General features: G+C 35.8%; 11 protein-coding genes, 8 non-coding genes and 1 pseudogene across 26 annotated transcripts; 11 read left to right on the forward strand and 9 right to left on the reverse strand.

Moving 5' to 3' along the window:
* Nucleotides 1-4,816: 4,816 nt before the first annotated feature.
* LOC116020925 (pectinesterase-like) lies at nucleotides 4,817-10,286 on the forward strand. The gene is made up of 2 exons (XM_031261495.1): nucleotides 4,817-5,750; nucleotides 9,574-10,286. The coding sequence occupies exons 1-2, from the start codon at nucleotides 4,898-4,900 to the stop codon at nucleotides 10,263-10,265; spliced, it is 1,545 nt and encodes a 514-aa protein (XP_031117355.1). The 5' UTR covers nucleotides 4,817-4,897; the 3' UTR covers nucleotides 10,266-10,286.
* Nucleotides 10,287-12,825: 2,539 nt separating this feature from the next.
* Nucleotides 12,826-17,547, reverse strand: LOC116018749 (pentatricopeptide repeat-containing protein At5g14080). Of its 6 annotated transcripts, none has more exons than XM_031258726.1 (5): nucleotides 15,735-17,547; nucleotides 15,034-15,387; nucleotides 13,431-13,562; nucleotides 13,210-13,271; nucleotides 12,826-13,079 (listed from the first exon to the last, which is right to left on the reverse strand). In XM_031258726.1, the coding sequence occupies exons 1-2, from the start codon at nucleotides 17,392-17,394 to the stop codon at nucleotides 15,134-15,136; spliced, it is 1,914 nt and encodes a 637-aa protein (XP_031114586.1). In that variant the 5' UTR covers nucleotides 17,395-17,547; the 3' UTR covers nucleotides 12,826-13,079; nucleotides 13,210-13,271; nucleotides 13,431-13,562; nucleotides 15,034-15,133. The 6 variants fall into 6 exon arrangements, with proteins under 6 accessions (XP_031114586.1, XP_031114588.1, XP_031114589.1 ...); XM_031258728.1 differs by having other exon boundaries at nucleotides 12,826-13,082; XM_031258729.1 differs by lacking the exon at nucleotides 13,210-13,271.
* A 121-nt stretch (nucleotides 17,548-17,668) lies between these two features.
* On the reverse strand, nucleotides 17,669-21,026 carry LOC116020394. The gene is made up of 4 exons (XM_031260871.1): nucleotides 20,844-21,026; nucleotides 19,926-20,091; nucleotides 19,152-19,311; nucleotides 17,669-17,707 (listed from the first exon to the last, which is right to left on the reverse strand). The coding sequence occupies exons 1-4, from the start codon at nucleotides 21,024-21,026 to the stop codon at nucleotides 17,695-17,697; spliced, it is 522 nt and encodes a 173-aa protein (XP_031116731.1). The 3' UTR covers nucleotides 17,669-17,694.
* A 5,230-nt stretch (nucleotides 21,027-26,256) lies between these two features.
* LOC116020395 (monocopper oxidase-like protein SKU5) lies at nucleotides 26,257-30,856 on the forward strand. Its single transcript, XM_031260872.1, has 9 exons — nucleotides 26,257-26,400; nucleotides 27,130-27,239; nucleotides 27,332-27,602; nucleotides 27,709-27,847; nucleotides 28,437-28,803; nucleotides 29,420-29,785; nucleotides 29,884-29,962; nucleotides 30,457-30,659; nucleotides 30,760-30,856. Exons 1-9 carry the CDS (start codon nucleotides 26,257-26,259, stop codon nucleotides 30,854-30,856), a joined length of 1,776 nt encoding a protein of 591 aa, XP_031116732.1.
* A 1,050-nt stretch (nucleotides 30,857-31,906) lies between these two features.
* Nucleotides 31,907-31,980, forward strand: TRNAI-UAU. Its single transcript has one exon. It is a non-coding gene; the product is annotated as a tRNA-Ile (tRNA).
* A 2,410-nt stretch (nucleotides 31,981-34,390) lies between these two features.
* LOC116020396 lies at nucleotides 34,391-35,455 on the reverse strand (annotated as a pseudogene).
* Nucleotides 35,456-41,597: 6,142 nt separating this feature from the next.
* LOC116020397 (cytochrome P450 CYP749A22-like) lies at nucleotides 41,598-47,135 on the reverse strand. The gene is made up of 5 exons (XM_031260873.1): nucleotides 46,847-47,135; nucleotides 45,903-46,126; nucleotides 44,584-44,816; nucleotides 43,229-43,604; nucleotides 41,598-42,073 (listed from the first exon to the last, which is right to left on the reverse strand). Exons 1-5 carry the CDS (start codon nucleotides 47,133-47,135, stop codon nucleotides 41,645-41,647), a joined length of 1,551 nt encoding a protein of 516 aa, XP_031116733.1. The 3' UTR covers nucleotides 41,598-41,644.
* A 2,562-nt stretch (nucleotides 47,136-49,697) lies between these two features.
* On the reverse strand, nucleotides 49,698-57,519 carry LOC116021090 (vesicle-fusing ATPase-like). The gene is made up of 21 exons (XM_031261699.1): nucleotides 57,224-57,519; nucleotides 56,413-56,508; nucleotides 56,232-56,313; nucleotides 55,999-56,049; nucleotides 55,342-55,512; nucleotides 55,077-55,231; nucleotides 54,828-54,936; nucleotides 54,546-54,645; nucleotides 54,400-54,455; nucleotides 53,810-53,875; nucleotides 53,628-53,710; nucleotides 53,379-53,512; nucleotides 52,931-53,141; nucleotides 52,088-52,219; nucleotides 51,950-52,010; nucleotides 51,798-51,857; nucleotides 51,654-51,712; nucleotides 51,485-51,572; nucleotides 50,428-50,550; nucleotides 50,252-50,317; nucleotides 49,698-50,120 (listed from the first exon to the last, which is right to left on the reverse strand). Exons 1-21 carry the CDS (start codon nucleotides 57,388-57,390, stop codon nucleotides 49,977-49,979), a joined length of 2,214 nt encoding a protein of 737 aa, XP_031117559.1. The 5' UTR covers nucleotides 57,391-57,519; the 3' UTR covers nucleotides 49,698-49,976.
* Nucleotides 57,520-59,947: 2,428 nt separating this feature from the next.
* LOC116019816 (peptidyl-prolyl cis-trans isomerase CYP59) lies at nucleotides 59,948-67,443 on the forward strand. Of its 3 annotated transcripts, none has more exons than XM_031260155.1 (15): nucleotides 59,948-60,278; nucleotides 60,354-60,619; nucleotides 61,512-61,616; nucleotides 61,801-61,918; nucleotides 62,121-62,171; nucleotides 62,417-62,508; nucleotides 62,603-62,702; nucleotides 63,039-63,161; nucleotides 63,262-63,339; nucleotides 63,437-63,483; nucleotides 63,588-63,643; nucleotides 63,850-63,890; nucleotides 64,478-64,583; nucleotides 65,911-66,043; nucleotides 66,135-67,443. In XM_031260155.1, exons 2-15 carry the CDS (start codon nucleotides 60,522-60,524, stop codon nucleotides 67,033-67,035), a joined length of 2,049 nt encoding a protein of 682 aa, XP_031116015.1. In that variant the 5' UTR covers nucleotides 59,948-60,278; nucleotides 60,354-60,521; the 3' UTR covers nucleotides 67,036-67,443. The 3 variants fall into 3 exon arrangements, with proteins under 3 accessions (XP_031116015.1, XP_031116018.1, XP_031116016.1); XM_031260158.1 differs by having other exon boundaries at nucleotides 60,357-60,619; XM_031260156.1 differs by having other exon boundaries at nucleotides 60,378-60,619.
* Nucleotides 67,444-72,943: 5,500 nt separating this feature from the next.
* On the forward strand, nucleotides 72,944-73,015 carry TRNAP-UGG. The gene has a single exon. It is a non-coding gene; the product is annotated as a tRNA-Pro (tRNA).
* Nucleotides 73,016-73,336: 321 nt separating this feature from the next.
* On the forward strand, nucleotides 73,337-73,408 carry TRNAP-AGG. The gene has a single exon. It is a non-coding gene; the product is annotated as a tRNA-Pro (tRNA).
* A 92-nt stretch (nucleotides 73,409-73,500) lies between these two features.
* TRNAP-UGG lies at nucleotides 73,501-73,572 on the forward strand. Its single transcript has one exon. It is a non-coding gene; the product is annotated as a tRNA-Pro (tRNA).
* A 1,582-nt stretch (nucleotides 73,573-75,154) lies between these two features.
* TRNAP-AGG lies at nucleotides 75,155-75,226 on the forward strand. Its single transcript has one exon. It is a non-coding gene; the product is annotated as a tRNA-Pro (tRNA).
* A 339-nt stretch (nucleotides 75,227-75,565) lies between these two features.
* Nucleotides 75,566-75,637, forward strand: TRNAP-UGG. The gene has a single exon. It is a non-coding gene; the product is annotated as a tRNA-Pro (tRNA).
* Nucleotides 75,638-76,725: 1,088 nt separating this feature from the next.
* On the forward strand, nucleotides 76,726-76,797 carry TRNAP-UGG. The gene has a single exon. It is a non-coding gene; the product is annotated as a tRNA-Pro (tRNA).
* A 7,803-nt stretch (nucleotides 76,798-84,600) lies between these two features.
* Nucleotides 84,601-92,645, forward strand: LOC116020113 (BTB/POZ domain-containing protein At1g04390). The gene is made up of 9 exons (XM_031260600.1): nucleotides 84,601-84,770; nucleotides 85,368-85,553; nucleotides 87,715-87,841; nucleotides 88,105-88,612; nucleotides 88,707-88,840; nucleotides 88,933-89,375; nucleotides 89,507-90,634; nucleotides 91,470-91,622; nucleotides 91,803-92,645. Exons 2-9 carry the CDS (start codon nucleotides 85,447-85,449, stop codon nucleotides 92,236-92,238), a joined length of 3,036 nt encoding a protein of 1,011 aa, XP_031116460.1. The 5' UTR covers nucleotides 84,601-84,770; nucleotides 85,368-85,446; the 3' UTR covers nucleotides 92,239-92,645.
* Nucleotides 92,646-102,178: 9,533 nt separating this feature from the next.
* Nucleotides 102,179-102,914, reverse strand: LOC116020778 (21 kDa protein-like). The gene has a single exon (XM_031261302.1). The coding sequence runs from the start codon at nucleotides 102,909-102,911 to the stop codon at nucleotides 102,318-102,320; it is 594 nt and encodes a 197-aa protein (XP_031117162.1). The 5' UTR covers nucleotides 102,912-102,914; the 3' UTR covers nucleotides 102,179-102,317.
* Nucleotides 102,915-110,719: 7,805 nt separating this feature from the next.
* TRNAR-UCU lies at nucleotides 110,720-110,792 on the reverse strand. Its single transcript has one exon. It is a non-coding gene; the product is annotated as a tRNA-Arg (tRNA).
* Nucleotides 110,793-115,609: 4,817 nt separating this feature from the next.
* Nucleotides 115,610-117,600, reverse strand: LOC116019334 (pentatricopeptide repeat-containing protein At4g25270, chloroplastic). Its single transcript, XM_031259497.1, has one exon. It carries the CDS (start codon nucleotides 117,587-117,589, stop codon nucleotides 116,027-116,029), a length of 1,563 nt encoding a protein of 520 aa, XP_031115357.1. The 5' UTR covers nucleotides 117,590-117,600; the 3' UTR covers nucleotides 115,610-116,026.
* A 1,043-nt stretch (nucleotides 117,601-118,643) lies between these two features.
* On the reverse strand, nucleotides 118,644-121,525 carry LOC116019154 (probable UMP-CMP kinase 2). The gene is made up of 9 exons (XM_031259276.1): nucleotides 121,293-121,525; nucleotides 121,148-121,207; nucleotides 121,003-121,057; nucleotides 120,395-120,512; nucleotides 120,123-120,279; nucleotides 119,799-119,879; nucleotides 119,597-119,704; nucleotides 119,397-119,461; nucleotides 118,644-119,087 (listed from the first exon to the last, which is right to left on the reverse strand). Exons 1-9 carry the CDS (start codon nucleotides 121,362-121,364, stop codon nucleotides 119,084-119,086), a joined length of 720 nt encoding a protein of 239 aa, XP_031115136.1. The 5' UTR covers nucleotides 121,365-121,525; the 3' UTR covers nucleotides 118,644-119,083.
* Nucleotides 121,526-132,977: the final 11,452 nt, after the last annotated feature.

The raw sequence follows: 132,977 nt of genomic DNA on the forward strand, positions 1-132,977 counted from the left end.
ATGAAGAAGCACAAGCCTCTTCTGATGAAGATTAAGTAGTTTATATTTTCTATGACGGTTTTTTTTGTGTATGATAATAGTGCATTGTTGAAATATCTATGGACATGACACTATTTTTTGTTGTAAATAATTTTGATATTTAAATATATTTTAATTTTTAAATTAAGTAATGTTTACATTACTTTATCGATGTAAATATACTAAATTAAATGAAAACATTTATAATTCTAAATATACTTGATTTGGAACTATGTATTTCATATATATTTTAGAATAATGTTATTTTCCCTCTTAATTTTATCTTTTAATATTTACCTCTTGATATAACAATAAAATTCTTTTTATTCATTGACTACTATGAATTGATTGATTGATTTCATCTAGCATTAAAACAAATAAAAAAAATTGGCAAGATCAAAATACTAAAAGCAATCTATATGATTTCAGATTTTCTAACCCACAGTTGGTGGTAATTTCCGACCAATGGTTGGAAGGAACTCCACATAATAAAAGACTAGCTAGAGTTTTCTGTCCAACTGTTGGTAGGAAAACCACATAATACACTAGGGGAGTTTTCCATCCAATAATTGGACTGCATTTCTGACCAACGAATGGAAGTGGACGGAAATGCTATATACAAAAAATAGTGGCACTACTACAGGAAACACATTTAATGTCGCCTAAACAACATCGGTTTTTTAAAAAAACCAACATAAAAAATTTATCTATATTTATAATTTATTTAAAAAGGGATACGACGTCGGTTTTGGTAAAAAATCGACGTCAATCTGTTTTAAAAAAATCACGAAAATCATACGACGTTAGTTTATCAAACAAACCGACGTCGTATATATTACAGTGTCGGTTCTTCGTAGAAACCGACGCCATAAGGTGTAATTAAAATAAATAAATAAATAAATAAATATATATATATATATATATAATATATAATATATATATATTAAATACGACGTCGGTTCGCCAGCGAACCGACGTCGTATAGTTATTATTATTATTTTTAATCTAATTAACTCGCCGTTTGACGGTATGCAGTTTGGGTAGGGGTTGAGGATCGTCAAAAGATGTGTAAATATGATAAAACGGAAAGTCAGTGACTCCCCGAGTGTCGGTCTCGAAGGAATGACGTGGAGGTGCGTCAAGTGTTTGTGAGTTCAAATGATTGAGTCATGCTAGAGATTCGAGTGTGGTGAATGGTGATTCAAGAGTGAAAAGGTTCATAAGATTTGTGTGAGAATGAAGTAAAACAAATATAAGTAAATGAATGTAAGAAGGTAAGGGATTGGATAGTGTTCATCTATGTTGCATCCTAGTGTGTCTATGGCAATGGATAAACGGAGTAAAGATGTTGGCTATTCAGGAGTGTGTCTTCTTAGTCCTCTTCCACCTCTGTGTACTAGGGCTTCTTGGACTTAGGAGTGCCTTTAAGCAACCAACGTCCTAAGAGACATTTTCTCAAACACCTAAGCTACATACTTTCCTACTATTCTTAAGAAGTCCATAGGATCTATGATTGTTACAAAGCTTTCAATCTTAACTCTAATAAAAGAAATGAAAGTGTCAAGAGCTCAATCTCTCATCTAGATTTGCCAAATCCAAACAAGATATCATTAAAACAACAATCAATAGACAAGAATAGAAATTCCAACAATCCAAGCATTTAAATCCAAAATAAGATATAAGATCATCACACTAGCAATATATTTTCACACAATCCAAATCCCTAGATTAAACTAGCCACTCATGATAAGGAATTCAAAGACAATAACTAATTCAATCCAAGAACAAAATAGTAAAGTAGATTAAGATGAAATAGAAATCACCTAGTATTGAAGTGTTTCTTCAATCCAAGCTTGTTGTCTTCTTACAAGGAGAAATTGCTAAGCTAAACTATCCTAAAAACTAAGAGATGAAAATATTGCTAGAAGGAGGAACTCTCCAAAAAATGGGAAAAAGGGGCTCTCCTCTGAAATTCTATCAAGGGGGCTTAAATAGTCTCCGAAATTTCGCATAGGAAAAATCTCGCGCAGAGTCCCAACCACGTCTCCCACACGCGTGGTGGCGTGCGTGGTTGGCTACTGGAATGTTGCCACGCACACCAACACGCGTGTGGGCATCATTCCGGGTCCTTCGGGGCTCCAGACTTGCTCGGTTTGCTTCTTAAGCTCGTTCTTTGTTCCTAATAACTCCGGGACCTCTGTATTATCTCAAATCATGCCAAAGGTAGCTTTGTGTGCGGTTAATGAATTTAAAGCACAAATAATCAGTTAAGGATACTAAAAACGTTATAAAGCACCCTAGTTTGCACTCAGATAATGGGTATCTTGGGAGCTTATCACTGTTTTCACATATTAAAAAAATTAAATAGAAGGCCTACAGCATCGGTTGTATGAACAACCGACGCCGTAGGGTTTTAATTAAAAACCCAGCAGATCTACGCAAACAGCAGATCTGCACCAAACAAAGAAAACCAAATCACGACAGCGCAAACAGCCTCCGCCCTCCGCCACCTTGCGACGTGACTGCCACCGGACGTCACCGCCACCGCTCGCTGCCCTCCGCCCTCCGCCACCGCGACTGCCAATCACGACAGCGCACCGCCACCGCGACTGCACACCGGACGACACCACCGCCGCCAACCGCCTCCCATAAGTCTCTTTTTTTTGGGGGGGGGAGGGGGGGGGGGAGCGGAGCCGTCAAAGAATTAAGCCAACTAAGCCAACCACGGTAAAAATTATTATTTTTAATATATTTCAAATTACGAATTTTAAGAAATTATTATATATTTTAAGGTTTATTATGTATCTTAGATCTTATAAATTAATAATTTTGAATTTTATTATGTCCTGTCATTCCTGTTGCAATCCCTAATAATGGCCCTATTCATCACCCATTCCTTAACCTGATTGTTTATTTTATTTTATTTTTTTGGTGTAAATCACAAGGTGTACTGTTTCGGATCTTTCTCCGTCCGTCTAACGGTTCGGGTCCACGGTCCAGCCGATTAATCCTCCTTTGCTCTGAGAGGCACAAGAACTAGTTCAAGGAGAATTGTCACTTGTGGGAATCAAATCTGGATTTTCCCTGGAATCGTTCCCGCTATCCCTTTGGGTTAACCTTATAGTTATGATACGCATCAAAGGAAAGAAATAATTGGTGTGGTATAATTAGTGGAGGGTAAGGAATGAATCATATGTAATTAGAGGATAATTGACTAGACATTAGTTTAAAGAAATTATGTATATTAGAATATATCATTACCTTGTATAGTTAGAATAATTTTAGTAGCTTTATTATTATAGATGTTAGTAATTTAGTATAAATAGGGCAATTGTATATGATTATATGAATAGTGGGAACCACTCAAGAAAAATATATTGTTCTTAGCTTATTCATGTTCTTTTTCTTTATCATGAATATTGGGAGCTCTCACACGCTCGAAGTGTGAAATTAAATTTTGCAGTGACTCGAATACGCTTAGGAGCTAGAAGCCTGCTCGAAAGGTTTCCTATACGTTATGATCCTATTTAGGGTCGTAACAAGTTAATTATAGATCCTTGGATTATATCGAGTTAAAAATTTTTACATAGAACAATCATTATTTTTCAAACTTTTTATTATTTCATGTAATAAATCTTGACTTAATAGTTAAGCTAAAGTTCTCTAACCAAGTCAAATGTTAAGTTTTATTAAAGCAATTATATGTGGAACATTTTTGTCATTCAAGTAGTTTTTTATTGATGGTTCAAAGATTGTAATTGCTATATATGTATTTACCACTTGAATAATTGTTGGGGGTGACGCCAGGGTTTCATTAAATAATCTTCGGGGATTAAATTTGTTACTTTACTAAAATCAAGGGACAATTTACAATGCAAATAAATTATTAATAACTAAATCGTCGTAACAAAAAGACTAAAAGTGCCATATGAAAAAAGAAGAAGAAGAAGAAGCACCCTCATAGTTTGCCATAAGCGTACATGATTAAAAAAAAATTAACAAGCAATTTATTAATTGTACATCAATTATAGAGAGAAAATTACTCACTTGGTAATTATTATAAGATGAGTTTTCAATATGTACTTTTGATCCCGGCTACTGCTTTCAAGTTTAGCTCCTAACTTTAAAATTTTTCATATTTAGAGATTATCACATTATATGAGACCGCACAACAATGTACAACAATTTGTGTAGTTGAGATTATTGATGCAGGATATCCATAGCTCGTGTGGCATATCAAGTGATGAATGGATTACCCTTATTGTGAATGGATTCTCATAGCAATTTCTGGTAGTGTTGGCCTGTCGATCGACCATTCGTGGTTGATAAAACTAATAGTGACATTTACTTTCATCCTACCCTATGTTTATCTCGTTAATTACCTTATCACTTAACACGATACAACTATTCACGGGACATATTTTTTTGAATACTATGGACTCTGTTACAATGTAGTATCTATTCATAACTAGTTTCTCAACTATTGAAGCACAAAGAGCCAATATCGCCTCCACTAAGATTCGAACCTACACCTTCTATGTGGGGTGTAATCGGGTGCCACTAGACCACAAGATCTTCGACATATATGACATATAGTTTTACAACAATTTACTGTTTTTTTTCGCTTGTCTATTTAACGACCTATTTCATGTAATATATTTGGCCTTCTCTCATTTCTTTAATTATGAATTGATCCTTAATTTTATTCAGTTCTCGTGCTCTGTATATTCATTTCTGTCATCCTCAATCTGTATTCAACTCTTACAACCAGTCACCCTACTATATAAAGACGTACAAATCCATCTCTTGGCCATATATCCAAAACCCAAAAACCAGAAGTACTGCCAAACCTATACAAAACAGAAGAGATCAGAGCCACATGGGTACGACGAGGCTATTATGTTTTCTCCTCATCGTACTGCTTTCAATTCCCTCATTTATCCTCTCCGGGGACTTGAACGGGTTGTGCAACCAAACCCCATATCCAGATCAGTGTAAACACTTCATGACTCACACCAATTTCAAAGGGAAATCCGATTTCAAGAAAATGGCAATCCGAGTGGCCATGGAGAGGGCTCTTAGCGCCAGTTCTCAGGCCAACGGGCTCGGCCCAAAGTGTAGAAATCCTCGAGAAAAAGCCGCCTGGGCGGATTGTCTTAGCCTCTACGAAGATACCATTTTGCAGCTCAACCGAACCCTTGACCCCGCCGTGAAATGCACGGATTTCGACGCCCAAACGTGGCTCAGCGCCGCCGTGACGAACCTCGAGACTTGCCGGACCGGGTTCGCGGAGCTGGGCGTGTCGAACGGCGCCGTTTTCCCCGCCATTTCCGACGCTAATGTCACGCGCTTGATTTCTAACACTTTGGCTCTCATTAACAACGCCTCTGCTCCCCGGGAAACCTACGGGGGTGATTTTCCGACGTGGGTTTCGCCCGGTGACCGGAAACTGCTCCAGGATGGGTCCGCCGTCAGGCCGAACCTTGTGGTGGCTTCGGACGGCTCCGGCGACTTTAAGACCGTGAAGGCCGCTCTTGTTGCCGCTGCTAAGAGGCGGCGTGGCAGTGGGCGGTTTGTGATCCATATAAAGCGCGGCGTTTACCGGGAAAATGTTGAGATTGGGTGGAAGACGAAGAACATTATGCTTGTTGGCGATGGATTGAGGCGCACCATAATCACCGGCAGCCGGAGCGTTGGCGGTGGTTCCACCACCTTCAACTCCGCCACCGTTGGTAAGTAGCTTTGCCAAATTGTTTATCTTTCTGTTTAAAATTACATTCAAATTATATATCTCCAATTAACATATTATAAGACACATAATATATTAAGATTTAATTCCACCAAAGGTCCATGTCTTTAGTGGCAATTTCAAATTTAGTCTAAGACTATCGTTTGTGCCATTTTACATCTTAGACTATTATTTTTTAGACACTTTTAATCCTTCTTATGACCCTTTCTATTTTTAGTATGGTCATTTTTATCTTTTCATATTTTTATTTTGTTATTTTTCCAGTTTCAACTGGTTTAATTGGTGTAGGACTTTACTAAAACCAACTGAAAAATATGATTGTAAAAGATCAGAGGTTACCTAAAGTTCTAAACCAATTAAATTGGTTGAAACCTGAAAAAATAACAGATAGAAATATCCTTATTAAAAATAGGAAAAGTCCTGAGAATGACTAAAAGTGTCCCAAAAAAATAGTCTGGGATGTTAAATGATAATAAACATGATAGTCTTGGACTAAATTTGGAATGACCACAAAAAACAAGGGACTTTGGTGGAATTAACTCATATATTAATTACAAACATATACGTAGGCTGTGTTTGGTAGAGCTTATTTAGGAGCTTATAGCTTATTTTAAGCTACTAATAAGCTATAAGCTTTGTTTGGTAATGCTCTCAAAATAAGCTAGCAACTTAAAATAAGAGCTTATTTTGAAACGCTACTTCAGGTAGCTTTTCAAAAATAAGCTAGTAGCTTCTTAACTTTTTTCCATTTTTATCCTTATTATTTTAAATAAATGACATCATTTATCCCTCCCAATTAAAACTCTTTTGACATTTTTTCTTCAATATGTTTCGTTGTAATTTTAATTTGATATTTGTGTTTGAACAATAATTTTTGTATGAACTAATTTTATGAATTATAAATGTTTTTTTTTACTTTATATATTTTTAAATATATGTTCTTACTTTATATTTTATTAAATTATATTGATTTCATTATTTTATATTTTAATATGTAAACAAACATATTTAAATTTAAAATTATTTAACTTTTATGTAGATGTCCTTTTTAGTCTTTTTACATTTATCAACTTATTAAAAAGCTAATTTTACCAAACACTTTTAAACATAACAACTAGCTTAACAGCTATTCAGATTTCAGCTTCGAGCTTGTAGCTTTTCAGCTTTCAGCTACTTTTAAGCTTTCAGCTACCATTTCAGCTAGGTTTGCCAAACATAGCCGTAGTAATACATTAACTACTGTACATATTATATCTACTATTAACAAAAGTCACATTATGTGCTAACTGCAAATACTCTTAACATATTATATGTATGTATATAGTATATTTAATTTATTTATTAATACATAATTTATTAATTGTAAGTACATATTATATTAATTGTAGACATAAATTTTGGATAGTGTTCACAATTTGTAGACTGGTCCATGGTATAGCAATTGGTAGCTTTGGGTGTGTTTTACTGTTGCTTTCGTATACTTGATCATGCTACGTTCGATTTTCCATCTACAATATATTAAAGTCAAGAATAATTAATTAGTTACTATTAAATTCATTTAAGAAATTATAGTCCGGCGGCCTATCCATGAAATATTCAAATTTCTCTAGAAGGATACTAACTAACCATAATTTTGGTACCACAGCCTATGGACGTTGCATGATAAAGTAACTTGAAGAAAAGCACCCTATGATCCCTCACCACAATATTATAACCATGGAGATATTCATCAACTATATATATATATATATATATATATATATATATATATATATATATATATATATATATATATATAGCTTCACATGTCTCTTTGTTATAAAAAAAAAAAAAAAAAAAAAAAAAAAAAAAAAGCCACTCAAATTAGATGCATATTTTTAAGTGATGAGGAAAACACGCACTACCCGATGATGTGCAATGGGCCTTGTGACCCTAGCCAACAAATGAGCATAAAGAGGTAAATCACCTTAGGTTGTCAATAATAGACCGGTTCAAACTAAGAAGGCCAAATAGTCTGTCTCTGAATAATCGAACTTGTAACATTATGGTTACCAAGTCAACAGTCTGACCAATTTGGTAGAGATTGTTCCCAAGTTAGATGCACATTAACATATTAGCATATTTACTCTAAAGTTCTGTACAATATATATCCTAATAAGTTTTTAATAATTATGAAATTATCACCACATTTTTTCTTAATTTAGAATCATTGGTTATTCCAAAATTGAACTAAATTTATGTGGAATAAGTATGTGCATTGGCCTTGGTCAAGTGTCATGAATCTATAATTGTAGTACAGATTAAGGTCAGAAGTTCAATTGCCAACCTTACTCCTCAGAAGTTTAAAAATAAAAAGAAATTATTAATAGTTGATACTAATTAAATCATAGATTCATATGTCAATTGGGTATGTATGTGCTCGGTTAATTAGTCGATTTCACCTCTAGAAAGTGATTGCATATTTAAAATTGTTGATGATATATCTCTTACTAAATAGGTCATATCGAGTTCGATTTTTCAACTAAAACAGTATAAAGTCAACGGTAATTAATTTGTTCCTATTAGTTTAAACCTCTAAAATAATTTTTAAAATTTGCCAAGAAAGATTCAAACTTCTAAAGGGTACTAGTCGTCATGCGTATCATATATATTATTACTCCGTATTATGTTATAGTACCCCTGCCCCCACCAACCCACTCTACGTTCCACGTTGCATGAAAATTTACTTTGGTTTTTTAGGTACATAAAAATCGCAAAAAAATTGTGTAAGACCATGTTAGAAATATTTTTCTTTGAGACGAATCGGGTCAAAATAAAAATGTAATACTTATATTGAAAAATGTAATGATAATCATAAATAAAATATTTGTTACTTATAAGGTAAATTGTGATATTTTGGAGAAAAATATAATTTTTTTATATTTTAATTTAAAAATATTATATTTTTCTTCAAAAGTATTACACTCTCTCTTATAAGTAACAAACATTTTATTCTTAATTAGTATTACATTTTTCAATATAAGTATTACATTTCTATTGTAACCCGGCCTATCTCACACTCTCACAGATAAAGATCCGTGAAATAATTTCGTAACGAAGTCACTCTATAAAAATTTATTTAGATATATTGCCGTCTCGGGTACTTTTATATCTAAAAATGAAGGGGAGTAAATTTTGGAAAAACAAAATTATCTGTATTAATTTCTTTTCTCACTTAATATGACCAAAATATCTTTACCCTTTTTAATTTTGGTACGTGGCACAATAAGTAGCTGCACCAAAGAATTTTCACACACATATATAACTAGAAAGTAGTAAGTATTATCCGTGTCGAGTTACAAGCTCAATGCAACAACCATAGTCAAGTTGGTCAGACATTTAATTTGTATATTAATTTTCTTGGTTTAAGTCGATCAATTATAAATAACATAAGTTGATTTATCTCCTTGTAATCCTTTGCTAATTAGAATTATTAGCAAAGGATCACAAGATGTGTGAACTTCACCTTCTTATGGGCTTTACCTAAAGCACACCTTAGCTGCTGTCAACTTTTTAGTAATCAAAAGTTATTATAAGTTGAATATCTAATATGACTCTAAAATGTTTTTTTTTTAAATAGTAATAATCCATAATAATTTTTTTGAGTACTATTAACTCTGGGCGCCACTAAATCACAATGTCTTTTTGGTAATAATCCATAATAATTTGATCATATATTAATTGGTGAATTTTACCTCTAGAGTACAGTGTATTTACATGTTTATTATTGATTACTTATATCATATTAAATGTGTGGTGATTTGCAGCTGTCACCGGAGAAGGATTCATAGCTCAGGGCATTACATTCCGCAACACGGCCGGTCCAAAAAACCATCAAGCCGTTGCTCTTCGATCCGGTTCGGACCATTCGGTTTTCTATCAATGCGGTTTTGAGGGATACCAAGACACTCTTTACGTCCATTCCCAACGCCAATTCTACAAAGACTGCGACATCTATGGCACCGTAGACTTCATCTTCGGAAACGCCGCCGTTGTTTTACAAAACTGCATCATATATGCGAGGAAACCTATGAACAAACAACGTATTACCATCACGGCCCAAGGTCGGACCGACCGGAACCAGAATACCGGAATATCTATCCACAATTCTCGGGTGATGGCCGGTTCGGACCTCAAGCCGGTCGCTGGCTCGTTCAAGGCTTACTTAGGGAGGCCGTGGAAGAAATATTCCCGAACGGTTTTTCTCCGAACCTACATGGAATCTATTGTTGACCCGACCGGTTGGGTCGAGTGGGATGGGAAATTTGCATTGAATACTTTGTACTATGGCGAATATAAGAACTCTGGACCCGGTTCATCAACTAAGCGGCGAGTGAAGTGGCGTGGTTACCGGGTTATTACAAGTGCAACCGAGGCGGCCCAATTCAGCGTGCAGAGTTTTATAGCGGGTCGCTCGTGGCTGCCGGCGACAAAAGTCCCATTCCGTGCTGGACTGTAAAGTCAAATTATATATGCTTGATTTGCCATTTTGATGTTTAATTACTTTTTCTTTTTTTTTTATTTGCTTTTGGGTTATACTCAAACTAATCATTGTTCTTAACCGAGTCAACCCAATTAAGTGGCAAGTGTTGATCATATTGTTTTTTCATACTAGAAGATTAAACTCTCTCCTTTTTAAGGAATGAGAATACATGACTACTCATGTCAACCAAGCTGGTTGGTTTGATTACTTTGTTAATCGTTGTTCAGTATGTTTTTTATATATTAATTTTCTGTTAGTCATGTGAACAAATTGCCTTAAGTAGGGCTGGTTTTTTTGCTCGTGCATAATGCCTAGCATCACGATGCCTCAATTTTAGAGGGCTCAACATCTATTTTTGACCTAGTTGCGTAAGAAATAAAAAAAATTAAAAAAAAAACTACAATTAAATCACATTCCTTTGGCTTCACGCATCTTTCTATCTTGCCTAAAAGGCTAAAACTCATCAGTTTTTTTTCTCTAAATCGCACACCACCATTGAAGAGGGCAAGATTCTTCCTTCCTCCATTACCTTTACAATTTTCCCCCAAATTTCTTTGATTATCAAAGTTGCAATTCAATTTTCACTTCTGTCTCTTATTTAATTGAGCATGGTTATGGCAAAATAGTACACAATCTTTTACATAATTCAAATTTCTTCTCAATCAAATCTTTAATTTTTATGTATCAAACGACTAAATTAGGGGAGTAATATTACATATACTCCCATTTTCTAGTCCGTGTGATTTGGCGTGCTTTGATTGCTCAATTTAATAGGAGGTCATGATGTTTATCTATTCTCTTTTTTTTCTTTTCCTCCAATCAAATTTGAACACAAGTATTGGGAGTAAATGTTGAGAGTGTTTTTGAGAGTACATGAAGTATTTTTGAAATTAGGGCCTCATTTATTTACAAGAACATGGTCACAAAAATTCAAAAGACGTCCATGACTTTAAGGTTTTTTTTTTTTTTTAAATTTTAAATTATTTTGTCAATGACATTTCAAAGTATAACTTAAATTTGCACTTAAATAGCCAATTAAACGAATTTTATCTAAAACTAATAACCTATGAAAAAAAATCAAAATTTGACAATTTTTTACTTTTCATATGATTTAATTGCACATGTTATTAACACCATTGCTTAATTGAATAAGCTAAAAAGTTAAGTAACTTATTTAACATTTATGTTTTTTTTTTGGTTGTATCAATTTTTAGCAACACATGTCGATCTAAAATTGATACCATTGATAAAATTGCAATAGTAGTGATAGAAGTGATTTGCAATCAAATTGCAATTTTAAGTGTGTGTTTGGTTCAAATATTAGAATCGTAATAGTAATAGGAATCAAATTGATACCATTGATAAAAGTGATTTGCAATCAAGTTGCTTTTCTTTGAATCAAAGAGCTAAACTACAGAGAAAGTGTGGGAAATGAGACATGATTGTGCTTCGAGTAACAACCCAACTCCAAATGACTATACTTCGAGTGATAGCCTAACTCTAGAAAAGGAGATACAAGAAGAGAAATTGTTATTATATTCTTCCGTGCCTTCTTCAAGTACATAGGTAACTATATATATACAGGATCATAGAAACTATTATTACCTATGCACTCGCTACTTGTATAACTACCTATTAAATGTCTATGGTCGTAGTACAAAACTACAAACAAATACCCATAGTATTCAGGGGTTATCGATCCACAGGGAAGTATGGTATAAATACTAGCTACTAATTCATTCATGTGAAGCTATTGTTACACAGTTAATAAGGGGTAATTTGCTGCAAACATGTAAATAAAAGGAGTAAAATAAGGCAAGCGAATTTTAGGAATTTAAGAGAAGAGTAAAGAGTGGAATTTTTGGGGTCAAAGTGTTTAATCACCTAGTGTCAACTTAAAGTGAAATACTTATTTAGGTTAAAACAAGTATGGAAGATTGCAATCAATAAGGGAAAGAATTACTCCCATAATTCAAACCCACAACAAGATAATTGAAATATATCACTCGCATGAGATAATCACAATAATTATTCAAGAACAAGCAATCTAGATAAAATCCCTTAACCAATATGTCATCTCCCAAGGTATAATAATTAAGTGCAATTGTGGGTGCTCTAATTTATATCCTAACTCCCATCAAGATACAAATTTAGCAATGAAATAAGTAATTTAGGATTTAATTACAAGCATCAAGGAAATAAATCACAATTGCAACACAAATATAAAACTTAAATATATATTTCATTAAGGAAAAATAAAAATGAGACACATAGGTTCATAAACACTTTTATACTCAATAATTCCTAAAAAAAGCTTAGCCAATCATGACTAACGTAGTTGAATACAGATTATTTTCTTTCCTTTTGAACTTTCCTTGCGTAATTCTTTACTATATAAGTAAAATACTTCCGATGGAGAAATAAAGCACAATTACTATTTTATCTCTAGATCAACGAATGTTTTACTCCACCCCTTAACTAGGGCGACAAATTCTCAGTCTGATTCTATCATTAGGCATAGTACTTTACCTACTTGTATTCAACACTTTTTCCCCTCTTCTTAATATATGAGTAGTGTTTATTTAAAAAAACAAAAAAAAACAAAAAAAAAAAAAAAAAAAAAAAACACACACACACAATACTAGAGTTTTAAACAAAACCATGGAGCCAAGACACTCCAAAAATCTCTTTTACACTCATTACATCCTGTCTCAGTTTCCTACTTTACAGCCTGCACACAACCATCTATTCACCATTGACGGCCCGGCACTGCTTCAACCTCGACTCCCACTTCTCGCCCATTGAAAAGAGCATTTTGCAAAGAACACAACAGCATGAGTAAGATATAGTAATGTCCAAGGGAAAGTGATTTAAATAAATAAATGTGGACATAACTAGAGAACTTATATTATGATTATACCTTTTCATCTTTTATATACTTATATGTCGATTGGGACATTATATATCTTGTATATATTTGGACTGGTTGCGTTCCCAGGATGAAAACAGCACAACGATTCACGTGAGGGTATGGTTCAATTTACAACGAAAATAACATAAAATTTGATTAAAATAAAAGTAAAACGCAATGTGAAATAAATTAAATTTTTTTATACTGAGATGAAGTACCAAAGTACTTACTAAGATGAAGTAATACGAGTAACTTGGTAAGCTTGTCTCTTTGTTTGGTTTCTTAGGCTGTGGTTCATAAAGTAGTATCAGAATCTGTGGGAGTTTGGAGAGTTACCAAACAGCATCCCCAGATCTATGCACCTGAAACAGAAAAAGAAGAAGAATATTACTAAGAGAATTCTTATCGTACTAGTACTTAGCTTTAAGCAGATCGACCATCAAATTGCCTAAACACAAAAACTTCCCAAAGTTAACTCTGGAGAAATGTGGGTATCTACATGGCTGTGTGGCCCGTGGACTCTGAAGTTCCTTATAGATGAAAGAATTGGATACTTTCTCTGTTCCCACCTGCAGCTACTGAATTAGCTAGTTTGTACTTTGTAGCACTATTGCAAAAATCTCCCGCCTAGGAGCTAGGCACCCCTAGACCGAGGCGAATTGCTCCCTAGGTGTCCGCCTAGGTGGCTGGCTGCCTAGCGCCTAACTTTGCCGACTGGATTGAGTTGGCGGCCGACTCGGCCAAGTTAACTCGCCCAACTCGGCAGAGTTAGTCGAGTTAACTCGGGAGAGTGGGCCTTGTTAAATTTTTTTTTATATTTATATATATTTAAATTTATTTATTTATATAAATAAGAGAAGTAAGATATATATATATATATATATATATATATATATATATATATATATAATATGACATACACCTACACACATGCATTATTTTTTTGTTTTTATAGGTCGCCGCCTAGACCCCTTAGGCGCTAGTCTACCGCCCGACTAGCGACTAGCGCCTACTGCAACCATGCTTTGTAGCACAAACTTTGCTCTTGAAAATAGGGATGGCAATGTGTCCCGTCCCCGACAGGGGATCCCCGTCCCCGTCTCTAATGGGGACGGGGATGGGGAAAAATTTCGGGGATCGGGGACGGGGATACCCCTCCCCGCCCCGCCACGTCCCCGAATATATATATATATATATATATATATATATATATATATATATATATATATATATATATATTTTAATACATAGCATTACATATAAATTATATATAAAGCATGTCAACTGCATGACATATATACATTAATACATAGCATGCGGTAAACTGCAGTACATAAATACATTACATATATACATAGCAGTAAACTGCATTACATATATACATAATATACTACCATTACATATATACATAGTTATACTGCCATGCTTTATATATATATATATATATAGTATTTTAAATTTTGAAACTAGGACTTGTATTTTAAATTGTTTTTATTATTAAAATTTACATTTATTTAACCTTTTAACTAGGAACTGACGGGGAATGGGGAATCCCCGTCCCCGCCTAATTCCCCGCGGGGACGGGGATGGGGAGTATTTTCAATTCCCCGTCAGGGACGGGGACGGGGATGGGGACGGGGTCGCGGGGACGGGGAGTATACTCCCCGCCCCATTGCCATCCCTACTTGAAAACACTGCCAATATGAATATTCCTACTGCAAATGACTACACATTTAAATTTCAACAGTTGTTTAGGCTTTCCTTAAGTGCCAGAAGTGGAGGAAAGGTTTTGAAATATTGGAATGAAAGAGAGAGAGATAGCTGCATATGTACCTCTTGGACTTCAACAATGATAGTACTTAGCCTCTGCTAGGTTGTTCATTGTTGTTGTCAATGCCTGAACTTCAATAAGTTACCCATTCAACATTCTAACCTAGGATCCATCTCTGTTTTCCCGCATTGCCTTAAACAACTTCATAAGTGGATCTGGTTTTGACAGAGACAAAATCTCATTGTGAAGAGCTTGCAACATGAAAGCAGACTTGTCTCCAATCAACTTCAAGTGTTCAAGAGCCAATGAAGTCTCTCCAGCATCACTTAAAAATTTCAGTACTGTGAGATGGGAGTCTAGAAATGCAATATCATCAATGTGGCTATGAAGTAACTTCAAAGCATGAAGCACATTACCTGCAAATATCAGATAAAACTCTTAGGCGAATAGTCAGCTATTAAGTAATCATTTTGTCAAGAAAAATATAGAGTTAGAGTTAATACCAATAAGTCCTCGACTAGTGGTTTTTCTCGATTTAGTTCTTAAAGTCTTTTTGTGCTTAATTGGGTCCTGGACTTCCACTATAGTCGTGAACTAAATAAGGTATTAATAGAGGGGAAATTACCAAGCTATCCTAACCATTGAAGCTCAGGACCTAATTAAGCACAAAAAACTTTTAGGACTAACTCGAGAAAAACCACTCGACTACTAAATTGGGTAATAACTCATAGAGTTATGTATGGTAACATGTTGAAAGTCGTACCTTCCTTACAAAGATAGAGGACAAATGAACCCAAAATATTCCGAGCAAGGACAGTACTTTGAGAAACAGACATATCAAATACATGAAGAGCCAGGGCAATATCTTTGGCTTGACAAATTCCTTTAAGAAGGGATTTGTAAGTTGTTGCATCAGGTGCTACCCTTTTCTCAAACATGTGCTCAAATAGCCTATAAGCCTCTTCAACTTCACCAACTTCTGAACATTTCTGTATTAGGATGTTGTAGGACTTTAAATTGGCAGGGCAGCCATTTGTAAACATCTCATCCCACAGCCGTTTTGCTGGCCGCAGTAGATCTTCTCTGCAGCAAGCTTCTAGAAGAGAATTGTAAGATGATATGTCCAGACCTAAACCTTTTCTTTTCATCTCACCAAGTATCTCATAAGCCTCTCTTACTTTACCGGCCTCACACAAAAGTGTAAGCATCAAATTATAAGTCCGTTTATCTGTGAAATATGCTCTGGCAAATAACTTCTGAGAAACTTCAACCAGCATTTCAGTTTTGCCAAGCTTGCAAAGGTTCCTGCCCAAGTTCTTCAATGTAAGAAGTGTAGGAATCACTTCTCTGTCAACCATGAAATTGAAGAATAACATGGAGCAACAAGGGTCAAGAGCTGAAACAGAGCCTACCAGAGCATTGAGTAGATCATCGTCCATTGGGAAATTCCCTTTCATGATTACTTCACCCAACTCTTTTGCTTCAGATATTAGTCTTTCTGAAATCAAGGTAAGAATAAAGTCTTTATAATCATTGGATCTTGGTGCCACCCCCAGCTTCCGTTTTCTCTTCAAAACCCACTCTACATCAACCGCATTACCCATTTCTCGCAATGCTTCAGCAACAATCCTATACGCCATGAAATCGGGTTTACAATCTCTTTGCCTCAACTCATCCAAAGCCACAACAGCCTCTGAGACGAAAGACCCAGAACATAGCCCATGAGCAACTAAAACTGCAATAACAGACCCGTTAATTCCAGAAAAATCAATCCTCCGAACCTCGTCTAGCACATTCAAAGTCATTTCTAATCCATTACAGCGACAAAATTTCCACACAAACACACCAAACCCAAGCGTGTTTAACCGAATGCCTTTAATAGTCATTTCATCGAACACGTTCCGAGCACGAAAAAGATCTCCTTCAGAAGAGATAGCAGCAAGAAGCGAATTACAAGTTTGAGGTCCAATATCGGATATTAGTGAACTAACCTCTTTGAAAGTAGAAAACGCAGTGCAGGTGTTCTTACTAGTGATCTGAGAGGCAATGACAGCGCGATAAACATACGGCGGAAGGTTAACCTTCTGGGATTTGCTCTGTTTCAAAACCCTATCCATGGCGTTGAATTTGCGAGAAAGGGAAAGAGCCTTGAGAATTGACTGATAGGAAGAGGAATCATGAGAAAAGCCTGGTTGTTGAGAGGACCAGTCAAAGAAGCCCAGAGCAAGGGAGTGGTGATGGAGGAGATGCGGGTCGATTACATGGGCGACCAGTGTAGGGCTTAGTGACTCGCGACATCCAAGACGGTGCAAAGCTTGCTCCATCAATGGCGTCCATGTTTGAGTTGGAACAGTTTGTTTGGATTTTGATATCAAAGCATGGCTTATGACTTTTGCCAACTCTCCGACCGATCGGCTGATCATATCGTAATAGGTTTTGTCTAAGGAGGTGAACAGAAATGAACACACTTATTTATACTACTAACATTCTTTTATTTCTTTGAGGGCTTGTCTCACCTTAACTAGACAAATCACTCTACCAACTTAGAACGGCCATGCACCACCACATGCTCGTTGAATACATCAGTGTAGCGCGCATGCAGCCCAGAGCATCTAAGGGCATCACAAATATGTTATTGCCTCGAACTTTCGTGACTTGAAACCTTGGGCGCGAGTCCGGACAAAGCGGCCATCGGTGCAGATCTTGGTGGTAGTAGCAAATATTCAAATAAGAAGTCTGAGGAGCAAGAGAACAGGAGCATGGTTGTTAGCTCGAGGTAACAGTTGCAATCGTACAAAACGCATGAAAAGTTATAGATTGGACCTCGAGGCGTGAATGAGTAAATCAATGAAATTTAAGGAACTATCCAAGATGTAAGTACATCTCAAACATTTTTCATTGAAATTTGTTTAATTCAAACCATGGAAAGAACTAGGTTTTATCAAATTGATAATAAAGACAAACAAAAATGACAATATAATCAAACCAAAATGATACTAATTCTAAATAAATACATCTATATAATAACTATAATTATATTTCTATCTATTGTTATAGACATTGAATTGGTTGACACAACTCATGTCGATTATATTGACATCTTTAAATATTTGTTGGAATTGAAAAAAATTTTAAATTGAAAAGGTTTTCGACATCCTCTTGTAAAAAATGAGGACTGATCTCAGTCAATCATCAATAGTTGAAGATTTTAGTAAAAAAAAAAAGATACGGGGTCAATTTTATAATTATTGAAAACTTGAAAGTTTAGTAATTAAAAGATCCTAGCCTTTGATTTCTCAAGATGAATGGTTTGGATGTGTCCATATTTTTTACAAGGAGAGATATTCTCACCTAAACCCTCCCCAGTATAAATAAATAAATAAATATATATATATATAGTGGCGGACCCAGGATTTTATTCGAGTGGGGGCGAAGACGCGAAGTTAAAATGAATCTTTCAAAAGTAGATTTTCTTTTAAACAATTTTTCCATAACTGAACCAAAAAATATATATATTCATATCATTAATTAATCATTTGCAAATTATTTTCAACACAATTGGAGAAATCTGAAAATATACAGATTATTAGCTCCTAAATAGATTAAAACACCAAGAAATTAGAAGTAAATAGCATGATTTGTTACAGAATAGCAGGCAAGTAATGAACATGGAAAAGAGTAACCACACAAGTATTTATAGTCTTGTTAATTAAAAAGTAGCAGCAGAGACGCATACAAATCAGACCAAAAGACACTGGGAACTGGGAAGAACAATGAAAGGGATCACATAGATATATCAGCTCACTTTGCCATTTTGGAGTTGAATTTCAAAGGATTTACTACACTGTTATATCTATTTATTTGTTAAAAAGGGTTCAACTTATTTACCTTTCCTCAAACTCTAATTCTTATTTGCAGATTTCACAAACATATATACTTAAAAGAGGAACACTAGTTTACAAGGCAAAACATGAATGGGGGGAATTAATTTACAGAGAAGTGAGGGAAGCAAGTGAAGAAAGGGACAGCAGCACCAGCTTAATTAGCATGCATTAAGGTTTTCTTCACTTAAACATAAAACAACTATATTCAGCTAAAATTTAGAGGCGAATATTGTGCTCAGAAAAAATGAGTAATTGATATCAACTGAAAATGCTGTTGAACTAGACACATGATATACCTCGCAAACTGAGTATTGAGAGCCGTCACATGCTGTCTAGATGATTCAGCCCGTCGCATATCCAACTGCGGAGTTGGCACTGACAGCTTCTGGGATGGTTCTGCCCTTTGAGAATCAAAAGGTGACCCTGCTTGCCTGCCAGTATTCTTTTGTTCTGGTTCTGCACAGGAATTGGGAAATAAGGAAACGGAAGAACAATGTATCTCCTATCCACACAAGAAGTACACCATTTTCATAAAAATTACAACTTTAAGATTACAAACACAGCTAACATCCTAGATACACACACACACACACATTATCAATGTCTTATGAAATTAATTGTATTATTGCAATGATCTGCCCTGAAAACTACAAGTCCACTAGGAGCTTGCTTCTAGCCAAATTCATTCAAATAACAACGCACAAGAGCTCAAAACGAAAGACTTGAAGATCAGAAATTCAGCTCTATCTGAACACCAACAAATTAAAATCCCCTACCCTGACCTTTTCAAGCTCTTAGATGCACATAAGCAATTCACTCAGTATTTCAGCATATTACATTCTAGTCCCTGCCTCCCCATTACTCCATTAGAATAAAATATCAAAGTTCCACACCCAATTCTTTCCCCACTTATATACATATACAAATACAATACAAATTACGAAAATATATAAAACAAAATAGGTTGAAGATTGAAAATTTAGAGAATTAGGGAATTTATGGAAGAATTAGACATTAGGGAAAACTAATTAAGAGAATAAATTTGAAGAACAGTGAAGATTGGTTCGAACCTGGAGTGACGGAGTGCCGGGCTAGGGGCGACAGTGGTGATGGACGAGTTCTAATGGGATGGGAATCTGCGGATCTTAGATGAAGAATTGAAGAGTTGTGAGAACGAGGGAGCGTAAATGGAGCTGCTGGCTGGGGCGTGGTCGCGTGGAGGACTGGAGGCAGAAGCTGGGAATTCGTACTGCGTAAGGTTGAAGAAGCAATGGAAAAGAAATTAAAAAAAAAAGTTCACAAACACTTGTGTCCGACCGTCTCAATGATCTAAGATGAATCGAGTCTGTTCATATTAACATGTAAACGTTATATTTATATGCGCAAATGTCATATTTGTATGCTTGGGGATAATTGGACAAGCATTCGATCCGGAAGTGCGTCCGCCTCCTCTACTTATACGTCCGCGCACCTCCTCAAGTGCATCAGCCTCTTCCACTTGTGTGTCCGCCTACTCAAGTGCATTCGACTCCTCTACTTGTGCATCTACCTCCTCAAGTGCGTCAGCCTTCTCCATTTATGCATTCGCTTCCTCAAGTGAGTTAGCCTCCTCCACTTGTGCATTCGCCTCCTCAAGTGTGTCCGTCTCTCTCACCTATGCATCTGCCTCCTCAAGTGCGTCTTCCTCCTTCACTTGTGCATCCGCCTCCTCAAGTGCGCCCGCCTCCTCCACTTGTGCGCCCGCCTACTCAATCCGCCTACTCAAGTGCATTCGCCTCCTCAAGTGCGTCAACCTCCTCCACATGTGCATCTGCCTCCTCAAGTGCGTCTGTCTCTCCCATCTATGCATCCGCCTCCTCAAGTGCGTTTGCCTCTTTCACTTGTGCATCCACCTCCTCAAGTGCGTCCGCCTCCTCCACTTGTGTTCCCATCTCCTCAAGTACGTCTGCCTCCTCCATGCATCAGCGTGTCCGCCTTCGTGCGTCCGCCTGCTCCATGCGTCCACACTCCTCAAGTGCGTCTGTCGCCTCCTCAAGCGCGTTCGCCTCCTCCACTTGTGCGTCTGTCTCCTCAAGTGCGTCCGCCTCCTCCACTTGTGTATCCGCCTCCTCAAGTACATCCGCCTCCTCAAGTGCGTCCACCTCCTCCACTTGTGTGTCCGCCTCCTCCATGCGTCTGCCTCCTCAAGTGCGTCCAGTCGCCCACCTCCTCCATGCGTCAGCGCGTACGCCTCCTCCGTGCATCCGCCTTCTAAAGTGCATCCGCTTCCATGCGTCCACCTCCATAGGTGTGCGTCTGCCTCCAGAAGCAAGAGGGCCCAACAGTTATCGATGTAACTATTGTTCATGATCTGTCTTGATCAATTTTGTTAAAAATTTGAAAAATCAGCACTCTATTCCCTTAAGACCGGCACGGGATCCGATCTCGCTAGCTATTCGACAGATGGGTGTTTTCTTTGTCAAGCTTAAGGCTTGGTTACAAAAACACAACACTTTATTCCCTTAGACCCAGCACGGGACCCGATCTCGCTAGCTACCTGACTGAAGGGTGTTTTTCTTGGTCAAGCTTAAAGTTGGATTACGAAAACGCTATCCCCTAAGGGGTAGTACGGGGCCTAACCTCTCTCACTACCCTACGGAAGAGCTGACCTTTGACTGAGCCTACGGCCGGCCGAAGTGAGCTATACTCGCACACAAAGCGAAAAAAAAAAAAAAACTGGGTTGATTCCGTGCCTTGGTCCCGCCTCGGCTACAATCAGGCAAGGTAGTGCCTTGGGCACGCCTGGCTAGGCTTCAAAAAATAAATAATTAAATGATAAAATTATTTGTCTCACTTCTCTACGCCTGTAGCATATATGATACTAGATAAATGACAAATTTGCATTATCATTACTCCCTAGTTGACTTTGCTACGCTCTCAACTTGGAGTAAGGGGGTATTTCGGTAACATTATTACCGTCAATGATCAAATGTAATACTAATTAGGAATAAAAATTTTGTCACTTATAAGGAAATATATAATACGTTTGAAGAAAAATGTATAGTAATAATTTTACATTTTGATGTAAAAGTATTATATTTTACATCAAAAGTATTATGTTTTCAATAATACGTAATGTTTCCCTTACTTATAAGGAAAAATATAATACTTTTGAGGAAAAAATGTTATACTTTTAAATCGAAATGTAAAAGTATTACATTTTTTTTAAAAGTATTACATTTATCATTATAAGTAACAAAAATTTTATCCCTAATTAGTATTACATTTGAGTATATAAGTATGACATTTATGCGTACAGCGTATAAGTATCACATTTTTGCATTGACTCGACCCGACCCGACACATCTCAAGTTGAGACGGTCCCACACAAGTTTTTGCCTAAAAAAGAATATTATATATACATACACTAATTTTTTTGAATACAACTGACCCTATTACATTGTAGTATCTGTTTATTATACACACACTAATATTCAAGTACATCCACTTATTCTCGTATGTTCGGTTATACCATTTGTAAATGCACACGAACTACTATTATATTGGCGGAGCCACAGTGGAGGTAGCGGCCCCACCCAATATATATAGTATATATCTTAAATATACCAATATTTTAATAAAGGTCAATATTGCTTAAATGGTAAGTCTTCATTATATATTAAAATGGTCCACTGTTTGAACTTTGTAGCACTGAATTTAGCTTTCAAACTTTTTAACATCAATAGTGAGAATTCTAATTGAAATTTTTATTTGTAATATTGTGACTTTTTTTTTCATTTCTTAATATTAATAGTAAGATGAGTGAAATTTTGTTTTTGACATTTTTTTAATATTAATAGTGAGAATTCTAATTGGAATTTTTATTTGTAACTTTTTTTTTCTTTTTTTTTTTTAATATTAATAGTGTGATCAATGATTTATAATGTGTGTTTTAAAAAAAATGATTTATAATGTGTTTTCCATTCAAACTATTTTATCTAATTAATTATGTTTTATATTTTATTTTAAATATTTTTTATCTTGATGTATTTTGACTTTTCATCTCTAGTTAAAAATATGTATGATTTGATCTCTAAGTGTTTCATTTAAAAATATATATATATCTTGTTAATTTATCTTTCCCCCCCACTGAGAAAGTTTTCTGGATCCGCGAATGTGTGTGTGTGTGTGTATATATATGTACTAGTTTTACGAAATATAGTTTACGAAAACAAGTGCAATTACTTCAAAACTTAATGTTTGATTCTATGTTATTATTGAAAATATAAATTACAAATTATTAAAAACTTCCGTGCTAACTGAATTAGTAGTAGAAGTACAAAATCTTTCGGGTTCACCACAAATTAAGATTTTGAGCTTGTCTGGATTACTCACTCTTGATGCAACCACATGCCCACATATAATTGACCATGAACAAAAACTAGTTTCTATAATAGCAAGCCAACATACGATAGTATTTGACCTTGACTTTTGTTGATGGTCATTGCATAGGAAAGTATCAATGGAAATTGTCTGTTAAACTTAAACGATAGTCTTGGGTCTGATTGAGTGATAGTCATTTTAGCTATTAGTTCACAATATTGACGATTCCCCCTGGGCCAGCTTCTGTGCCTCTCGGAGCGAACGTGGGTGGACCCGGACCGTTAAACGAACGGAGAAAGACCACGTGAATTTACCAAAAAAAAAATAAAATAGCTATTAGTACATTGGTGTTAGCATTTGGCCTTGCCAATATGCGTGCTTCTATAACATGGTCAGCTAATTTTGTTACAACCAACCGATTACCATTGCAAATGGCAAAAGAATGGCCAATATTTCTCATTAACATCACAAGTGACCCAACCTTTAAGGCTAATGAATGATTTCAAAGTATATAATATTTAACAAATGATGTAAATATGTCATTCGATGTAATTTCAGTCTTTATTAAAAATTCTTCAGTTGATTAATAGTTGTACACAAAATTAGCATTATTATAGCCATTTTTTTTTAAAAAAAACAATCAAAAAGTAACATTTAATTTGAAATAGTTAAATAAGATATCTTAACCAACACTGCATAATAAAATTTAGTGTGCCAAACATTCGTTCACATTAATAACAATTCAATATTGATATTAATATTTATTAATAAGACTATTACTTCGTACAATTTATTTTGTGATATTAATATTTATTAATAAGACTATTACAATTTATTTGGATTACAAAAACTAATCCAACACGGATGACATGTTTAATTTACTATTTTAAATTAACACTTAAAGATCATTTTTTTAGAGTGAAAGATTAAACACACACACACACACACACACACACACACATATATATATATATATATCTTTGTTCAAATGCGAGCTCCGGTGCGGTCATGTGGCTTAATCTACATCGTCCAATTTCATTAATCCTACTGAAATTCGCGTATGTTTAAGTGGGGTTATTGTGGTAATTTTAGTATTTATATTATGTGAATTGGAATGGTGCATTTTAGTACATAGTGTGGTGCGTTTGAATACATGCTGTGGTGCGTTTTATTACGTATGTTGGTGCATTAACTGTGTTGTGGAATGATGTGTTTTAATCTATCCGCTGGTGCATTTTCATACGTAGAATGATGTGTAATTGTGTTGTGAAATGGTGTGTTTTAATACGTCGTCTGGTGCATTTTAATACATTGAATAGTGTGTATTTTAACACATGTGTTTCTAATAAGTGTGGTGCATTTTAATACGTAGAATGATGCATATTTTAGCACATGTTTTCTAATATGTGTAAATAGTGTATGTTTATAATCTGACATGAAGCACGTTGTAGTACATTTTAATACGTAGAATGAAGTGTTTTATTAAGTATATTGATGAATTTTAAGTGAATAGGTGCATTTGATATATTGTGTGGAATGGTGTGTTTTATCGGTCCTTTGGTGCATTTTAGTACGTAGAATAGTGCGTTCTGTAACATATATATATATTGCGCGTTGATTTGATGAGTTGATATGATCTAATGGCTGAAAATAGACCGCATGACCACACCTAATGACCAGGCCACACCTGATCATGACTATATATATATATATATATATATATATATATATATATATATTTGCAAAAAACACTTTGGAAGGTTAAGGACAAAAATGTAATAATAATTAAGTGGGACAAAATCAACTATATGATATAATTTTGGTATAAAAAGGCTATGAATTATCCTTACAATAATGACTTGTTAATATCTAGCAACTAGGTCAATAATCTTTTTTATTTTCTTACAGAAAAAAAAAATGAAAAGTACTGTTGAATGACAACTTTACTTACCTTTTCTGTATTATATATTACGGAAAATATTGAATGTATTGAGCTGTGTACCTTTGTGTACCTTTAATTTAATTAAATTGTGATAAAAAATAATTTACTATTAATCATAATGAATAAGAAGAGTTGAATATTGTATATTATTCTGTACAAATACTATTTTCAAATGTTACTATTATTGCAATATCAAAATCTAAAAGTATTTGTGTCAATCTTCAATTTTGTAGGGGCAATAGGCAATAGCTGTCTGTTTAACAATTGTCCTAAAATATACTATTGAATTTATTATACTAAATTGCAAGTATCAGTTGAATAGTATATTTAGAGATTACTAAATCTGTTTTAACATTGTGTAGATTTTTTTTATCGTAAACCCACGAGGTGTTCCGGGTCTACCTGACTAATTTCCGCTCGCTCCGAGAGGCACATGTTATCATTTGTGGGACAATTGAATTTGAGTTATTTCATAATTTTTTTCATAAAGAAGCTCATTTGCCACTTAAACTACCACTTAAATTTTAGCATTGTGTAGATGGTTTCATATATTCCTTGCATATAAAAAGTAAATAATTAATTAAAAATTAGGGTATAATTTATTTTCTTAAAAATTATTTTGAGCAGCTGTTTTTAATTTTAATATTTAGAAGACAATAAGCTGACGGTTTAATCAAGTCAAACAACTAATAGTAGTTAAATATGTTAAAATTACTTGATAAACTTTATAATTTACCTATATTAATATCCATGAATTGGATCTTAACAAAAAGTGAAGATTTAAAAATAAATTTGACGGGGGTAAATATGTACTGTTTTTTTTTTTTTTTTGAAAATATATGTACTGTTTGTAGCATGAGTATCATCATCTCCTATATTTGGAGAATTGCTTAATTTTGAAAGTTTTGACCCATGCATTTACTAGCCGCGTTGATATACAAGGAAATCTATGATTCTAGGAAATATACCCAAACAAAACAGAAATTGAATTCTCTTCGCGTTCTTGTCGTCACCTTCTCCCAGTTCTTTTCTTCTTCTCTCATCAGTTCTTTTTCTGTAACCTGTATTCACTCAGTTTTTTTTTTCTTTGTTCATCAATGGCGTTGTTTGGCGCTTTGCTTCGGGTTGCCATTTGCAAAGCTTTGCTCTTTTTCAGTGTATGCTTCGCCGCCGACCAAGTAGTCAACTACGAGCTGGAATACAAGTACATCATCGCCTCTCCGCTCGGTGTTCCTCAGCAGGTCACACTAAAGCTCTAATCTTTTACGTCTCAGAAGTGAGAATATAAGGTTTAGATAGAGATTATGTATTTCTATTGTGTGTGTGTATGTATATATTGATACATTAAGCAAAACTAATCCTTAGCTTGGAACCTGCACGAGTCTAATCAGCCTCTCAGTCAGTTCTGTCATTGACTCTGCACACAAGAGATCTATTATCTCTGCACTTTCGACAACTTGGAGAGCCCAATCTCCAATCTAGGAGCCAAGGTCTAAACTCTAGCCTAGGGAGCCCTACCCTGCCTTTGGAATGGTGATTTAGGTCAGGAGGTCTACCACTTGAGGTAGTCGGGATTCTATTACATATATAGTTTATTATGGGAAAATGCTCTTCGAAATAAAAAATTATGTTTGATGATGTTTGCAAATTGCAATCACTATCACACCTTAGTATTGATTAAAGTGAATGGACTCTTTTCTCTTTTTCTTCTTTTAAAAGTATGGATAATATTTTTTTTGTTTTGTTTTGTTTGTTTGTTTGTTTTTTTTTTTTTTGGAGTAGAATGTTAAGAATTTAGTTTTACTTTTGTCCATCAGTTTTTCATTTACATAATTACATGGTCATGTTTAATTTGTATTTTGGATGAAGGAGTACAATTAGGATGAATAATGCCACTATAGTGAGTTGGCTTCTTATGAACAAACAAGATGATATGATATGCTCATATATATTTTAATGCTTGGATACAGGTAATTGCAGTTAATGGGAAATTTCCAGGTCCTGTTATTAATGTTACAACTAATGAGTATGTTGTGGTGAATGTGAGGAACAAATTGGATGAGGACCTTCTTGTTACCTGGTATGTTTCTATGGATAATGTATGCTGTTGGGAGGGGAGAAGAAAGGCTGGAAAAAATGGATTTCTTACTTTGTATGGATTTGGTTTCGCAGGCCTGGACTTCATATGCTGCAAACATCGTGGCAAGATGGTGTTCTGGGAACCAATTGCCCTATCCCTTCAAAGTGGAACTGGACTTACCAGTTTCAGGTGAAGGACCAGATAGGGAGTTTCTTCTACTTTCCTTCGCTTAAGATGCAGAGAGCATCGGGGGGTTTTGGTTCGTTCATCATCACGAACCGTCCTGTAATTTCTCTTCCTTTTGGTTTTCCTGATGGAGATATTGTCGTCTTTATTGGTGACTGGTATACCCGAAATCACACGGTTGGTATTAGTAGTAGTCTTGATTTGAATTGTGTTTGAGTGAGATATACTGGATTTGTAGTTCAGTACATGGTATCTAACTTTTTGATTCACTGCTCAATGGTAGGCTTTGCGAGATGATCTTGATAATGGAAAAAAGCTGGGAAGGCCTGATGGCGTTCTTATTAACGGCAAGGGACCCTACAGATACAATTCTTCACTTGTTCCGGATGGCATTGATTATGAAACAATTAATGTTAATCCAGGTTGAGCTTGCAAACTTTTTGTCTTTTTACTGTTTTTATTTTTCCTTGGTTCTTGTCTCTGCCCTAAGGCCGATGAAAAACACTCAAAAACATGATAAGTTTTTGAGTCATTTCACCCTAAATCCTGCTTAGTGTTTATCTGTTTTCTGATGTCTGCAATTTGGAGTATTGAGGTGTAGTTTTGGCATTAGTAAGTCATGTTGGGCGATGCCGATGAAGGGCCAAGTCCGTTAGGTGGAGGCCAGTAAAGGGCCAAGTCTAGCACCCTGCCTATCAAAAATGTGATGGCGTAAGGAAATAAAGTTGTGCATTTTACTACTAGCTATACCTTTTGGCACAGTGATAAGTATTTGGTCTTAACAAGTGGTATCAGATCTAGGTCATGGGTACCGTTTGATCCTAAGAAGTCACTTGTTTTTTGTTCCTGGTCTTTTGCTAAAATGAAAATCTTGTATATATGTTAAAAGTCGTTTCTTTTCCTGTGAAATTTGCATTTCTGATTAAATTTCTTATTGGCAAACTTGTTACCTAAAGCTTTCCAGTATATTTTCAGTTTTCTGTCACAACCAATAGATTTGAAACACTGCAGGCAAGACGTATCGAGTTCGTGTGCACAATGTTGGAGTTTCAACCTCGTTGAACTTCCGGATTCAGAACCATAATTTACTTCTTGTAGAGACAGAGGGAACTTATACTTCACAGCAGAACTTCACCAGCTTAGATATCCATGTTGGGCAATCCTACACTTTTTTGGTTACAATGGATCAGAATGCAAGTACTGATTACTACATTGTTGCAAGCGTTAGGTTTGTAAATGAATCGGTTTGGCAGAAGGTAACCGGGGTTGCTGTTTTGCACTATTCTAACTCGAAAGGAAAGGCAACTGGTCCTATCCCGGATCCACCCAATGATGTGTACGACAAATCGTATTCTATGAATCAGGCCTTGAGCATCAGGTTTGTCAAAACTCCTGTTAGGATCAAACGTTTACCATTACGCCAAAAGCTATAGCTAGTAGCGAAGGCGCAACTTTATTTTCTTATACTACCATATTTTCAAGACAAGGTGTTAGAATTGGCTCTTCCGGTTTTTGCCCAATAATCCCCTAGCCACCTGGTGCTGGACTTGACCCTTCACCAGCCTCCACCCAACAACTCCTTTATGCTTTAAGGATTTGTTTTGAACATAATACTCTATGGACAACTTGAAGTGACTGTCAAAACTCCTGTTAGGATTAAGTGTTTACCTACCACTACTTCAAAAGCTATAGCTAGTAGCGAAGGGCGTAATTTTATTTCTTTATACTGTCACATTTTCAAGAGACAGGATGCTGGACTTGACCCTTGCATCCGCCCAACAGTCTCCTAACCACCTGGTGCAGGACTTGACCCTTTACTGGTCTCCACCCAACAACTCATTTATGCTTTAAGGATTTGTTTTGAACATAATACTCTGTGCCTCTGTGACCAGCTAGAAGTGACTATCCTCCAATCCCCTTGCAATTACACCTTCTGAAATGATAAATATCACCAAGAGACCATTTTCTTAAGATGTTTCTTAAATGCAATGCAGGCAAAATGTATCTGCTAGTGGTGCTCGTCCAAATCCTCAAGGATCTTTCCGTTATGGCTCTGTTAATGTCACTGATGCTTACATTTTAAGGAGCATCCGGCCTGGCGTTATTGGTGGAGAACTGCGAGCTACATACAATGGGCTATCTTTTGATCATCCAAAGACTCCAATTAGGCTTGCAGATTTGTTCCATGTGCCAAGGGAGTACAAGCTTGATTTTCCACATAATCCAGTGGACAGACCACCTAGGAAGGGCAAATCAATCATCAATGGTACATACAAGGGGTTCATAGAAATCATATTGCAGAACAATGATACCAATGTCCAGAGCTTTCACATGGATGGTTATTCGTTCTTCGTGGTTGGGTATATCTTTCTTACAGATACATCTTATCTTTACTGATTATTTCTCCAATTCCACCAATGTACATGTCATAAGCAATTGTTGTTACTAAAAAATGCAGGATGGGTTATGGAGAATGGGCTGAGAACAGCCGGGGTTCGTATAATAGATGGGATGCAATATCTCGCTGCACTACACAGGTTTGCTGTACATATTTGTTACTACTACGCCAAAAGCTTTAGCTCATAGTGAAAACGCAATTTTATTTCCTTATACCGCCACATTTTCGAGAGGCAGGGTGCTGGACTTGGCCTTTCTGGTCTCTGCCCAACAATCCCCTAGCCACTGGTGTTGAATTTTGCCCTCCTCCGCCCCACAATCTACCAAGTCACATGGTACTGGACTTAGTCCTTGACTGGCCTCTGACAAATTCCTCCAACACCAGTTGGGATCAAGGGTTGACCATTACACCAAAAGTTAAACTTTATTTCCTTATACTCATCACATTTTCGAGAGATAAGGTATTGGATTTGACCCTTTTAAGTCTTCACCCAACCCTAGCCACCTGGTGCTGGACTTTACCCTTCACCTGCCTCTGCCAAACAGTATTGAAGTTTCATTTACTTGGTTCATTAAAACCATCTTGGTATTTGGCTGTGAATTGTTTTCCACTTTAACCTTGAACTGTCCTTAGGTTTTTGCTGGAGGATGGACAGCAATCTTGGCATATCTTGACAACGTTGGTGTTTGGAACCTTAGAACAGAAAACCTTGACAGATGGTATCTAGGCCAGGAAACTTATATTAGAATTACCAACCCTGAAGACACTGACAACAAAACCGAAGATCCTGCACCAGACAATGTTCTTTATTGTGGAGCTCTTGCATATAAGCAAAAGTACTAAACTAAACCCCACCTTTCCCAAATCTCCCAACATCCATCTTTTTCTCCCCCTGGTACTCAACTGTTGATTTGTTTTTTCATTTTTGAATTTCAGGGCACAAAAAACATCATCTGCTACAACCTTGCTGGGAAGCTCTGAGCCATATCTGTCACTGTTATTGCTGTTCTTTGCCATCCTTTACATTCTTTAATAAGGTTTGGTTTGGTACACAATGGAATTGGGAGCTTATTGTTAATGGAAGATCTAATGGGGCTGATTATTTATTTATTTGTGAAATCATAGTTGGGAGATTATTTGGTTATGCACATGCATGTATTTTACTGCATTTATTCAAACACTGGTTGATAATAGGTAAATGGGGATCCATTTTTTTTTTTTTCTTGTGTGTATCTAAGGCTCCAAGGTGATGATGAATGATTTATGGGTAGTTGACTTGTGTCATTTTATTTTCTTTGTGTTATTTTTTCTCTTGTAGTGATGAGAATTATTTTTATTTAATTGGAATCAATAATATAAGAAAAAATGGCACTTTTTGTGGGTAATAGTAGGATTGGTCCATACTTGTTACTCGTGCTCACTTATCGTCCTTAAACTATAACTAACGTTGCAAATTTCATTATTTTTTTAAGGTCGTGCTCACTTCTCTGTCCATAAGTTATAATTCACGTTGCAAATTTTGTCCCATGTGTTGTTATATAAAAGAGGAAATTTGCAATGTTAGTTATAACTTATAAATGAGAAGTGAGCATGACTAGTAAGTAAGGACGAATTCTACAATTTCCATATAATTTAGGAACCAAAAATGTAATTTTTTCATAATATAATCAAAATTGTTTTTTAGTATATTAGAAAATCAAGGAAAACTAGAAACAAGGAAAAGAGCATGTGAAACAAAACTAAAACTCAACTCTAGATGCATCCAAAATAAATTGTTGCTCAACACAATTTAAACGTTGCTTTAGTATAGTCTTATTGTACTCATCTAGTTGTCTTAAATTAATCAACAAACTACTACATTTGTTATCTTCTCTTAGAGTATGAGATTCTTAATACATACTCTTGATTCCGTAACAACTAGGACTTTAGAGAAATTTAAAAAAAAAAAAAAAAAAAAAAAAAAAAAAAGAATTGAGAGGAGAACCAGAAGAACATGGAGACGAGAGCATTCATGGAATTCTTCGCAAAAAAGCCTAAATCTTCAACCATTATTAAATAACCGTAACAAAAATACAAACAAAATGGTCCCGTAGCTCAGTTGGTTAGAGCGTTGGTCTTATGAGCCGAAGGTCGCGGGTTCGAGCCCCGCCGGGACCATTCTAATATATTTGGACACAAGCCTACTCCCTTAGTTTTGAGCCTGGGAATTGAAAGATTAGCCCACTACACTAAATCTAGACCTTACCTCAAATTGCTATTGGTTCATCACTTCATCTAGGACTTGTCCATCATAACCTAGCACAACTCTTTTCTTCAACAACAATATGTGAAAATTCTAGATGCATTAGTGAACTAGGTGGTAATTACACCATGTAGGCCATTTGTCCAATTATCCCTAACATATCATAAGGCTTGATGGAGAATATTTGTGAATGAGTATCCTCACACCGGACATCGTTCTCAAAGGATTGGAGAAGTCAAGATTATGTCTCTCAAGCACAAGGTCTTAAATATTCTTGTGGAAATCTAGCCCAAACAACAATTGGGGATAACAAATGACAAATCAAATAGCAAATTAAATGATATGATCGATTAACAATAATAGGTAAGATAGAGGGGAATACAAACTTGGATTACGACAAAGAAACATAGTCAAATCGGGAACAAGGGAAATAGTCAATTGACTAGATAATGAATGCCATATAATTGGGAGGAAGCTTTTCTCAAGATTATTCCACACTCTTTGAACACTTGGGGACATTTTCATGACTCATGAGTGACTAAGAGACATTTCATAAAACACTTGGTGTCATTGACATCCCATACCTCCCTTTCGGTGAAGCATGGTTGATCAACCTCTCGAACCTAGATTAGGTAATCACTTCCTAAACAAGACTTAATCACGTTGGCCAACATCATCCAAGTCAAGTCCCATCTCCCCTACTCAACCAACTAAAGATCGCATCTCCAAAATCTTAATCTACATCCCCTCATAAGGAATCTACTCATCACATGATCAAATTAGAAGTAACAATAGATACATGACCAAAAACACAATCTATAAGAATCACAAGTAAAAGATCAAGATAATCAAAGTAATGGGTAAAAGTGCAAAGAAAAAAATAAGAATGGACTTATCTAATTGAGATGAGCTTGGAAATGGAGATCTTCAATCCTTGCTCCAATGTAGTAATTGAAAATTGAATATAAGTAATATAATGCTTGTAATAGAAATTGAAGTTGATAAGAAATTTGTATTTACAAAAGTTGGAAGTAAAGAAAAGTAAAATGTTAGATTAGCTTAGTATTTAGTATTGTAAACTAACCCCGACAAAATTATTATGACAAACTAGCTAGGTTATATTTAGTGTCAGTTAGAGTGTTGATTGAAGATCTTGCAGAACAGGCACTACACTAGAACCTTTGGAAGCTAGCCGTTAGAATAACAGAGATTGACTTTCTAATTAAACTTGAGTGTTACGACTTACGAGCGTAAGGTTACTCATGACAACAGAGAATTAGTTGGAGTTTTAAGAGAAGAGTAGAGTAGCCTAGTACGATTAGCCAACTACAATAAAAATCTCCATTTTTTTTTATCTTTTAATTACCAGCATTTTACTTTCAAGTACTAGACAATCAAACATAAACTTAAGAAGAACAAAACTCGTGCCTAAACTAAATGGGTTAAAATATTTTCCGTTGCGTTACAAACTTTACAAACTCTGATTTAACTTTGCATTTAAGTTTACTTGAACTTTCAATTTTCGAAAAGTCAGAGAGAGGGTTTTGTTTTTGTTTTTAATTATCACATTTTTATGTGTTACACTTATTATTATTAACATTAAAATAATTAATATTAATATTTTATAAGAAATAACATTGTAATAGATTTTTGTTCATTTTTCAAAAAACAAACCAAATAAAAAAAAAATTACTTTCAACCAAACACTAAAAAATTAAAATATTTGTTAAAATATGAGTCACTTTCTAGAAATCATTTACAAAAAAAATATTTTTTGAATTTTTATATAGTTCAAATTAATAGTAGTTTTGACTTTTTTTTTCTTTTAAATAAAACTACGTGGATGGATTCGAGAAAATTCTAGCTTGGTGTGGGAAGATATAATGGGTTGAGCTAGGTATGATTACGATTTGATTTTGAACCGACGGTTCACGATTTTGATAAATGATAAATCGATGTTGGCGGCTTTGATTCTCAATTTTAATAAATCGGAGCTAGAACCTTTTGAATTCTGATTATAAATCATAAATACAACTGTCCCAATGGTTTCAATTTTGGTTCGGTATTACAGTATCTAATTCAGTTCAAGTCAAACTATGATCATCCCTAGTTGAAGCTAGCTGATGTTGGATCTATTTGAAAGTAAAAACTCATATTTAAATTTAAAAAATAAAATAAAATAAAGCTCATATATTAATTTAGATAATTAAAAACCTAGTTAATAGCCAAAATGGTCCGTCGGCTATAGCCAAATTCACAAATTGGTCCTTGACTATTGATTGAATCCAATTAAGTCCTTAACTTTTCAATTTTTACCCAATTAAGTCATCCGTCTATTTGGTCATTTGTTGGTTGTGATCTTCGAGGGTATATATGTAAATTCACAATTGAAAAACCTACGCTTTAACTGATGGATTGAGAGGCGAAGTTGTACATGAACGGCGACTTAGATCTGGTGGCGAAGCCTATTTTAATTTGTATGTTGGGGATTCATCGACTATAGGGCGGGAAGGTGTCTAGTCTCGATTTTCTTCTCCACCACCGACTATGGGGCGGGATCCGGTGGTGGCGCGGTTTCTAAATTCTGATCTCCACCGCCGGATATCATTGCCATATTCAGATACATATCCATGTCATTGAGCAAGTAGTTTGCAGATTTGTACTTATCCCTCCAAATCGACTCCTTTGGCGTTGTTCGGAGTAGGGAGCAGCCACGACGCCGCCTCCGCTTCTTCCGAGTTCTGGTTATTGAACTCGTTACTTAAATGATGGTTAGCGAGTTCGCAGAGTAGATGTCGTGGGCTCACGTGACGCAGAGGTGGTGGCGTTTATCTTACAGGTGCAACTGGCCGGGCCGCCGGGGTATGCTCGAAGACCTTGCAAACCCAGATGTGTACGTGGCGCTACACGAGCTTGTTGGCCGCATGGATCTTGGTCTCGCACACCAAGTAGAGGAACGCCATGTCGGCGCCACAAAACACGACGGACACCGCATTGCAAGAGTCGCACAGTTTCACCGTCGCATCAGGCAGAGGATTTCTCTCTCTGTAATCGAAGAAGTATTTTTCTTTTATTTTTTATAAGAATTAACTTTTGAGATTTGCACGTGAATTACATATATACCCTCGGAAATCACGACCAACAAACGACCAAATAGACGTAGGACTTAATTGGGTAAAAATTGAAATGTTAAGGACTTAATTGGATTCAATCAATAGTCGATGACTAATTTGTGAATTTCGCTATAATTGAGAGACCATTTTGGGTATTAACTCTTAAAAACCAAACCATCAACAATAACGGAAGGAGGAGTGCCATGATTCCTCCCTAACAATCTGACAAAAAAAGCCTCTCTAGCAAACTTATATTATCGGTGACATGATTCTTCATTTGGACCCGCTCATATTAAGACCCAATTGTTAGAACTGTATAGTAAGTAAATTATTGGTCCATACAGTTGTGTGGATCATGGTACAAAACGACATTATTTTGATGTTAAAAAATAATTCATTGCTCTGCGTGTGTGTTAAAATAGTGAACATTCTGAAATAAAATAATGTATTTTATGAATTAGAATAATGTACTTTTATGCGTTAGAATAATGAAATTTCTGAGGTAAGATAATTAATGTATTTTATGTGTTAGAATAATGTATAATGTACTTTATATGTTAGAATAATGAAATTTTTGGAGTAAGATAATGTATTTTATGACTTAGAATAATATACTTTATGTATTAGAATAATAATATATTTTATGAGTTAGAATAGTATACTTTATGTATTTTTGGACCTTAGTCAACACAGCTGTGTAAACCACGATACACGCATTAATGATTGTGTATAGTATTCTAAATCTATAAGAAAATATCATTCATGGAATTCTTTGCAAAAAAGCCTAAATCTTCAGCCGTTATTACATAATCTTAACAAGGATACAAATGAAATGGTCCTGTAGCTCAATTGGTTAGAGTGTTGGTCTTATGAGCTGAAGGTCGTGGGTTCAAGCCCCGGGACCATATTTGTTTGATCCTGGGAATTGAAAGATTATAGCCCACTACACTAAAATCTTGACCTTACCTCAAATTGCTATTGGTTCATCTAGGACTTGTCCATCATAATTCATAAACTGGTATTCTAGCACAACCCTTTTCTTCAACAACAATATGTGAAAATTCTAGATGCATTAGTGAACTAGGTGGTAATTACAAGCATGTAGGCCGTGAAAATTCTAGATGCATTAGTGAACTAGGTGGTAATTACAAGCATGTAGGCCATTGGTCCAATTATCCCGTTTTGTGTGAGGATGAGATTGGAGGAGTCAAGATTACGTCTCCCAAGCACAAGGTATTAATATTCTTGTGGAAATCTAGCCCAAATAATCATTAGGGATAACAAATCAAATAGCAAATTAAATGATATGATTAACAATAATAGGAAAGATAGAGGGGACTATGAACTTGAATTAGGACAAAGAAACATAGTCGAATCGGGAACAAGGGAAAGAGTCAATATAATAGACTAGATAATGAATGTCATATAATTGGGAGGAAGCCTTTCTCAAGATTATTCCACACTCTTTGAACACTTGGGGACATTCTCATGACTCATGAGTGACTAAGAGACATTTCATAAAACACTTGTGTCTTTGACATCCCATACCTCCCTTTCAGTGAAGCAAGGTTGATCAGCCTCTTGAGTCTAGATTAGGTAATCACTTCCTAAACAAGACTTAATCACATTGGCCAACATCATCCAAGTCAAGTCTCATCTCCCCTACTCAACCAACTCAAGATCACATCTCCAAAATCTTAATTTGCATCTCTATCTCCCTCCTAAGGAATCTACTCACATGATCAAATTAGAAGTAACAATAGATACATGACCAAAAACACAATTATAAGAATCACAAGTAAAAAATCAAGATAATCAAAGTAATGGGTAAAAGTGCAAAGAAATGAAATAAGAATGGACTTATCTAATTGAGATGAACTTAGGAAATGGAGATCTTCAATCCTTTCTCCAATGTAGTAATTGAAAATGGAATATAAGTAATATAATGCTTGTAATAGAAATTGAAGTTAATAAGAAATTTGTATCTACAAAAGTCGGAAGTAAAGAAAAGTAAAATGTTAGGTTAGTATTTAGTATTGTAAACCCTAATTTGTAATTGACAAAATTATTATGACAAACTAGATAGGTTAAGTTTAGTGTCAGATAGAGTACGTACTGATTTAGATAATCCCTAGTTGAAGCTGATGTTGGATCTATTTTGAAAGTAAAAGCTCATATTTAAATTTAAAAAAATTNCCCTCCTAAGGAATCTACTCACATGATCAAATTAGAAGTAACAATAGATACATGACCAAAAACACAATTATAAGAATCACAAGTAAAAAATCAAGATAATCAAAGTAATGGGTAAAAGTGCAAAGAAATGAAATAAGAATGGACTTATCTAATTGAGATGAACTTAGGAAATGGAGATCTTCAATCCTTTCTCCAATGTAGTAATTGAAAATGGAATATAAGTAATATAATGCTTGTAATAGAAATTGAAGTTAATAAGAAATTTGTATCTACAAAAGTCGGAAGTAAAGAAAAGTAAAATGTTAGGTTAGTATTTAGTATTGTAAACCCTAATTTGTAATTGACAAAATTATTATGACAAACTAGATAGGTTAAGTTTAGTGTCAGATAGAGTACGTACTGATTTAGATAATCCCTAGTTGAAGCTGATGTTGGATCTATTTTGAAAGTAAAAGCTCATATTTAAATTTAAAAAAATTTAAAAAAAAAGCTCATATATTAATTTAGATAATTAAAAACCAAACCATCAACAATAACTATTTTGAAAGTAAAAGCTCATATTTAAATTTAAAAAAATTCTATTTTGAAAGTAAAAGCTCATATTTAAATTTAAAAAAATTTAATTTTGAAAGTAAAAGCTCATATTTAAATTTAAAAAAATTTAAAAAAAAAGCTCATATATTAATTTAGATAATTAAAAACCAAACCATCAACAATAACGGAAGGAGGAGTGACATGATTCCTCCCTAACAATCTGACAAAAATAAAACCTCTCTAGCAAGCTTATATTACCGGTGATGACATGATTCTTTGTTTGGAGCCGCTCATATTAACACCCAATTATTAAAAGTGTATAGTAAACAAATTATTAGTTCATACAATTGTGTGGATCATGGTACAAAATGACATTATTTTGATATTAAAAAAATAACTCATTGCTCGGCGTTTGTGTTAAAATAGTGAACATTCTGAAATAAACATAATGTATTTTATGAATTAGAATAATGTACTTTATGTGTTAGAATAATGAAATTTATGAGGTAAGATAATTAATGTATTTTATGAGTTAGAATAATGTATTTTATGTGTTAGAATAATGTATTTTATGAGTTAGAATATGTTAGACATGTATATTCTAGGAGCAAAAATTTATTGTTTTGGGCATTAATTTTTTATTAAATAAATACAATAAATAATTGTTTTATTTATTTATTTTGACTTAGTTGATATTTGATATTATTCCATATAATCTTTTTAATTCTTCATTCTTTAAGAGTTAAGAATATGAGAGACGAAGAAATTAATAAATGAAGTATTGTAAAAATGTTCCTAGTCATAGGAATTCTAATTGGGCATTAGAATTTTGATAAGACTAGCACATTATGGTGAGTCTCATGCCATTCTGTATGAGATATACAGAGAGTGGACATGTGGATGATTGTTAGAGAACAAGCCATTGAACAATGACTGACTACAACGTACATCATGGTGTTTACCTACGTGTCATCGGTATATTGTATGTTACAAGTATCCAATAATCCTTTGACTTGAGACGACATGGTTGTCTCGTACATATGGTGGACTAGTTTTTGCTAGTATGTGCCTTTTGTTCCTTATGTGACTATAAGTGTACTTGGTGGCCTAGTTTAATATTGTATGGAGACATGTGTGCGTTCAATAGAGGATCCACCGCCTTGAGGTAACAAGGATGTTCCAGTCTATTCAATAATCATACAACGAGAATCTCTGGGCAGAGTATAATGAAGTTGGACTTCAGGTTAAGAATATTGAATAGACATATTGACCAGGTTTATGGGTTTGACCATGACCTTTACCTGGTTCGGAACAAGTGTTGTGTAGAAGGAATACTGCATGATATTTGTAACGGAAAGGTTCATTATAATATATTAAAATATATTCATTGTCAACTGGTAGTCATGACATACTGCTAGGTGTCACTCATGACTTACGAGTTATTTAATAATGAGTTATTAAATATTACTCATTGCTAGTTTGACTATGAACCTAGAAAGTCATACCTTAATGGTTCGTGGTAATGCTGGGAACTTTAAAAGAAATCGATAAAGAGTTATCGATATTTAATTAATACATTAATAACTGATTAATGAATTAATTCAATATTGGGTATTTTTTGGGCTTTTAAAAGGATAGCACCTTTGGGCTCAAACTAGGGTATATATATAAGCCTTGCCTCTTTCTTAAGACACAGGAGTGAAAAGAGATTTGTTAGGAAAAGAGTTTTCACGTAGAAATCTCTGGGAGTTCTCGCGTGCCCAACCGGTGGACGAACTAGAGGCCGAACAATTGGACGATTCAAGCTGTTGATTCTGCCAAAGCATGCTTCAAGGGTAAAAACCTTCTATCTCCCTTTTTACATAGAATCTTAGAAAAAACGATTTGATGCTTTCGTTGCGCATGTATGAATTTTTTTAACAGAATAATGTATAATGTACTTTATATGTTAGAATAATGAAATTTTTGGAGTAAGATAATGTATTTTATGAGTTAGAATAATATACTTTATTTATTAGAATATTAATATAATTTATGAGTTAGAATAATGTACTTTATGTATTTTTGGACCTTAGTCCGCAGTTGTGTAAACTACGGTACACGCATTAATGATTGTGTATAGTATTCTAAATCTATAAGGGCCTACATGCAACGGAATTCCTAAGAGCATCTATATCTGTGGTTCTTTGGGAGATAATGTCAGAGTAATTTGAAGAATGAAGCTGATGTGAAGCCAAGTTTATTTGGGAGATAATGTCAGAGTAATTTGAAGAATGAAGCTGATGTGAAGCCAAGTTTATTGTGAGTTTCTTCTCCTGCAAAATCCTGCATGAGAAAAAGAAGGAAAAAAAAAAAAAAGAACAGCGCATGTGCCGCGATTGGGCGGCAATTAACACCCCTGCGGGCGCGTGTGGGCGGGGCGATTGATCTCAATCTTCATTTTTTATTTCTTTTGCTTTCATTCTTGTTTTGGTTCATTTCTGTTTTGTTTTTTCACGCCCCATCTTCTACTCTTTTTTTTTTTTTTTTTCATTTAATTTGTTTGTTTGTTTTTATTGTTTTATTATTTTTGTTTCAATTTTCTTTTATAAAATACCAAATTTAATATTTTTGAATTAACCTTTGAATTATTTAATTATAATTAAAATTCTAAAATGATTAAAATAAAATAAAAAGCAACAACGAAAATTAATTTAAATGTTTGCAATTATCATTTTAATTAAATGTAGGTATGCTTATTTTAATTAATTTTTATAATTATAAATTTATAATTTAAATAAATAAAGAAATAATTAAAATATAGGATATAAAATAGTGTGTCCACAAAAAACTGAGAAAAAATTTTAAACTAATGTGGAGAAGAGTTTTTGTGATTGGGTGAGATAGTAGATGATGAGGTGAATATTGGGGCCCACTGGGAAAAAATCCCAACTGATAAGGATGCTCTAAGTAAGATAAAACACATGTATTGACCGTAAAAGAGCTATAAATCACATTAATGGCTGTGTGCATGTGTTTCAGTGCGCAGGAATAACTCATCACTAGTTTAATATGCAATATTTGGGGCAAGAGACCAAATTGGGGCAAGAGACTAAGGTTTGAAACTCGAGAGCGACAATATGGTGATTAAGCCCAAATTAAAGTGAGCATATCCTTCGTGTGCACAGACAATTTGATATTGTCTGGTTGTTTGCTGAGCTACTGAGTTACCTAGATTTACGACCTCTCAAATGCTTTATCGGGTCACGGTATGGAGCCTTTAGAATCGAAGATTCAACCTTTCAGGGCAAGGAATAAAAATCCTTCAATAAATGCAACCTCGAAGCATAACTCACCTGGTCGATTAACCTAAAATAATTTCACAAATTTTACTTTGCTAGTAGTCACAATGTGCATGTTCTAGATTATCTAAACCCAGGACTTATTTATTGAAAGTTTATGACTTTATTTATGCACATACATTCTAATCTTTCCAACTACACACAACAATCAAATATTATTCTCTCAAAAGGTTGAATTTCCGTCCTAACTCGACAGAGCATATGAGAAGATATACATCACAGTAACTCAATAGTTCAGTAGATAGGGCCAAATGCTAGTGCACATAGCATAAGGAACCTACCCACGGGCTTTGGGCATAATCTCTACACTTCGATTTGCTCCAAGTTTCAAACCTTGATCTCTTTTTTCAAATACTGCCTACTCAATCAGTGAATTAAGCACGTGCGAGCAACAATCAAATATTCTGCAGGATAACCTGAACTCCATTTTTAGGGGTGAGGATGAAGATATCAGCAGGGTAATGCACGTAATTTGGCGACAAACTGAGCTTGTAACGTTGCAGGATCATGGAGAGGGCGATCTTGGCTTCATTAGTGGTGAAGTTTAAGCCAACGCAGGTTCTAGGCCCCATCCCAAAAGGGAAGAAGGCGGCCGCATTGTTGTTGGTCGCTTTAGCTACGCCTTGTGCGAATCTGTGTGGGTTGAAGAGATGAACATCTTCTCCCCATATTTGGGGGTCATGATGCAGTGCTAATATGGGCATGAAAATGGTGATATCAGCTGGTAGGGTTAGGTTGCCTAGTTTCACTTCCCTTTCCACTTTTCTTGTTACTGTGATCACCGGAGGATATAGTCTCATGCATTCGTTTAGTATCATGTTCATCTGCATGAAAAACAAATTAAACCAATTTACTTCCAATAATCCAGTTAAAATTCAATTATTTGGCATGGTCTGATCTGGCTTGACTCATCACTGACCCGCTTACTAGCTCTTTGGAGGTAATTTATATCATGGATCAGCGTTCATATAGCATTATAGACATTGGATCAAAATGAAGAGATACAAAATTCACACTTATAAGGTATATAATTTTATAACACAAAACACCAAAAATCACAACACAAGACACATACACATATTATATATTTAATTATTTTTTAAAATTTTATTTAAGTACATAATTTGTGTTCATAGACACAGAATTTCACAATACAAGACACATAAATTCACTAATTTGTTTCATGTATAAAATTTATACTCTTAAGGTATAGAATTTTATAGCATAAGACACAAAAACTTACAATATAAGACACATACACATACACCAGAATCCATAGTGCACTGTAAATCCTCGACCATAGTATAAGGATTGCTCTTTGGATCAGGTTGACTCATTTGATTAGATTTTGAACAAACTCAACTTGGTCTAAACAATAAAATAAGGTCCGACTCAATCCATAGCCTAAAAAATATAAAAATTAGGAAAATAAAATTTAAAAATATATATTTCAATATCTAAATTATTATTTATGTAGTTACATTTTTTTTTATTATAATTTAGAATTATTACTTTGAAACATTATAATTTACAAGTTGTAGGGGTCGAGTTGAACAGGTCCAAACCGACTACGCTAGGAGGGTAAACGAGCCGAGCCAAGTTCGAACTCCATAAATAATAAGTGGATTCGAGTTCGGGTTTGAGCTCGATCGAGCTAGAAAATGAAAGTTCGAACTTGGTCGAACTCGAAGTTGACTAAACTCGAGTCGAGCTTTGACCGAGCAGCTTGCGAATGACTTGGTTCATTTACACCTATATATTTGCGCTCGAGTTCGATTCAATTGCGAATCGAGCCAACTCAAATTCTGCTCGAGCTCGAAATTGACCAAACTCGAGTCGAGCTTTGCGAGCCGCTCTGTTCATTTATACCCTAGACTAGGCTCATACCAAGTTTCGGGCTAACCTGTCCATTTGAAGCCTCTAGTGGCATAACAAGTAAATTGTAATCTTAATATTCTAGACTCAAATCATATTCTTACCGTTCTTAATCTTGCAATACCATCAGACGTTGGGTTCTCATGCCCAAACAGCTCTAAAATCTCCGTTCGAGCTTTTTCTTGCCATTCAATGTGGAGTGCCAGCAGGAAAATGCACCATCCAAGCAAAGAAGTAGTTGTAAGATGTCCAGCGCCATACAAAGCCTTAATTTCGTCGATCATCTGATCCAAGCTGATGTTCTTGCTTATGTCGGACCCACCACTAATCTTCATAAGCTCTCCTAGGTAATCCTTCCCATAATTTTCAACAACTCCATTGCTCTCTTTCTCCCTCTTCCTCACTAGCTCTAGGATGGCTCCCTTGATTCTTCTTTCTAGCTTCTCTGCTTCAATTTCGTCGCTACTTTTCATTAACATGCTGCAAAATCAGTGAAATTTCAGGATACCAACCAAACAATTGATGAAGCAATGTGTTTTATCTCAGCTAAAAGTCTAAGCTGATAGTTAAATTTGTTAGGCAGAGGCGGATAAGAGACAAGTTCAGCATCATGTGGTTAGGGAATTGTTGGGTGGAGGTCGGTAAAGGGTCAAGTTCAGCACCTTGGCTCTCGAAAATGTGTGGCAGTATAAGGAAATAAAGTTGCGTATTTGTTACTGCTATAGCTTTGTTTGATCCTAACAAGATTGCACATGAAGCCGGTAAAGGGCTAAGTCCAACACCATGTGGCTAGGGGATTATTCAATAGAGGCTGGTAAGAGCCAAGTCCAGCATTATGTGGTTAGGGGATTGTTGGGTGGAGGCAGGGTCAAGTCCAGCACCCTGACTCTCAAATTCAGCGGTTTCTTAAGCCTCCATTACTATTATAGTTTTTGGCATAGTAGTAAGCGTTTGATACTAACAAGATCGCACATAAGGTCAATAAAGAGTCAAGTCCAGCATCATGTGGCTAGGGATTGTTGGGTAGAGGCGGTTAAGGGCCAAGCCCAACACTCTCGAAAATGCGTGGTGAGGAAATAAAGTGTTGATCCTAACAACAAGATTGCACATAAGGCCGGTAAAAGTCAAGCCCAACGCCCTGATGGTATAAGGAAATAAAGTTGCACCTTCGTTACTAGCTATATGTTTTAGCATAGTGGTAAGTACTCGATCCTAACAAGATTGCACATTTACACCCGTATGAATGGGATGTTACTTTTGACAAGTTTCAAGCAAACAACCTCTAAAATAGTGTAACTACTCGATCCATCATATCCTAACATAATAGTAAGTACTCTCCATCTTAACCAGAAATAAAAGCTAAACTGATAATTAGATTTTACATTTATATTTATATATTATATCTTAAACACAAACCGTCTCTAAAAAGCATATAGTGTATAAAGCGCATCTATCGTACCTGATTCCAGGAAACTTAACGTTGTACACATTTTTGACAGTTATTGCGGTTAAATTGGATACCATCTTGAAGATATGTTTTCCTTCCAAGAAGCTGCTACCAAATGCTGTCCTGGATATCACTTCAGTCGTTAACACCCTAAAATCTTTGAACACATCCAACTCTTTTCCTTCCAATTCTTTCCACCTCTCCAACATCACTTCAACGCTACCAATCATTTCGGGTACCATTCTCTGCATATATTTACTCATCATTCAAATAACAAATTATTATTCTCATAACAATCATATCATAGATGTACATAACTTGTGTACTTTTTGGGTTAGATTTTCCCCAACCCTATATTGATATATAGGACATAAAGTATGTAGCACTACATACAGTTTATGGTACTCATACGGCTCAAAATAATAACAAACACACCCTATAAAGTTCTAAATCTAAAGTTTTGAGTCAAAGTGTGGACAAAATGTAATCTTTTACCTGCAATTCTACCGTTCGAAAAACAACACAATTAAGAATAGATCAATTATAGCCAGAGATTAGGGATGTCAATTGTACCCGTACCCGACGGGGAACCCGACTCCCCACCCGATGGGGACGGGAATGGGGATGATATTTAATTCCCCGACGGGGACGGGGATGGGAATGGGGAGTACTCCTCCCGCCCCGTCCCCGTCCCCGAATATATATATATATATATATATATATATATTTATTTATTTATTTATTTATTTATAAATTTCATTTAAATATTGAATTAAGTTAACACACATTTAATTAAGCTAGTAAGGCAGTGTGTGTGTTGTGTAGCTTACTAGCTTAATTAAATATTCAAATGAATTATAATATATATATATATATATATATATATATATATATATATATATATATATATATATATATATATATATATTGCGTTCTTTAATTTAGTAGTAAAATATTTAGTAGTATTTGAGTTGAAATGGATATAAAATTTTTAAGTTTTATAATTTAAAAAAGCATCGGGGATTCCCCGTTCCCCGGTAATCCCCGTGGGGATGGGGATGGGGAGATTTTTTCCATCCCCGACGGGGACGGGGACAGGGATGGGGATTGGGGGAGAAAGTCGGGGGCGGAGATGGGGGTATGCCCCCCGCCCCGCCCCGTTGACATCCCTATCAGAGATATTTCGATTTCTTTCGTTTTTGCTGCTACAAGGTTAGATTATATATTTATATCTAATATTTGGTATAGTCTTATTAATAATCTCTGCCTAGTTGATTGTATATACTTTAAAATTGAGAATTGAATGTGTGACCGTTTTACACGAGTCTTACTTTCAAGCTCTCGGCATGGAAGGTGTGGTTGGCGAGTTTCCTAACTTTGGCCCATTTTTCACCCTCGTTTGTTATAAGTGCCTCACCTAGGAGCTTCTTTGCATAGCCGTCGAGGTCCATTTTTGGATAAGCACCTTCTTTGTTGGCCAGTACTTCTTTGATCAGCTCAGGTTCAGTAATGAACAAGTAAGGCTTTGTACCATGCCAGGTCAGAAATTTTTTACCTAACATGAATTTAACACAGTAAATTAGTAGTGCATGAGTACGTACTGGTTAATTCTTCTGCATGCATGTATCAAACATAAATTCTAGAAGAAACTAAGTTTTGTTACCTTCAATTATTACCAACTAGTTTTAGTTTCTAACTTTTTACGTTACAATATATTCTCCTAATTTTTCAAATAAGTCGTAGTTTTTTCAGACGCTGGAGCAACAAAATCATTGAATTACATTAGAGTTTTAATTACTTAATACATGTGTAATTTAGTAATTTGTTATTTTTCTACTTTTTATAACTTCTTTAGTTTCAGTATTTCATCTGCAAAATAGAGAATTGACAACCTCATTCTATAACGTTCCCGCTTCAATCGTCCCTATTTTTCCCTCCACACAAACATGTTAAAATCAAGTTCATTAATTTACATATAAAAAAACTGAAACGGAAGATATAGTTACAAAGAAAAAAATATTAAAAAAAGTACAAAAATACTCATATAGTAAGTAAAATTATAACGGAGTTTTACAATTCTAAATATTGCTCTAGAGACTAAAACAACAACTTATTTAAAAGCTAAAGGAATGAATTATAACAATAAAAAGTTATGGACTAAAATGACTAGTAAAAAACTAAAATCACCTACTTTTTCTCCTAAATTAAATCTTGAAGGCCGAGACAACTTTAAAACAAACCTCCGAAATATATTTGTCTCAAATTAAAGTCTTACCATAAATCTCTTTCCAAGTGTGGACATGAGGCTGTATTCTTGCAAAAATGTCATGAGATACATCAAACATGGGTTTGCCCATGCTTTGGCTCCTCATGTTGGAGATTTGTTTTGTGTTGCCATGAGGGAAGCTGTAAGGGGGGCCTATGATGCCTTGTGAGCTCATTACTCTACGTAATCTGCGCGGGGTCCACCATGCAGTGTGAACCAATCTAAAGAGTGTCCAAAGAAGATAAATGGACACAGAAGTCAGGAAGAAAGCTATGATGGCAAGCAAAGCAGCACTCATGCTTAATTGCTTAATTAATTGGATTATAATGAATCTCAAACTGGAGAATGGATCTTCAGTTTAATATAGACCGTAACATTGTTAACGTTGTTCCGATTTTATAATGTTTGGTAGTGCAGGGAATCAACAACTGAAATGTAAAAGACAAATTATGTATAGATACCTGTCTTGTACCGACAATTATATTGCGTATCTTCATGGACCACTGCATATACTATAGGCTATATGTTATAAACTAAGAGGATTATTATTATTAGTAAAATAATTGACAAGGTGGTTGGCAAATTATTGTGTGGACCATAATAAAAAAGAATATGTTTTTAATATATTAAAAGTACATTATTTGTGTACTAAATGTACATTATAAAATAATGTATTTTTAGTATTCAAATAATCTATTTTTTCCTGAATACAATATACATTTTAATATACTAAAAGTACATTATTTGTGTATTGAATATACATTATTTTATAGTATAGTCCACATAGTTGTGTACCATTGTCCACACAATAATATAATATTATTTATAATATTAAATTCTTTTTGGCCCATTCAAAATATTTTGGCAAATTATCCACACAGTGGTGTGGATCCGGTCCAAAATGACGTCGTTTGACGTTAAAAAAATAATAATAATAATTTCGTTAGCCAATAACGGTGTTTGCTGTAGCCGTTTATGTGTTAGAATAATGAACTTTATGGAGTAAGATAATGTATTTTATGAGTTGGAATAATATACTTTATGCAGTACTGCATGAGAAGGTGGATGTTCTGAATGATGCCAAAAGAGGGAAGGAAGAGTAGCCTCTCGTGCTAGAAGAATCGAGTATGCCCCAAGTAGTTAAAAGACCTTAGTGCCATATTCAAGTGGTAAGACTAAAATATCATCTTCTAGATTTGATAACTTTTTCATGTACATTTCAATAGTTTTTCTCAAGAAGAAGAGTGAAGTTGACAACCTTACGGAGGGCTTAGTAAAGGTTGTCCACTTCACTTTTCTTCTTGAAAAAAACTGTCGAAATGTACATGAAAAAATTATCAACAACTACCAAAGTATACCTTCTACCACTTACACTTATTAGATGACGAAACCTACTATCAAACCTTTGCAACAACATTTCCAATTCTTTTTCCACCATTTCTCTTATTCGGCTTCCATCACCAACTTTCTCTTTGGTCACTATCTTTGGTTTCTCTCTGACCACCATTTTCGGTTTTCTCCCCAACCATCATCCTTAATTTTCTCTTCAATTAGTGTCCCCGACTTTCTCTTTGATCGCCATTCTCAACTTCCTCTCCAACTACAATCATTGGCTTTCTCTTTGACCACTATATTCAGAGTTATCTTTTGCGAATCATCCATAACTATTTCTCCGACCTTCTCTCTAACTATTGTCCTTCACTTTTTCTCCAAGCAAAGCATACATTGGATGCAGTCGTTACACTGTGGACCATGGGTCATGGTTAATACTGCAGTTGTGTTGAACTGATACTACAGTTGTGTTGAAAGGAAACTGCAGTTGCGCGGAACAGAGGCCATGTCATCCATCTGGAACTGTAATTGTGTTGAACGGATACTGCAGTTGTGTTGAAAAGATAGTAATTGTGTTGAACGGATACTGCAGTTGTGTTGAAAAGATATTGCAGATGTGTTGAAGATATTAGTCAAACATACTTTGAAAATAGACATGATTTTTTGTGATTAAACTTTCTCCATCTTGATAACCAAACTTGTATATATTTTTATATCCAACTCCTATCCATATTGTGGAGTATGGTTGCGCTTAAAAGTTATGACCAGTTTGGAGAATGACTTGAGAGTCATCCAGTAAATTATTTTCAAAAATGTGTTTTAAAAAAAAACATCAATAATGTAATAATGGTCATCACCTTTCAAGCAAATATTTCACACTAAAATAATATTCATTGAGCATCAACCTAAAACAAAGGGCATTTAGCTCCGGACACTTTAGAGAGAACTAAGATTGGAAACAGTAAAGATAATGATAGTATAATTAAAACAATTTATCAAAACAATAGTATAATCAGTGTTGTAAAAATCCCGCCTAGGCGCCGATTAATACCCGCCTAGGTGTTAGGCGCTGGTCGACCGCCTAGCATATCACATTAAATGGTAGTCTAGGCGGTTGGCCGACTAGGCGACCGCCTAAGCCGCCAAAGCACCGCCTAGGAGTCGACTAGACCGATTAGGCACCGACTATACCTTCTAGTCGGTCGATTAACTATTGTTCTTTTTTTTTTAATAGGTTATTTCACTCAAAACAACATCGTTTTGAGCGAAATAATTCTAAATTGTACAAACTTTAGATATTTTTTAGATTAATATTTAATATTTTAGTATTAACTATTAAAGTATTATATAATTTATAATTTATTAGTCTTTAAAAAATTGAAAATACTTAAACAAATTTTTTAAAAAAATAAAAAATAAAATAAAAAAATACACGGGCGCCCCAATTAATCCCCGACTAGGCGTCCTAGGCGCTCGGCACTCCCCAAGCGGCTAGCGATTTTTTCAACCATGAGTATAATTAAAACAATTTATCAAAACTCTCACACTTCAATTGATAATTCTATATTACTCTTCCGATCACATCCTCAGTCCAGCCGTGAATGTTCAAGTTTTACCAAAACAGCTTGTTTGCTTGAGTCGACAGCACAAGCATACAGCGTATAATATAAAAAGGACAACAATTACAAAACCAGAGTTTTATGGCACTACTATAATAAGCCCAAAAATGGTGGAACTCAAAATAATTGTGGCTCAAAAAAATTACAAATATGGCCGTGAAATTGGTTGAACCTAAACTGGGAACACATTAGTATCGAACAATGTCTTGGAGGCAATCATAAAAATGTGAAATATTGATCTTTTCTTTTCCGGAGAAAATGGCTTCTGCTCTCCCGCCATGCTCGCCCTGAGCAGCCATTTCAATGACCATGTAGAGTTTCTTGATTGGCATCTAACAAAAACAAACACATTTCATAGAACAGGGTTATCACTAATGAAATAAATGTGAATAATCAACATGCATCCTAGAGATACATGAAGAGAGATAGAGCCAAAGAGAGCAAACAGAATTCTCGAGCTTACATCATTTAATGCCTCAGCAGCAGAATCAACATCCTCCCTTGAGAACACATTAAGTTGTTCTAACACCTGCAAGTCAAGTAGAAACATCAAATTAAGCCCTGGTATTGGTTGGGAGGGTAAGGATACAAATAGTTCAGTAAAATTCAACAAAAAGGTAAAAATACACGCCAGTTTACCTTCTTAGCATCCTCTGTCTTTAATGTTGGGACGTTATGTGTGACTGAGAACGCGTCACGAACACCAACTGACTCCAAGAAAGCAACCTCACTAGTAGTTCCAATCACAAGAATTTTTTTCCCCTGTAAAAGTTTAGAGTAGTACTGAATTATCTCATTGTGCAATAAAAAAGAAAGGTGAAAATCCTACCATCAATATAACTGCAAATAATGAAAATCACCATTAGAAAAGTACCTTACCTTTATAACACTAACACTAACGAGAACAGAATGCCCTAAACTTAATGAAGGCTTTTAATGAAAGTTACCAGGTTTGATTATCCAGATTAAACTTGATAAAGACTTTTAATGAGATACTTTGGAATTTTTGTTTTGGTATTATAGGTATGTTAATAAGAACAAATTAATAAAATAGTAACATTCATAAAAATAAAAAATTAAAAAACAGACAGGTCTGTCTTTAAAGGGAGGAAAAAAAAAAAAGAGCAAAGGGAAAAGCTACAGCCATTACCACAAAGTAAAGAAAACAATTGAAAGACAGAGGGTGAGGGCAAAATGGGAAAAATTATTAGAAACTGCTCCTCACAAACTAAATGCTACTTTGAGTAGCAATTCTAATACTCTATATTAATCTCCTACTTCTGCACTTGGTGACTTCTATTGCTATAAATTCACTTGTCATTTGCCAAATGGCAGCCTATAAATAAACTCAACTCTTTCTCTGCCAACCTGCAAAGATTGAGAATAGCCTTAACTTCTCCTGGGGCAGCGACTCCTGATTTTATTTTCCCACAAATATATTCAATTTTTTGGATTTATCAAATCAAATTTATAATTACAATAAACATTATAATTATCCATAAAAGAGAGAGGAAAAGGAAAACAAATGTCCAAGGTGTAACAATGGAAGGGTCAAAAGATTTGGTCCAACCCACACTCGGTGAGATAAAGTATATGTTCACAGTTAAGTACATTGTGGATACACTGAATATAGCCTAAACAAGAAATGGAGGATATGGGCAGCCCAAAGATAGCCTAGACAACTGCAGAGAATTACCTTTGGAGGAAGCCGCTTGAGGAGCACCAACAATGTCTGGGATATCAAATTTGAAAATCGAGGGCCAATGGCAACATACTCAATTAGCCTGCAAAAGTATAAGATAATGCTTCCATAATCCACATAGAATGACTTCATCTAAAAGCCAGTTGTCCAGAATCCAGATTACCTTTCAATGTCATCAAGGATGATAATGCTTAGTGGTGATCTGTAAGCATCCTCAAAAACCTGCCACAGAAAATGCTTGTAAACATAAATGAAAATTCCGAATGAAATTTTGATCATAGTGCAAAAGGTCACTGTGTAGAAGAACCTTGACAATTTGAGCACATTTACTACCCTCAGTTAATCCAATCATTGTCTCTGCAGAGATCTAGCAATTGAAGAAACAGAGAGACAAGATGAGAAATGCTAATCATTAAGAAAACTAGATTAAATGTCAACATAATACATCAAAATACTTACTATCTTTACATATGGAAAATCACTTTCAATACCGACTGTTGCTGCCATTGCAGACTTACCACTGTCCACAGATAGATAGCTTTAGAGAATGTGAAAACTGGTTGACATGAAAACAAGCAAAACAAAAATAAGACCTACCTGCCACTGGGGCCTTCTAGAAGGCAAGTAACAAGGGGGCTCCCTTTACTGACTTTAACTTGTTCTGCCATGAGCATAGCTCTTCTATAGATGTGTTCATGCCGTTGACCACACTCCACAATACCATTAAGCCTGCAAAACAATAAGTTGGGAACTCATTCTTTTTCCACTATGAAGTGCACCCTTGAAACTAGTGCTCAAGGTCCATTGAGTTACTTATTATTGTTCTCTTAAGGGCCTTATTAAAGTAGCCAGCTTTTCACCAAATGCCCTTCTCCCCAAACACACATTTCAAAACCTTTTCCAGTTTACTAGAAAAGCACAGATACCAACTGTAACTCTGTAAGGTCATCTTTTTTTTGTGTCAGACACTCTCCTCCAACTTCAGTGTCCTATTATTTAATTGTATTTCTACAGTCCCCAACTCAAGGGAGACAGGTGCCCTCTTATGCAGAAAATTATTCAAGTTTTGAATAAAATTCTTGGAGATCATAACTCAATTGAACAAGTTTTGATGAGCTACATCTAAAAATGTTGTTTCTCAGATGGACCATCACTTCTTTGATAATTTCATTTGTATTGTTTACTTGCTACTTGATATGCTACTAGTAGTAGTAACAATGATTAAATATGTTTCCCTAGGACGAAGTGTTCACTTATTTTTCTTAAGGTGTCTTCATGTCCCTATAAGACACAATGTATCTGTGCTTCATAGGACCTCTTCTGCCTTCATCAAACAAATGTTAGCATAACTAATGAGAATAAACTTTCTCCATAGATGTATTCTATATAAAAAGACCCTAGGTGATTAAAATGTTAAAAGTATACAAGTTAAAAGCCAACCTGCAGCGCTCAAGGTCATCAGTAGAAGCGCCAAATGCAGGGATGACTTCATGAAGGGCATGCAAGAAGTCCTCCATCGTCACTTTTATGTTCTCCTCGTCTACTGGTTTGGTAAGATCATCAAGGCTCAGTTGCCTGTTCAGAGCAAATGATACAGCACTTTTCACAACACCTTCAAGCTCAGCACCACTATAATTTTTTGTTCGTGCCGCTGCACTCAAGGATAATAAGAGAGAGCATTATAAGAATTCCAATTACTAATCTAAGATACTAATAGACCATTTCAACTTGGAAAGTAATTTGCAGAGGACATGGAATTCATAAAATCCAAAAGAATATCTTCAATGTAAATGAGAATGATTATATCTAAAAAAAACAATGCTATAATAACTGAGAAAAACGCAGTAAATTGTCACACTATCTTAGGCAAGAGCACCAACCAGCATACCAAGTTCTGGCAGGTTCACATCCGGAGCAAGAAATGAATTCTCTTTCATTTTGTTTGTATGAATCTGGAGAATTTGGAAACGACCATTTTCATCAGGAAGGTTTATCTCCACTTGAACTTCCAATCGTCCAGGCCTTCAAAGCAAGTTTTCATTTTTAATGCATTATAAGATAACCACGCAAAGTTTAGTAATGGAATTACCAAAAAAATTCAGCTACAAAGAAATACAGTAGACGAGAGACAATATACCTCAATAGTGCTTCATCAATCAAGTCTTTTCTATTTGTCATTCCAATAAGCAAAACATTATTAAGAGACTCCACACCATCAATCTGCAGAGCAATTAAATCATCAATCAGTCAAGCATGCAAGTGCAGCCAAATATCCCCTTAACCTCAATGTGTCCACAATACGAACTTAATCAAGTATACCTTTGTGAGAAGCTGGTTCACAATGCTATCATGTACACCAGTTCCATCTCTTGTTGAACCTCTGGACTGCAAACAGAAAGATAAACTGTTATATGAAGTGATTGAATCTCCATAATTGACTTTCAGAGAAGAGGTTGTTAGTGGCTGTGACAGTCAGATAAGGCTAATAAAATCAGTTAACCAGGTTTGTAAAATGACTAGGAAGTAAAAGTAGAAATGAAGCAAAGCCTGCGATGACAAAGATAACACCAACCAAACAGAGGATAAACTTAACACCTTGATTTGAAGATTAAGCAGTTAAAGAGTTGGTGCTAGATTTGAGCTTACAAAAGTAATGTCATGTCCAACTTCCTGAAAAATGTCTTTCCACTTACTCATGTTGATTATCATTGTTGAAGTATTGATTTAGAATCCACTTGAGTTAAAAGTTAACCAGATAACAGAGGGTTAGACTCTCTAAGATGCACTTATTAATAATTTGGGCAAAAATTCATTCAAAGAACACAACAAACTTAATATAAAGGACCAGATAAATTATTGTTTCAGAACGAGAGAAAGAGAAAGATATTGAATTGAGTTGAGGCCCCCACCTTACAGATTGCATCAATTTCATCAAAAATAATAACATGCAATTCACTCTGGTCACCTGGAAAATAGAAGTCCAAAATCATATCATATCATAAAAACAGTAAAACAATGAAAAATATTTTTAATTTTTGCCACCAAAACAACTTACCTTTGGTCCTTTGGTCTTGTTCGGCATCAGCAAATAAGTCTCTCACGTTCTTCTCAGTTTCACCAACAAATTTGCTCAACACTTCAGGTCCATTGACAATCTAAAACTCAATGTCATTAGTCAACTCTACACAACCATTAATAGTAGAGAGATCATAGCATTAGCAACACTAATTTTAAAAATCACACAACTTTTAATTAGCTCTAAAGATACATCAAATCAGCTTCCAAGGTTCACTAAAAATGCCACTGGCAAAAGAAATCAACAAAAGGTTGCACCAACCTTTGGTTCCTTGCCGTTCAACATCTTTCCTATCTGTCGAGCCATTAGTGTCTTCCCAGTACCAGGTGGCCCATAAAGCAGCATTCCCTTAACATGCTTGATGCCAAGTCTTCAAATTAAGATCCCATGGCCAAAGAGAATTTTCAAGAAATCAGGCAAGTTTCTAGAGATTATAATTTTTTTTGTAGATGCGGTCTGAGGAAACATGTAAAAAAATTAAAATATTATTTAGCAGGATTTCTGGCATACTTAGATGAGACGTGTGGAGGAAAAACCCTAGAAGCAAAAGCTCTTCGAAATATATCAGCAAACTCGGCACTCAAACCACCAATACCTAATGACTCCAGGTTGAACTCTTTCTGCCTGAAGATGCTGCTACTAGCAGCTTCACGCTGGTTGGTTATCTGTGTAGATACAAATAGTAATCAGTAAACTATCAACTAATGTTAAGGATGCCCACTAAGTAATCATCATTTGAGCAATCAATTAATAAAAGAATAAAGCAGGAAGTTACCTTTATTCCACTTCCATTTGCAGCTTCAAAAATAATATATGTCTCCGAAGAAAGTAGCCCTCTTTCAATTTTATTTGATTTTGAATGTCCCTCAATTTGAGCTTGATTAACAGTGAAGATATAACCATTGCCATGGTATTCAAATGTCACCTTTTGTCCAGCTGTCATAACCTGCATAATCACCGCATTTGGTGAAGCCAAAATCCTAAGAGTTTTGCAAAAAGGTTTATGCTTTTACACTGACAAGTCCTGATCCATACCTAATAGGGAAAAATATGGATGGAAGGTTTTAGTGTATAAGCTAATGTTGGTCAAAGTTGTTACAGCTTATGATTATGCATTTTGAATAATAAAAGAACTTATCAAATCAAAGTTACATACTTATTAGTTATTTAAATGAACAGAGAAGTGTCATACCTATCATCTTTGCCAAAAGTGTAAAAACCCAATTATCTATAACCCAAATAATTTGATTAAATAATCTTTACAAAACACCATTATAAGATGATAGGTTAAATAGTTAATCTTTGTAATATTCAGGATTCATGGAGCTGAAAACCTAATATTTACCCAAAAAGAAGAAATCTGGGCACATGAATCTTGCAAAGAAACATCAATAACTAAGCATACAAAGAAGAAATTTCTTTAACTTCTTACCTGATTTCCAAATCTCTTTCGAATTTGATTAGCCATCTGAACTGCATCAACCTGAAAAGAAATATCTTTGGTCAATTAGATTTGACCAGCACTAGCACTAGAAGATTTAAACAAGCAAGGAAATTTTCCATGTCAAACCCTAAATCACTAACTAGTTAGCACAAGCAAATACTTTTAACAAAACACCCTAGCTTTTGCAAAGCAATGAGAATAGTGTTGAAATATACTTTTACCTGCTCATCTTTTGTTCCCTTTCTTACAAATTCCAATTCAAGGGTCAACAAAGCAAGATTGAAATCTTCAGGTGGGATGAATCTGTAATTCATTAAGCAAGTATAAGAAATGCACCAAAAGAATCAAAGATCAACATCCAGTCGCATACAACAAACTAAAGCAAGGTTATACGATACATGCCTGCTCACAGATATGGAGTCCCCAGTAGAAACCTTTGTATATCGGCGATGAATAACATTAAGACCAAGTTGGCCATCGGAAATAGAATCATGCGCAGTATCTCATAGTTAAGGTGACACTATGATCCATGATATTCACTACTTATGGATAAAGCATTTCAAAGACATAAGAAATATAGGAAAGAACACCACATTTCCAGTATTGTATGCTTTATAATCCTTGATTTTTTGTTTTGTTACAAATTAATGTAAACTCACAAGTCAGCACAATCATAAACAAAAAGATTAGCAGATGAAAACTTTCTTAAGTTGTATCTCTAGCATTAACATCCTATTCAGTGGCATACATTTAATAGGCTCTTTCTTGTTAAGCACGTATTTCAGGTAAATTCAGAACTGTTACTCTAACATTCTTGCTTAGCAGGCATTTATATTTATCTCTATACAAAGCATCTCATTATTCACAAGTAAATGAAAAATAGAATCTTTCAATATGCCACTACCAACTGCTATTTGAGCACACCAAATACTAGATTAAGAAAAAGAACCGGGAACTCAGCATTCAGTTACAAGAAAATTTCTAAATGACACCGATATTCTAAAAAATTAGTTAATCGCAGAGCTTACACAATAATAAAATAGGAAGTATGCACATTTAATCAAAATTGTTCAAAATACTGGTAATCAAAACGTGCAAACAACGAAGTTAATCGAATTACTCGTATAAATTCAACAATGTGCTACGTAATATCCTTCCGAAGAGAAATGCAAGCGATCGCCGAAATGCTATCTACCATAAGATAAAAGGATATGAAATGGAAAGAACGTAAGCATCGGCCACGAGAGCGTAGGCCATCTTCGACCCCGGAACGACGAAGTTCCGGAGATCTGCCGGGGAGGAATATGCGAAGTTGGTGTAGGCGAGATCTTTCGCCGGCGTGTTGGTCACGATCATCGTTAACGATGACCTCCCTGCCATTTTTGAAACTCGCTCTCAACAAAGATCGATCAACCGAAATCAAGAATAGAATTGGAATATTGGAAACTTTTCGATTTGGATTTAAAATCCTTTTAGCTTTAATGCTAAGGAAATGGAGAAGTGGACCGGGTCAGGTTAAATTTTGATAATTTGATTTTTCCTTTTAAAGCTTTGATCGTATTTTAGTCTTATTTTTATATATCTACGGTTATAATTTATACTATTAATAAAAAAAACAAAATTATGAAATTTAACTTTTTCGCATAAAACACTCTTATAATACCAAATGTTAATTAAATCTTTTATGCGTTTATAACTTGAATGCGAAAACACAAATAACAATGAACCACATGTAAATAAAACCAATCAACTAAATAATGTTCATGATCATGAATTTTCAATTAAAACAACAACTAAACAATGTTCATGATCTTGAATTTTTTATTAAAACTATAATAGGATAAAGACTTACTTGATTCCATTGAAACCGAATAAATCAATAATGCTTGATAATATGGAGACTAGAAAACTCATAGACTAAAAACCTTATGATTAAAAAACCATATAATCCTTAGAGTTTTTCTAGATATTTATAGATGTGATGAGAAACCTCTTTCAAGAGGAATGTGAAACCTCCTTAGAATAGAAATCCATTTAGGAATGTGAAACCTTCTTTTAGGAAAACACATAATCTTTTTCGTTATACATCTTTTAACCCTTATAAACTTAAATTTTAACAAAATGATAGGAAGGGAATTTCACATAGTAATTGTGAGTCCCTCATGAAATTACAACCTTTATTATATAAACTAGTTTTATACGCGCATTGCGCGAATGGGTTAATGCCCAATGTTTATATTTAAATAAATATTTGAAAGTATATCAATGCAAGATTATATAAGAAAAGTTTATACATGAGTAATTGAATGTCGAATTTTTTTATTTAAATATCTAACTCAAAGTATATGAATCCAAGATAATATAGAAAATTCATTATAATTATTACTAAAATAAATGTTTGCAACCTTGTAAAATCAATAGTCTAAATATTTGGTCTAAAAATGATAGTCTAAATAAATACTACTTTTAGTTTGAATTTTTTTAAGTGTTCTTAATTCTCTTTTGAGTAACATTGTCATTGTCGTTATCTTTACTATTTATTCTCTTCCTTTTTGTTGTAGTGTGTTATTTGCAATTCGGTTATTGTTGGTAGCATAGATGACAACGTCATGCAATAAGATTATGATATAGGAGTTATGGACTTTCCTTTAGGTGTTCTGCTTGGGGTTCATTTGGTTCAACCATTGAATGAGCTATTGTAGATAAAGAAATCCCTAGTTTAAGAAAAAAGATTAAATAAATTAATAAAAATTTGAAATTTTAAAATATTATGTATTCTAAAGATATTAAAAGGTAGTTTCTCGCTTCAATTTGCTGGGCAATGGGTTATGTGAGTACTTTCATTGTCAACAAATTCCCCAAGTAGTTAATATGATTGGTTTCAAACTATTCTTTTTTATTTTTTCATGGTATTAAAGAAATACATATGTATCATTTTTTGGTGTAACTACTAATTTATTTAATTCAATAAGAGTAAAATAGAGTGATTCCGCTTCAATTTGTTGGGTTATTATTTGAGTACTCTCTTTGTCAACCGATCCCCAAGTAGTTAATATAATTAGCTTCAAATTATTTTAATTTTTTTTTCATAGTATTAATAAAATACTTGGCAACTAAATATATAACATTATTTTGTACTATAACTTTGATATTTAATTACAAGATATTGTAAAAATAAGATAATGGACAATGTAATGAATATCAATTGATAAATTTGAACGTAAAGAATCTTTGCATAAGAGAAAATAAAGACAATATAACTAATGAAATTATTTCTCTTATTTAATTTAATTTTTTGATAATGAATAATTTTTTCAAATAAAGGTATTGTAAACACATAATTTTAAATTAAAGAAATACATATGTATCAATTTTTGTTGTAGCTACTAATTTATTTAATTTAATAATAGTAAAATAGAGTGAGAAACATAATTATGTTAAATTTGATTGAGATGAGGTTCGAACCTAAGATCTTTCTTATAGAAATTAATGGGTAAGTTAAAAGTTAACGGAATGTTAACGGAAAAGAGAATATTTAACGGAAAACGGATAATCATAAAAGTAAGGTTAAATTAAGTAATCTCTATTAATAATATTAATCTAAATTATCTTAACCATCTATTTGATTAAATAATTAATCTGAACTATCCATTTGATTAAATAATTTGACCGCCATTTTTTCTACCCATTATAGGTTAACTCTATTTGGCTCTTATTAGTATAGTAGATCATTGGTAGGAAATAATAATTTGGTTTGCGTAATATTGTAAAATATGGTAATACAATTCTTATACGTCTACGTTAAAATATAATAATAAATTAAAATAATTAATCGTAATAATACAGTAAATATATTTCTCTATCACGTAATAATACAGGAAATATATTTCTCTATCCCAATAAAAGTTATAACTGCCAAATCCCTAAATCCCTAATTGTGTTCAGCCGCCCAGCCCCCTGCCCCCAGCCCCTCTCTGTTTTTCACTCTCTCTCTCGCAATCTCTCATTCTCTCTCAGTCTCAGACCGCCACGACTTGAGACGCCCACCGCCACCGGCCACCGCCCCTCAGCCCTCACTGTCTCCCTCGCACTCTGTCTCTCTCACCGCCCCAGTCCGCCACCGGCGCACTGCCACTCAGCCAGCACCGTGCACCTGCTCCAGCCTCCAGGGATAGAGGACACGAGGTATTTCAGCCAGCACCGCCAGCCACCCCAGCCCCTCACTGTCTCCCTCGCACTCAGTCCGCCACCGTCGACGAGGACATGAGGTATATATATTAACAATGTTTTTTAGTTATCATTTTCCAGTAGATGCGAGTATTTTAAATGTTCTATATCAACAGTAGAACTTCTTCCTCTGGCCCTAGCACAAAACAGAAAACACCACAAAGGTGAAAAAAAAGAAAAGAAAAAGAAAGATCACCTCTGCGTGGAAGAAATACCTGGAAATCCCCAATTTCCATAGCCCTCAATCTCCATTTCTCCATCGCATCTCTTTAAGCGCACGCACAATGTCGGTGATGATAGTGACGAGCTTGGGGGACTTGGTTGTGGATTTGTTCACCGATCGTTGTCCTTTGACGTGCAAAAACTTTCTGAAGCTGTGCAAGTATGTTCATATGCTAACTATGCTTTCTCTTCCCCTACTATCTTTTACAGCCCATTTAATCTCTTATGGTTTGTAAACGCAGATTATTTAGAATGTTTCGCCTTATTACTCAAGAAATGCTCATTAGAAGTCGATCAAATTCTGTACAGATGCAAATAATTGTGCTTAAAAAAGGAATTCTCTTAATTTATTTATAAGATTCGGAGTTCGAGTTTATTTATGTCCCCTCTAAAAAATTTAATGTGTTTTTAGTGGATTTCCGTCAACATGACGGTTAGGAAGGACTTGGGGTGTAAGCAAACCAAGCCTAGCCAATAGTCCAAGCTTGAAGCTCTTCTCGATTCGAAAAATCGAAGTGCTTGAGCTCCACCGTGCTCTAATTTTAATTAGAGCTCGACCTCGCTCGAGTTCGACCTATTCTAGCTCGGGTGGGATATGTACACCAAAGTTTTTTTTTCCTCAAGAAAATGCCATTTTCCATAATGATAAGTATTTTAAATCTAAATATCATAACAAACTCAATATTACATCTAGATTATAGTCATTTTATAACATTCAAACATAAATATATAAATATATTAGTTAAATTTGTAATATTATATTTATATTAGATATAAAATATATATTAAAAAAAACCTGATTAGACTTGCGAGTTGCTTGAGCCAAGTATTAAAAGGTTTGAATTTGGCTCGACTCATTACTCGAACTACTCAAGCTTGGCTCGACAGTAATCAAATTTGAATATTTGTCTAATCAAGCTCTAGTAGCTCACAAGTAGCTTGGCTCTAGGAAGGACATTACTTTCAGAAAATGTTCCCCTTTGGAGTTTGGTCAATTTATAGCTACGTAGTTTGTTTTTTAACTGGCTAATTTCCCCTCTGTTGTGATGTAGGATCAAGTATTATAATGGCTGTCTATTTCACACAGTTCAAAAGGATTTCACCGCTCAGACAGGTGATCCTACTGGAACTGGTTCTGGTGGTGATTCAGTTTACAAGTAAGTTGGAAATTTATTATGGTGCCAATTTACATCTTATAAAGCTTCATACCGTGTTCAAGTGATAGCTAGGATTTTGGCTCCATTCTTTAATTTGTAGATATTTATTGTAGATATATGTTAACATATAATAGTCATTTACTTGTCCATACTTGAGCTTCTACTCTACATTATGCTGTTCCAGAGTTTTATACGGTGATCAGGCTCGGTTCTTTGGTGATGAAATTCATTTGGATTTGAAGCATTCTAAGAAGGGAACTGTTGCCATGGCTAGTGCTGGGGAGAATCTTAATGCTTCTCAGGTACTGCACCATATACTGTGGACTCTTTGATAGTCTAGTCATTCTGTGCCTTTTATTTAATTTGCTCTAAATTTGTTTGGGGGATATTTGTAGCCAGCAACGACTATAGTTTTCCTCTGAAACTTCTTAACTGAGATCTTTACTGAATTGGATTTGTTTTATAAATCTTGTATGTAATTATGTTCCATTTCATTGTTTCCAGTTCTATGTCACGCTGCGCGATGATCTGGACTATCTTGATGGGAAGCACACTGTGAGTTCTCCTCACAAAAATTCACTTTAGTTCAGAGCATTCCATCACTTCATTTGACCTTTTTTTTTTTTTTTTTTTTTTNCTTTTTTTTTTTTTTTTTTTTTTCACTATATAATGTGTGCGCGCTCACATGTGCATTGCCATATTTACCAGCATCACATTTTATTGGCATATCCTAGTGTGTACAGAAATATTTTTGTTCGCTTGTTATGATATCAATGATAATGCATTCTTTCACCTGGCAGGTTTTTGGAGAGGTGGCAGAAGGAATTGATACACTAGATAGGATAAACGAAGCTTTTATAGATGAGAAGGGACGACCATTCAAAAACATCCGGTCTGTAGTCACTGAACAGAACTTATCTAGTTATCTCTTTCCCTATCCTATAAGATTTAATCTTTCCTTCTATCTGACAAATCTCTATTTTCAGAGTCAAACACACTTACATACTGGATGATCCTTTTGATGATCCACCACAACTAGTTGAGTTGATTCCAGATGCGTCTCCAGAAGGGAAACCAAAAGATGAGGTAATGATTATATATCTTCATCTCTTTCTTTTAAATCATATATAGCTCTCGGTTACCGGCGTTCTAGACTACTGATCTTTGCATCAAGGTGGTCGCAAAGAATAGAAATTGCTAATTGCTTCATTGCTAAACGCATTGTTATTCATTCCATGATTATTTTAATATCATTTTTTCTGCTTGTACTGTTAATGTTGTGCCACTCATTGGTGAGTTCAACTGAGGTTAGAGTTAGGCATTAAAACATAAGACAACAGAGCTTAAACTTTAATATTGAATGTCCCACTTAAAATAAGTTTCTAAAAGGCCAGAATGATTCATACTGTCCAATCTGCTTAGGTTGATGATGATGTGCGTCTGGAGGATGACTGGGTGCCTATGGATGAGACACTAGGAACTCAAGAACTTGAGGAGGTTCTGCGTGCAAAGGAAGCTCATTCTCGTGCAGTTGTGCTCGAAAGTGTAAGTATTCACTTAGCAATCTATAGCAATTAAAAATGAGTTCAAACATTTTCTTGTTAAAAAGTTATGAATCCTAATATCCTATCTTCTTGCATTACAGATAGGGGATATTCCTGATGCTGAGATAAAACCTCCTGATAACGTGCTCTTTGTTTGTAAATTAAACCCAGTAACTGAAGTGAGTTTCTATATCATTCTTGTTTTGTATATGCTCTTCAGAAGTTCCTACAAATTCATTTGGAGGACTAAATGTACTACATCATACACACTTGCAGGATGAAGACCTGTATACTATCTTTTCACGTTTTGGAACAGTGACTTCGTAAGTTCCTTTTGAATGCCGTTCACACTCCCACCCCTGGCACTCTGGGTTGCTGTTTGAAATTCAATTCTAACATATTTCTGATCATTCATCAATGTCACCAGTGCTGAAATAATAAGAGATTACAAGACTGGAGATAGTTTGTGCTATGCTTTTATTGGTGAGTTTCTCTGCAGAAGCACTTCTGGTTACTTAACTAGATAATGATTCTTTCTGTGTGGGGCGGGGCTACAAACTATATGTTTTCATTTATGTTTGTGTCTTGTGAATCCCTGTGATACATCCTCTAACATTCTTTTGCTAGGATTCTTAAGGATAAGTTTGCCCTTTTATACATATTCACCGCGTGGTTTGTTGTTTCGCTAGAGTTTGAGGACAAAGAAGCCTGTGAACAAGCATATTTTAAGGTAATATACAAATTCATCTGACTTTTTTTTTAAAAAAAAATGTGCTTATTGAATGATCCCTATTAATTAAAATGTCTGAAATACTCATCTGTATGAGTTCTAACTTTTGCTCTTATCTTGGTGTTGTACTTCCACATTCCATGCATTCTTATTTCTTGGTGCACATTATAATCATAAGAACTATCCTGGCCCATATTGATTTTCCAATTGTTAGCTTAAAAATCTTCTTTACTGCCCTACACCATATACAGACTGCATACAACTCACAAAATACTTTAAAAAATCTATATGGTTTTGAAGCATTTCAAACCTAATCATGGCACCCAGTGCTCTTTGAACTGAATTGACGGGATTGTTTGACATGTCTTCTTCTCTCCCACTTTTGAATTCCCACTAATGTCAAGGAAGACACTTGTGCAAACTTTCCTTGCCACTTAATGATTCAATTTTTCTATTTTGTATAGTTGTAAAGTTTTATATAAATACTGTAATTTATCTTTTCTTGATCTCCTTTCTAATTGTATTAGTGATTTGAATTTGGTGGGAGAGCCCTGGTTTCTATAACTGACAATTTGCTACATTGATAGATGGATAATGCTCTAATTGATGATCGAAGGATTCATGTTGATTTCAGTCAAAGTGTTGCAAAATATTGGTTCCAGTATAGAAACCGCAAGGATCAAATGGGTAAAGGTCAGATTGTGTTTTTTTTGCAATATTGTCTCTCGCAATGACATTCTTATCTCTATTGAAATGGTTTGCATCTAAAGCCAAGTAGTCTTATTAATCTTTTAGTAATGGGATTGAAGGTCATCAAGTTCAGTCTCTCACATTACTTATATTAGGCTAGGCTTGGCTCAGCCGCTCAGGTGTGGGCTACACTCTACAGGACAGGTAGAGACTAGAGATTGACCAAGCTGTATAAGAAACCTGAGCTTGGCTTAGTAGTATTGAATGAGAAATTAGCGGTTTTTGTCAATTTCATTTATACTTCTCTGGGCTGTATACTTATAAGTTTGACTCCCAGTGGGAGTAGCCTATTAGCCTTCCTGGTTTGAGTCGGTCAACTATGGCACAACTTAGGGTGCGTTTGGAAAGCAGGAAAATAACTTCTGGAAAATGAGTTATTTTCCGGAAAATGAGTTCATTTTCCGTGTTGGATGTACTCTGGAAAACTGTCTTTGGGTGTTTGGTTCATTTTCCGGAAAATGAGAAGAAATATATAATTATATATTTTTATTATTTTATTTAAAATATAAAAATATATAAACTAATAATATTTATTTTAAATAAATAAATTAATTAATTAAAAATATTTATAAAAAAAAAAGGGACGGCGGCTGCCCGGTTTCCGGCGGAAACCAGTCCGCCGACTGAGGAGGGACGGCTCGCTATGGAGCCTTGTTCCCATTTCCGGAAAACGACTTCCGGACTTTTTGTCCGGAAGTTGTTTTCCGGAATTTTGCATTGATTTTCCGTGGTCAACGGAAAATGTTTTCCGTTGACCACGTTTTCCTGCTGTTGCCAAACACACGAAGCCCGGAAAATGATTTCCGGAAATCATTTTCCGGGCTTCCAAACACACCCTTATGCTAGTTTACCTCCTTGTGGTCCTTTGTTGACTAGGGTTACGGGTTTACCCAGTGCACACCCAAAAAAGGAACTTAGATGGTTAGAAACTAAAGCATCTTTCATATCATAAGACTTCAATCAGGCCGATGTGATAATGAGATAATACTGAAGTTATGAAGTCCTTTCCCATAGCCAACCTACAAAAAATAATCAAGAGAGAAGCACAATCTAGATTAAAGCTAAACCTGCAACAAGTGAAGGAAAACACATGATAAACATTCCTTTGCACTGAGGAGGCAACTAATACAGAACATGGTTTGAAGAAGTATCAGAAGCTGTTAAGTGAAGATAAAACAAAGAAATTTTACCACTAAGGATTTACTTTTTAGTTTTTACCCTTTTGAGTTTCCATTCTTTCAAGGTTACAAATATTTGTTTTCCAATTCAGGAGGAGGTTGCTTTAAGTGTGGCTCCCTTGATCACATTGCTAAAGACTGCACAGCGAACTCTACCCAGCAACATCATCCAAAATACATACTTAAAGAAGATAACAGGCAGCACGGTGGAGATGATAACTCAAGGTTAGTAAGACAAATGTGTTACCTACAAAGTATGCGCCCGTCTCCTCTACTACCTTTCTAACACAGTACATTTATTATAAATCTCTTCAAGGTTTGAAATGGTATTTGATGAAGATGCTGGTGGTAGTCCAAGAGGAAATAAAAGGCAACAGGATTATGGAGCTGAAAAAGATGATGGCAAACAGAATGTTAAACGTAGGGGTTCAGATGAACACTTCGACCGAGATAACGAAAAGAGAGAGCTGCATGATCGATATGGACATGGGCACAGAAGTAAGGAAAATAGAGAAGACAGGTATCGAGGAAGTAGGGGAAGCCCATCACGTAGTGAAAGGGAGAGAGATCACCGGGGAAGCCCATTTGATGATGAAAAGGAGAGATCCCATAGAGATCACAAGTATACAGGACGTAGAGCAAGCCCGTCACGTGGTGAAAGGGATAGAGATCACAGGGCAAGAAATGATTCTGATAATAGAAGGAAAGCAGATCATAGCCACAGGGACAGGAGAGATGACATAGTGAATGACAAAAGTAGAGCAAGCCCATCACGTGGTGAAAGGGATAGAGATCACAGGGCAAGAAATGATTCTGATCATAGAAGGAAAGCAGATAGTAGCCACAGGGATAGGAGAGATGAGGGGGTGAATGACAGAAGGAGGGACAATGGTGTTGCACACAAAGATAAGAGGGATGAGAGAGAACATGAAAAGAGGGATAGGAGAAAGGAGGAAGGGTACAATAGAAGACATGCAGATGATGTTAGGCATGATAAGCGGGATGAACAAGAGACTGTAAAGAAGGCTAGGAAAGATGAGATACAGTATGATGGGAGGCATGCAGATGGTACTAGGCATAGGGACAAGGGGGATAAGAAAGAGTATGATGAGAAAGGACGAGATGATTTTGGGCGCAAAGGAAGAGAACAAGAGCGAGATCATGGAAAGAGAAGTGCAAAAATTGATGATGCTTGTGATGGAGGTAGAAGGCGTTGAGTTGACGAGGAAATTACACAATAACACGTCATGCTAGATTGCTAAATGAGAACGGGATCTTCATTTTGAGGTCTTGGTCCAATTCTTCTATCCATCATAAGCAATCATTAATTGCAGGAGCCTGGAAATTTATCATGCAAAGAGAGGACGTGTATTCAACTGAAATGGCATCATGCTTGAGAGCAGAAGAAAACCTGAATTTTTGTTGCTTTTCTTTTGTGGGAAGAAAACTCAATATGAACTACTCCGTATTAAGTAGTGTAAAATCAGTTATTTTGCGACTTTTTTAGTACTACAATATCTCAGTATAATTTGGGTATATTGTGGAATGCGGGCTGTGAATTTGATGCACATGCAAAACCTTTCTGCCGATTATCTTTAATTTCTGGCTAATCTGCCCTTATTTTATCTTTTTGGATTTAAGAAGTTATTCTGCAACACAAGATTCAGATTTGTTGGATGCTTAGTTCTAGAGGATTTTATTACTTGGCAACTTTTTCAAATGAAATTCGGGATTTTAAAAAAATTAGAATCGAAAATGAGCTAAAATATAACGACAGTTTCTTTTTTCTTTTCTTTTCTAAAACAAAATTATTGAAATGGGTCTGCATTCAGCTTTCTTTTAGAGAACATTTTTTTTTTGGGTTTAAATGACAATTTAAAGAGTAAATAGCGTCACATACACTTTTGTAAGTTGAATTCTCACATGCTTTAAACATTTTAAAATTATATCAATTAATATAATGTAAGTTGAATTCTCACATGCTTTAAAGCAATCTCAATGTAGGTATTGAAATTCCCTGGCCAACTCCAGTGCCTCTCGGAGGAGTGTGGATTAGTCGGGTAGACCCAGACCATTAAACAGACGGAGCACCTCGTGGATTTACCAAAAAAAAATGTAGGTATTTGAAAAAAGTTAAATAGGTCCTTAAACTTTACACCAAAAATCAATTAGACCTTGAAACTTTTAAAAATTGCAATTAAACCCTCAAATATGTTATTTCTTATCAAATAAGTCCAACAACCAGTCACAAACCTGTTATAGGCGGTCATTTATATTATGGCAAAAAATCTAACGAATCTCCGGCAACAATCACTCCTGATCGCCTTCTCCCAAAGAAGGCTACCATTTGGTCGCCTTCGCCAGAGAAGGCGACAATTTGGTCCATGGTCGATATTTTTAATAAAATTTGCTAGTCAACGACAAAAATAACAGTCACCGGTGTAATTTTACCAATAAATTTGACTTATTTGATGCTCTGTATTAAAAAAAAAATATGTTTGAGTGGTTAAAGAGAAAAAATTAGTTATACTACAAGAAGCCAAGAACCGAGCTTTTAGAGAAAAAAAATCGCACCTGAAATGTAACTAGTGACCACTCTCATTTCTTCATTTTTTTTTATTCATTGCCTTTTCCTTGATTTTCCGAACTAAAGCAACAATTTTTTGACTAAAAGAAACACTGAGAAAAAACTTTAACCATTAGGAATATGAGATTTTAGAATTTTTTTTTGAGATAGTGGATGTTAATGTGGAAAGTTGAGGCCTACCCAAAAAAAAAAAAAACCCAAAACACTGAAAAGTATACTTATTGGCTTGAAGAGATGATGATCCCCCTAACTCTCTAGAAGGGCTTTCACATATCCTCTTATGTCCCAACAAAGATCTGGTAGGTTGTCCACGACTACAAGTTAGTAGGATATTTGACATGATCTCCAATCGGTGGTGATTTTAACAATGCTACTAGCATGTGGACGATAACTCCATTGATCATTGGAGATTCTTGGACTTGACACTTAATGTGTTAGTGTCGTAGCCACTATTATATTGGCCCCATTGCTACGAGAATCATTTGCTCAATTGTCTTCCATTATGAGTAGCGATCTATATGTTGGAAATTCACATACCCATCATGATTCATGATGATAAAAAGTACTGTATTTACACCATAGAAATAGGTTAAGCTCACACATGCTTTAAAAGCTTGTTAAAATCATATTGAGAAATGTTAATAAACAAATCTAACATTTTAAAAAACAAATAAAGTAAAAAAAAATATTATTCATGGATATATCTCCTTTTTTGCATTTAAAATGAATTGGGATTCAAAATTAAATTTTTTGTTGAGTAAGAGAAACCTCAACATTGGAAGCTAAGTTTTTAAACAGAGAAAAAATTAGTTCTACGGCAAGAAATGACTTATTGGAAAAAAAAAATTGTACATGAAATGCACCCAAGGCGGCCAACAGGTGTGTGCATTTCACGCGCATGTTGGGGGCGAAAATTTCAAAACAATGGATGTTAATGTGTTAATTAAGTTGATGCCCACTAGGGAAAAGTCCTAACCATTGAGTATTCACTTATAAATACACTCACCAATTTTAAGAGATAATGATTCTCCAAACTCATCAAAATGACTTTGGTGTATCCTCTTTTGTCCCGACGAAGATCTAGTTCTCCGCGATGACGAACTAGCATGATGCACAACATGGCTAGCGATCGGTGGTGATTCAAAAATGCTACTGACATCTGGATGATAACTCCATTGATCATCGGAGCTTCTTGGACCTAACACTTCATGTGTCAATGTTGTAGCCATTAATTATTTGTTCTAAACCAAGAACATAATTTTTGGAGAAAGAAAAAATCGTGCGTGAAATGCACATTGGGCGCCAAATAGGTATAGGTGAAGGTTGTTTTTCCTTCTATACGCTAAAAATTCATGAGCCCACCATGATTTACGTTACGATGATAAGAATTTATACTAATGACATGTGTTGAATTCTCACATGATTTAAAAGCTTGTAAAGTCATATTGACAAATGTTAATGAACAAATCTAACAGTTATAAAAAAAAAAAACAAATGAAGAAAAAGAGATTATTCATGGATATATCTCTTATTTAATTTTAAAATGATTTGAGAGACTCAAAACTAAGTTTTTAGTTGGAAAATGTTTTCTGTTTTCAGTTTTTTAATTTTTTAGTTTTCATTTTCAGTTTTCTGTTTAGAAAACTTGTTTACTAACACAGTAACACTTATTTTTTCAAATTTATTTTTTTAATTAGATTAATTCTATAAAATCAAGACAAAGTTTAATTTCAAATGATTTTTAGACTTTATATTTAAAATATTTTAAAATATATGTGGTTTGAATTGAATAAATATAGTTTTTACTTTTAAGTTCAATATATTTTTTACATTTGATATCCGGACCAAATTTATATATGTATATAACATAACTAAAAATATATCTGACCCAATAACTTATTAAGTTCACATAAAATTTAATTTAGATAATATAAATATTTTTTGAGCTAATATTTAAAATATTTTTGGATATATTCATTTGAATTACATGTATATAAATATATAATTTTTTACTTTGAATTCTAATATAGTAATATATGTGAAATTTCAATATTCAATATCCGAACCAAACTTGTATATTACGATATAACATAACAAAAAATATCTGAATCAATAATCAATTGAGTTCAATCAAAATATAAAACTTGGTATAAAATACGATTTTTAATTTTGATAATGTGAATGATTTCTAATTTTAAACATAAGCAAATAGGTATGTTTAAATAAGTAATACAAGTAGAAAAGAGAGAAGATGGTGATAAGTAAAAGAAGATGATAATGATTGTAATCAAATAGTCGATAGATGATAATGAATAAATATGTAAGTAGATAATAGCGAGAATATGGTTATAGTGACATATAATCAAATATTCGATAGATGATTCTGTTTTTTAGTTTTATAGAAAATTGTTTCCGGTCTTTAAAATGACAAAATTGTGCGTGCTAGTAAACATGTTTTCTATTTTCTGTTTTCTAATTCTCCAGATTTCTTGGAGAAATTTTTCAATTAGTAAACGAGCCCCAAAGTTTCACTTAAAAGAAATTTGTGAACATTACATTTCAGTGCAGTCAAACTTGATCCTGGAGGTATTGGTAATTGGGGAACTAGGGATGACAATAGGATGACCATAACTGTAATGCATTGCATCCACATCATACTGTCCCAAAGATTTGGCTTCTTTCCCCCTACATCCTGCAATATCCCCACTCTCCCATCCCACATACTTTTCCAATTCAATCATGCTTCCTTTTATTAATCCTACTTATATATCTTCCATTATTTTTCTTCAAAACTAAACTAGCATTTTTCACTATTGTATATCTGTCCATCTACCACAGAATTATGCAATCAAACCTGCATCAACATTGTAATGTGGACCATGATCCAATAATATAATTTCCCAACATTATAATTCCAATTACGTAAATATTGCATTCCCCATTAATTGGGTGTTTGGTCTAGTGGTATGATTCTTGCTTTGGGTGTAAGAGGTTGTGAGTTCACTTCACACAACACCCCTCACCTTATTCTTGGATTACAACAAATCACACTCATGCATATACTCAATCAGCATTCTCTCACTTTCATTTCATCAATTGCGTGTTTGGTTTAGTGTTATGATTCTTGCAACACCCTTAACACTTTTTTACCAGTAAATCACACTCATGCATATACTTAATCAGCGCTCTTTCGTCTAAATATTTAACAAACTAGTGTTTAGACTTTAGCTGTTCAAATGATCAATGTGGAATCAATAATTAATTGTGTGTTTGGTCTAGTGGTATGATTCTCGCTTAGGTTGCGAGAGGTTGTGAGTTCAATTCTTATAACACTCATCACCATTTTACACCTCATAACAAGTCACACTCATGCATATACTCAGTTAGCAGTCTTCCACCCTTTCAATATTAAACAAACTAGTGTTTAGACATTTGTTGCTCAAATGCTCAATGTGGAATCAACAATTAATTGGGTGTTTGGTCTAGTGGTATGATTTTCACTTTGGGTGCTAGAGGTCGTGAGTACAATTCTCATAACACCCACCATTTTACACCTCATAACAAGTCACACTCATGCAAATACTCAGTTAGCAGTCTTCCACTCTTTCATCTCAATATTAAACAAACTAGTGTTTAGACATTTGTTGATCAAATGCTCAATGTGGAATCAATAATTCATTGGGTGTTTGGTCTAGTGGTATGATTCTCGCTTTAGGTGCAAGAGGTCATGAGTTCAATTCTCGCAACACACCTAACTTCTTTACCGCTCACAACAAGTAAAGTATGCAAAGGTGGCATTAACTTGAACTTTACGTATAAAAAAACATGTCAAAATGAATTGATTGTATTTTTTTCTCAACTTTAGGGGCTTAATTGAAGCGTCCTAATTGCATTTTCTCAAATAATTTCAAGCACATTTGACCCTTATCCAAAAAATATATAAATAAATAAATAAGAATCCAACTCATTTACCATGATAACTATCATGGAAATTGTTGAGTTGGACCAAATTGATGTGGCCTTAATTTTTTTGGGACCGTCCTGAAACAAAGTAACAAAAGACAGTTTGAATAAAACAGCTGATAAAAATGAAATGAAAACAGAACATCCAAAGTTTAACTAGAAAGAAATTTCTGAACATTACATTTCAGTGCAGTCAAACTTGATCTAGGAGGTATTTGTAATAGCGGAACTAGGGATGGCAACTGGATGGCCATAACTGTAATGCACTGCATCCCACATCATCGTGTCCCAAAGAGTTGGCTTCTTTCATCCCAACATCCTGCAATATCCACACTCTCCCATCCCACATTATTTTCCAATTCAATCATGCTTCCTCTTTATTAACCATACTTATATATCTTCCATTCTTTTTCTTCAAAACTAAACTAGCATTTTTCACTAATGTATATCTATCAATGTACCACAGAATTTTGAAGTCAGACCAACAGCAACATTGTAATGTGGACCATGGTCCAATAATATAATTTCCCAACATTATATTTCCAATTACGTAAATATTGCAATTCCCATCAATTGGGTGTTTGGTCTGGTGGTATGATTCTTGCTTTGGGTGCAAGAGGTCGTGAGTTTGATTCTCACAACACCCCTCAACCTCACTGTATTTTTGGATTGCAACAAATCACACTCAGACATATACTCAATCAGCAATCTCTCATTTTCATCTCAATATGTAACAAACTTGTATTTAAACTTTAGTTGATCAAATGCTCAATTTGAAATCAACATCAATTGCGTGTTTGGTTTAGTGGTATGATTCTTGCAACAACCTTCTCACTTTTTTACCAGCAAATCACATTCATACATATACTCAATCAGTACTCTTTCGCTCTTTCGTCACAATATTTAACAAACTAGTGATTTAGACTTAGGTGCTGCTCAAATGCTCAATGTGGAATCAATAATTAATTGGGTGTTTGGTCTAGTGGTATGATTCTCGCTTAGGGTGCGAGTGGTTGTGAGTTCAATTCTCACAACACCCCCCAGAATTTTACAAGTCACACTCATGCATATACTCAGTTAGCAGTTTTCCACTCTTTCATCTGAATACTCAATGTGGAATCAACAATTAATTGGGTGTTTGGTCTAGTGGTATGATTCTTGCTTTGGGTGCGAGAGGTCGTGAGTTCAATTCTCACAACACCCCTCAACATTTTAGACCTCATAACAATTCACACTCATGCACATACTCAGTTAGCAGTCTTCCACTCTTTCATCTGAATATTAAACAAACTAGTGTTTAGACATTTGTTGATCAAATGCACAATGTGGCATTAACAATTTGTTGGATGTTTGGTCTAGTGGTATGATTCTAGCTATGGGTGCGAGAAGTCGTGAGTTCAATTCTCACAACACCCCTAACCTCTTTACCGCTCACAGCAGGTAAACTATGCTAAGGTGGCATCCAAGTTAGCATTAACTTGAACTTTACGTATAAAAACATGTCAAAATGTCTTGATTGAATTTTTTTCTGAACTTTAGGGGCTTAATTGGAGCGTATTATTGTTGAATGGCCTAATTGCATTTTCTCAAATAGTTTCAAGCATATTTGACCCTTATCCAAAAAAAAAGAAAAAAGAATCCAACTCATTTACCATGATAACTATCTTGGAAATTGTTGAGTTGGACCCAATTGAAGTGGCCTCAATTCTTTTGGGACTGTCCTGAAACATAGTAACAAAAGACAGTTTGAATGAAACAGTTGATAAAAATGAAATGAAAACAGAACATCCAAAGTTTCACTAGAAAGAAACTTGTGATCATTACATTTCAGTGCAGTCAAACTTGATCCAGGAGGTATTTGTAATAGGGGAACTACGGATGGCAATAGAATAGCCATAACTGTAATGCACTGCATCCCACATCATCCTATCCCAAAGATTTGGCTTCTTTCTTCCCTACATCCTACAATATCCACACTCTCCCAACCCACATAATTTTCCAATTCAATCATGCTTCCGTTTATTAACCCTACTTATATATCTTCCATTCTTTTTCTTCAAAACTAAACTGCCATTTTTCACTAATGTATATCTATCAATGTACCACAGAATTATGAAGTCAAACCAACATCAATATTGTAATGTGGACTATGGTCCAATAATATAATTTCCCAACATTATATTCCCAATTACGTAAATATTGCATTCCCCATCAATTGGGTGTTTGGTCTAGTGGATGATTCTTGCTTCGGGTGTAAGAGGTTGTGAGTTCGATTCTAACAACACCTGTCATCCTCATCGTATTTTTGGATTACAACAAATCACACTCATACTTATACTCAATCGGAAATCTCTCACTTTTCATCTCAATATGCAACAAACTTGTTTTAAACTTTAGTTGATCAAATGCTCAATTTGTAATCAACATCAATTGCGTGTTTGGTTTAGTGGTATGATTCTTGCAACACCCTTCACACTTTTTTACCAGCAAATCACACTCATGCATATACTTAATCAGCACTCTTTCGCTCTTTCGTCTCAATATTTAACAAACTAGTGTTTAGACTTTAGCTGCTCAAATGCTCAATGTGGAATCAATAATTAATTGGGTGTTTGGTCTAGTGGTATGATTCTCGCTTAGGGTGCGAGAGGTTGTGTGTTCAATGATTCTCACAACATCCCTCACAACTCATAACAAGTCACACTCATGCATATACTCAGTTAGCAGTCTTTCATCTGAATATTAAACAATTGCTCAAATGCTCAATGTGGAATCAACAATTAATTGGGTGTTTGGTCTAGTGGCATGATTCTCGCTTAGGGTGAGAGAGGTCGTGAGTTCAATTCTCACAACACCCCTCACCATTGACTCATAACAAGTCACACTCATGCATGTACTCAGTTAGCAGTCTTCCACTCTTTCATCTAAATATTAAACAAACTAGTGTTTAGACATTTGTTGCTCAATGTGGAATCAAAAATTAATTGGGTGTTTGGTCCAGTGGTATGATTCTTGCTTTGGGTGCGAGGTGTTATGAGTTCAATTCTCATAAAACCCCTCACCATTTTTACCTCATAACAAGTCACACTCATGCATATACTCAGTTAGTAGTCTTCCACTCTTTCTTCTCAATATTAAACAAACTAGTGTTTAGACATTTGTTGATCAAATGCTCAATGTGGTATCAATAATTTGTTGGGTGTTTGGTCTAGTGGTATGATTCTTGCTTTGGGTGCGAGAGGTCGTGAGTTCAATTCTCACAGCACCCCTAACTTCTTTACCCCTCACGACTAGTTAAGTATGTGTTTGAATTTTTGTCTCAACTATTGGGGCTTAATTGCAGCGTATTATTGTTGAATGGCCTAATTGCATTTTCTCAAATAGTTTGAAGCGCATTTGACCCTTATCCAAAAAAATTTATAAATAAATAAATAAATAAATAAGAATCCAACTCATTTACCATGATAACTATCTTGGAAATGGTTAAGTTGGACCCAATTGAAGTGACCTCAATTTTTTTGGGACATTCCTGAAACAAAGTAACAAAAGAAAGTTTTAATCAAACAGCTGATAAAAATGAAATGAAAACATAACATCCAAAGTTTCACTAGAAAGAAATTTGTGAACATTACATTTCAGTGCAGTCAAACTTGATTCAGGAGGTATTTGTAATAAGGGAACTAGGGATGGCAATAGGATGGCCATAACTGTAATGCACTGCTTCCCACATCATGTTGTCCCAAAGATTTGGCTTGTTTCCTCCCTACATTCTGCAATATCCACACTCTCCCATCCCACATAATTTTCCTGTTAAATCATGCTTTCTTTTATTAACTCTACTTATATATCTTCCATTCTTTTTCTTCAAAACTAAACTAGCATTTTTCAATAATGTATATCTATCAATGCACCACAGAATTATGAAGTCAAACCAACACCAACATTATAATGTGGACCATGGTCCAATAATATAATTTCCCAACATTATATTTCCAATTACGTAAATATTCCATTCCCCATCAATTGGGTGTTCGGTCACAACACCCCTCATCCTCACCGTATTTGTTGGATTGCAACAAATCACACTCATACATATACTCAATCAGCAATCTCTCACTTTCATCTCAATATGCAACAAACTTGTTTTAAACTTTAGTTGATCAAATGCTCAATTTGAAATCAACATCAATTGCGTGTTTGGTTTAGTGGTATGATTCTTGCAACACCCTTCACGCTTTTTTACCAGTAAATCACACTCATGCATATACTCAATCAGCACTCTTTCGTCTCAATATTTAACAAACTAGTGTTTAGACTTTAGCTGCTCAAATTCTCAATGTGTAATCAATAATTAACTGGGTGTTTGGTTTAGTGGTATGATTCTTGCTTTGGGTGCAAGAGGTCGTGAGTTTGATTCTCACAACACCCCTCACAATTTTACAACTCATAACAAGTCACACTCGTGCATATACTCAATTAGCCGTCTTCTACTCTTTCATCTGAATATTAAACAAACTAGTGTTTAGACATTTGTTGCTCAAATGCTCAATGTGGAATCAACAATTAATTGGGTGTTTGGTCTAGTGGTATGATTCTTGCTTTGGGTGCGGTCGTTGTGAGTTCAATTCTCACAACACCCCTCACCATTTTACACCTCATAACAACTCACACTCGTGCATATACTAAGTTAGCAGTCTTCCACTCTTTCATCTCAATATTAAACAAACTAGTGTTTAGACATTTGTTGATCAAATGCTCAATGTGAAATTAACAATTCGTTGGGTGTTTGGTCTAGTGGTATGATTCTCGCTTTGGGTGCGAAAGGTTGTGAGTTTAATTCTCACAACACCCCTCACCCTCATTGTTGAACTTTTTTGCAGCCATATGTAATATGTTGTACTAATTCTGATTTACTCAAAAAGCTGTTTTTAAATGTTAGCGTTTTGGATAAGGTTGCAAAAATCGCTAGGCGCCCAATTTGTTTTTATTTTTTATTTTTTTTAGTCTTAATGTTTATAGGAATTATAGCTTCCAGTACTGTTCCCCATATCTGACTCTTGAAATTCTAAAACCATAACTTCTTTTGTCTTATCCGCCCACTGAATTTCCAAAACCATTCCAGTACTCAATGCATATCGCTTTGTTTTCTCCCCATATCACTATTTGTTTTCAACTTTTCATCTGCAAAACAACCATCAGAAACTCAGATTTGCCTCTCTTCCTTGAGACCTCAACGCATTACATTTGCTTCTCTGTCTTCTCCGTCCACGAATCGTGACTCTCTTCCTCTTCGCACTCTGCCCCTCCCACCGCCACTTTCACGGCGACAAACCTTCCCACCGCCACGCTTTTGACACACCCCTCAGGCCTCAACAGATCTCAGCCGGCTCCACCAACAGATCATTGTCACAGATCGCAGTCACAGGCCTCAACAGATCGCAGCCGGCTCCATCAACACAGGGAGTTTTGATAAGTTTTGGTCTGTGTCTACGAAGGCAGTTCTGAGTTCTTCTTCATTCCCGAAGAGGAAGGAAAAAAAAAAACTGATCGGTAGAGACGGTTCAGCCGGCTAGGCGGTCTAGGCGCCGCCTAAACCGCCTAGCCGGACGGCCACGGAGGTCTAGGCGCCGCCTAAACCGCCTAGCCGGACGGCCACGGAGGAGGCCGATTCCGGCCTTCCTCGCCGTGGCCGTCCGGTGCCTAGGCGCGATTTTTACAATACTGGTTTTGGAACAATAAGCTGTTACAAAAAACTAATTAATCAAATACTTATATGAGTTGTTTAACCAAGTCAAACAACTAATAGTAGTCAAATAAGTCAAAATTGGCTGATAAGCTAACTATATTACCAAAAAGGGCTTGTATGTAAGGGTGTGTTTGGAAACTGAAAAATGATTTTTAGAAATTATTTTCCAGGTTTTCAATGTTTGGTTAGAGGGAAAAAATAGAAGTCAATGAAAAATATAGGTGATTTTTTGGAATATGACTTCTCCCTTTTTTGGGGAAGTCATTTTCCGTTTGCCGCAATAGAGCAACCAATTACTCCCGCCACCACCCACCACCCCTACCACCACTCACTACCCCACCACCCACCTCCACCGCCAACCACCACCCACTACCACCCATCACCCCCGCCAACACCCACCCACCCACTTCCACCACTCACCACCACTCACTACCCCACCACCCACCTCCACCGCCAACCACCACCCACTACCACCCATCACCCCCGCCAACACCCACCCACCCACTTCCACCACTCACCACCACTCACTACCCCACCACCACCCTCATTACCTAAGACTGAGGTTGGTTATTATTTCTACCATAAGAACTTGTTCTCATTTGATCCAATACCTATATAATTATCCTGAGAGATTAACACTACAACACTCATACCACTTTTGGAAGGTAAATATTTTAAACCTTGGGTTTTAAAAATTTTTGGTCTTATTCACCAACAAGATAATCAATTGGATGAAATTATTCCAACAGAAATTATGTTTAAAATATTTTTTTTAAACAAATCACAAAACATATTTCATATCAATTAATAATCAATAAATCATTATTAACACGCACAATACAATATAAATCTCTCAATTCACAATTTAAATACAAATATAAAATAGAAATAAAATACGTTATACATATAATTAAAGGAAGTGTAGCAACCAAGATTCAAGTCATTCAACCCTTGGATCTTTGAAAACAAATACAAAATAGTTACCAACTAACCTATTATCTAAGGCCCTTCAACTATTGACTTTTACCAATTTTTATCCTCGACTTTTAATTTGACCAAAGTTGGTCCCTTAACTATTGATTTTGTACCAATTTTGGCCCTTCTGTTAAATCTATGCTAAATAGGTGTTAAAATTGAGGGCAAAAATTGAGTTACTATTGTTGGTTTTATCTCCCACGGAATAGTCAAACGGCAGGTTAACACCACAGGAAAATCGACTAACACTATCGGAAAACTAGAGTAACTTTTTAGCCCTCTTTGTATTACGAACTGTCTTTGAGTACAATGAATTGCTTCTTCCTCTCTCGAAACTTATAACCCCTATTTATACAAGTTAGGAGGGGTTTCTCCCTTAGGAAACTTCTAAACTACTTTAGGAACTCTTGCCTTATTACATTTTAGGCACTTTCCTAATCTATCTCGACCTTCCTTCCGCATCTCTCACTTTCCGTCGGCAAACTCTTTAAAAAACTTCCATAATCGCCTGTCTTGCACCGCCCTTCTTGCACCGCCTCTCTTACCTCGGTCCCTTCTAGGTCGGTCTTGTCCAAGTCATCTTTTTCTTACTTCTTTAATCCGACCTTTCCTCCATGGTAATTAATCGTTTCAATCGCAATGTTCAATCACTTTGAGTCTAAGATCTTCAGCTACCTTATCACCTTCTCAATGATCCCTCGACCGACCAATTGACCGTCGGCCGACTTATACCGCGCTATCGTGCCTTCTTCCGAACCTTCTTCCCCTCCTTGTCAGTCGCCCCCTTCGTCCACACCGAGCTTCCAATACCGAGCCTTAGTTTATCCTCCATCATCTAGTCCCTCATTTTCCCGAGTTACGCAAAGCACGGCTCGGGGAAATGCGTTGTTCTTCTCTACTTAGGAAAATTTTTACTCCCCAGTCCTTCACTTTCTCGAGTTACTTGAAGTACGACTTGGAAAAGTATTACTAGCTTGTCCTCTGTCATCGAGCCACCTCCTGTGCACTTTCGTCACCTCAAGTACGTTTTTACTTAGGGAAAGTTTTTTACTCCCCCCAAGTCCCTCACTTTCCCGAGTTACGCAAAGCACAACTCGAAAAAGTACTTGCGACCGGGTTTTTCTCCTCGCGCTGGTCGTCACTCGTGCCTGCCAGAGCTTAAGCTTTTAACCCTATCTTCTCACGGTCCCATCGGTCAAGTCCCACGCATTTAATGTTTTTGATCCTTATCTTTTGTCGATCAACGAGCTTCTAACATTGTCACATCAGTTTTATTACACCTACTCGAGTGCGACTACATGGTACTATTCTCAAAGCAAATCCTTCCCCTATAAATACCGTTGTTGCTTCCATTTTTGCTCATCCACCCTCGTTTCAGAACTTACCCTCTAAGACCATGGCACCCAAGCGTAGAGTTTCTGCTCCATCCCCTCGTCGATCTGCCCGGTGATGACCCCTCGTTGCCCATCGACATTCCGCCTGAACTGGAAGAGGATGACTGGGTTGTCGTACCTCTTGAATCGCCGCCCATCGAGATGGAACCAATGCTTCATAGCCCTGTCCCCCTGAGGAGCTGATTCCAGACCCTGATTACATGGAGTTCCTCGACGAAATCCAAGCCATGCTAGACCGTGGTACCCCTAATGGCGCTCCGCCAGGCGTTGCTGCCTTCTGGGAGGAGTACCGCGACTATGCTTCTGCTCCTGCACCGGCGACTCCGGCTGTTTCTTCTGAGGTTGTTCCTCCGACGAAGTAGGTTTGGGGATTAACCTAAAAAAGCCCCGCTTTTTCTAGCTTTTGCTGAAGGGGTGTTCCATTGGCCCCTTTATTTTGTTTTGAATGTAATTATCCAGCCTTCGGGCTTCGATGAATGGAAAATCGTCATCCTTTTGCTCATGCTTTGCCTCTTTTCTTTCTGCATGCGTTTACTAAATAGTTTATTCATCATAGAATCTTTCATCCGGCCCCCAAGGGTCTTTTTGGGAACCTTTGACACTTTCAAACCCCGAGATAGGTCAGCCCATCAAACCCTAGTTCGTCGAGGTTAGGTGCGACCTTTTCTAGGACTTTGCCACATCCTTTCAACTTTGCCTTTCGACTCGTTCCCCAACCATGCTTCCAGTCCCTCAAACTCTTAGTCTGAGGACTCGACTGAGCTTAAATCGACACAATCCGACCTCTTAATTGCATTAGGTCTGGCCTTTCCCATGAAATATCCCTTTCAGTCCCTTAGACCTTTAGTATGAGGATCATGCTGGGTTTTGCTATATCCTCCATTTTTTAAAGGATTTGCCTAGTCCGACCTCTAAGGTCCAATCAGTCACTTTGGTGGAGCTCGCTTCTGTAAGTTGGCCCATGCCCACTTGTCCTGACTGCGCGAAACTCTCTATTTTTCGTCTTTTTCGATCCTCTATCTTCTTCGTGATTCCCGCCCTCATCATTACCTTTTATGAACCGCCATATGGGCATTAAATGTCTTCCCACTCTTACGTCAGCTAACCGTCTATCAACAATCGCATCACTCGTCCGTCCCTCCGATTAGAACCACGCGTCCTCATCTCCTTCACCCTCTGATCTTATAAAAGGCTTATCCGCCTTGCTTCTTCACCTTTTACCTTTTTTCCTATGCAGTCCAGTTTTCTCCATTTCCGTCACCTCGTTGCTTCTCCACCGCCCGTCGTCTGCTCCCACATTGCCATTTTCTCTCCGATGTTAGTTCCACAAACTTTTCTGGTAAGCCCCTTTCTTCCTTTCTTGTTTTCTTGCCTTTTCTGTCTTTCCATGTCTTCATCTTCCTCTTCTTCTCACGTGAGGTTTATAGAAAACCTCTCCGCCTCTGCCTCCTAGTCGGTGGCTTCTGGGAATGCCTCGGTCGATCCTCCGACCAATGCCTCAGAGGAGATTCATTTTCATCTGGCCATGGCCGCGTCTGGAATGTCGCCCTGGCTAACCTTATGTCGCCCTAAACCTCCTGGTCCAGAACACTTCCACTCTCTCTTCGGAGAAGCTAGAACACGTCCAAGACCTACTTGGTCCCAAGGCCATGGTCATGGCGGCTGGTGACCACGATATTCATGATCCTCATTCCGGCTATATCGGCCTTCACTACAAGTCGGTTCTATATGGGTTCCGTATTCCAATCCATCCCTTCTTGACCACCTTCTTTAATTATTTTCGTATATTACCGGGTCAGCTCGTTCCCAACTCCCATCGCCTTCTCACATGTTTTCTAACCTCCACTCACAAACTCGACCTCCAACCAACCATGCCCCTATTCAACCAACTTTTCCAAGTTTCTCAGGTCGGCAAGCCCCCCTCCGTATTCGTTCGAATATCCCAACGGCGGGGTTGCCGAGTCATTGACGGTTTGAAGGATTCTCTTAAGAAGTGGAAAAATGACTTCTTTTTTGTCAAACCTTCTAACCCTCAAGACGTTTTTTCCTTCCCTCTCCGCTGGCATCCGAGGATTATCGCTTCGATGGGAAGCCCAACTTGGTGGCTGGCTCGCCCTTATAAACCGTTGTATTGGCAATGAAGGGCCAGCTCGTCCCGGTCGATACATGGTCCGACCTAAAAGCTTTAGGTCGGGCTGGCTTGCTCACTGAAGGCGTAGCCCGAGCAGGTTACTTCTTCATCTTCTTTTATCCCCATTCCTTCTCATCTCGGTTCCTTGTGAACTTACTAACGCTTTATTTATTCCTTTTCCAACCGACAACGACGAGCTTATCAGTCGAAAGACTCTCGCTAGAGCCGAGGACGAGGACGACTCTTCGGACGACGCAGACGAAGAGCTAGAAGATGTTGTTGAAATTTCTTCTTCAGACTCCGAGACCTCAACTGCTCATATGGAAGCATGCCATGCTGCTCTGTGAGCCCGCCACAAGGGCAAAGCTACTGCCGCCGAAAAGGGGAAGGGTAAGGCTGATTGATCTCCACAGACGGCGCCAATGTTGATTTTATCTTCCACGGAATGGTCGAACGGCAGGCCAACACTACCAGAAAATCGACTAACACTATCGGAAAGCTAGAGTAACTTTTCAGCCCTCTTTGTATTACGAATTGCCTTAGAGTACAATGAATTGCTTCTGCCTCTCTTGAGACTTAGAACCCCTATTTATACAAGCTAGGAGGGATTTCTCTCTTAGAAAACTTCTAAACTACTTAGGAAGTCTTTCCTTATTACATTTTAGGCACTTTCCTAATTTATCTCGACCTTCCTTCCGCATCTCCCACTTTCCGCCGACAAACTCTTTAGGAAACTTCCATAATCGCTTGTCTTGCACCGCCTCTCTTACCTCGGGCCCTTCTAGGTCGGTCTGGTCCGACTCATCTTCTTCTTACTTCTTTAATTCGACCTTTCCTCCATGGTAATTAATCGTTTCAATAGCAATGTTCAATCACTCTGAGGACTCATCTTCTTCTTACTTCTTTAATCCGACTTTTCCTCCTTGGTAATTAATCGTTTCAATAGCAATGTTCAATCACCACGAGTCTAAGATCTTCAGTTGTATCACCTTCTCAATGATCCCTCCACCGACCAACTGACCGTCGGCCGACTTATACGGCGCTATCATGCCTTCTTCCAGGCCTTCTTCCCCTCCTTATCATCCGCCCCCTTCGTCCACACCGAGCTTCCAATATCGAGCCTTAGTCTATCCCCTATCATTTGTGATTTAAACATTCACTATCATGTCATACAAGGTGTTGAGGCTCTAAAGGTGAGAAAATTTCGCCGTTTGTGGACAATACAAGTTCATTTTTAATTAGTTCCATAACGGTTGTCTCATTATTGTTACATTTAATATTTAATATTTGATTTTTAATTTAATTACTTTAATTGAAAGTATATAATATATAATATATTATTTGGACAGAAAGATTTGAAGGGAAAATTTTAGTGTGGTTGGTAGCATTTTGGGGAAATGACATTTTTTTACCTCTTAATTATATTCTTATAATGCTTTTTCCTCTTGAATTATTCATGTATCCACATTTGCCCCTCAATTATTTGAAAAGTGGCGGTTTCCCATCCTTTATGTTAAATGGACAAAAGTAAATATTTCAGTTATTTTTTCTTTTTCAACAAATTATTGCTAATATGTAGGGATGATTACAGTTTGATTCGAACTGAACTGGACATTGTAGCAACCGAACTAAAACAGTAGGGACGATTCAAACCCATTCCCATCATTCATGTGAGAGTGTTTTCCGGGACACCGGGTACCACTAGACCACAAGGTCTTTGGCATATATATATATATATATATATATATATATATATATATATATATATANATATATATATATATATATATATATATATATATATATATATATATATAATTCAGAAGAGAAAAGTACTACAAGCATATAATTTTCGGAGAAAAAGCTTCATTTTTCTTAGCATTTTTAAAGAAATGTAAAGCAACAAAATTGATGAAGTAAAAATATCATAAGGGCCAAATTGGCATTTCAGCTCTCACCTATCTTTGTATTTTCATCTCATATTTCTAAACTGAGAAGCCGTAGGTCGGCGCAGGATGTTTAAGAATTACAGTTTCCAGTTTCCAATCCGGTTCGGATATGTAATTTTGTGCAAGGAGAAGACGGCGTTCGATGCTGCAATGCGATAGCATATGATAGAGAGAGAAGAACTGCTTCAGCACAGAGATTTTCTGCAGGTACATTTCTGACAGAATTCTAAAACCCTTCTTCTCAAATTTGAATACTACTTATGAATTTTGCAGAAGGATTTCAACAAAACTGGGATGATTTTGAGAACACTAACTAAATAATTCTGCTTGCTTTTTTCCAATTTATCCACTTTTTCACATTTAATTAAAAAGATTTCATAATTTTCCATCTCCTTCTTATGGCTAACATGAGCACAGTTACTATATAAAGTTACAAATTCAGTGGTATTACATTTTACATGATTGATTTCTGAAAACTTCATAGGTCCTTTAGCGATCACTGTTTTGTTTTTCATACAACAGAAGAGGTATGCCTATGTGTGTATGTATGTATGCATTTCAATTATGTTTATTTTGTATGAGGAACATGTGATCTACATGTGTGTGCATGTGTTCTTTGAATCCTCCGTGTTATATTTTGAATATTCTATGTGTTATCCATATGTATTCTGTATGCATCTGCAAAATTTCTGAAATGATTATAGACATCCAGCGCTGGCTAAAATCTTCTGAGGAAAACATAAGTCATAAGCTGCTTGTTATATCTACCACTGAAGCTATTTCCATTTTCTGTTGCCGCTGCAGAAGGAGCAGACTTTGCTGTCAAATTTTTCTCACCATTTGTGGTAGCATTTGGGGAAATTTTCTTTAAATCCAAGCACTGATGAGGCCATCATCCTCAAAACATGGTGCTGAGAGCAACCGTGGTGTTAGTGGCCACATGTTCACTCTTCATCAGCGCCTTCACCATGCTCTTGGTCTCGGACTTGGGTAACTTCAAACTTTTATTATTATATTTAGATGTTCAATCAATTTCCTGTATAGCATTAAACTAAATTGCCTAAAATGGTTTTATGGTTGCCGTTGTGGCTTTTTGCCCCATTAACTATTGAGGTATAGTTTTTCTTGGGCAGATTTGAACACATAATATTTGGAGTTCCAACTATGGAATATGTGTCTAAAAGACAAAAAAGTTCATTTGAGTCATGATCATAGACTCATAGTTAGTTCATGTATAGAAAGTTAGAAACCTTTTGGCTGTGTTTAGTAACTAGAAAAAATTTCCATTTTTCTGAAACAATGGAAAATATAAAATGAAAATAAAAGAACATGTTTATTTTAGCACTATTTTCCATTTTTCAATTTGGAAAATAGTTTTTTCATTTTTCCAACTTAATAAAGAAGGATACGAGGAGGAAATCAGAAAAATTGAAATTACTGCTTATCCATTCAATAATTTCAAAGGTTATGAGCTATGTCATTTAGGCACATGAGTACTCTTTTCTTATGATATGAAGAGTTAAATGTACTTTATCTGGCTCCCATGAGAACTAGTCTTTGAGAACTTGAGGACTAATCTCATCCGTCCATCTAAGATAAGATGATCAAGGGCTGAAAAATAAGGAAATAATAGGAAAAAATGTGGTGACATTTTTGTAATTATTATGGTGCATTTGGAAATGCTTGATAGTGCATCACTGCATCCACTGATAACTGTTAAGTCCCACATTGATAAAAATAATAGAGAACATATGGGTTTATAAGGCCATGGTTTAGACTAGCTAATAGGTTGGATTCAATCTTTTAGTGTGGTTTGGCTCATGTGCATTATAGCCCTTGAGTGACCCTAGCCAAATCTTAGTTTATAACATGGTATCAGAGGCTTTTGTTAGCCCAATCTTAGTTTATAACAATAACTAATAGTGCACACACTTGAGTGCACTATTATAGATCTTGAATCCGCAGATGCACTATCAAGTGTTTCTAAATGCACCGTAACGAAATGCCACTGTTTTTTTTTTACTTAATTTCCCGCCCTTAATCGTCCTAGATGGATGGATGAGATTAGTCTACAGGTTATCACAGGAAGTCTAGTTCTCATTTGAACCTAATTCTATATATGTGTGTGTGTGTATGTATATATATTATCTCTTAACCGCACCATCTTCATTCTCAATTGATTACTTTATCTCCTCTGATATCTTTCCACAATTATGATTGAACTAAATTTCTTTCCTTCAAAATTAACTTTCAAGTATTTAAGGTGTTTTCTTCTTTTGATGTTTGATTGAAAAAAAAAATGCAATTTTGTTCAAGCATCTATGATTTTGAAAATAGACTTAATAATGCAATGAAAAGAAAATTCTTTTTCTTTTCAAAATTTTTGAGTATCTCAACTATTAGAAACTCAAGTTAATGCCTTTACCTTTTTATTATTTATTTATTTTTGCTTCTCTTTTTATACTAGGGTAAAAAAGATTTTCACTAGAAGGTAGGAATTTTTTAGTGTTGGAGGGAAAATGGGAATCTCTTTCTAGATAGAGCAGGATATCTTTGAAAATAATAATAATAATGCTGTAAAAATAATTTGTTTTTTAATTAGGGCATATATTTAATATATGTGAGGGAAAGGGGGTATCTTAGGTAGTTTTTGAAACAGGGAGGGGGTGGTGTTAAGTATCATAAAATGAGATTAGGAGGCTTAAGTTTTGCTGATTAACCATTTCAAGTGGGTAAGCGTATTTAACTCTAATATGAACAATACTTGTTCTTCCATTATCAATTGCGAGAAATCCATTAGTTATTTGGAGGCCGTGTTGCTTTTAGTGTTACTAAGGTCCTATCTCCTATAACCTTAAGGGTGTGAAGGTTGTTATCATAGGCTCAGCCTTTGGCTTCCAAAGAGAGCTGAGAGGGAAGTGGAATCATAAAATGGTCTAATGGCAAGTAGTGAAGGTCTGTAAGAAAAGGATAGGTTGAAGAAAAAGAAGACAAATTTAACACTTTCTTAGCCACTTCAATATATGAGCTATGCTCTATAAATGGAAATTCACACTATTTCTTATAATGTTAACGAAATAAGTTTTTCTGTTGGCAGAACTAGTGACATGATGTGTTTCTGGCTTCTGATGTCAACTTTTTGCTGATGCAGATATTATGATGACAAAGGACCAAACTGGAATTTTACAGACTTTGACAGACAAAAGCTTGTAATCCGTTCCATTGATGCCTTTCTTGATTGTTTATCTCTTGAGACAATAAGACACCCCCTTGTAAAGGTATTTTAACCCTCAACGTCTGAACAATTTTTATATTTGGATATGCCATAATTTAAAATATTTGAAATTCAGCCAGAATGTAAAATTTGATTTAAATTTTGGGTTTAATTTGGATAATTTAAATAATACCCACCCTATTAGTCTCTGTTCACGATGATATTTTTCTTTTTGTCTTGATCTGTCGCTTTCTGTGTGCTGTGACATTGTGTTTGTTTTCCTTTTGTTGTCATTGTTTTACTTTCCTTGTTTGAATTATGTTTCAGGATTCAATCCCTGGTATGATTGGAGCATTGGGAAGTATTCTTGGATCAAAAAGTCAAGATACTTTGATTTTGGCCTCTGAACTTGCTGTAAAGATCGTCAGTGTTTTGCCAAGTTCAATGCTGGAATCTCATTTTCCTGTTCTTGTTTTTCCTTTATCATCCTTGTTATCTTCCCACCAGTCACAGATTTCTATTTCATCTGCCACTGCCTTGAATTTCATTCTTTCAAATCTGAGTACCAAAAGAGAGAAGGAAGTTTGGGAGATTTTGAAACAAAGGAATGTGGTTGGTGATATTGTCCTAAATGTAAAGGGATTTTCAATAGGCAATAAACCAATTGAGTTCTTTCAAGAGATGGCTTCTCTTTTGAGTAAAATACTGCAGAGGTGGCCATCTTCTAGGTTCTGTGTTTATACTGATATCAAATTGTTGGATCTTTTGGATACTCTCTCATTTCACCCTGAGATCTCCATAAAAGCTTCTGTATTACAGATCCATTCTGCTATAGGTATCAGTGGGGTTCCTGTCAAAAAGTTTTATCTTAGCCCTAAGTTCTGCACCTCTTATTTTCATGGCTTGTGAATTTTCATCTCTAATGGCAGCTTTGTGTCTCAATGGAGCGAAGAAGATTTTGGAAAATGGGGAAACTCTTCTGAAAATGATGGTTGACAGTATGGACATATCAAAACCCTATTCAATTCAAATGGAAGCATTCAAACTGGCTCAATGTCTAATGGTAGCAATTCTTATTTAACTATTATCCTTTATCCTGTTCTCGAGCATATCTTTTTCATTTATTGAATGGGTTATATTTTAATGATTCCTTAGATGAGTGATGAAGAATGCTCAACAGTTATTAAAATATGTGGTGAGTCCATTGTGAAAGCCATAATTACTAGAATGGGCAATTTGAGTTCAGGTCAAAAGCTTGCTAAGGACCAAATGTCAACACTCCTGGAGGCATGCCGTTTAGCTCTAATCACACGTTGGGTTGGGGAACATCATCATTACTTCTGGAAAGCAGGAATTGATGGAGTCCTTCTAAATCTTCTGCTGGACAATTTTCATACAGATTACCATTCTTTACATTTCTTGCCACTACGAGAACAAATTGTCAAAATAAAGCAGGGTCTCCAAACAAGTTTTTGTCTACCATTAAGACCATATGTTTGGGATATTCTTGGATATCTTGCAGCACATTCCGCAGAAGATTGCAATCCAATGATGCACGGGCATGAAGCTTCTTTTAATACACTTGTTGTGTGTGCATGGTAATTTTTCTATTGTTCATTTTAATTGTCCGTATGTTTTGTTTTGCAAAACCTTCTTTTCCCCTCCCTATTTTGTACATGAAAAATTTTTCTTGATAACTGCACACCATTTTCCATTATGTTCTTGGCAGCTTAGCCTTTGTGGACTCAATCAGTGTGTCACACCAGATTGATCAAGTTATTTATGCACTTGAATCAGTGTCTAGAGCAGTTCTTATGATGATTTATTCTCCTTGGAAGTATCTTGCATATCAAACAAGATTTATAATATCTGAAGTCTTATCCTCAAGTAGCAAGGATTATGTGGAATATCTTTTGAATACTTTAAGAACCGCATCTTCTGGTAATAAGGTTGGAATGCCTTCCAATCTTAAGATTGCCATAAGCTTGATGAATTTGGCATGTTATTCAGGTCTACCAAAATATCGGAAGCATGTTATTGAGCATCAAGGAGTAACCATTTTGTTAACTTTCATACGATGGTGGATACTCAATCCTATATGCATAAGAAGGATATATCTAGCTCCACACTTGGGTAATCAATTTTGTCTGAGAGCCTGTTGCTGGTGCCATTCTGCTGATTGGGAAGGTGAAGAAATACTTTTACTTTTGGGTCTTTGGTGTCTTGCCGAGTTAGTAGGGAACTCTAGTTCATCTGAGGATCATGTTGTTCTGTCCAACTATCTGGTGGGTGCTGATAAAGTCCAATTCATAGAGGAACTTCAACAGATCTGTTACAACATTTCTTCTCCTGGATCAAGATGGTATGTTGCATACATTCTTTGGCATCTTGGATTCTATGGATTCCCAACTAAATTTGGACAAAGGGTTCAGAAGGCACTTAATGAAAATCAAAATTCTGATTTGGAACTTATCCTTGCAAGTCAGGAATCTATTTATGTTCATGGTATTATTCTTTCAGTCAGGTGTCCTTCATTGTTGCCATCCAAAGAACTTAAAGAGAAAGTGTCTTTTGGTTCTTTTTCTAAGCAGGATGCGGAGACGCATGAGAGGTTGATAAACAAAGTTCAGCTCTCTGCTCAAGTTGATCACCAGACATTAGCTAAGTTGTTAGAATATGTTTACTCTGGATATTTTGAAGCTGGTGAAGACCTTGTGAAAAGGTTGAAACTATATGCCAAACATTGCAATTTGCGTCCTCTACTGCATATGCTTGACAGGAGGACACCAAAATGGGGAAATCCTCTGCCAAGATTTGATCTTACTTGTGCTCTTGAGTCAGCTGGATATCAATTCTCGTATGTTTCCTCCTTGACAAGTCATTTTATGCAAATATTTGTTACCCATGGTCTGAGAAGTTAAAACCATTACAGTTGACTTAAAATATAACCATGGATAAGAGGTTCATTATGAGCCAATATAAGGCCACCTATATTTTCTTGTTCATTGTTAGCAAACTTATAGACTCTAGATTACCAGAAAAACAGAAAATATTCCATCAAATTTGTAATTAAAAAAAATATTGTTTTTCTGCATTAGGTCCAATTTAGAAGGCGGCACTTAGAGCAACCTCATTAGTATATGCATTTTTACTTAGTTTTTTCAGATCCATGTAGAAGAGAGAGGGGAAGAGAAAAGAGGAAAAAGGAGAAAAAAAGAAAAAGAAAAAACAGAATCTGACAAAAAGTTATTTTTTTTTAAAGGCCCTTCACGCGCCCAGCTGGGCGCAGCAGTCTTCCACACGCTATTTTGTAGCTGCTCCTTTCTCTCATTTTCCAATCAAGTGGACCCACAATAATGTTTAACTTGCAGGAGGAAAAACCACAAAAAAACCCCTCCCTCCATTTGTTAAAAAACCAACCCCAAATTTTTTGACTGCAAAAAACCACAAAAGAACCACTAATGTGGTTGCTCTTAGCCACTTAGTATGGAAAGCTGACTATAGTACTAGTGTGTTAAATAGTGATTACTGATTAGTGGGGCCACATGAAATTGAGGATATAAGATGACTTTTTTTTTGAAAACCAGGATATAAGATGACTTAGTTACTCATTTCTTTCTTAATTTTCTCTTCATAATTCATTTGTTTGAAGCAATAAGATTGATGCCATGTTTGTTGTTTTTCTCATTCAGGGATATTATCTTAGAAGCTAAAGCTGCCGACCTTCCTAGTTGGAGATGCAGTGTTTGCTGCTCATTGGTTCCACACTATCATCTTCACAAAGTTGTACTATGGTCAAGCTGTGATTACTTTCGAGCACTATTCCAATCAGGAATGCAAGAAAGGTATGCTTCTTATGGGCGGTTTATATGACTAATAGTAAATGCTTAATTTTTTTAAAAGAAATCTTGAGACCTACACGCTCTTCTCAAATAATTGTTTTAGCCCTTCTTCAAGTGCCATCCCTGTAATATCTGAATTAATACTTTGTATTAAAAACTATCTATATCCTGTGTTGGGTGCAGCCATTTACAGACATTGAAGGTACCTGTCAACTGGGAGTGTTTAGTTAAGTTAGTGAAGTGGTTCTACTCTGGTGAGTTGCCTAGACCCATTTCGGGATGCATATGGGATAACTTGGATATCCAGGAGAAGCAAAAAGAAGTTGGGCCATATGTTGAGCTACTTTGGTTCACAGAATTTTGGCTCTTAGACGAGTTGCACGAGGATTGCTTTAGTGTGATCGAGACGTGTTTGGATTCATGTGGAGACTTGTCGATTAAACTGATCCAACTCGCGGCAGATCACTCTCAGTGGAAGCTAGTTGAATTGTGTACCAAGTATGCTGCTCCTTTATACCATCGCATACGCAATTGTGGCGAGGTAGATGCAATGGATGAGAACCTTGTGGAAATGATCCGAGCTGCCTCAGTCCGACTTTCTCAAGAAAAACACTACTAATATTTCTGCTACTAATTTGTCAAGTAAATTGGTTGGAGAAACTCTGTGCAGGTACGGTAAAGGTATAATACTATCTCAGTATTTTGTTCAAAAATCAGAGGAAACTAATGGGGAAGCAAGCAACGTACCCCCTATATAGTAAGTAGTAACAGAGGTGAGCACGGGTCAGGTCGAGTTCCACCTGAGCTAAGAAGGTTTACCCGAAAATTTTCAGGTCTTATATTTTAAAATTTGAAAATCGAATTGAAAATTATCGGGAGTTCTTCGGGTTCTGGTATTTTGGATTTGACCTAGATCGGGTTTGGGTGATTTAATTTGAAATTGTAAATTTGTTTTCTGAAAAACTGAACATTCTGAAATTTTAAATGTTGAGGCTTTTTGGCAAGAAAATTATTTAAGGATGGGAAGCAAAAGAAATGAAGTAATAAGAACTGCTATTACATCTAGATAACTAGTGACAAGTGAGAAATTAAAAAAAAAATTGAATTAGTTTATAATAATATCATAAACTACTTTTTTTTTTTGAGTACTACTGACACTGTTATAATGTAGTATTTGTTCATAGTTACTTTCTCAACCTATTGAAGCACAAAGAGTCAACAGTCGCTTCTACTGCGGTTCGAACCCACTCCCCTCCATGTAATATACTGTTCATAAACTACTTAGTAATGTACTTTCTAAATGAAACCACTTAGGCAATTACCTACTTCATTGAAATACATGTAATCAACATAAAGCTAGAGTAGTATATATATAAATGAAACTAAATAAAGAAGAAAATCATATCACATTGCTGCAGCATGCATTTAATGGAAAAAGTAATAGACAAAAAAATGAAGAAATATTTAGTTCCCACAAGCAGCTAAGTTCCTAAGTTCTGGACAAAAAGCAACAACCATTTTAATACATCAAGTATTGATTAAAGACAGAGTCTTTTGCAACCAAATATGTAAAATAGAAAACAAAACAATGTTGTCCGCATGACCAGGCTCAGTTGGTAACAAGGGTGAAGTTTGGGAAGAAAGACCAGTGATCGAGAGGAAATTAGTCAACGCAAAACCTCAAAGTCCTATACTTTTTTTTTTTTTTTCATATTAGTAGTACATGTGGAAAAGGAGTTGGTAGAAGCTATGGTTGGATTATTTGGTCTTGCATCATTTCCTAAACAAGCTGTTCAATTTTTTTTTTTATTTTTTAAATGGGGATAGCGGTGTCTCGACTTATACCACTCATCGCAATTGTAACACAAACCTTGTGCTCTACGATTCTGCATCTCTGTGGCGGTAATACACTTTAGCGGTAGTGAAGTTTTATGATCTTTTGTAGAAGGGTGAACGTTAATTTAGAGGTTGTTGACATTTTTACTAGAAGAGATGGGGTACATCCTGAGTATATTACATGTACTCCCAAATCTTACTTTTTGAATTTCTTCATGATGTGGCGTGCACTGAGAAACTAATTTTTTCATGTGGGTCCCAATGCAAGTGTCTACATAAGATTTTGTGTTTGGGAGTAAAAATTGAGAGTAAAAAATGAGTAAAAATTGAGAGTAGAAAATGAGAGTACACATAATATTTTCTAGGAGAAAGGAGTGGCATTCGATGTTTGCGATTACAGTTTAGTGGATTTGGAGATGGAGAAACGACCTTGTTTTCAGTAATGAAGACTATATTGGGGCAACAAGATCAGGTGGCTCCATCAACAATTCATGGAAACGAGAAATGCGCTACACACTGTAACGAGATTTCACAACGAAAGATGGACTACTATACAAGGGACATCAACCTGACTTGGAAAAAGCCACCGGAAGGATGGGCGGTGTTGAACGTGGACGGAAGCTCTACCAATGGTTCTAGAGCTGGGGTTGCAAGGGAGTGATCCGAGACGAGAATGGTAATTGGCGTGGCGGCTTCGGATGCAAGGCACCCTCATTAAAGATTATCATCACTGAAGCCTAGGCTATTCTTAAGAGAATCAAATGGGCTTGGAGAAAAGGTTTCAGGAAAGTGATGGTCTAGGGTGACTCCAAAAAATTCATTGATTGGATTAAGGGTGGTTCGATTCCTAAAGGCCCCTTAAATAATATCATCGGTATTAAGGATGATTTACCACGTGTGAACTGATTGTATCTTTTGTTGCAGTAGTTGTTTTTAGTCCTGTAGAATAGGTCATTTAGTTGTTGTAGCTACCTCCTGTTTATGCTAATGTATCATCCTATTTATGCCTTGTATTATTTGCGTTGTGAATATATGATTTACAGTTTCCTTCATGGTATCAAGAGCCTAAAACTCTAATGAGGATCTTTTTTTTTTCCTCACACAGTCTTTGACATGACTGTTACTACCTCCACCTCCACCTCCACCATTGTTCATCATAATGCTCCAACTCACTTTCCCATAAAATTGACTACCTCCAATTTTCTAGTTTGGAGACAACAGATTGAGTCCACACTAATTGGACTTAATGATGTGTAGCAAAAATGAGTGATGGTGAGTGTGAAATGTCATTCCATTGAGGATTGGGGTTTATGACATGTAATATGCAATCACAAAACTATGCACTAGCACAAGGAGATCAAGAAGAAGCTAAGCAAACGACAACAAGGTAGAACAAACACATATAAATAATAGATAAATACAAAATAAAGAAATAGGACTCAAGTTAGGGGGATTACCATCTAGATGCTTCAACAACCTAGGAGGTTAGGGAGAACAAATAACCAAAGAATCAAGCGGGAATGCACATAGGAATCCTAGTCTAAAGCCACAATTGTAAGCAAATAAACAATGATTAAAGCAAGGATTGCCCCACTTTCATGGTGTATCAATTCTAGCTCTTAAAGCACATAAGCATTTTAAAGCCCCCTATTTCCCCTATTTTCATGGGAAGAAATCGGGTTTATGCAAGGAGTGACTTGGAATCTTGACGCAACTCTCATTGAGGTAGGGATGGCAACGGGGCGGGGAATTAGGCAGGGACGGGGTCCCCGATCAATTTTTAGTCAAAATCTTAGATTAGTGTAATTTTTAATTTTAAAAAATAAAAACTTAAGACTTATTATTATATATATATATATATATAAATATAAAGTAATTCCACTGTACTGCCACGACATTACAGTGAAATTAGTGGAATTACTAATAGCAGTATAGTGGAATTAATTGAATTACTAAGCTTATTTATATATTTTAAATTTTTTTAATTATAATAATGATTCGGGACGGGGACGGGGCAGGGCGGGGAGGGGTATCCTCGTCCCTGATCCCCGAAAATTTTTCCCATCCCCGTCGAGGACGGGGCACATTGCCATCCCTACATTGAGGCAAGGAATCCTCCAAATACATGCCAATGAATGTGTACATCAAACATAAGCAAGATTCAAACACAATACCCTCATAAACACATGAACCCTAGGTTGAGGTTCTTCCTCTTTTTCACAATAATCACAACTTAAGCATCAAAATAGATAATACAACCCTAACTCAAGTCCATAAACTAACTACTCATGATTAAATAGCATAAGGAACACAAAAGCATAAGTAATAAACATAAATCTTGCAAAAGAAAGAGATAAAGGAAAGAAAACTTCTCTATTGAAATTGGTGGTAGAATCTTGAAATCCAAGATTACAAGCTTCAAAAGTGTTAAAGAACATAAATCTAAGTCTAATCTAACCTAAAAATATGAAAGGAAGTGAAAGGAAGTGTCTAGGGTTCAACCATGGGTCAAAACTGAGTTCAAAATTCTCAAAACGAGCTTAAATGTAAATAGAGCAGGAGCCACACGGCCAACGACACGGCTCTAGAAAATGCATTCTTCACTGTAAATCAAAATTCTGTGTAACTGGTTTGATTTCTAGGCTATTTTCACCCCCAAAACCACTTCATTAATCTTTGTGGTCTTCAACAAAGTTGTATCCATTCAAGTTGGCTTTCCAATGTCGCAGAAATCACCTTATTTGAACATTCCTAGGCTGAGATATGATCAAAATATCAGACAGTGGCAGATTTGGACGAAATCTGTAAGTTTGGACGATTTTGACCCCTTTGAATTCCTTTTAAGCTTTAATATCTTCCTAAGAGTTGTAGCCCTTTGAGTCTTATTTTCAATGGAATAAGAATCACTCAATTTGGATATTTTTAGGCCGAGATATCGTCCAAATACCAAATAGTGACCGATCTATGCGCGAATTTCAGATTTTTTGGCACTTGTTCCACTTTTTCCTTGGTTTGTCAATATGATCAAAACCAATTAAAATACCACTCTTAGGATCCCTGGGAAGTGTTGCATCCATCTCCATAGCTTCTCCTTGGGTCCCATTGACTCTAAATGTATCCAAAATGCTCATTTTGACTCTAGTTCCCTCCAAAATGCATGAAAATATTCATCTTTGCTTCTAAATCCAAACTCCTTGCAAAATAACAGAATTTAGTCCTACTCTTATTAAAATTGGAATGATCAATAAGCAAAATGGCTTAGTGAAAAAGGGAAAATATAAACAAATAAGCACTTATCACTTAATCTAGAAGACTATATTACCGGTACGGTAAAAGCTCCGGCTCAATATCTTGATGATACCCAAACCAATATTAATCTAGCTTACACACTTTGGTTCGGGCAAGATCAAATTCTTGTTAGCCCCATTTTGGGTAGTTGTTTAGATACTCTTCAACCATTGATCTCCTATGCGTCTACAACTCATGATGCATGAACAAGGTTCGCATCAAGCAGTGCTGACACATCTCATGGCCGAGTTGTTTCGCTCAAAGCGAAGCTTGCAAAGAATTCACCGATTGATGATAGTCCATCTCCATTATGTTCTTCAACAATTCTTAGACTTGGTGATAGTCCACCGATTGATGCACAATTATATCGTCGTGCGGTTGGTCGTTTGCAATATATGCTCCAAGTGAATTTCATTGGCAAGTTGTTAAACGAGTTTTTTCGTTATTTGAAAGGGACTATACATCTTGGTATTTTCTTATGTCAGGGTGTTCCTTTCACTTTTTTTGTTTATTCAGACTCGATGGGGTTAGGGGGGGGGGGATTCATGACAATTGTAGGTCGACTGCGACTTATGTCCTTTACGTACTTTGCATTCGGTCTCTCTGTTTTCTTCTGAGGTTGAGTTTCAGGCCTTAGCCAATGCTGTCGCTGAAGTCATTTGGGTTTAGAATTTTCTACGTGAACTTGGTATTCTATTGCGTTGCCCCCAATTTTGATTATTGATAATCTTAGTGCAAATTATGTTCGTAGAAACCCAATTTTTCATTCTCGTATGAAGCATTTTGCGTTGGACTATTTCTTCGTTTGGGAGCGTGTGGTTGCTGGTTCTTTAAAGGTTGCTCATGTACGGTCTTTTGAGCAGGTTGCTGATATGCTGACGAAGCCTCTTAGTTGTGGTTCATTTTTGTCTTTTCGGTCCAAGATTGGCGTCTCCGATGGATCCCCATCTTGCGGGGGCATATTAAGGATGATTTACAACATGTGGATTGTGTGTATCTTCTGTTGCAGTAGTCGTCTTTAGTCCTATAGAATATGTCATTTAGTTGTTGTAGCTACCTCCTAGTTATGCTCATGTATAATCCCATTTATACCTTGTATTATTTGCGTTGTGAATATATGATTTACAGATTCTTTAAATCGAGAGTTGTAGAAGGTGGACGAAGCATCATTAGGAGTTATCCTTCCATCATATCTATCGTGAATAGAATGTGGTGGCCGATACTCTGGCGAAACAAGCTCGTATGTCGTGTGAGACTCCATCATCCAGTGTTAAGAACATTTTAGCCTATGATATTAGTGCTTTGCCGTGTGAGAGTTATCTCGGAAGGGTGTCAGTAGTTAGGCACCAAGCTTAACCTCCCCTTTGATCCCAAAAAAAAGTTGTTTATATTAACTTAGAGATCAAATTTCAAAAAATAATAAAAGAATTCATAGGCTATAAGTATCGTTTTCCCTTATTGAATATGAAAATTAATATAAGTGTTCAGTGCGTACGCCAAATATGACCATAATTTTCATTCAATTAGAACAAAGTGTTAAGTGTAAGATGGTATAATATTACACTGTACTATTACACTAGTGCAAGACTTCATTGTAAATATTATGTCACGTAAAAACTTAACTTGTGCGTAATATAGAGAGACTCATCTCCATCCTTAGAAATACAGGAGACATGGCTTGGCCAAGAAATTATGATCTTTTCCTTTATTTAATATGATTGGTCCGGGGCAGCTTTAATTTAATTTGTCTTTTTCTTAATGCAACTAGCTAGTATGGTATGGCCTAGCTAGCTTAGTTGCTCCAAATTGAAACATTTACATATGATTTTGGACGGAAGCTATAATAGATTCAAGTTGAATTGAAATCATATATGCCACTACTGCTTTTCTGGAATGTCATCCATTTTCTTTATGATTAGAAAGCCACCCAGCGCCCGCCAGCCGCCTTTCTTATTGTTAAGTAGGAATTTGACGAGTTGATAGCATTAGCTGATTGTACAAAGATATTTAGTAAATTAATTGTTAGCTGATAACTGATTATATGTAAAATGACTTTCTCAAAAAATTTATCAACAAAGTTACTTTAATTTGAGCAACTTTTTGAATTTTAGCGTTTAACCAAATCAAACAACTAATAGTGATCGAATAAGTCAAAATTAGCTGATAAACTAAATATGTCACCAAACAGGGCCTATATGTATCCAAATCACTTTTATTCGTCGACATAATTTTGTCTATTTTATATATACAACACTACACTCAAATTACTTAGCATAATAATAATAATAATAATAATAATAATAATAATAACAACAACAACATATGCGATACTCCGAATATAGTGATTTTGTCACGTTTAGTCCTTAAACTTTCAAGTTAATCACTCGATCAAGGTCTATCAACTTTCAAGTTAACCACTCATGATCATACATCTTTCAAATTTTAACCACCTGTGATCCTTTAACTTTTAAATTTTAACCAGTCGTGGTCCATCTAAAATGAAACATTTGCCCTTACTTTACGAAAATTGAAGGGTCAACCTTAAATGGTGGAACCTAGTCCAAAACGCTGCCGTTTATATTAAGTCGTTAACAATGTTAATTAAAGTTGTTCGCATGGCCTAATGGATAAGGTGCTCGCCTCTAGAGCGGGAGATTGTGGGTTTGAGTCCCACCGTGAATGTTTTTTACCTTTTCGTAAAAAACACACAATGTTAATTACTTAATTAGTGCTTCATGTTTAATAATATTCATTTTGTACTATGTTTATAATATTTATTCTATATGTTTATAGAACTAAACCTTAATATACATAAACATTATATTGCAAGTACATCAAATTTATTTCCATGCACTACTTCATTAAAGAAAGAGTAAGTGTAATATTATTACTTCCTTACATTGGTCCTTTGCCGGCTAAGGTCACAATGCAGGGTTTCGGTGCATACTCTCGGGCGCAAGTGGTTACGAATTTTTCTTGTCACCCAAAAATAGTAAGCGAAATATTACTTTTTACTATATATACAAAATATTAAATTTTGGAAATGTAAAAATAAATAAGGAGAAACTTTTTTTACAGTTAAATTATTATTTATATATTTGATTTAACTGTTACATGCTTAATGCTATCAAACTTAAATTGGCAAAGATAATACTACAAGACAAACAATACAATACACACGTAACACATTTAAGAAGTTGGCAAAACGAATTGGCTTAATTGTGAAGAGCTGAGAATGCGTTGATCAAAGCCAAGGCGTTGCTGGTCATATGTGCAACGTTCACAATGCACTACAGGAAAAATGCACATAGACAACACTAAAAAGACAATAATTTTTAATAAAAGTGTTATCTTTTGTGTAAAAGACAATTGTTGTCTTTGACGTAACACTTTTATTAAAAACAACGATTTTACTGAACCGTTGTCTTTAGTGTGTTGTCTTTGTGCATTTTGTCAAAAAGACAACACCGCAAAGACAACGATTTTTATGTACATTTTAAAAATAAACAACAACGGTTTTATGTAATCGTTGTCGTTGGTGTGTTGTCTTTAAGTGCACTTCAATACACAACACTATAAAGACAACGGTTTTTAATACCGTTGTCTTTGCGCGATTTTTTTTATAAAGACAACGTGTTTATTTAACCATTGTCATTTGTGTATTGTCTTTAAGCACACTTGAATAGACAACACTTCAAAGACAACGGTTTATTAAAACCGTTAATAAACCATTGTCTTTGTGCACTCGTTTTATTTATTTATACAACGGTTGTATTTAACCGTTGTCATTGGTGTGTTGTCTTTAAGTGCACTTGAATACACAACACTACAAAGACAACGGTTTTTAAAATCGTTGTCTTTGCGAGTTTGTTTTTTTTAAGACAACGTTTTTATTTAGCCGTTGTCATTGGTGTGTTGTTATTAAATACATTTTAATACACAACACTTCAAAGAAAACAGTTTTTTAAAACCGTTGTTTATGTGCATTCCATTTTTTATTTAGACAATGGTTTTATGTAACCGTTGTTGTTGGTGTGTTGTCTTTAAGTGCACTTAAATACACAACACTACAAAGACAACGATTTTTTAAAACCGTTGTATTTGCGCGTTTATTTTTTAAAAAAAGACAACAATTTTATTTAACCGTTGTCGTTTGTGTGTTGTCTGTAAGAACACTTGAATAGACAACACTTCAAAGACAACGATTTATTATAACCATTGTCTTTGTGCACCCGTTTTTACTGATTTTGTCATGTTTAGTCCTAAGCTTTCAAGTTAATCACCCGATCGAGGTCTTTCAACTTTCAAGTTAACCACTCATGATCATTCATCTTTCAAATTTTAACCACCCGTTATCCTTTAACTTTTAAATTTTAACCAGTCGTGGTCCATATAAAATAACACATTTGCCCTTACTTTACGAAAATTGAAGTGTCAACCTTATATGGTGGAACTTGATCCAAAACGATTGTTGTTTATTATAAGTGGTTAACAATGTTAATTAAAGTTGCTTGCGTGGCCTAATGGATAAGGCGCTTGCCTTCGAGTCCCACCGGGAACGGTTTTTACTTTTTTCTAATATTCACTTCGTACTATATTTATTACCTTTTTCTAATATTCATTTCGTACTATATTTATTACCTTTTCCTAATATTCATTTCGTACTATATTTATTACCTTTTCCTAATATTCATTTCGTACTATATTTATTACCTTTTCCTAATATTCATTCATTTCGTACTATATTTATTACCTTTTCCTAATATTCATTCATTTCGTACTATATTTATTACCTTTTCCTAATATTCATTCATTTCGTACTATATTTATTACCTTTTCCTAATATTCATTTCGTACTATATTTATTCTATATGTTTATAAAACTAAGCCTTAATATACATAAACATTATATATTCATTTTGTACTATATTTATTCTATATGTTTGTATTGCAAGTACATCAAATTTATTTCCATGCACTACTTCATTAAAGAAAGAGTAAGTGTCAGGGCTGGATTTTAAGGCGTGCAAGATGTACGACCGCACAGGGCTCCAAAATTTTGGGGCCCCTAGTCTAGCTCTGGCTTAATAGTTAGTATATATATTTGTGATTATATTGGCCTAAAATTAGATTTTTTGCATTTTTCCCTTTGTAATTTTTCTTCAATTCGCAGTTTATTTATACTTTGATAGTGCCTCACTTATTTACCAGCACAGGGCCATGCAAATAAAAAAACCGGCCCTGGAATATCATTACTTCCTTGCATTGGTCCTTTGCTGGCTAAGGTCACAATGCAGAGTTTCAGTGCAAATCCTCGGGCGCAAGTAGTGATTCCGGATTTTTCTTGTCACCCAAAAAGAATAAATGTAATATTACTTTTACTACATATACAGAATATAAAATTTTGGAAATGTAAAAATAAATAAGGAGAAACCTTTTTTACAGTTAAATTATTATATTTGTTTTAACTATTACATACTTAATGCTATCAAACTTAAATTGGCGAAGATAATACTACAAGACAAACAATACACACGTAACACATTTAAGAAGTTGGCTACTAATTGAATTGGCTTAATTGTGAAGAGCAGCGAATGCGTTGATCAAAGCCAAGGCGTTGCTAGTCATATGTGCAACGTTCACAATGGCTTCCCTCACGGCGGCCTTAACGTTCCCTTTCGCGAACCCTTCGGTGCACGTGTCTTCATCTGTCAAGGCGGCGCTAACCCAAGTTTGTATATCATTCACTTTTAGGTTAAAATCTGAGCCTTTCAACTGCTTCATTTCTGTCAAAGACTTTCTAATTTCATTCACGGAGTCTCTCAACTCTTCCACACAATCGCGCATGGCCCCCACCTCTCTATGGGACAAGCCCTGGCTCTTCCCCATCTTAACCATCACGGCAGACGTTGATTCGGCGGTTTGGAGAGTTAGGGTAAGAGCCGCATGGGCCAAGAGTTGGGGGTCTGCTCTTATATCACTTGCGTGAGATGATAGAGAAGTGTAACATAGATTGGGATACGTTGTTGCTTGACATGATATTCTTATAAACTCAGCATTTCTTGCACCGGCTACAACACGAGCTGCCGAAGCAGGGTTTATGGAGGATGTTAACGTAAGTGTAACAAGAAAACTTAGGAAAATTTGTTTGCACAAAAGGCCTGCCATTCTATCTAGATGTGTTTAAAATAAATGGGGAGAAATGATGTATTTATAGAGTTTTGGTTGATGCATTTGGCCAATTGGGGGATATGGGACAAGGCGGCTACAACAAAATGAGATATTTTGCAAGTCGGCAACCGGTGGCACAAGTTGGTGTATTTGTCGACTTTAACGATTTTATTTTCCAAAGCAACATATATAATAGTCTCTAAAGGTACTTGTAGAGTTGTAGACTAACGAATTATTTATTTTTTCCAAAAATATTATTGTTCCTTTAAAAAAAAATAATTATAAATGATAACAATAAACACTTCGAAAATTATACTATTATAGTATTATCACATGTCTTATTTTATTTTTTTTTTAAAAAACATTTTAATTCACTATATATGTATTTAGATCAATAAAGTGTGCTCCGTCAATATTGAGTAAAAAGCGAAAATGAGTGATATATAGAAGATAGTTCATCTGCGAAGGATATCCAATGTGAATAATGTGGTGAGATATGAGCCATTGATCTAATTTTGATCAATGGTTAAAAACAAAGGATTTTTTCTTAAATATGCGTGTCCCGACAACATGGATGTGAATGATCAAGTGTCTATATATGGACCTTTAAGTTTCGAACTAATTATGCACCTTAAGTTTTAAACATACACACCTTTAAAATTAAACTAATGCACCTTAAACTAGAAAGTGACACACTTTAAACTTTAAACATACGCACCTTAATCTTTAAACTTACCTACTTTAAGCTTTGTACTTGCGCAAAATTTCCATAATGTTACCACGTTTAAAAAAAAAAATCCTTCATTCTAGACTGTTGATTTTGGCTATATCATCAATGACTGAGATTTAATCCCATTTTTTAAATGGAGGAGACCTTAGCTCTTTCGCATTTGATCTCTCTTGTGTGTGTGTGTATATATATATATATGATATTGATCATATCGGAATCACCCTCCGGTCCCTCCCCATGAGTCTATGGGAATCAATCTGTTGCATTAAAAAAATATATCTATGAATGATATTAGTTGGGTGGGATTCAAAATTTGCGTGTGCATAGGGTCACGTGTTGTGTGCATATCCTATGTTGCACACACCGCATGCTTAATATGTACACACGAATTTTGAATCCCTCAATTTCACACTGTACATGCACACAACGCATGCTTAATATGCACACGTGAATTTTGGACCCCTCAATAATTGATCTCATCCATAGATATATATGTTTTTTAATGCACTAGATTGGTTCTCATGAAGTCATGAGACTGTGCACGTACGGGATGACACAACAATGTGCACTGAAAGACACAATAATGTGTTCTTTCTTCTTAACGAGATTATTAAACATATTTCTTGAAGTCGTTGCTTTCCTTCCCTTTGTCATGGGACTTAGCAACATGCCTATTGAACTTGTTAAACCAACCCGTGACAAGGCGCAACAATGTGAACTAGAAGGCTCGCACAACAATGTGCACTGGAAGACGCAAAATGTTCATTATTCTTCACGGGATTTTTAAACCCATTTCTTGAACCCATCACTTTCCTTCCCTCTTTTATGGGACTTAGCAGCGAGTCTGTTGATATCTGTTAAACCAGCTTGTGACAAGGCACAACAATGTGCACTCGAAGGCGAAAAATTATGCAACTAAAGACAAACAAGATGCAATATTTACGTACAAAAAATCTTCCAAATTGCCACTTTTTTTTAAAATTTTTAAATTTTCCTTAGCTTCCTTCTGAGCAATTGATATGGATTTACTTAATGGTTGAGATTTAACCCTACTTTTTATCTGGAAACTCCTACACATCTGATCAATATCAATCTCTCCTTTGAACATTTTTTTAACTGTGAATATTGATTCTAAATAATAAAAATAAGCTCATATATGTTAATTGAGTTTGCAATTATATAACACCAAGGACTAAAAGTGAAACATTATGAACAATAAGGGACTAAATTTGTTTAAATCAAATTAGACACTAAATTTAAAAAATGAAACAAAATTCATAGGCCATAAATATCATTTTCCCTTATTTAATATGAAAATTAATATAATTGTTCAGTGGGTACGGTCAATATGACCATAATTTTCATTCAATTAGAACAAGTGTTAAGTGTAACCCAATGGGGTAGCTCAAGTGGCAAGTGAGCTCTCTTTGTGGGGAAGAATTTCGGAATATAACCCGAGTTTGATTCTCACAAGTGACGATCATTCCTGGGCCAACTCTCGTGCCTCCCGGAGTGTACCAAAAAAACAGTGTTAAGTGTAAGATGGTATAATATTACAGCGTACCATTAGTGCAAGATTTCATTGTAAATAATGTCACATAAAAACTTGTGCGTAATATAGAGAGACTCGAGATTTTTTATTTTTTTTTAAGAGACTTGAGAAATACAAGAGACATGGCTTGGCCAAGAAATTATATATGATTGGTCCGGGGCAGCTTTAATTTAATTTTATCTTTTTCTTAATGCAACTAGTATGGTATGGCCTAGCTTAGTTGCTTTAAATTGAAACATTTTGGACGGTAGCTATAATAGATTCAAGTTGAATATAATTGAAATCATGCCACTACTGCTTTTCTGGAATGTTATCCATTTTCGGTATGATTATAAAGCCAGCGCCCGCCAGCCGCCTTTCTTATTGTTAACCATGGTTTTGATTAGTTGATGGTACTCAAAATTAGCTGATAAGCTAATTATGTTAGAAAAAGGACCTATCCAAATCACTTTTATTTGTTGACATAATTTTGTCTATATTTATATACAACACTACACTCAAATTAATTAGCATAATAATAATAATAATAATAATAATAATAGTTGTAGTAGTATATGCGGTCCTCCGAGTATAGTGATTTTGTCACGTTTAGCCCTAAACTTTTAAGTTAACCACTGGTCTTTCAACTTTCAAGTTAACCACTCATGATCCATTTTCTTTATACGGAATATTGTGTATTGCTATACAAAATGTCATGCATTGCTATATAAAATGTAGTGCATTGGTAACTCTCTGATTTGATTATTAGCTTGGTCCAGACTGTGCATTCATATTATGTTGATCATGCATTCATATACAGAATGTCGTGCATTCATATATCAAATGTCGTGCATTCATATATCAAATGTCGTGCATTGGTAACTCTCAACACTAGGTTGCACGCTAGAAATGAATGGGAAAGGAGAGTAGAGTCATGATACTGTTACAATGTTAAAACTTTAAAAGAACTAAAAATTTCTAATTAAAAGCATCACTAATAAAGAACCTAAAGAAATATGGTAACAAATAACCAAAATGCCCCCAACTTTAAAAAACTGACAAATAATTAATATACAAAGTGAAAATAAAACAATCATAAGATCTCACAAAATCAACCGCCACAATTAAACTACACGTTTACACCTAAAGACATGTTTTCATATGAATACAAATATATATTATTTGGAGATTGAATTAAAAATATTGGGAGTAGAGAAAATAGTGGTGAGTTGTAATAATTGTAATGACATGCATGCATGATAGGAGGAAATAGAGACTATTAGAAACAAGATTATTGATCAATGATATGATATTACATAATCGAGTGGTTGCGAAATGTACATCATAGACAAGTGGATATGTAGTTTTCATGATGGTCTTATTCTGCCAGCTCAAATGGTTCTTCAATCTTGAGAGTTGAGACAATGCATGTCTAACCCTACAGTGATATGATGCTAAGCCTTGTACTTTAGCATAGTGAATTAATGATTTGCTTGTTTAAACCACCAATTTCTACAATGCAAACGAACCAAGAGGATGTAAATCGTGCTAGCCCTCGAATGCTCGATTTTGGGTTATCCCTGTTAAATTCTTGAGTTAATCAGTTCAAACAACACAACACCTATGTTATTAGACCAAATGTCACAGAATCATTCGAAAGGATCAGTGTCCCTATCAACGTGGTTCGATCTTGTGGCCACAAGGATCAGTGTCCCTATCAACGTGGTTCGATCTTGTGGCCACTCATTTAGAATGGTAACAGATGTGTCGTCATACTATATAGTAGTTGACAATTTAATCATTATTTAATGAATCTAAATGAGAGAATCAAAGACATGGGATTCTCAACGTGGTTCGATCTTGTGACCATTTATTTAGAATGGTAACAGATGTGTCGTCATACTATATAGTTGACAATTTAATCATTATTTAATGAATCTAAATGAGAGAATCAAAGCTAAGACATGTGATTCTCAATTAAAATTATTTTTGTAAGGAAATTTGCTATTTTTTTTAGTACTACAAGCACAAAGAGTCAACAGTTGCCTCAATTGAGACTCGAACTCACTCCCATCATCGATGCGGGAGTGTAAACCGGGACACCGCAGAAATTTGCTATTATATTAACTTGTCTGCTTTTCTGTACAAGAGAGGCAACCTATACATATACAGTAGTCTAGCCAAATAAAAGGTGTGAACATAAATATAATATGTGCAGTCCAACTATCAGCTTAGGCTTTTAGTTGAGATGGAGCACATACTTTGATTTGGTATCAGAGCCATGCAAAAGGTCATGAGTTCGAATCTCCGCGTCACCCGCAAAAAGAGACTTCCACGTGTTGCTTGGTAATCCACCTCACACGTTGAGAATAAATCTAATTACAATAACTATGGCTAATTTATAGGCTAAATAATTGCATCTGATATGTTTATAATGACACCACATAATTAATTCACTACTTATTGATCTTATCAGTCTTAGAATAAAGTTTGAAGACAGTATATCTGGGAGGATGTAAACTCGATCTTGATCTTTATTGCAGTCTTTTCTTTTTAGGATATATAGTTTTAGGGGGGATTAATCTGTTTGTTTGAAATGTTAAATATAAAATAATTTTTTTAAAAAAAAAAACCTAAAAATAAAAAAAGCGAAGCAATATGGACTACATTCCAATAACCATATAGTTGATATTATTATCATTGTGTTACCTGAAAAACTGTTTGGAAATAAACATTTTTTTTTCTCACTTTTACTCTAACCCTAATCATACTATTGAGCAATATAAATTATAGGAAAAAGTGTCAAATAGGCCACTGAACTTGTCGCTTTTATGCAATTGGGTCATTGAACTTAAAAAGTGTGCAATTCAACCATCAAACAAGCAAAATTTGTGCAATTGGACCATTTTTACAAAAAATTTTAATTCAATTTGAGTTAAAAACATTTCAATATTGACTCCCAACTAGTATGGTAGAAGAAAATACCACTCTTAATACATATATGTTAGTAATATAATTGAATTTTACCAGAAAATTTTTATAAAAATGATCCAATTGCACAAATTTTGCTTGTTTGATGGTTGAATTGCACACTTTTTAAGTTCAATGGCCCAATTGCACAAAAACGATAAGTTCAGTGGTCTATTTGACACTTTTTCCTAAATTATATTAATGAACGAATTGAAATACATGGCGTTAGGAAAGTAAGGACATACTACACCAAATAATTCAACTGCCAACAAAAATATCTATTCAGAAAAAGGTGAGTGTGTATAGGGATCCAATGGGGAATAATATCTTGACAAAGTTTATTAGCTAGGCTGCTCTACACCAATTTTAAGTTGCCCATAATTATTTTGAAACAAAAAAAGTTGTCCATAATTGACGTTGTCAAACCAAGAAGATTAACAATTATTTGGTGGTCGGGTGTTAAACCCGTCCTTTTTTTTTTCGGTAAATTCACGATGTCTTTCTCTATGGGGTTGGCCCAGGGGAAATAGTCACTTGTGAGAACCGAACCCGAGTTCTCCCGAAATTTTTCCCCACAAAGAGAGCTCATTTGCCATTTGAGCTACCTCATTGGATCATTTATCTGTAATAACAGGTCATTTTAATTCTGGCAGCAAAATCTGGCGACGGTTCATCCGTCGCCGGTCACCGGACTCCGGCGGAAGGCGACCAAATGGTCACCTTCAGCCATAGAAGGCGACCAAGAAGGCGACCACCATGGCGGAAGGCGACCTTTTGGTTGCCTTCCGCCGGAGTCCGGCGACCGGCGATGGTTCTGCCGTTGCCGGTCGCCGGATTTTCTCTTGAACAGTAAATGACTTGCTATTGCAGGTCATTTATCGATTTTTGGCATTATTTGCTCCAATTTAACATGTTAAAGGACCTAATTGGACTTTTTAAATGTTCAGGTGCCTAATTGACTTTTCAGGTATTGTTTAGGGGCTTATTTGACCCTTTTCTCAAGATTCAAATATAATCTAACAATAAACACAAGATGAAAGTGAGAATAATAATTCAATGAATAATTGAATAAAGGGTTCTAGTTACAGATTTATTTCCACAACGGTTCATACAATTAGATCACAGTTGCATAGATAAGCCTAACGATTGCAAAATAAACTTGGTTATAGTGTCCCGAACAATCGCCCAGACACCAATCCTTCCTAAATTCGTTGATAATTACGAGACCTCTATATAGTTATTTCCCTTCCCAACTGATTATCAAAGAAACTTCATAAGATCATTCAATTGATAGCACTAGAAACAAGAAAGACCCAAGTCCGGATACACACCGGGTTTATTACAATTAGATTATTAAATCCTCCTTAACAACCATAATAGATTGACAACAATTCAAATTGCAATGCATCAATTAGTTAATTAAGCATTGTTCACCACTCAATTATGCTAAAATAATCATGGAATTAAGCACAAGAAGTTGATAAATACTTACAATCATTTGATAAAATTAAGAACAATAAGAACTCAGTATTGTAGAAATGAATCGAGTTTCAATACTCCATAGCAAGATACAATGAGTTTAGAACCCAACCATTGAAGTCTTCCAAAGAAAAAAGAAAAGGAATTTAAAAGTGTAAAAGTAGTGGAATGAAAAACTTGTTCTTGTCTAGTTGTCTCTAATGATCAAGATAAATATATATCTCAATGTCCCCAAGCTAATCTTCCCCAAAAAGTGTCCAGGTTCATGCAATGAACAAGGAGACATTTAAGTGTAACGGTTGAAACTTAAATGTGAGACTTAAATTCTTCATTCAAGATGCTTTGACGTGACTATGCGGTACACGATAAGTCATTATGTTTTCTTCCTTTGCTTTTATCATATTATCCCATATGTCACACGGTACAATAAGTTCAATTTTTGTTCCATATCTTTCATCGTCTCTTCAAAGCCGCAACTTTAAATTCTTCATAAATCACCCAACATCTCTCACATTTTTCTATTCTTGCCCCAATATTTCCTGATTCACAAAATAAGACCAAATATATGAATTAGTCATGCAATTTTAACTCACAATTAAACCAAAATGCTATCCACAAAATGCACTAATTATATATCTATCATTTGGCCAACTTAGCTGGACTGAAGTTACAATTATCTAGGCATTTATAAAGTGTGTTTTTGTATTTAATTATATTCATTACACAACATGTAATTTGGAACTTATGTTAGCAAAAGTTATTTGAAAGATTATAATTTAGTTTAATCTCCCACTTCCTTGCCTAGCTAGGTTGATTGACGAAGATAAAGTCCGCATACCCGTGTTTCGCATGGTAGTTCTTTAGACCACTTAATCTTTGTCTTTTCTTTGGGTGTTTTCCCTTTCTGTGATTCTGTCTTGATTATGGCAACAAAAATTATAGAATATATCACAACATCAAGAAACACATTTAAAACTTTTATCAAACAGTTTATGAGCATATAGAAAGAAAAGATGGAGAGGTTAAATGAGGCAATGTTAGATCAGAACGGGAATAAAGTTATGTTAGTATAATTTTTGTTTATGTTGCAAAATACACACCCAGTGGGACTTGAACCCACAATCGCTTGATTAGAAGTCAAACGCCTTATCCATTAGGCCATGGGTGCTAGTTAAGAGATGAAGGAACAACCTACCATTTCGAGTGGGTTGAACACACCCTATCGGATTTAACAAGCGAATCGGATTACACACACATATATATAGACTTCTACTCAAATGTGATCGCAACTTAACATGTGGTCGGTGCGGCCACTTAAAAAAAAAGCACCAATAGTGTTAGAAAAATGCACAACAACGAAGTGCACAAATACACCACAAAAACGCACAATACACCCAAAAAATGCACCACACCTAATTGTGCATCGCTTTAATGCATACCTAATGATGCGTTTTTTGGTGTATTTTTATTGTGCTTTTCCTAACACTATCGGTGCATATATGCATAACTATTGGTGCAACCGCAACTGAAGTAAGGTGTGTGTGTGTGTGTGTGTGTGTATATATATATATATATATATATTACTTATACATATACACACAAATGTAATACTCATTAGGAATAAAATGTTTATATTACTTATATGAGAAAATGTAATACTTTTTTTTTTAAATGAAAATGTAATACTTTTACATTTTTATTTAAAACTATTACATTTTTCCTCAAAAGCATTATATTTTCCCTTATAACTTATAAGTAACAAACACTTACCAACATTACTTATTATAGAAAATGTAATACTTTTGATGAAAAATATAATACTTTCACATCAAAATATAAAAGTATTATATTTTGAGAGAGAGAGAGAGAGAGAGAGAGAGAGAGAGAGAGAGAGTCATTATCAGGTGCAACCTGGTCATTAGGTGTGGTCGTGCGAACTATTTTCAGCCATTAGATCAGATCAAGTCATCAAATCAACGCGATATATATATATATGTTACAAGACACACCATTCTACGTACTACGTACTAAAATGCACCAGAAGACCGATAAAACACACCATTCTACACTATAACCAAATGCACATATTCACTTAAAATTCATCAATATACGTGATAAAACGCATCATTCTACGTATTAAAATGTATCACAACGTGCCTCATGCCAGATTATAAGTATACACTATTTACACATATTAGAAAAACATGTGCTAAAATATGCACCATTCCACGTATTAAAATGCACCACAACGTATGTTAAAATGTACAATTCCACTCGTTGAGAATTCTCATCCCAGAGTATAACATCCACTATTACACTTAGTAGAAAACATGTGTTAAAATACACACCATTTAACGTATTAAAATGCACCAGAAGACGGATTAAAACACACAATTCCACAACACACTTATTAGAAACACGTGTTAAAATACACACCATTCTACGCATTAAAATGCACCAGATGACATATTAAAACACACCATTCCACAACACAGTTACACACCATTCTACGTATGAAAATGCACCAGCGGATAGACTAAAACACAACATTCCACAACACAGTTAATGCACGAACATACGTAATAAAACGCACCACACTATGTACTAAAATGCACCATTTCAATTCACGTAATATAGATACTAAAATTACCATAATATCCCCACTTAAACATACGCGAATTCCAGTTGGATTAATGAAATTGGACGACGCAGATTAGGCCGCACGACCGCATGGGAGCTCCCCGCCGCATTTGAATATATATATATATATATAGAAATCTGTTCAAATGTGGTCGCGCCTTCCTGTGCGGTCGGTGCGGTTCACACCACTCAATGTTAGAAAATGCACCACTCATGTTAGAAAACGCATCACAATGAAAATACACAAAAACACCATAAAACACACCACACTCCCCTACCCCTAATGGTGCATTTGCTAACACTGTGTGGTGTATATTTGCATACCTAGTGGTGTGTTTTTTGGTGATGCGTACCTAATGATGTATATTTGTATACATAGTGATGAGGCCGCACTGACCGCACGTTAAGGGGCAGCCACACCTGATTATGACCATATATATATATATATATAACTAAATCTAAAGCTAAACCATAAAATTCAAACTCCTAAATAGTAAAAAGTGAACCCTTAATTAAACCAAATAAAAAAAAAAAAAAACTCTAAATCATAAGAGGGTGTTTGGTACTTTTACATCAATTAAATTTATGGTAAAATATTTTGAAAGAACATATTTGATGGGAATAACTTTGATTACCTAAAAAATTAATCATGATGTTTGGTTCTGATGGTTTTATTGGGACCGGGTCCACCATAAACCGGATATAGTGGTGCAGAATGGGGGTAAGAAGAAAGCAAAGCCCGAGATATTGGTCCAAAATAGCATCCCAAATAATAAATAATACAAGCTATAGCCTAAGGAATGGACAAAGAATAATACTGTAATTACTAGGAATCGAACCATGATCTATGGGTTGAAGGTTAGGAACCCATACCACTGGACCATGGGGAGATTAAATGATTTATGAGGTGATGTCTTAAAGGGAGGGAAGGGTGCCTTATATAGTGTAGAAGCTCTTCTGGATTGTTGACAAGTGTACGTCATCAGATGACCTTCCTTGTCTATCCTCCATGTGTCCCTGCATGCCCTGGTGTCTTTACCCACGTCTTCAGCTTCTCACCCACTATCTCTACCACCCCTCTTTACCCCCTACTACCAACCCCCGCGGTGTCCCCACCGATGGTGCGTTGGGGTGCATGGTCCCCGCTAACCACACCATGCCACGGAGAGTCGAGTGGGCCCATCTTGTTGGCCATGTGCCATACAATAGGGTCCAATCACTACCCCTTTCATACCTCCATGCCACGATCTCGAACCTACACCAACCCAAACTACCACTCCAGCTAGTGGAGGTGCCATTGGTACTTCAGTGGATGCTTGGACCCTGCTAGCCACGCCACTTCATGGGGAGTTCGGTGGGCTAATCTTGCTAGCCATAAGCTAGCCAGCAAGTTCAATTACAAACCCCCCTAATGTCATGCCATACCGCACCACTCCACACACAACAATGCACCACACCCCACCACCTCAAGAAGAGAGGTGCGAGTGGCACGCTCGACGCCGTACTAGGGGAGCAAGGCACGCCTCAGACGCCTGGGGCCAACGCCTCCACCAACGTGGCCACCCAGGCGCTCAGCAGCACCCCCTCACACCACCGCCCCGCAGTACCCTAGAGATGGGGGTGAAGGTAGGGTGCGCGGGGACGCATCGTACATGTTGGACACGCTCCCTCCAGTGGGGACCATCGCCTCCACTAACGACCTACTCTGGTCATTCGACGACACCCCAAGTTAGTCCACCATCTTCTACACGTCCTCCCTCCTCCTTTGACCTTGCTGGAAACACTCCTATCTTTTAATACTTAGCTCCATGCTCCCCTATTTCCGTAGCCCAATAGTCTTCCAGTATTCTTGTTGGGCCAACATCTTAGCAATACAAATGGACGCCTCGCTTGGGGCCAAGACCTTCCAGATAAAATGGGCCCTCAGGTACCCATATCCCCACTAGGTTCGTTTAAGCTTTCCTATGATTGTTTTTTTTTAAATCTCTAATATATCTTTGATATATACAAGCATTAAAAAAAAACATGACGAATAATCGAGAGTTTAATAAATCACTTGTAAATTAATAAAACATATACTAAAAAATTCTGTATGCAACAAGAATACTAAAACTCATAAATTCAAGAATAATTATAGGTTAATTGACTCAATTGTATCAATTTGACGAGTTAGAGTGTTTAATTACAATATTTTTATAATTTAGGGGTCTAATTATTGTTTCGTGTATAATTTGATGGTATATTTGACAATTTTCTCTTTAAAAAATATTTTATATTTTAAATTTAAATTTTATAACGATTAAAAAAATTATTTGTAGTATTATTGTTGTTTTTTTTTTTTTTGAAATCTAGTATTATTGTTGTTAATATGATGAGACTTGACAACAACTCGAAGAAAACTTGTAAATTTACCATGAGATTAAAATAAAGAAACAAACTAAATATATGTCAAATGTCACATTTTTAATTATTATTTAGATATAATTAAATGGTAATATATTTAATATAAATTATTAGTATAAATTAAAATGTAAAATAGTCTTATGAACTAAATAAATGCAATCCACTAACTCAAAAAACTACCATTTTTTACATTTTACATATTAGGTTTCCATTTCAATTCGTTATTTACAAAACATTAATTTTAACAATTTTATATTCAATCAAATATGCTAAAATTGATATATCTATTATTTATACACAACCCATTATAGTGTATGATGTCACAATCCATCCTCTTTAGACTTGGAAAAAAAAAAAACAAATAAAAAATTACTCTAGTTTAGTTAATAAGATAGAAATATAACATAAACTCAACTTTCTACTTTCAAAGAGTACCACCCATCAGAACATCATTAGCCCGCAATCCCGCATGCCAACATTCCGAAGCTTATTAGGTAAAATCATACGTGGTAATTATTTCTATGTATAAAATACATTTTTTTGTTTATGTATATCTATATGGGATATTGTTTTTATACATGATGTTTATTATTGGAATGTTTACAAAATAATATGGAAATTATTTGAGGGTTCACAATTTATATGCATAAAATTTAGTATTTATGTGTATAAGGTTTATTGTTTGAACATGTACAAACTAAATGAAGGTTGACTATTTAGACATGTATATTCTAAGCTCATTTTTATTGTGCATGAAATTCATTATTTGTAAAACATAACTGGACTTATTCAACACACTCCATCCCTTTACTTAGAAATATAATATTCAATAAATCAATCTTTATTATCTGTATACATAGAGTTCATTATATGTATGCATAAAGTTCATTAGCTTTGTGAACGTATTTTGATGCATGATCTCAAGTAAATTTTGCCCCAACCTTTGGAGTATCAAAGCTTGGCAGTTGATACATACCAAATTTAACCAACAATCCAATGATACCCTGTGGTAATTATACAATTTAGCTACCAGCTTTAAAAAAATAATGATACATTCTTCTTCTCCTAAAAGGTTGAATAACTTGAATCCCTAACCATAAGGGTCTCCCATGCCTTGGTCCGACAGAGCATGTGGGAGGAGGTAAATCACGGTAACTCAGTAGCTCAGCAGTCAGGCCAAATGCCAATATGCACAAGGGGTCTGTCCAAATCACCACACTGCTGCTGCCGAGTTTCGAACATTGGTCTCTTCTTCCAATACTGCCTATTGAACCACTAAGCTAAGCCGTGCGGGCAATTAATGATGCCTTCTTGATCACTAGGTCATGAGTAATAGAAGTGATTTCCAATAACACTTTCTCATATCTGCAAATCAAAACCTCTGTCTATCATCATCTGTATTACTCTCTCTGCATCCTCTATGAGACCAGCTTTACGATAAGTCTTCACCAAAAGCTCAAAATTATGCTCATTATCCGGCTCCAATTCGAAAAGATGGTTCGCGACAATCTCCCCGATATCAGCATTGCCACAAAGGGAGCAACCATAGAGCAACGCTCCCCAAACGGTCGGACCAGCCTCGAACTCCATATTATTCGCGATCAAGTCATAAGCTTTGGTTATAAGTCCAGCTCTTGCATACAGATTAACCAGGCAAGCATAGTGTTCCATAACAGGCTTGATTTTGTACCATTCTCTCATCAGAGTGAATATCCTCTCACCATCTTCTACCAACCCCAAATGAGCACACACAGACAGTAATGACACAAATGTGATTCCATCTGGCATGGCACCGGAACTTACCATCTCTTGGAAGTAAGCAAGCGCTTCTCGGCCCTTAGAATGAGCTGCAATTATTGAGTTCCATGACACCACATCCCTTTCAGGCATATTCTCAAACAACCATCTCGTTTGCTTGAGATTGTTTAGACTATTAGAATACAAAACGAGCAGAGAGTTTGCAATTGATAAATTCCATTCAATCCCCTGACGAAGAACCCATCCATGGATTTGGGGTCCGAGTTTTAGAGGCAATTCCCTGCTTAGTAAGGCTGATACAGAGACAGAGTCTGGCTTAAAGCCATCATGTAACATAGATTGAAATATATCCAATGCCTCTAGTATAAGGTCATGCCTAACATAACCAACAAGCATTGAGTTCCATGAAACTAAGTCTTTCTCTGCAATTTGATCAAAGATTCTCCTAGCTTTAATGATATCACCACACTTAGCATACATATCAACAAGAGTATTAAGAACAAACCTGTCATTCCCAAATCCCCAACGAATGACATGACGATGAACTTCCTCCCCAACTTGGATCAGTCCAATGCCTGCACAAGCCTTGAGGACACGAGGAAAAGTGTGCAAGTCTGGCTCCACACCCTCCTCCACCATCTGAAAGTAAAGTGCCAGGGCATCCTCAAATAACCCCTTATTCACATACCCCAATATAAGAGAATTCCATGGAAACGCTGAAGAATATCTGTGACGCATTTGATCAAACAGCTGGTGAGCATCCTCAACCCGCCCATCCGCGGCATAGAGCCTGAGCAACTTTGATGAAATGCCAATGTTTTTACGCAAGAGCTTCTGGGGAACGAGGCGGTGGATTCTTGCACTGTGATTGAAGGCTTGTAAATGGAAGCAGGCCTCAAGAAGAGAAGCAAAGATGCTAGGGTCATCAATCTCAACACCATTGTTGAATGAGGCCTCAATGTCACCCAGGATTTTATCAAGAGCTTGGAATTTTGATTGGGGCTGATTTCTTGAGTTCACTAACAAGGGTGTAGATAATGGTTTCTGGAATTTGGATTTGAGGTTGTCTCTTTGTCTATGTTTATGACGTTTTTGGGGGTTTTCTTTTGCCAAGTAAAGTGAACAAGATGAATTTACACATAGGGAGGTTGATTGTATGGTCATTTTTTAGTGGCACACTGGCAGTCTGGCACAATGAAATTAGAGTCGCTTTCTTCCAATTTATGGAGTGAAACTATACCATACAATCATGCTAACAAGTTTCTTATTGATTCACACAATAACAACAATATAAGTTTAAATATATACATGACTTATTAAGGTTAACTAGCTTTTCAGTTAGGGGTGTGTTTGAGAATTAGAAAAATGACTTTTGAAAAATGTTTAGTTGTATTCTGTAAAACTGTTTTAGTATGTTTGGTTCATTTTCTGAAATGAATAAAATTGTGTAATTAAACATTTCATTGAAAATTAATTTTTGATTTGTGGAAAATGACTTTCGTCAAATTTTGGCGGAAGTCATTTTCCTCCGAAACAGTCATATTTTCCCCTGGCAACAGATAATGACAATCATTTATAAAGAAACAAGACAAATTCTCATTATAATTTCCGACAGCCATATTTTCCTTATAATTTCCATGATACCTGTCAATTTTCATGTTTTGTCATGGTTTCAATCGGTTTAATTGGTTTTGAATTTTACTAAAATTCGGTTGAAAAATATGATTACTAAAAATAAGAGGTTACCTAAAGTTCTAAACCAATTAAGTTGGTTAAAACAAAAAAAATAACAAAAGAAAAATATGAAAAGACAAAAATGCTCTGACTAAAAATAAGAAAAGTCATGAAAATGAACTAATAAGTATCCAAAAAATAATAGCCTTGGATGTTAAATGTCAAAATGATAATCCAGGATTAAATTTGGAATTGCCACCAAAGACTGGAGACTCTGGTGGAATTAACTCTATATTTTCCTATATTTAGATAGATGTAGATTGTTAGCATGGTCAAAACTCAAAACTAATGTAATGGAAATCCATGCAAACACCGACCAAATCATGTATCAATAACATAGGTCAGGAGCAACCTAGCAAAATCACAAGACAACATTTATCCAGTACACACTTTTGGATAATAGCAAAATCACAAGACAACATTTATCCAGTGCACACTTTTGGATAATAACTGTGGTTTCCTGGTCACTCAAAAAACAATAACATAGGCCAGAATCAAATTGATATTTTAGTGAAAAAGATAATCTCTCAAGCATACTAACGGATGCATTATACATCATTTGAAAATCCTCCATCTTGATATGGCATGTAAAAGTCATTCTATTCAGTTCTCTCTCCCAATGCTTAAACAGGAAGAAAGGGTTATACATTAAGCTCCTCCATGCAAGACACTCAGGAGCAGCTTTAAAGCAGTCATAAGCATCCAGTTTTGTTTATACATTCTAGAATTAGAGCATAGAGCTGAGTAAAAACCATACTTTTCAGGCCCCACCCTCCATAAAAGAAAAGAGCATTAAGTACAGGACAAGAAGTAGATTTTGCAGTGATCTTGGATCTTTTATTTTTAGTAAACAGAATCAGAGACCATTCCATGCGTGGAAACAAACTTTTTCTCTTGCTTTAGAAGAAAATGACTTGAATATGATCACCTGCAAAAAAAATGGATACTAATCATATTATAACAGTTGCATCTTGATAAACATTCAATCGAGTGAATGGTAAAACACTCTCCAAATAAATAACATGGAATCAATACTACACCAAGCATAAAGAATGGTAAGAACTACAGTAACTGGGGTAAGAACCAATCAGCTAAAATGAAGTAAAAGCACAACCATATTGAATGTATAAATGTGTGAAGATATCAAGATCAAGCAACTGGCAGTACCAATAAAATTGTAATATTAGAATGCAGAACTTGTTATTATTGCTTTAAACAAATACGAAGAAATATTTACCTAAATGCAGAAAAAATGGGGTAGACTTGTTCAAATATCTCATCTTCTGTTCCGGTACCATCGATCTAGATGAAATGGTTTTTTGGTGAGAGGGGGTTCAGAAACATATTCACTTGAACAAGTGAACTACAAACAATATAGGGAATATATATATGCATGTCACCCAATTTCACAACGTCATTAACTAACCAAACCATTACCTTGTAAAGCTTCCCTTTCTTAGCATAGTACTCAATTACAGGAAAACTCACAGCTCTAAATGTTTTCAGGCGCGCCCTTACTGTTTCTTCATTGTCATCTAGTCGCCCCTGAAAAACACAATGCCTGAGGTTATTTTTCATTTCTGGACAAGCTGCAGGAGAGGGATGCTCTTCCATTTGAGAGTCCATGTAGAAAGAACACCTCATTACGGTTTAGTACTCGTTTGATCATCACATCTTCAGGGCAGTCGAAAAAAAGCACACAATTTGGTTCAGCGCCAAACTGCAATCACAAGTGAATGTTGTAACCTTCTACAACCAATAATTAGGTATGATGGATTTAGGAGTAAGGTTACTTTTGAAACAACAAGACTGGCACACAACTGGGTTTGAAGAGAGGAAGTTCAAGGTAACAAGGACATTAATATCCACAGAAAGAATCACTCAATATTGGTCCATGTTACTGAAAAATAGGAGGAACAAAAATGATTCCATAATGAATATCATTAGAAGAAAAGGGACTAACAATTTTCTCATACGCTATTCGGTTCTCTTCACTCCTTGGGAAACCATCAATGAGAAACCTATCATTTTCACCTGACTCAATAGCCTTTCGAAGTAACTTGACAGTCACTTCTGATGGAGCAATTGCCCCTTCCTTCATGATCTTCTGAATCATGGCACTATATAGAGAAATTGAATTTAACAAAAACTATATTTTCTTGGAGAGCAACGGGGATAATGACGATGATAATAATAATAATAATTATAATAGTAATAATTTATATCAGTCCATGCCTATATTCACTATTTGAATCCATTTCTTTCCTCAACAGTTCTCCAGCACTGATGTGTGTGAATCCAAAGTTATCAACAATTCTATGACATTGAGTACCTTTTCCACTGCCTGGACCCCCTGAAAGCATATAATATCTTTATCAGCATTGCACCTAGAAGATTTGAGAAGTTCTACATGCAACAGCAATGATCAGAATATCTTATTTTTGATCACCCCCTATACTTCCCACTAGTGAGAATAAGAATTTTATTGGATATGACAAAAGAGATTGGCGCATATTGTCTGTTTACTCCCTCTCGAGAGAAAGAGAGCAGATTGCCAAATGCAATAAAATGGTATTCAACTAAAAGGCTAAAAACCATAAAGCATCATTAGTTAGGGAAGAAAACTCCTCTCAGGCAGATTCAAACAGCATCAATGGTAACCCAAATTAGGCAGATCAAACATAACCTCTAGTATACTTTTAGAGCTGAAAAGTTTTTTGGAACTTAATGTTTATGCAAACCAGAATGAGGAAATCAAAGGCACAATGTAAAGAACAACAGTAGTTCAAATTATTTATACTATAAAGTAACGCCCAAAATCATCATTTCAAACTGCAAATTACCCAGAACAAAAGCTATGAACGGGGTTGTTTTTCTGGAACAGATTCCACCTTCTGCCTACACCAAACAGAGACCAAAATTTTAGGTGTTCGAATCTATTAACTATTAACCGCTTCAATACTAAGAACATAGATTTGGAAGAAGCACCTGATTATGAATCTCTGTACAAAACCCTTGCCAACTTTTCAACCCATTAGCTGCTGGAACCTATTAATGAACAAGATCATTAATCTTGAAATCAAATGTGAAAGAGAATAAGCGGGGCCCCAGATATTGAATCAGTGGTACATACCTGGAGAAGATGAGAAAGCTTAGACGATGAAGACAAAAATCGTGGAGAAAATGCAGTGAGCCGCCTCCACATCTTTGATGATCATAGAGGTATGAACATATGAACAAACGCAAAGCTAGAATTGGATTTCAGATTCTTCCCAGTTTCAACGCTTCTAAGAGGCTTTCTGTCGAACACCTGATTTACAATGCAGCCAGCCAACACGTGTGCTGTCTGTTGGTCACGCTCAGCTCCCCGTGTTATAAGTTTCTTTTTCATTAATGTTTAAAGGATTTTTTTCCCAAGCAAGATTTTAATAATTTATTCTATTTTGTTTGCAAAAATAAAATAAAATTTATTCTATTTTCATTCGCTTTAAATATATAAAAATCCTATAAAAACCGGCCCATCATCTTGGTGGCCCAAAATAATCTCCACCCACCACCCACTTCACGGGTTGTTATGCCGTGGACCTAGGTCCACCTTGCAAGGTGGACTTGTGTTTACATTCACATACACTATACTCTACATTCACATACATTATACTCTGCATTCACAATTTGTAAACTCCACATTCACACATTACAGGATTATATGTTTAGTAACTATATTACTACTGTTATGCATTCACACATTCAAAACTCTATATTCACAGGCCCTATACTCCACATTCACAACTTGAGAAACTCCACATTCACACATTACAGGGCAACAAGTTGCTAGAACTTCTTAACTCTATTACAGATTCACATATGCATAACTCTACATTCACGATTTCTATACTCCATATTCACAATTTGAAAATCTACATTCACGATTTCTATACTCTACATTCACACTTTGAAACCTCTACATTCACACATCTTTGGACAACTCTATATTCAGCAATATGTTTACTAATTAAAAAAAAAAAAAGAGACAAAAACGACGTAGTTTTGGACCCAGGTCCACCTTGCAAGGTGGACCTGGGTCCACAGCATAATTTGCCCCACCTCACTCTTCGCAAAATTTACTGTAGACCACGGTCTACAATGCATGGTAGTCCATGCATCAAAACGGTGTCGTTTTGATTAATGAAAAGAAACGATAAAAACGACACCCGTTTTTATTTTTATATTAAAACGTCACCCGTTCCTTTATTTTTTATATTATATTTTTCATTTTCTTAAAAATTTGTTTAAATATTTTTAATTCTTAAAGACTAATAATTATAAACTAGAGCAAATTGTCATTTTGGTCCACTAACTATAGGGTTCCTATTAATTGCAATCCACGACTTTCAAAACTGTCAATTGCATACCATGACTATTCAATTTTTGTCACTCCGGTCAAATTGGAGACCAAATATCGTCAGAAAGTCCTAAACCCTAAAATAATGCGGGTATTTTAGTCATTTCACGCATCTTTCTTCTTCTCCGGCGATGTGCGACTTTTTCCGGCAAGCAACGGGGTCACAGACACAGCGAAAATGGCAGGAGTATTGATCTCAGCTTCGCGAAGAAGTTAGAGGAGAGTGCAGTGGTGCAGGCGGTGGTGTCGGGGCTTGAGAGCGTTCATACGTTTATTAGATTGTTGTCGCAGCAGCAGCATAAGGCGGCGAAGAGCCGGGAGAAGTCGTCGATTGACACCAAGGTTTATAACCCGACGCCGATTCAGCAAGTTCTGCCGCCGATTGTTTCTGCCACCAAAGGCAGCGTCGGCGACGAGAAGATGATGTGTGAGATCTTGCGAGAGACGATGTGCGAGATCTTGAAGTGCGCCAAAGAGACAGATGTGCGAGATCTTGGTAGGATGATGGTGGTTTTGATCACCGGATGTCACAGATGGGTGAAAGGCAAATCAGATAGTGACTGATAAGCGAATGGAAGGTGCAATCAACATTGAAGGGTGCCGGAGGTTTTGCGTCATTGACTAGGAAGACGGAGAGCAAACAGACACATCGTTGCTCGCCGGAAAAAGTCGCACATGCTGGAGAAGAAGAAAGAGGCGTGAAATGACTAAAATACACTCATAATTTTAGGATTTAGGACTTTCCGACAATATTTGACCGCCAATTTGGCCAAAGTGACCAAAATTGATAAAAATTGAATAGTCATGGTATGCAATTAATAGTTTTGAAAGTCGTGTATTGCAATTAACATGACCCCTATAGTCAGTGGACCAAAATGGCAATTTGCTCTTATAAACTATATAATACTTTCATAGTTAATACTAACATATTAAATATTAACAAAAAAAATATCTAGAGTTTGTACAATTTAGTGTTATTTCACTCAAAACGATGATGTTTTGAGTGAATTAACCCATTATAAAAAAAGAACAATAGTTAATCAACCGACTAAGCGGATTAGTCGGTGCCTAGGAGGTCTAGCCGGCGACTCGGTGCCTATGAGGCCTAGGCAGTCAACGCCTAAGCGGTCTCCTAGCCGGCTAGCCGCCTAGACTACCATATAAGGTGAGACGCTAGGCGGTCGACTGGCGCCTAGGCGAGATTTTTGGAACATAAGTGTGTATAACATATTCAATTTCATTTTATATACACTGCAGTTTCCTTTCAGCACAACAACAGTTTCTTTTCAATATAATTACAGTTTCATTCGACATCATACACTCAAATATGTGAAATTGTTATTCAGTTTTATTTTATATACACTATAGTTTCATTACAACACATCTGCAATATCATTTGGATATAACTACAATTTTATTGGACAATATACACTCAAATATATATGTGAAACTGTTATTCTGTTTCATTTTATATACACTGCAATTTCCTTTAAACACAACAACAGTTTCATTTGATAATATAAAAATAAATGTGAGGCAGTATCATTTGAGATAAAACTATATTTTCATTTACGGAGCTCCGTTAAGATGTGACGACAGCTGTTTCTTTTCTTAAAGAAACGGTGTCGTTTTTGGACCATGGTCCACGATAAAACAACTGTTCACTCATGCCATCAAAATTATTGTGTGAGCCACGATCCAAAATGACGTCGTTGAAGTTTATGAGTTAGAATAATGTACATTATGAGTTAGAATACTGTACTTTATGTGTTATAATAATGTACATTATATGTTAGAACAATAAAATTTCTAGATCAAATAATGTATTTTATGAGTTAGAATAATGTACATTATGAATTATAAAAATGTATGTTGCAGTAGGTCACGTGATTATTATTATTTTTTGCACGAACGACGTCGTTTTGGATAGTGGTCCACAAAACTGTGTAAATTGTTTCTTTTGCACGAAACGGCATCGTTTTGCCAACAGATTATATCTTGCAAGGTAAATTTTAAAAGTAAATTCACTTTTTTTTTTATAAAAGTAAATTTACTTTTAATTTAGGAATAATGTTTAAATAGACCATTAAACTACATACGAATATTGATTGTCAAAAAAAAAAAAAAAACTACACACGAATATGTAATTGAGTCATCAAACTCAAAAAAAAAAAAAAAACTATATTTGAGTCCCTAAACAATTTAAAATTATGCAAATAGATTGAAATTGGCATGTTTAACCAGTTAATTGCTAACATGGCGTTTAATTTATTAAAAAAATATATTTTAAAATTTATTTAAAATAATTTTAAATTTTAAATTTAAATTAAAGAAAAAAATCTAGAAACCCCATTATCCCCTACCCTGCCTTCGTCTTTGGCTGTGGACAAAAAAAAAATGTCCTTCGTCGTAGGAGTAGCGAAGTTGGCATTGAGAAAGTAGGTGGTCCAATAATGCAAGTATAGTTAGGTGGGGGTGTTGGTACTGGAGGCGCATAGAAGAAAGGTATTCAAAATGCATAATTTTTTTTTTAAAAAAAAAATTCAAATTAAACATCAAATCAAAATTTTAATCTATTTGACAACAACATTAAGATAATTAATAACTTACAATAGGATCCTCAGGAACCAATATTTTATAGGATTATTATTGTTATTTGTATAAAAACAAAATCTTAAAAATAGTGAAAAATTTAACATTTTAAACTAATTAATATTTCTTTCATATCTCAACAAACAAAACAATTTCGAGCACGACCTTTCAAACTAAAGCATATAAATGTTACAAGTTTGCAATTAAACAAAACATGTAACCAATTCTGCTCAATTTACAGTGAATGAAACTTATAGCTGGTACAGATAGACATAACTGGATTTCTTCATATATCAAAACACGATTACATAATTAACTAGCTAATTATTATATACGAGTAATTTCATGATTGTTTGGTTTGTATGTGTGATGTTTACTTCCTAAACACTTGGCGTTTTATTATTTTTTTAAAAATAATCATTATATTCTAATTTACTTGTAATCCTTAAGAAAATGTTATTGTATCTCAACAATATTAGTTTTGAATCACCTTCATTAGTGCTAGTAATGGTACATATTTTGAATAGCTTATTATTAGCACACATGTTGATGGATAATTATCCTTTTTTTAAACAATAAATTGGTGATTAGATGATTTGGTAGTGATTAATTTGTAAAAGGACAAGTCAATATAGGAGCTGTGTTAGGTTTTATGAAAATTTATAAAAAGTTGTGAAGAAAATGTTAGACTAGGATCATGCACAAAGTTATTAGGAAGGAAATTTGCTATTTGAGATTATTCAATTTGAAACTTGAAATATATTATAATGTCGTATTACTTGAAATTTACTAAGAAAAAATAACAAATTTATATATGGAGTTGCTAACTCTTTTAATGATAATAATTATACTATATATAATTGATTAAATGATAAAAAGAAGGTTTTTTTTTTATGAATAATCTATTGAACTATTCAATTTCAATTTTAAAACACTAATAAATTAACTACATCTAAATCTTTAATTAATAATCAAATAAACAATTGTGGATTACAATTGTATGGTTTGTAAAATGTACAAGCAATGAAAAATAAAACTAACTAAAAGTCTTGAAAGACTTATGTATATCAACCAATTTTTATTTCTTATTCTTTAAAAATATTTTGGTGTAAAGAGAATCTCAATTTAGTGGGCATCACATGAGTTTTTATCATGATTGAGTAAATTACAAACAAATTTCTTCTTCCAAGGCGGATCTCTTACCCATCAATCATTAAATTACTCAGTATATATAATTAGCTACTTAATTATGAAATATAATGAGTACATCTTTGCACACTGCACCAATAAAGAATTATTCATCGGAAGCATAAAAGATAAATTTTAATTGATAAACATCATTAAAAATTTTCCATCTTTCATATTTATTTCTTAGAAAAAAAGGTTAAATACATTCATTCGTCTTTCCTCTTTTTATTTTATTTTATTTTATTTTTATTTTTGCTAGAAACAAAAGGGACATTGAAAACAACGATTGGGCAATCAAACAGTTAAAACATATACCCTGTATTCAAACTTGGTAGTGTTGGTCCCAAGGGGATGGGGTACAAGTCTAGAGGGGGGGGGGGGGAATAGACTTGTATAAGATTTTGCAAATCTTTCCAACCTCTCGTGTGTATTGAACTTAGGATGTTTAGGTTCGATACCTCACGAGGTGAAGACAAAGTTTTATGCGCAGCGGAAATGTTATCCCCTTTTAGTTAGCACGAGTTTGGGTTAGTTCGAGAGGTGTGATTATATGCAGTGCAATCGAGAAGTTAGCGAGAGATAAAAACAGAAAGTAAATGCAAGAGAGATTTTTAAGTGGTTCGGCCAACCCGCCTACTTCCACTCTTCTTCCAGAAACTCCCTGGAAGGATTGCACTAAAAACTTCCCTTTCTAGTACAATATCGAGCGCTTGAGCTTTGATCACGAAGCCCGCCTCAAGCCTCAGGTTTTTCGCCCCGCTTCCAGTTACTCCACCTCTCGAGCACTTGACCTTTGATCACCAAGCCCGCGTCAAGCCTCAGGTTTCTTTCGCTCGGACAGCAACCAGGTTACTCCGCCTCTCCTCAGGTTTTTCTCCCCGCTTCCAGTTACTCCACCTCTCGAGCACTTGACCTTTGATCACCAAGCCCGCGTCAAGCCTCAGGTTTCTTTCGCTCGGACAGCAGCCAGGATACTCCACCTCCCTTGCTTAATCCAAAGCAAGACGTTGTTGATAGTCACAGTTGTATGTAACAATCTCCAATCTGACCACAAGCTATCGTTGAATCAACTTTGATGTAGAGCAGCTTTGGTCACCTTCTGGATGTATGCCAGTTTAGCTTTGTAACTCTCTTCGAACACTAAGATGTGTTCTCTCGCTGTATTGAATATCAGTATGATATTCCAAGTTAAGCACTTTGCACTGGAACGTTTTTATCAGACACCTCTTATTAACCTCTTGACCTCTTTCAAAAAAAAAACCCCCTTTTTTTTTTCTTCTGTGTCTTTACGTCCTTATATGAGAGTAGAAGAATAGTTCCGTTGGAGGGAAAACTATTCCGTTTGAAATTGGTCTCCCATGCCGAACATGGGTCTTTGCACAATTTCAGCATCTTTCATGGAGTAGTGGTCTTGTAACTTGAGCCTTTTGTTTTGTAGTGAATATTCCATATTCCACTTTCTTGAGTTCATGCTTCACTTGCTTCTTTTGGATAAAGTTACTCTTTTTATGTTCCCATCATTCCTTGTTTGGGGAATCTGACCACTTCAGGATTGGTGCACTTCTTGACCGTTTGTGGTGGAGGTCTGACGTGTCATCCACTTCCGTCCATTTTGAAACCTCCCGCTCAGCACCTCTTCAATATTTTATCTCCATGATATTCTTCTTCTCCAAACTTAGAGTATTTTATCTGCACATGTTGACTAACATTCAGCCTCTTGGAGAAGTGCCGGTTTATCGAGACCATAAAAGATGTCTCGACCACTTGATGTTTCAATCCCATGTATCGAGAGGTCTATCTCTCGAATATTCTTTATGTCTCGAACTCGATAGGTATATCGAGAGGTCCTTACCTCTCGAACTTGGCTTGTGTCTCGAGACTTAGTTGATGTCTCGTAGACCCTTATTCCTCCTAGAGTTGTCTCGTGCCTGCTTCTGATCTATCTGTTTGCTTACAACATGAAAACTTCTAAGTTGTTCAAACAAGTTTACCTTAAGCTTAAATATTTCCCGAGTTGAGCTCAAATTACCCGGTTGTATTTTCGCTCTTAGTTTACTTATCGAACTTACATTGTTTTGCCTATGTATCGAGACTTGGGGATTCTTACTTAACAGTTGGTATCATCAAAACCTATTACATGATGTTCCTAACAATTTCCCCCTTTTTGATGATGCCAACACTTATACTTACTTATATGGCTGATTTGAAAAAGAAAAAGCATTGATTTTATTTTCAGCGCATATGGTAAGTTTGACAACAATTCTACTAAACATGAATAAGTAAACTCACGCAACACCCCCAGCAGAAGATATATGTATTAAGATTAAGGGAATGTTTACATAACAGAGTTTAGTGGAAAAGATTCAAAGAAGTAAGACCAAGAACAACATAAGTATCAATACATTGAAATAAGATGGAGTTTGGACCACGAGAGCTTACTTCTTGTTGCCTTTCCTTTTCTTGTTAATGGCTTCTCGTGTCTTGATGGGGTCTTTCGGATTTACCAGGCTTAAGTATTCATCTGTGACATCTAGATGCCTGTAGTTCCTGTAGGCTTCCCCCACGAACTCACCATCAATTACTCCATCTTTCCACCAAGCAATACATTCTTCTGGAGACATGTTGTTGTGTGTTGATATTCCAGTGATTTTCAGAAGCTTGAATATCTCCAGAGTCAGAATTTGTTCAGTGTCTTCTCTGTTCCCAAACTTAAAGTTTGTCATGAGAAGATCTATCTTCCTTTCTTCTTCTGACTGTCGTTCTTGTCTTTTTCTTCTTCTTTCTCTGTCCTCTTCTCTCCTTCTCTCCATTTCCAGTGTACGCTGGACCCTTAGGTTTTCTGCCTGTTTGGCATCCTCCACTGCTTTGCTCATGATTCTTGGTATTTTTGGAGGTGGTCCAGCTGGTTCACTTGCTGCCCTTTTCTTGCCCGTTGTATCCCCCTTCTTTTTCTCTTTATTTTCCCCCTTGTTGGCATCATCAGTACGGGAGAGGAGGGTGGACATACCTTCGAAAATAGCTTGAAGTTGGGCAGGGACTTGGTTCGACAGGTCATCGAGTATGGCCTTCATCACATCCTGTCGAAGTTCACTGGAATATTGGAAGGCTCGCAGCTCTTCTCGCATCTCGGCTAATTCAGCCCTCGCACTTGCAGCCTCTGCTCGAGCTACAGCGGCTTCATCAGTGGCTTTCCGTGCTGCATCCTCAGCCCATATCGCCTGTTCGAGAAGTTCGGCATGACGGCCTTGGGATTCACTTGTGCCATCAGCAGGCATTGCAGCATTGCGGACCACAGCGAGTATTCTTTCGAGCTGAGCCATCTTCTGAGATTGATCAGCCATGAATTGACGCACTTCGCCAATGAAGACTTCTTCGGCCTGTTGATCATAGTCAGAAGTAGGAGATGAGGATCGAGATGTACCTTTCGTTGGAGGGGACTTGGGTGCTTCCAGATTTCCACCCATGACTTGCAATTGCGAGTCCACCTCTCGACTGACTTCCTGAGGTTCAGCAGGGACACTGGGATCAGAGCTCGAAGGTAGCTCCATATCAGGTGCTTCCCGGTTTCCACCTGAGGGATGGATCACTTCTTGCTCTTCACCTCTCGAACCTGGAGCCTCAGCTTCAGCTGCTGGTAAGGTAGGATTGGCCAAGGTGGGAGTCTCTGCATCAGATGCTTCCCGGTTTCCATCTGATTGAGGTTCCCCCTCAACACTACCTCTCAAACCAGTGCTGGGAACGTGATCATCTACTGGAGGAGTTGATTCATCGGCAGGTGCTTCCCGGTTTCCACCTTCTTGAACCTCAACTCTCGAACCAGCAGGGTTCTCCTCATTCTGCTCTTGTTGCTCACTTGTTTGCACTTCAGTATGCTCTGGTGAATCTGGAATATCTATTATCTCAGGAGCAACTGGTGCACTCCACCTTTCCCTATTAACCATATCGATGGGAAAGCCTGGGAGTTGGAGCAACAAAATTTCACCCTCTCGAACTGTCTGAGCTTCATCTGTTGCATTCGAGGGTGTGGACTCAGGTGGTGGCAGTAGTAAGACAGAGTTAGGTGCCACCTCATGTGCTTCAGAGGTCTCGGATTCACCTCTCGAAGCTACCTGGTCTTCTAGAGCAGATTCACTCACTTGGGACAAGGGGATTGCTGCAGTTGGAGTAGGAGTGTCAGCATCATCTCGAGCAACCCCAGAGGTCTCTCCTGGACCTCTCGTGTGTTCTACACTTTGTCCCAAGGATATTGCTGTGGCAAGCCTGATATCCTCTCGAAATTGAGCATCTAGTTCAGGATCTTCTTCAGGCTCGGCTTCATCTTCTTGTGCATCAACAGCTATGCCCTTTCCTTTGTCAGATCGACCAAGATTACTCCTGATTACTTGCATCTCATGGGCACGGTTTTGAAGCTCGTCGGCTGGGATTTCAGTGAGATCTAACCAGTTTAGTGCAAATCGTTCCTCAGTCTCCATCTCTGCTGCTCTTGAGATCAATTGATCAAAGGGACCTGTTCTCCAGTTGATCCAGCGAAGTACTCTGGAGAAGTCGTCCAAACTCGATACATTCTCAACACTTTGATTCAATCGAGATGTGATTTCAGCATTCAGCTCATCAGAGTCAGCAGGTAGGATTTCTGTTGCTGATGCACACTCCACAGCTTGTTCAGTTATCTCTCGAACAACCGAGAGATCATGTGTCAACCCATCATTCAGAAAAGCTTGCACTGGGTTCCTGACCACAGTGCCCTGACCATCAGTAGCCACCACACAGTCTAGATCTTCAGCTGCTGGAATATCTACCTCTCAAACCACCTGTCGTGGTTCCTCAACAATACCCTGTACTGGATCACTGATCCCAGTACCTTCAACTTCTCGAGCCTCCTCTTGAGGCAAACCAACAGATTCATCAACATCCTCAGCACCATCAACAGCAAGTATATCAACACTTAAAGTTCCTGACAGGGACTTGGTAGGGGGCACTCTCTCAACCTCAGTGGCCAGTGTAGCCTGAGGTTCCCCTTGGGCTTGTGCCCTGTCCTCAAATGGTACTTGTATAACGGACGGTGTCACCTCTCGAACCTGGGTGACAGCAGCAGTCTTGGTCCTCTTGGCCTTCCTTTTCAATTCAACCCTCTTGACTAGGGTGTCCAAAAGCTCGTCATCAGAGCGCTTCTCCTTAGCTGGGGCTTTCCTTTTGCCCCTTCCCTTAGGCTTTAAGGGTGAAGATGCATCCTTAGCACCTTTTGCCTTAGCTTGAGGTTTCGTTCTACCCATATAGGTATTCCGATGAACCTCTCGCCCTTCCCTCAGTTCGAAGCCCTTCAGTCTCAATAGAAATTGAACAACAAAGCCAAAACCAACCTTTTTGTAGATTGTCAGGTCGGAGTTGGAAACTGAGCTCTGCACTTGGTGTTTGAGGCAGTCGAAGATGATGTGAGCCCAGTCCAACTTGTTGTTGTTCCAGATGGCGTGGAGGATTTTCAGAGTGTCCAGATTGACTTCGTCTGTTCCGGACACCTTGCCGAGGATGAATTTTATGATGAGCTCGGCGGCTAGGGCAAACCTCTCCTTCAAATGAAATCTGCGGAGGGCAGAGGATGCTCTGGGTGGTGCAGTCTCCAATCGGATTTTGTCCAATAACTCCTGCTTATCCATGTTGTAGTCCGATAGGTGCTTGACTGCCTCCTCCGACGCAGCAAAGTCGAATGCTGCTCGTAAATCACCCACAGAGATTGTTATGTCTATTTCGTTGAAGCGGCTTTCAATCTTGCCCTTCGTGACCTTGGCATGAGCGAACCATTCTGTGTAGTCGAGGTCATGAATGGTTCGGTAGTCATGCGTCATGTACCGCATTAGTCCTGCCTTCTCAAATTTCTTCAAGACTCTCTCCGCCATTGTTGGATTTGGCGAGTGGGTGATGAAGCCATCTTTGTCAAGGATGCTTCCCGCCTTGACTTGTTTAATCTGAGAGCGTATGTGGTCTAGATCTCTCTGGTATGCACTGGAGGATGAAGATGAAGATGAAGAAGATGATGATTCAGACGCCATTGAAGAAAGTTTGTGTGTTTTGGAGGGAATGTGTACAGCGTCTAAGGATTTGGGGATTTTGGGTATATGGTTTTGAGTTTGAATCCGGGTAAAGAAGAAGGATTTTGCTTTTATATTAGGCGGATTCGGGTTGGATATATGGGTAGGGTTGAGAGTTTGACCCGTGGAAGGATCCCGGTTGATTTAAAAGATGTGAGAAGTCAGAAATACCCCTGATAACGGTCAGCTTATAAGGTATTTTGGTAAGGGTATTTCGGTAAAGTATAGAACGGTTTAAGCTTTGAGACAGTGGAGTATTGATATTTTAAAATAAGCATGCTCCCACTAATCAAGATAATGCCCTTAAGTGCGAAAAACCGTCAGTAACCGATGACCACGTGGCTAGCATTTATGTCCAAAGATAGCCGTTCCACCTCATATATCCGTTGAGCTTATCAAATTCACCTTTCGAAGGTGAATGATCTTCCTCATGAGTTTAAGGATCTTCCCCCTGAGTGATTGATCCCTAAACCTCCTTATTCTTCCGTCTTGATCTGGTTAAGGATCTTCCCCCTGAGTGATTGATCCCTAACCCTCCTTATTCCTCCAT

This window comes from Ipomoea triloba, chromosome 5, assembly GCF_003576645.1.
Source record: "Ipomoea triloba cultivar NCNSP0323 chromosome 5, ASM357664v1".
Classification (NCBI taxonomy): domain Eukaryota; kingdom Viridiplantae; phylum Streptophyta; class Magnoliopsida; order Solanales; family Convolvulaceae; genus Ipomoea; species Ipomoea triloba.

Coding starts and splice junctions, on each gene's coding strand:
- LOC116020925 (XM_031261495.1), top strand. CDS start 4,898: ATGGGTACGACGAGGCTATTATGTTTTCTCCTCATCGTACTGCTTTCA. Junction 5,751..9,573: donor CTTCAACTCCGCCACCGTTG/GTAAGTAGCTTT, acceptor GGTGATTTGCAG/CTGTCACCGGAGAAGGATTC.
- LOC116018749 (XM_031258729.1), bottom strand. CDS start 17,394: ATGATCAGCCGATCGGTCGGAGAGTTGGCAAAAGTCATAAGCCATGCT. Junction 15,388..15,734: donor CCTCTATCTTTGTAAGGAAG/GTACGACTTTCA, acceptor TGATATTTGCAG/GTAATGTGCTTCATGCTTTG.
- LOC116020394 (XM_031260871.1), bottom strand. CDS start 21,026: ATGGAGGAGGCGGACACACAAGTGGAGGAGGTGGACGCACTTGAGGAG. Junction 20,092..20,843: donor AGTGTGGACGCATGGAGCAG/GCGGACGCACGA, acceptor ACGAATTCCCAG/CTTCTGCCTCCAGTCCTCCA. Junction 19,312..19,925: donor CCGGCACTCCGTCACTCCAG/GTTCGAACCAAT, acceptor ATTCCTGTGCAG/AACCAGAACAAAAGAATACT.
- LOC116020395 (XM_031260872.1), top strand. CDS start 26,257: ATGGCGTTGTTTGGCGCTTTGCTTCGGGTTGCCATTTGCAAAGCTTTG. Junction 26,401..27,129: donor CGCTCGGTGTTCCTCAGCAG/GTCACACTAAAG, acceptor GCTTGGATACAG/GTAATTGCAGTTAATGGGAA. Junction 29,963..30,456: donor TATCTCGCTGCACTACACAG/GTTTGCTGTACA, acceptor AACTGTCCTTAG/GTTTTTGCTGGAGGATGGAC.
- LOC116020397 (XM_031260873.1), bottom strand. CDS start 47,135: ATGAGTGCTGCTTTGCTTGCCATCATAGCTTTCTTCCTGACTTCTGTG. Junction 44,817..45,902: donor TCCATGCCGAGAGCTTGAAA/GTAAGACTCGTG, acceptor AAATATATGCAG/AGAATGGTACCCGAAATGAT. Junction 42,074..43,228: donor GTATTGCAAGATTAAGAACG/GTAAGAATATGA, acceptor TTTTTCATGCAG/ATGAACATGATACTAAACGA.
- LOC116021090 (XM_031261699.1), bottom strand. CDS start 57,390: ATGGCAGGGAGGTCATCGTTAACGATGATCGTGACCAACACGCCGGCG. Junction 53,513..53,627: donor ATTGATGAAGCACTATTGAG/GTATATTGTCTC, acceptor CTTGCTTTGAAG/GCCTGGACGATTGGAAGTTC. Junction 50,121..50,251: donor CTGCTGAGGCATTAAATGAT/GTAAGCTCGAGA, acceptor TGTTTTTGTTAG/ATGCCAATCAAGAAACTCTA.
- LOC116019816 (XM_031260155.1), top strand. CDS start 60,522: ATGTCGGTGATGATAGTGACGAGCTTGGGGGACTTGGTTGTGGATTTG. Junction 60,620..61,511: donor AACTTTCTGAAGCTGTGCAA/GTATGTTCATAT, acceptor GTTGTGATGTAG/GATCAAGTATTATAATGGCT. Junction 61,617..61,800: donor GGTGGTGATTCAGTTTACAA/GTAAGTTGGAAA, acceptor ATGCTGTTCCAG/AGTTTTATACGGTGATCAGG.
- LOC116020113 (XM_031260600.1), top strand. CDS start 85,447: ATGAGGCCATCATCCTCAAAACATGGTGCTGAGAGCAACCGTGGTGTT. Junction 87,842..88,104: donor TAAGACACCCCCTTGTAAAG/GTATTTTAACCC, acceptor ATTATGTTTCAG/GATTCAATCCCTGGTATGAT. Junction 89,376..89,506: donor ACACTTGTTGTGTGTGCATG/GTAATTTTTCTA, acceptor TGTTCTTGGCAG/CTTAGCCTTTGTGGACTCAA.
- LOC116020778 (XM_031261302.1), bottom strand. CDS start 102,911: ATGGCAGGCCTTTTGTGCAAACAAATTTTCCTAAGTTTTCTTGTTACA.
- LOC116019334 (XM_031259497.1), bottom strand. CDS start 117,589: ATGACCATACAATCAACCTCCCTATGTGTAAATTCATCTTGTTCACTT.
- LOC116019154 (XM_031259276.1), bottom strand. CDS start 121,364: ATGTGGAGGCGGCTCACTGCATTTTCTCCACGATTTTTGTCTTCATCG. Junction 121,058..121,147: donor GTACAGAGATTCATAATCAG/GTGCTTCTTCCA, acceptor TGTTTGGTGTAG/GCAGAAGGTGGAATCTGTTC. Junction 119,705..119,798: donor GAGTACTAAACCGTAATGAG/GTGTTCTTTCTA, acceptor TGTGTTTTTCAG/GGGCGACTAGATGACAATGA.